Genomic DNA, 144,179 nt, shown 5'->3' with positions numbered 1-144,179 from the left:
AAGAGGAGACTGACAGCCGTTTGCAACTGATAGACAGTCGTGTGCAACAGATTGGAAGTCAACTAGAATCAGTTGAACTCCAGAATGCGAAAATTGGCTCATCTTTTGAACATGTTTACAACATGCTGCAAGATATTTCTGGCGTGGTTAAAACAGGAAAAGTTGCTGATTCTGAAGAAACTCAGCCCATGTCACATGTCCCAGATGTCAGCTTGATCACTTCAACACCCGCAACGGTTGTTCCAAAAGCAGCGCCTGTTCTCAAGCATGATGAAATTTCTGATTTTGGATCAGAAGATGGACAGCCAGAAGGGAAGCGGAACGCGTTCTCACAGACATTAGAAGTGAAATTTTTGGAGAATGGTCATGTGAGTAACCTTGCACCTACAATTCCTTTTTTGAATGATAATGGTAATGAGGGCACAAATGTCAGAAGGCAACTTAGTACTAGGCCGAAAATGGTTACAGTGGCTACACAATCAGCTCCTCCAGTGAGTGCTAGTAGTGTCTCAAATGCCAATGTTAGCCGTAGTGTTCTCAATAGCACAGCTAATGCTACGATGATGGCAAGAAATGCCAAAAAGCCAATGTATTTCGATGGATCCACTGTCATGACGTGGCCCAGTTATTTATGCCATTTTGAATTGGTTACCAGTTATAATCAGTGGGATGACGACACTGCAGGATTAGAATTGGCTACTTGCATGACAGGTCAAGCTCTAAATGTGTTGAAAGATTTACCAGATATGAAACGTACTAGCTATCGTGATATTGTGGCTCATTTTAATCATTATTTCAAACCTGCCGGAAATGCGAGCTCATATCGTACTACATTTCATTGTCGTAGGATTAAGCCAAATGAAGCGCCACGGGATTATGGTAACAAATTGAAAGAGCTTGTTATTCTTGCTTACCCAAATCTTGATATTGCTGGTCAAGATGATATTTTGAAATCGCAGTTTCTCGCCGGTTTAACCGATGAAAGCATGATCAAACATGTTACCATGCAACAGCCTGATACTTTTGAAAGTGCACTGTCTCTTGCAACACTGTATTACTCTGTTGATACTAACCACTCTGAGAGAAGAGACATGCCTAAACCTCGCATTGCCGCAGTGAAACAGAGTAACACTGGTGATGCAGCTAATCAGCAAACCGACCTTTTTCAGTTTCTCGAGAGCAGTTTTGAGCGACTTGTAGCCAAACTGGATGAGATCATAGGATATGTTAAGCCACGCGCTAACAACAATCGCAATTTTGATGGTGTACCACGCAACCCGTGTCCTCGATGTGGTAAACATGGTCATTGGGGCAGGGATTGCAAGGCATGTTTTAATTGCAAGCAGACTGGTCATCTTAAACGGGATTGTCCACATCTTCAGAATCCCGCTGATCCTGCAACAGCTGCTTCCTCTTCGACCGCAAATTTAAACGACACTCAGCGGGCTTGAGGTCCTCAGTGTCCGCTGAATTATTACTTGATGACGGACCAACGAACCAGAATATAGACCTGAATATTTGTTCCTTGCAATATGACAATAGTTGGCATGCGAAGGTACTTGTAAACAATCAACCGTTTAATTTTCTTGTAGATAGTGGTGCTATGACTACTCTGATCGATATTTCCATCTTTGAGGCTATAGGTGGGAAAGAAGCACAATTAGTACTGGTCGAAGAATCTCTTGTTGCAGTGGGAGGACATGATTTATTACCACTGGGTACTTTGGAAGTTGATTTGTCTATTGATTCTTTTGCATCGCGACGCACTGTTGTTGTTGCCAACCTAGGTGTGTCTAATGGTATTTTGGGCATGGACTATCTCCGAGAACATGATTGCGTTCTTTACTTATCATCTGGACACATGATGATAGAGAGTCATGAAATCAAACTGTTTACTGAAAAGTCTGTACCGTGTTGTCGTGTAACGGTTCGAGAAGATATTACTATACCGCCATATTCTAAGGTTGTTATCCCTGCACAACTTAGTCGTCCTTGGCCGAAAAGCAATTTGTCTGACGTTGCTGCTCTTGTTGAACCGCTGAATTCTTCTTTCCTTGCTGATGGCGTTCAGCTGATTTCTTCTGTAGTGGATCCAGGAAAGTCCACTGTTCCTGTTCTAGCGGTGAACCAAAAAGGCAGACAACTTAAGATCAGGGCTGGATCTTTGATTGGTATTGCACATCCTCAACTTGTAGCACAAATTCAAGTTGACGAATCCGATAATCGGGTTATAGCTTCTGAATTACCAGAACATCTACATGACATGGTCAATTCCGTTGAGGATCTAACCCCGAGTCAACGTGAACAGTTGGTCAACTTGATTTGTGAATTCCATGATGTATTTGTAGGACCAGATGGCGAACTTGGCCGTACTTCAGCAGCAAAGCATAGGATCATCACAACCACACCACAGCCGATTCGGCAGGCTCCTCGTCGAATGGGGTGGGCGCGTAGGAAGATAGCCGAAGAAGCTGTTGATAATATGCTGGCTCAGGGTGTCATAGAACCCAGCGATTCCCCATATTCTTCTCCCATTGTCCTAGTTCCCAAAAAGGATGGTTCTACCAGATTTTGCGTGGATTTTAGATTGCTTAATGACGTCACATACAAGGACGCATATCCCTTGCCGCGTATTGAGGATATCATTGAGTCCTTAAACGGAGCACAATGGTTCTCAACTCTTGATCTCGCTAGCGGATATTGGCAAGTGGAGGTTGATCCTGCAGACCGTGAAAAGACAGCATTCAGCATCCCAGGCAGTGGTCATTTTCACTTTGTAGTGATGCCTTTCGGTTTGGCGAATGCTCCCGCAACGTTCGAACGGATGATGGACAATATCCTTGGTGATCTCCTGTGGAACGGGTGTTTCAATTTTCTTGATGATGTTTTGGCTCATGGTAGTGATTTCTCAATGGCACTCTCAAATCTTCGGGAAGTTTTTATAAGACTTCGCCGTGCCGGTTTACGATTGAAGCCCTCGAAATGTAAACTTTTCCGTCGGAGCACCTCTTATCTTGGTTATCTTATTTCATCTGACGGTGTCTGTTGCGACCCTGGAAATGTTGCGGCTATCAAAGAATGGAAAACGCCTAATTCTGTCAGCGATATTCGTAGTTTTCTAGGCACAGCGAACTACTACCGGAAATTTGTTCAAGATTATTCAACAATTGCTGGACCTCTTATTCGATTGACCAGGAAGAATATTTCTTTTGTATGGAGTACTGAATGTCAAAAGGCTTTTGAAACTTTGAAGCATTGTCTGACATCTGCCCCAATTCTTAGCTTTCCGAGGACAATCGGCGAATTTGTATTGGATACTGATGCCAGTGGTTTTGGGATTGGTGCAGTGTTATCTCAAGTTCAGGACGACAATGAACGTGTACTTTCTTATGCCAGTAAGACTATGTCCAAGTCTCAACGTAGATACTGTGCTACACACCGAGAACTATTAGCTGTGGTGTGGGCTGTTCGTCACTTCAGTCATTTTCTTCTCGGGAGACCGTTCAGAATTCGCACAGATCATGCTGCTCTGAAATGGTTGATCAATTTTCGTGAACCTCAAGGAATGTTAGCAAGATGGATATTAACACTTGGCGCTTATGACTTTAAGATTGAACACAGACCTGGCGTGAAACATGGCAATGCTGATGGATTGTCACGCCAAGTTCGCAAATGCAAGCGAGAAGATTGTTCTGATTGTGGTACCAATGGTGATGTGGCTGTGAGAAATGTTATTGTAAGTGCAAAATCAAAACAGCCCGGTCAATCATCGTTAGACGGTTCCGATTGTAATTGGCTAGATACCTACACAGATGAGCAAATTAAAACTTGGCAAAGTGAAGATCCAGATATTTCTGCTGTTTTGAAATGGAAACTACTTACTGCTCAGAAACCTGACATTCAAGAATACATGCCTGAGTCAACAGTGACCAAACGTTTAATGTCGCAGTGGGACTTGATTTTTGTAGATAATGGACTTCTCTATCGTCGTTGGATTCCTGATTGTAAATCGGAGGAATCGCATATCCAATTGATTGTTCCATTAAATTTGAGGCAGGATTTGTTCCATAAGCTCCATTCTTTGCGCACTGCAGGTCATCTTGGTGCCAATCGAACTTTCAAGAGTATAAGGCGCAGATTTTATTGGCCTGGTTTCAAAAGGGACATTCTCAGATGGTGCAAATTTTGCAAGTCTTGTGCTTCAACAAAGATGCTTTACGGAAGAAGGCAAGGAGATCTCAAACAACTTATATCTGGAGCTCCTATGGAAAGGATTGCCATTGATTTTCTTGGACCATTGCCTGTAACTGAAAATGGAAATGAACACATTTTGGTTTTGTCGGACTATTTCTCTAAATGGGTGGAATGTTTTGCTTTACCAAATCAGCGAGCTGACACCACTGCTGATGCATTGGTTACTCAATTCTTTTCGAGATTTGGGGTACCAAGAATTCTCCACTCAGATCAAGGAAGAGACTTTGAATCAAAATTATTTTCAGAAATGTGTCAATTGTACGGGATTCAAAAGACTCGAACAACTCCATATCATCCTCGTTCAGATGGACAAGTTGAACGTTTCAACAGGACCATACAGCAGATGTTGAAAGCTTTTGTAAATGAGAATCGAAATGATTGGGACGACCATCTCCCATATCTTTGTATGGCATATCGCTCCACCGTACATGATAGTACAGGATATTCACCGAACAAGTTAATGCTTGGACGAGAAATCGAGATGCCTGTTGATGTTATGTTTGGCAAACCAGAGTCATCAACTCATCCTTGTTACACTGAGTTTGTCGAATGGCTTTCCTGTGCAACTGAAAAAGCTTTTCTTCATGCTAGGCAACATCTAAATGCTGCTGCAACCAGACAAAAGCGAAATTTTGATCTGGGTGTTAAACCACTTACTTTCCAGAGAGATGAATTGGTGTGGTATTATTATCCACCTAAGCATCGCAAGCTGAGTATTCCTTGGATTGGACCTTATCGAATTGTGGACTGTTTACCTAATCACTTGTATAGGATTCAGAAGAATTCGGGAACACGTTCTCGAATTGTACACGTTGACAAGTTAAGACCTTACCTTCATGAAGATGAAGAAGACAACGACATTGACTTAACCGGATTTGACATTTTACCTGATGTGGAACCTATTATGGAAAATAATGAGCAGGCTGGATTGAGCAGGCTATTTGGATGATTACATTTAATTTGACTTTGATAATGCTTTTATCAAGCTTTTAACAATTTATTGTTTTGATTTTAGATAGACATTTCATTTGAGTGTACAGTTCTTTACATTTTCTTCACATTTTTATGGATTTTCAATTTTGAAGATGGAAAATTTCTTTGTAATTTCACATCTGAAAAAGGGGGGAGTAATGAGACGACCACGTCTATAACTCTGTTTTATTTTGTATGTCAATATTTATTCTTAACACTTGAGTCATTAGTGAGCAGCGGTGTAACTTTCTCTTTCTGCTGGTCTGTCAGACTGCCGGTAGTGTAGATATTTCCTCTGTATATTGGGTTATTATTATAGTGTTTTCGTGCCGTTAATCTGTGTAATTCTTGTTGTGAAATGATATTAGTAGTACAGGTTTACTATTTCTCCAGTTTCGCATAGCTCTGTTCACTAGTTAGCTTGTATTTAACACTTCCGTAACTAGTCTATTTTCGCAGTTTATTTCCTGTGTGATTTCTATGCGTATTTCCATGTATATTACGTGTTTGTCGATAAGATAGGATTTGTGTTGTATTTTTAGTGTCATACTAGTTATTTTATGTATATCTAGGTATGTTTTACTTGGTTTTTAGTATCCCATTATAAGTAAATAGTTCATGACTGTGACGTCATAGACCAATTTCGTATTTTGTGTTACGTATGTATCCTACGGTATTTGTACTGTGTTTTTCATGTTTTTATTTGTTTATTGTATTTCTGATTGGAGTATTTGGTTGTATTAAGTTCTTACAGGTGTATAATTAATCTAGTTAGTTAACTTAGTTACTCTGCTGTGGTTGGAACCGCAAGAAGATTATTTTGTGATCGACATCTATTGCAACTTCAGTGTCCAAGAAGCTGGCAGAAAGAACCTGAGTGGTGATATCAATTTTGGTACGCCACACTACAAAGAATAAATTATGACGTAACAAATGAGTGAGCTCTCGCGAAATTTTTCCGAGAAAAGGTCAGCATTCATTTGGCTACACTCTGTGCCACCCTTTTTCGTCATTTCTGCTTGATTTAAAAGTTGTACAGCCCACGTTGGCTATAGTCACTTGCTAACTTACTGTTATAAAATGATTCGAAAGAAATATAAGCGATTAGGAAAGGTAACAAGAGAGAAGTGCACACAACGAACTATTGCTTGCGTGCTTGGGTTGCCATTCCCGACAATTTTCCGAAACTACAATTCTACATATTTTCATCTACATATGCTTGTGAATCTCTGTTCTCAGTTATGAACTTCATAAGTTTCGTAATAGGAGTAACCTGTAAGGTGAAACCAGTACCGGTAGTCCGTGTATTTATTTGAAAGTTAGAAAATATAAACCCAATATAAAATATCTATCAGCGTTAAAGCAGCAGCAAAGGTCTCATTGATATAGAATAAAAAAAGTAATCAAGTCTATTTATTAGACTGATATTTTCCCGAATAGTGAATCTGTCAGTACATGTTTAAGAGGTTTATTATTGTGTAGGTTTGCTTTGAAAGTAGCAAAGGTATGTTTTTAATTTTGGTCGGCACGCGGAAGAATTTTGTCGTTAAATTTATCCGATTTTGGGCACGCGAGCCGAAAAAGGTTGCCCACCCCTGCACTGATAAATTGCACTTATCTCCAACTCTGAATCAATGTTTATAGCTAAACTTGATTGCTCTGCAGCTGATTAGGGCTTGAGAAAAAAATTGAAGATTGTCTTCTTAATCCTGGTATTTCCAGTTCTGCAGTTGGGGGGTAAATAAGTTGATGCAAATTTTTTGACATATTTTTTACTTGAGTTACTTTTTTGAATGCCAAGTGTAGATTATAAGCGACTTAGTACTTATGATGAGGCTCTACAAGAAGCCTATAACGTGTTGGGCGGTGACACTTCGCGCTATTAACTTTCTTTCATGTATAACCTGCCTGGTTTCTCGATGTTAACAACTCCACAACTTGAATATGATTGAAATCTATTGCAGTCATGTGAAATACGAAATTGTGTGGTGATAAAAAACAAATGATTCCAGTATTGTAGAATGCAGAAGTCCGAATAAATTGATATAGCAATGTTGAGGTCCAATAATCAATTGATTACAACAATATTGAGGTCAAATGATCATTGCTGAGACGCAACGATCAACTGTTGAGGTCGAAATGATCATTGTAGAATACGAATGATCAATTAATGAGGTGTTGAGGGTTGCTAAAGGTTCCATTACATTTGAACCCACGTACATTTGAACCCATGACAATTGCACCTCTATGCTATTGCACCTATGGAATTTTTTTGTTTCACGGATAGTTAAACCCATACTAACCCTAACCCATGGGTTTTAGCACCCGCATATAGATTGAACCTGTGAATATACGCATGGGTTCAAATGTACGGTCACCGTTGCTAAAGTTTACGACCAACCCAACAGGCAGGTTAACTACATACTTAATTCTAGAATATGCAAACGATAGCAACATTATATTACAAGATATGCAAAATGAATCAAACCCTATTATTAAACTGAGAGACAAGTAAACAAATCCGCTCGTTGCGGCAAATAAATTAGCACTACTTAAACAGCTAACTCTTAACACGAAATAAATGGTAAACAGCCGACTGGCAATTATTCGAAATAATAAACAAACAAAAACGAGAGAAAAAGAAAGGGCCGATAACAGACTTTGTTTACGCTGACATGCTCATTCCTGCCCACGAACAGATGGTGAAATCGCCTTGAAGGGAGTAATTTCCTGAACGGTCATTCGACAAAGTGCAATGACCGATATATCTCGAGATAACCCCAGGTCAAAAATATATGAAATAAAACAAAGAAACTTTGTCTGTAACATCAAGTTAATTTTTTGAATGTCATTTTTTTCCAAGTGCCCTTCACAAAATTTATTCGTCACATAAATACAGGTGTTTAATATCAAAATCAGCCTGCAGACCAATCACATTTTTTTTAATTTTGTACGCCCATATAAATTTTTAACCGGAACAAAATCGCTTGGATGGTGCCAAAAACAGGGTGCAAGGTCCACTGACACTATCGCATTGTGGAACGCAACATCGATTACTTATGTTGATAAGTGATGTAAATAAATAGCCTATAATACAAATTATGCAATTCTAAAAAAAAGTAGCCTAAAAGAAAAAACGAGTTGATCTTGAAAAAAGGAATTGGTACTTTCTGACTTTTAGAGTTTGGTGAATACTATAGTGCTGGTATGTTAGTCGTAAGTTATAATAGTAGAATTATATCTCCTATAGACTAGGGGGTATGTAACTAAAAAGATCGTAACCCAGTACCGGACTCACAGAACATAAGAAATAAAGTAGCCTAGGTCCTAGGTTACGATAATCGGGTAGAATATTGTAGTATCAGAGTATTGAGGTGTTTCATAGAACACCAAGTTACCTGTACCTACGTTGTCTTGAGGGAGAAACTACTAGTTGGAGCCGAAGTTAAATCTAATCTATCTTTGATTAAACCAACGACTAACATACCATGTAGGCCTAATATTGAAAATTTCAATGTAAAAAGTTGGCAGCGGAAATACTAAAATTGATTGAGCCAGTTTGGCTGATAAATGACTTAAAATAGGCCAGAATTCGATTCCCGTTTCTACTAACAGGGATGGGGATGGGCATGGTTCTGTAACAAATTAACCATTAATATTGAAAATAAGAATGAGAGTTCACCGTTCTAATCAGTTTTGCAAGAAAACTATATAAAGCCTTTGGGTATTTTAAAATTGCTTCCCGAGAAATATCGTGGTATTTTCGGTATCATTTCTCGTGTTTGGTTTTGTAATGTCGCTTAAAATTTATTCTTTCGTGACGAATATTACTTGAAAACACACCAGACACTGTGGTTTAACGTTGTTGTGGGTAAGAAAAACTACGCTTCCTCTCAGTTTACTTCGGTCACCTGTTTTCTACACTCATTGTATGATGAATTGTTATATTTAAAAAAAGTTATCACTTGTAGCGTGAGCAGGCCTATCGTGCTACCATAAAAAAAAGTCTGTCCTAGTTGGGACCTCAGACCTAGATAAAAAAAAATGGATCTCGCGGCGCTAAGTCAGCTATGCGATTCGTCACTACTGTCACGTGACCAACGCTTGAAAATAGAGGAGGCACAAAACGTCTTTTCAAATGAGGAGTTACTTGACGCGAGTTCATCTCATCGGCTTGGTCCAGTCTGCACAAGATAATTCAATTCCCTTTCAACGATCACAGGACGTCATTTCCATATAGCAGTGGTTCTCAACCTTTTACTGATGCGTACCACTTTTGTGTTTTTACTCTGGTCACGTACCACCGACAAAACTCCCTTCTGGGGTTGAGATCAACGGCAAATGAAACGCGCTATGGGAGTATTTAATATGACACTACATCCATTTTAGACCTTCGTACAAAGTTTCAAAGTCTTAATTTGTTCATTGCGTACAAAACCGCGAGAGCATTGTCGTTTGTCGTCTGAGCTGAAAGGCTTTAATCATCGTTTCGTTTTAGGTGGAAAGTAGCGTTCGCGGGTGATCTCAAGTCAGGAACTGGTAGCGCTATAACCGGGACGGACTAAAAGTAGGCACTTGCAAATTAGGCACTTATTTAGGCACTTTGGGAAAAAAGTAAAAAGGGCGTAATACCTTTTAAAAACATAATTAATTAGTTAAAAATGGTCAAATTAAATGTTGAAAACGCAAATTGCAACGGGCAAACTCAATAGCAATATTTAATCTATCGTCAACCTGGTTTAAGAATTGTGAGTTGGTTTATTTGATTTAAGTTATCATAATATATTGTCGGGGAAATAAAATCTATACAGGCAATTGTCTAGATCAGCGTTTCCCAAACTGTGTTCCGCGGAACACTAGTGTAGCGAATGTGCATTGTGTAACTATGAATTATAATGTATTTAACCCTTTCATTTTAATAGTGTGTTCCATTTCCCACAATAGGTCATTTTATTGTAGCAACACTGATTACTGATTACATGTACTGCCTTTCTCGTATCGACCAATTTGATGACTTATCGTTCCGGCTTGCCGAGAGGGCTGCATAATATTGTGTTTAGAGTTTAGACCCACTTCTGTTTTACTGCGTTAAGTGTGATGTGTTTTGATTCACTCCTAATTTACTGTGTTAAGAGTTAAGTGTGTCTCAATTTTATCTGTTTTCGGAATTTGGATTGTGCATCTTCCTATAATATACAACAACGATTAGCATCAACACTGTGTGCTTATTATCGTCTGAAGGAGTCCAGATTGGAGTCACATTCCATAACGCGTGTCAAAACAATAACGCGGGAATCGAACTTAAACATATAGGGTGATAGTCTTTATCCCATCCCATCATCAGCATCCCATCTCTTTCTCCCTATATTTTGATGACCTCCGACGTGTAAAGACACGCAACCGCTTGGAAATTCAATTCAACAAGTTGGAAAAATCAATTCAACAACTGGAAAATCAACTTCATGATGGCAATTCAGGAATTCAACAATGAAGACAGCAGCCTTTCCAAGTAAATACCTTTTCATATTTATTCTCGAGACGTTTTCACGGACAAAGGATTCAAACGAACATTATATATTGTCATTTTACTCTAATGTGTTATTTTTTAAATAGGAATGCCAGATACACACTTTATGCGTTCGTCCCGTTCCGTCGCCGCTAGATTTTAGTGTTACGCATGTCAAGTACCAGACAGTCGCAACGCCTTAAACAAAAGCAAGATTCAGAAAGCAGACGCTCTGATTCAACCTCACTTAAAACTCAACCACAAAGGATAAGTGTAGCAATACAAACTACTAAAATTCGTCCACGCAAAACCACACAGTGCACAATGACATCTTCGCCTACAACTACAGAACATATCTCTTCTGAAAACACTACACCAGGATCATCAAGCTCTTCTACATCTTCAATAACTACAGAGAATGTCAGTTCTGAGAACCCTACACCGCGCTCATCCAGTTCTTCCACCTCTTCGAATACGGAGACGGTTATGTTGCCTGATAACTATATAAAATTTTTGACCTCGAACAAACGCGAGCCTATTTGGGAGCACGCTGTCAGGCAATGGATTGATAATATTACTGCTTCATTCACATATTTCGGAATCATCGATCCTGATTTTAAACTCAAATATGTAATTCAGAGTTTCACGCCAGACCAGTATGCTAGAATGGAGGAGTTTATGCCAGATCGAGACACTAAAATAACGAAGGATGATTATGATAACTTTATTGACGCTATCAAACAAATTTTCGAGTTGAATTTCATCGACCAAATCGAGGCGTTAGGCCCTAAATGCAAGAATATGACACCCATCCAAATATACAGCTTAATTTGTCGTACACTAGATTTTCACGCTTCAAAAAAACCGATTCCGGAGCAAATATTACGGTTTTATTTTGTATACCAGAACCAGTGGCAATTTTCGTAATGCGACTTTTTGCAAAAAGTGGAACAAAACGCTCCATGAGTCAAATTGTAGACATGGCAGAAACATTCTGGGATACAAATTCCGCATCAGGCGTTGCTACTAATTCTAAAACAACACCACAATCTGACACAAGAGCTTATTCATAGTTGTTGGCAGAGATGAAACAGCTTAAAACTCAGTTAGACAAGGTTACACAGGAAAAACAGCAAACCTACCGCTCAAATTACAACCGTCAGCAGAGAGGCAATGATTACCAGGACAGACCACCTCAGAGATACAACAATTTGAGAGGACCGCCTAGACGCGATCGCCAATATTGTGGTCCACCCCCGGAACGTCACGGTCCGCCTTTTCGACACAATAATGGACCGCCAATGAACATTTCTCAACAAAACACGGACCCCAATCTCTGTTACTATGACGCGACTTTTGGCGACAAAGCTTACAAATGCAAAGGTGTAGGATGTGCCATGGCTCCTCAAAATTTTCACTAAGATCGGGTCAATGTTGTCGAAAACCCAATTATGTACATAATTGATGAATCGAGCCGACGTCGATTTCTTGTCGATTCTGGGTCATTTCTTTCAATTATTCCAGCTGATTTTATACCTATAAAGAAACCACTTAGTTATTCCCTTTATGACATCAATGGTACGAAGATACCATGGTATGGGACTCGTTTGTTAACCCTTGATCTTGGAGATGGTCTTACCTACAACTTTGAATTTCAAATCGCGAAAGTGCGAACCCCTATCATTGGCATTGATTTCCTGACCAAATACAACTTATTACTCGATGTGGGTTCAGCTACATTGAAAAATCCACGCTCTCAACACTACATTAAAGGCAGGAGAACCTTTATGCCGACAATTGCTGCTTCATTCATTTCACCTAGCCACGATTGTCGAGTTACAAACTTACTACGGAAATATGAAGATATTACTATTCCTAAACATACATCTGTTCGCTTTAAACACAATACAGTACATCGAATACAAACAAATGGACAAATTATTTCAGCCAAACCAAGAAGAGTACCCTTTCACTTACAAGCTTCTGTGGAACAAGAAATTAAAACTTTATTAGCCATAGGAGATATAATTCCATGTAATTCTGTTTATAATTCTCCAGTTACCATCGTTCCAAAGCGGGGTTCTAATGTTATCAGGCTGTGCCTCGATTTTCGACTTTTGAATTCAATCACGATCGAGGAAAAACACCCCGTGCCACACTTGTACGATTTTGTCAATAAATTGCATGGCTGTCGACATTTCACTACACTTGATCTCACAAAAGCTTATAATCATATTCCTATCTTGGAATCGGATCAACCAAAAACAGCCTTTTCCTGCAACAATAAAATGTACATGTTTAAAACTCTTTGTTTCGGGCTAGCATCTGCCCCAGCGACGTTCAATTATTTCATGACCGAAGTTTTAGCGAACATCGACAATATATTTGTATTCTTCGACGATATTCTCATTGCAACCAAAAGAGAGGAAGAACATTTCAGAACACTAGATCAAGTTCTAGAACGCTTACATATTTATGGACTTACTATAAATCCAGATAAATGCCATTTCAACAAATCAGAAATTAAATTCTTAGGCCATCATGTTACGCCCAAAGAAATACAACCCTTAGCCGACAAGGTGGAAGTATTGCAAAAATATCCTCAACCGAACACATTGACAGAATTAAGATCTTTTATTGGTCTTTGTACATATTATAATCGTTTTGTAAAGAACTTTGCTACCATTATACGACTTTTAAATGAGATGACAGTTGGGAAGCCTAGTAAACGTTCTCGAATCAAATGGAATGATGAATCTTTGAAAGCTTTTGATGACATTAAACATGCTTTAGCCAATGCTACGCTGTTGGTTCATCCACATCATCAAGCACCCATTTCTTTAATTACTGATGCATCTGGCATTGGAATATCAGATGTTTTGCAAATCTTTGAAAATAATCAATGGAGACCTCTGGGCATGTTTTCGAGGGCTCTTCGTGGCCCCCAGAAAACTTATTCTACTTTTGGCAAGGAACTTTTGGCTATTTTTGAATCTATCAAATATTTTCGGCATGAATTGACAGGAAGAAAATTTCAATTAATCTCAGACTCGAAAAGCCTGGTACAGGCTATTCAAAGTCCGAAAGAGCGATTAATCCAACGGGAGGCCCGTCAGCTTGAATACATATCAACTTTCGATTTCACAGTAAAACACATTGCCGGTGCATTGAATATCGCAGCGGACACATTGAGCCGAATTGAAATTCACCCCGCAGAGCATGGTGGAATAAATGCCATTGTACCTCAACAGGAAATTATCCCGTTAACTGACATCTATAACGCACAACAAAACGACCACGAGCTAAAGCAACTTTTAACGAACGCAAGCAAGCATTCTCTACAGTTAGTACAATTTCCAGTCCCAGGATTGGCGGTAAACATTATTTGTGACGTCAGCCTCGCTGGCAAACCTCGAACATATATTCCAACTCCATTACGATATCGCATTATCAACCTAACTCATAATTTGTGTTATCCAGGAATATCAGGAACTCAACAACTTATAAAAGACAGTTATGTCTGGCCGAATATGAGTAAAGACATCCGTAAGTTTGTTCGTGAGTGCATACGATGCCAGAAAGCAAAAGTTCAACGACACATACGCACAGAATTGAAAAACATCAAAGTTCCAGATGAACGTTTTAGCACTATCAACGAAGATTTACTTGGACCACTCCCCCAATCTCATGGTTATGTTTATTTGCTTATGATAATTGACAGATATACAAGATATCCAATTTGTGTTCCATTGAAGGACAGTTTGACTAATACAATCGTACACGCTTTCACTAATAATTATATAAGCCATTTTGGTGCTCCTAGTACCGTTATTACAGATAATGGACCGCAATTTACATCAACAACTTGGAAAGATTTCATGCCATTCCTTGGTTCAAAACATATATTGACAGCGCCATATCGTCCTCAAGAAAATTCTTTAGTTGAGCGTCTCAATCGAACTGTTTTAAGGCTTCTCTTAGAGCTTGTGAACATCCATCTGACTGGTTTCCGAATTTGGGTTTTGTATTACTTGGTATTCGATCAGTTGTTAAAAGAAGATTTGGGTTTCAGTCCTGCTGAGTTAGTTTACGGATCAACATTACGCCTTCCAGGACAGTTTGTGGAACCGCAACCAGACGCGACAAATACTGACCCTCATACATATGTAAATAAACTTGAGAGATTTTTCAGAAATCTCTGTTCAAATCCAACACGCAAACAGCCTTCAAGGAAAACTTATATACCAAAGGACTTGGGAAATTGTAGCCATGTTTTTATCAAAATCAGTCGATCAAGAAAAGGACTGGAAAACTTCTATGAAGGACCCTTCCAGGTCTTAAAACGTGGAAGTAAGCATTTTATCGTCGACCGGAACTCAAAGCCGTATGAATGTTCAATTGACAACATAAAAGTTGCACACCTACCAACTTCTGACCTATGGCATGCAGATATTGAGGATAAGAATCTTGGCGCCAAATCAAATGAACCACCGGCGAGCGATGTCACTGTTTCGCGCCCATGGACTTTCAATTTCAATATTTCAAATAATAATGATACGATATCCGATACAAGCACGAAACGATCAAATTGCGATGCAGAAATCCATTTTACAGATTCAGCACATCGACTGGGGCCGTCTCCGGAAATGTCAAATCAGCAACAATCAAATCGGCCGCGAAAACTCCCACGCCATTTAAGCAAAGACTTTCAGGCGAATTTCAGATGGATATCTGATGACCATATTTTACTACACAATACTTTGCTTTGTATGAGTACGTAAGCCGTTGAGGGACCACTGAAATTATGTCACAAATCGTTACATGGACAGACTTACGACATACGCAAACTAGCTATTTGTAATCGACACAAACTTCATACAATGAAGAATTGTTCAACGAGACATCTACCCTTCTTACAAATGTTGATACCAAGATTTGTAAACGTACAACGACCTACTGGCGAACCATTTCATGGCTGTTCTTCGTCAAGCGCAACCAAAAACACGTTCAAATACCTCAGCCAATGCGCACCCAATTCTGTTTTTTGGTGGAAAGGTGTGTTTACATTTGTTTGGAATGTTGAAGATACGAAAGCTTGTAGAGCTCGCAACTTTCCGAAATTCAACACTACCGAATTCTTGTTATATTACAATGCATCGGGCAATCTTACCGATTGGAAATACCGATCATTGCAAACCTTCGAAACTTGTTCTCAACTAACGAAATCTTGCATTGAATCAAACGAAGTCTATTGTGCATACAATGGCTTTGTTTTAAACGTAAATGACAACTGCCAAGACATTGTCAGATTACGTCATAAAGGCGTGGCCGCTATTTGGCCTCATTTACGCTTTATTCGTTGTACCCCTGCTTTACATAGGTTATTTCATCTATCGAAGCTTGCCAAACTGCCGAATGTCCGTTCGCCGTACATTAACAAATGGATTGCTGCAACCAATACAACACCAATACAACGACTTCTCAGCATACCACGACAAACCGTAGTACAATTCAGCGAACAACAAGAAATACACCAGTTATCCGATGTCGAAATTGACGATGAATCGATGGAAAATGTTAACAACTTCTCAGATGCGAGCGCCCAAGCTCAAATGGAGTCGAAAGGTTGATTGTAACAACCTTTCAATTTATCCCCAACCTATTAAGTCAACTCGACTCCGGCGGTCGTTGCGAATTATATATGGTGTGTATCTCGCAATGTGTCGCCTCGTTATTAACCATCTTGTATTTTATCACTTTAATCGTTTTGTATTTTATTACTTTTCTCTTATTATTATCCACTATAAAACATCAAAACACCTTAGTATAAGAATTTAAATATAACAAAAAAAAAACATACAAATAAAATAATTGTGCAGTGTCAGTTTTCTTTTCTGTGTAATTACTTGTTATTAATCAATGCCTTGTTTTTTAGATATCACGAGTTCTTTTACTTCATACAGAATTTGATTCAGGTTCAATTTCAGGGATTCAATGGTTCAATAATCTGTCAAATTACTCATTATTCAATTTACAGGATTTTTTCTTACTTATTATTTTGTTTCAAATAACCTCTAACGCCAATTTTACAATCTTAAACACCAAACCAATTTCGATGTAATTCTCAAGTACCAAATCCGCCATTTGTTTCTTCTCAGGCCCTTCCTTTAAACATCAAAGTGTTTTACATTCTTTTAGGTCCTTTCTTTCAAGTATTGTCTCCATTTTGTTTACTATTTCGTTACAATTCCATTTTAAAATGTTAAGCATTTATAAGCAACATAGAGAGAGACCCTTTGAATTTTTTTTCTCGTATTTTGTTTTCTCTCGTAAACGGCGTATATTCTCTTGTATACCTTAACCATTACTCATCATATCGTACCAATATCTTTTATTAATTCGTGTTATTTTGTTTTCTTTCACTTCATCTCTCGGCGGCCGGACTCCAAAATTTAAAAAATTATCAAGTTTATTTTTTTACTGTCGAGGGGGAATTGTGTAGCGAATGTGCATTGTGTAACTATAAATTATAATGTATTTAACCCTTTCATTTTAATAGTGTGTTCCATTTCCAACAATAGGTCATTTTATTGTAGCCATACTGATTACTGATTACATGTACTGCCTTTCTCGTATCGACCAATTTGATGACGTATCGTTCCGGCTTGCCGAGAGGGCTGCATAATATTGTGTTTAGAGTTTAGACCCACTTCTGTTTTACTACGTTAAGTGTGATGTGTTTTGATTCACTCCTGATTTACTGTGTTAAGAGTTAAGTGTGTCTCAATTTTATCTGTTTTCGGAATTTGGATTGTGCATCTTCCTATAATATACAACAACGATTAGCATCAACACTGTGTGCTTATTATCGTCTGAAGGAGTCCAGATTGGAGTCACATTCCATAACGCGTGTCAAAACAATAACGCGGGAATCGAACTTAAACATATAGAGTGATAGTCTTTATCCCATCATCAGCATCCCATCTCTTTCTCCCTATACTAGCATCTTCGAAGTGTTCCGTGGAAAAGGAATAAAAAAAACGTCTTAAATAGTCGCCATGGAGATCTATGGCAGGGCTTCCCAAACTAGGGGCCGCTAAACGAATTTTAAGGGCCGCAAAGAGAACACCAATTTTACAAAACATCGAAATCGCATATTTCAAACTGTTTACCATTATTAACGAGGACAAGGGCCGCGAAATTTTTTAATATATATATATATATGACTTTTTGACTGTTAAGCTCATTATCAAGTTTACAGCAATCATTTTGGTTGACTGTTAAGTTCATTATCAAGTTTACAGCAATCATTTTGGTTTTGCTATGGGCAAACGAGTAGACCTAAAATTAAAGGCAAAGGGTAAACTCTTCTTCCTCCATCTTTGCCTGGTTTTACCTGAAAAATTACTCATTTTCGCTAAACTCTATTGAGTAGATAAATGCAGCGAAATTGCAGCAAGTACTTCTATCTCCATTAGACGTAACATTAGAGGCAAACACTACGTAATGGAGAGTAAACGACATAGAATGGCAAAATGAATTTATTAATTCATATACACACCATTTAAATTAAGAAACAATGAAAAATTAATAATAAATGCAACATGTAAAATATTCAATCATATTAAAGTATTTTAACACAATTCTGTTAGTTTTCGCCGCGCATTTGACAACTTTTTCTTTATCAATTTTACCCTTTTATTTTTTGGTGTTCCGCGATAGATAGATAATGATTTATTTCCGATACAAGGACATAATACAATAAGCATGAGCAAATAACAATAAGCATAAAAATGTATACGGAAGGGGACGGGCAAGACTTCCAAGGTCAACAAGGTCGACCGACCCCTAAGGTAAGATTCTACCAAGACAGGACACTCTAAAGCAGGCATCATAATTACAATAGAAGAAATATAAATTTTTGAGTTTTAAGCCCCGGTTAAGAGGCCCCAGAAATCAATTCCCTGAAAGTATTGGAATAGAAATAAAAATTACAAGGAACAAGAACATCACATGATTACGCAGATCATGTTTTTAATAGTAATTAAAAATGCGAGAAAGAATAACAAGGGCGTCGGGCTAATTACAATTAATTATACTTTATGTTAGACAAGAATCAAATCGTGAGAATGAGGCAATTTCTATGAATAGATGAAAAATTAAAAATACCATACTTCCCAAGCTATATAGTACATATAATTATTACTTCAGACTATATATAATAGTATCTTCAATAATTTTCACAAAGACATATGAAGAATCCATATATAAGATTGTGAATTCCTATCCATTTTATAAATCTGATAGCATACACTGAGATTTGCATGATATTGCATCATATTATGATCCGCTGAAATGCTGTTTTAATTTGCAAATAGGGTGGTATCAATCAAAGATTGAAAATTACAAGAAAAAAGAACATCGCATGATTATGCAGGTTATACTTTTTTTTAATAGGAAATAAAATGCGAAAAGAAGTGAAAAATTAAGAAGGGCGTAAGCCTAATTATAATTTCCTCAAATTTAATTTTACTTTATGTTCGACAAAAATCAAATAGTGAAAATGAGGAAATGAGGCAGTTTCTATGAATGGGTGAAAAATTTAAAATACCATATTTCCAAAGCTATATAGTACATATGAACACTTCAGACTATATATAATAGTATCTTCAATAATTTTCACAGAGACATACATCTATAAAATGGTGATTTCCTATCCATTTTATGAATCTGATAGCATACACTGAGATCTGAACGTCACTGCATCACATTATAATCCGCTATTAAATGTTGTTTTAGTTTGCGATCAAATAATTGTGGGGAACACTGTTTCATACTCTGTGGAATACTTTGCCATACATTAATACCTTCCAGCTTGAGCGATTTCTTCATGCATGAAGATTGATATCGCGGGGTGAAATACAATTTATTTGATGTACTCCTGGTCTCATACGGATGGATATTTGAAGTTTTGACAAAAAAGTTTTGAAAATACTCTGGCAGCAGCACATTTTCATAACGATACATAAATTTTCCTACTTCACTTATGTAGAGTTCTTTCAATTGAAGAAATTCACAATGATGATACAGTTTTGCATTATTTATACGTATTTTTCTAGATGACTCTCGGTACATCATACATCTAATCATCTTATTTTGTAAAACGGCAAGGGGTCTTAAAGCAGTTTTTGTCGCATTACCCCAACATAATATACCATATCGAAGATGTGAAAAGGCCAGGCTATTATAAACTATTTTAAGGGTTTCAAGATTTACAAATCTCCTTAATTTATAAAGCATTCCAAGTGATTGAGAAAGTTTTTTTGAAAGGTAATCTATGTGATTTTTCCAATTAAGTTTTTCATCCAGAACTATTCCCAAATATTTTATAGTACTTGTTCTTTCCAAGCTAATTGTGCCAACTTCCAATTTAAAGTTTTCAAACCTTATATTTTTCCCAGACCCAAAAACCATGAATTTTGTTTTCGAATAGTTAAGCGACAATTTATTTAGTTTCAACCAATGGTCAATTTGCTTTATTTTCAAATTCATTGCATGTTGGAGATCTACAATATTTGTGGCAGAGTTAAGCAGAGCTGTATCATCAGCGAATAGTGTGGTATCGAACGCACTGGTTGTAGGAAGGTCATTGATGTAGACTAAAAATAGTAGGGGACCAAGAGTGCTACCTTGTGGGACTCCACAAGATACATATTGAAGGGAAGATTTGTAACCATTCGATTCAATGAATTGATGACGCTTCGTTAAATAAGATCGAATTAGATTAAGTGGCAATCCACGTATGCCATAATGCAGTAATGGGACAATTTGTATAATAAAATAATGTGGTCAACCGTATCGAATGCCTTCGCCAAATCTAGGAAAATAGCACAAGTTACTTTATTATCTGATAAATTATTCAATATTGATTCTTTTAGTTTGACTACAGCAAGCTCTGTAGAATGTGCATTTCGGAAACCAAATTGGGAGTTACTGATAATTTCATTAGTATCAAAAAAGTTTATCAGTCTTTTATACAAGGCTTTTTCAATGACTTTTGCATTGAAGGCGAGATAAAAAGTGGAAGTGTTCCGTGGCCGAAAAAGTTTGGGAAACGCTGGTCTAGATCCTTGCTGTTATATCAAATTAACAGACATCTCAAGCTGAACACGTAACCTACTTATCTATTATGTTTGGAGTCAGGTTAATATCTAACTAGTTCAATTAGTAGTTAGAACAGTAGTATTCTTATTCTAACGTATTTTTTGAAACATTTTGGATCATATTCAGAAGCTAAATATATCGGAAATATCGGTCTACATTTAGCCGATACCGATACACTACCCATCCCGAAAATTTGGCCGATATTGACGATACCAATACATCGGTACATCTCTACTAAGCAATGCTATACCCGGATTCGTTGTATCTAATTTCGTCTGCTGTTGGGAGAAAAAGAAACAAAAACGACACGCTCTCTTCAGCTCTTTGTTTATTGCGCTAGTTTACAAACGCTTTGGTCCAGCGTCCAGCTATTTTTAGATTCAGCGTACGTAATGTCAGAATGTGAGCGTCTTTGGGCAAGCACAGGCAGGCTGAGAGTTGGTCGAGGTACCTGATTTAGTGTGGTGCAATAGTGTTATAGTTCATTGGCGGGTTAGTATATAAATGTTTCTGTTCAATTTGAATTCCTAGTACAGTAGTACTTTCTCTGTTACTTACAGTTACAGGGGAAGTTACTATGACAGTATGAACTGATCAGCAGATTGAATTTATTTCACCACAGCCGGGACAGACAGCTGGACAGTCTTGACCAGCTCATTAACCTTGGCGATATACCGGTACGGGTACTGATATGAGTTAGGTAACTACTGAACTCAGGAACTACGGTACCTTTAGGTTCACACTATTGCTGATTTTGGCTGTATGGAGTCGAAATAAAGTTATTATTATTACTGTATTAGGATAGGAACCATACATATTTATCCCGGGGGAGAGAAAAGCCCATAAGACAGCTTATCCATATGGCGAACCAAGGCCTCTCGTCCGGTTACCATTCCAAGTCGGGTATGGGATTAGTTATTTTGTTTGTTTTCGGAAGCATGGACTTGGTGGTGGAGGAAGCCGTACCGGTAACCGACCAGCAGTTACGTGAACCACCCAACGACGGCGAGGAGTCCAGTAATCCTCTCGCACATGACATACCGTAACCATCCCTGCATGGGATTCGAACCTGGGAACCCACGCAGAGTAATTAGAGGTGCGGTGGCGAGCGTATTCCTGTATTCCTAACGCTTAGCCCGTTGAGCCACACCGCCGCGCCAGTTAGTATATCTACCTGTAGTCTATATGGTACCGGTACCTTTCTGTCTGTATACAGAATACAGGAATATGGATGCTGCAGTATAGTCGCTTTTCAATTTTTTTCATAACATTCCAACACTCTAGTACGGTACTGCTATAATGAACACACTAACATCAGCGATCTCTCCCTCATCGCTATCATTATGTCACTGCGAGTTCGCAGTGATGTAAAATCAGGATACCCTAACCCAAAGCGTATATATAATATAAGCGAGGCAACGTTCAGACAATGGACGCCATCTTGTGCCTATTGTTCTCAGCAATTTAACTCGGCGCCTTATGAGAAGATCCAACACAATTATTGAAACATACCTATTATTTTCACTAATATTTTAGGTAGAAAAATTTTGAAGGTCGCGTTTTGAAGTAGAATCATAGCCGAACATGCTTATATCCTTTCATGTTGGCCAAATTACATTTAAAGTACATCAAATTGTCTTTGAAGACAAGTATACCGGTTCCGAGTTGCTTCCGAAGTAAATTGGCCATTCTAATCGTCATAATTAACCATTTGACAATGGCGTTCCTTATGACGTCACAGATGAAAAGTTGTATTTATTCGTCGAAATAACCGGCCGACCCAACTTTGCTTCAATGGCCCTTTCTATTTTCTGGTTAACATTTTTTGTCTGTCAAGCTCCATAATGCTTTACTGCTCGGCTCCAAGCTGCGCTAGAAGAACAAATGACATTGTTGGATTGTTGCCGAGACATTTTACTGCCTCAAATTAGCGTATCACTATAAAACCTTTGAAAAAATGACCAAAAATGGTTCTACGCCGTGTTTGTTGTCAAATTTAACGCATTAGATAGTTTTTTATTCTTAATTGCTTTATATATTTAGATAGCATATATCTTAAAGTTCAAAACCCATCCTTCAGTTTCATTCTAGCCCTTATAACAGCGGACTTATTCGATTCGGTACAACAACACGACGAAAATTTCCCATAAGACTCCATTGTTTCGCGTTTTCCAAATATGGCACAAGATGGCGTCCATGAACTTGTTTAACATTAGGCAAGTTGGTTGCCGGCCGTTGCCCTAACCCCAAATCCATCAAAACTGTATCCATGAGAAAAACGTTCCAACCTTCCAACCCAATATTTGTCACCATAAGGGACAGCCCTATCTTTACGGCCCACCTGCTGCGGTTACGGCAGCAACATTTTACCTGCCATTGGTTTTCAATTTGCTGCAGCGGTAACGGCAGCTCGACATTTGTTTGTGGCAGCTAAAAAGTCAGTCGCCATACAGCCATAGGTTCGGCCGTAGCGGCCATGGTTTTGCGGCAGCTGCAGACGCCACAGAATAGCCTACTTAAAACTGCACTTGTGGCAGGGTGGGGTTTAGGTATGACATATGCAAAAATTGTTGAGCCAGGCCAACTGGAAGTGCTTGAGGTGTGTACTTCCTGACTTCAGAAGACCCATATTTACCATCAACTGATCAACCTGTCAACAGTGATCAAGGTAACTCTGTAACTACAGAATTATTAGACTGTAAAATTGTGATATGTTTTTTTGGCTTATAGGATTATTCAATTAGCTACTGATAGTAACATAGGAAAACAGGGAAAAGAATGAAATTTTAATGTAATATTCATCGTGAAGATTCAAAACAACACAACATTAGCTGAATATTATGGAACAAAGGACACAATAATGAATATATAACTAATTTGATTGCTAGTGTCAAGCAGCTGCTTGGCGAGTTGAAAAAAATATAAAAATGCCTGAGACAAATTGCAAAGAGACGAATACGAATGATAGTATTGATCCACAAAAACATTTTGATTGTGATATTAAATCTGCAATAAAGTCCAAACATAAAAAGCATAACAATATAGAAGTCGGGGAAAGCTCAACCGAAAAAGAAATGGATGTAAATTTGCCTCCTGAGGTAAATTCCTTGTTTTGTTTTAATATTTAATATGGTACTATTTTAAAATTACCGGTAGACTATTAATTTTGATATTTAGTAGGTATATATAATAGTTGAAATTCGCAAATCTGTCATATTACTGTATTGGAGTATGGTACATATTGTTATACGGTTATAAGAGTTGCCAACAGAAAATGAACTTGATTATGATTATTAAATTAAAAAAAAAAAACTTTAGGTTTTCAGGTTTTTGCTGAAAAATAAGAATCAAATGTTTTTAAAAGCATTTTCTGGCATCTTTGAACAATTCAAGTGTATGTGTCCTTGTCTTGTATCATGTATGTTTTTGATTACTTTAGCCAACAACTTCAAGACCTTCATTTTGCTGGTTATTTTGTCAAATTAAACCAATTTGCATTTAACAGGAGGAAGAAGGAAACGTGGAGTACAAGTTGAAGCTCCTGAATCCAACTGCTTTTCGAATAGAACATCTGATAACACAAATGAAATGGAGGCTGCAGGAAGGACAGGGAGAAGCAATTTATAAAATAGGAGTTGAAGACAATGGTATTTGTGCTGGATTGACTAGTGATGAAATGAAACAAACCATGGAAACGTTGAATCAAATGGCGTCAAGGTAAAATTTCAGAAAAAATGATGTAGCAAATTTGGTAATTAGCATGTTGGTCTATTTATATGAGTGTCAATCAAGTTATAGATAGTATATTGATCAGCTAAAGAGTATTTTTAAACCAGATAAGAAATTATGAATGTAGTGTTGGACTTGAAGATTTTTAACCTTTACAGTACTTTATCTTCAAGTGGCTGCTTGTGTCAGGTGACTCAGGTCATATATGGCTGGTTATTAATTGTGTGAAAGAAAAAAAGGCAATGAGCGCATTGACGCGGGTGTATAATCCATATAATCCATAACACATTGGACCGAGCCTATATTTGGGAACCGATTTTTTTTATACTTGTGTATGGTCGTCCATGCATTTGAAATATTTACTGTATGCAGCATTTATAATACTTCATATACAGTTGTACCTACAAAAAAAATGAATGCTCCCGAGCAATATTGAAATCGGATTATATAAATTATTACATCTTGATCTTGTGTTTAATTTTTTTGTTCGTTTTTATTCTTATCATTCAATATATTCGATTTAGGTTGGGTGCCGATCTTTCAGTGCTTCGTGAGAGAGAAGTTGATTGCGAAGCTCTCGGAGAGAGAAAGACTATCGCTGAAGTTCTCGTTAGAAAAGTTCTCGATCCCCACCAGGTAAAAAAGAAAATCATAATGCACAATTTTTTGCTTTTTTCGTTTGATATTTATTCTCATAAATGTGCTTGGAGTAAGTATATGTAAATAATGTTGTCTCACTGTTGGCTGTTGCTATTCGTTAATTGAGGCTAAATTTTTATCTTAAATTGATTATTGCACCGTCCATGGTAAGAACAAAATTTTCAAATATTCTTGTTTGTGAAGCTCAATGGTAAACATAATTTCTGCGTTTGACTCTATCTATATTCCCATCACATATATATCCTACTAGATAGTAGATATTGATAATTTGTGCCCTAAAAGAATATAATGGTATATGAAAGATGTCATAGGCCTATACACATTTGTGGTAGTTTCAATTTTAATAGAGTTCCTCAATCTATACTATGAGGAAGTGATACAGTGCAGTATGAGGAATAATGACAAATTCAGTATGATTCAGTGTTCCAGCTATCATCGAGTGACTATTCAATGTACGCTAGTTTTCGTCATTCTTTTGCATCACAGATAAATGACTTAATTAATTCTAAATTTCATGATCATTTCCTTTTTATTCATTCTTGTCAGAAATTTAAAACTCAAATAATTATTTGAATTGATTCAAGAGCTCGATTCTTGCTTAGAATAGTTATCTCAATCTTTCTAAAGCATCTTTGCATTATATGCATACAGACGCCAGGAGCATAGAAGGAAATAAATAGTTAGGCCCGCAGAAACCCAATCAATGGCACAAGATTAAAAAAGTATTACGGTACCTATATATCATGTACAAATTATGCGATTGTTATGAATACAATACAAATTAAAATTTTTTGAAGTTTTGCAAACTGCAACCTGCTAATGCCATTGTTTCGAGGCTGGCTATAAAAAACTAATTATATTTAATTCACAATTATCAATCACAATTATTTTTTTAATATATATTTTTAAAAATTAATTCAAGATTACTACCATTTGTTTTTTTGCCTGATCTTCGTATCGTCATTCTTCACGTGAGTTATTCAATCAGCTATGTGTAATGTGTATGATATCATTTGAGTGTTGCAGACAATCTTTATTCAATTATGTTATAACTATAGCCATGATTTTTTAACACCTCTGCTGATTGTGTCTCATTGCGAAGTGATAATTAGTATATTGGGTCAACATATCACCTTTGTTTTGAAGCAAGATTATCCAATATTACTGAATACAAAAACCATTGTTTACGAAAAATATCTGAATTAATTATGAAACGTCGCTAGTTTTGCACATACACTGTATGGCAATGTATTTTTTGCTCTACGTATCATGAACATCTCAAATATCTGTGTTTGTTTTGAAAAAGTTTGTATTTTGTTATCTTCTGCAAAGAAGGTAATATTATACCGCCTGAAGTCTTTGTGTTATGGTAGGCGTTGACTGGTGTGTTTACCTGTCATTCATTCAATCATTGATGACCTTACGTATTTGTGCATATTTGCTCAAGTCTGAGGTATTTTTATTGTGAAAGTGATCCGTTCTTGCATCATTCTTTAATAATATATTGTATTTGTCAATATTAGCATTGTCGTAATCATGAATCTTGTTGCCAGATATATCAGTCAGACAATGAAATTAGTTATTTGCTATTATAAACTATTTGTCACCAAATAACATTCTAAACCATATACTACTTGTCTACTTCTTCACTTGTAAATATGACTAATTTTTGCAATTGCGCAAAAATTGATTATATATATATATATATATTTAGAATATATATTTGTTATTTATATTCGTATAGATAGGAACAAAAGGTGGTAAAACTGAGAATTTGATTTGTGAAAAAAGTGTTCTTGAATATGAAATATAAATCATATTTTTGACTGCTTCAACTTATATACCTTTTCATGTATGTATGTGATTCGGGAAAGTCACTTTCTATTAAGAATTAGATTTACCCTTTGATAGATCAATAGCCTACAGTTTACAGAATGCAATAGGGGAAGGCAATCAATTTTGATCCCTGGCATTGATAAATTATTTATTATCTGTCATTTTCACGAACCATTGACTGATTTGTCTCTTATGAGTTCGATATTGATTCTCTAGTTACATATCTACATTATTTATTGTATTTGAAAATATTTCCAGAAACGTCCTACCTTTTCATATATTGATTTTGTTTAGTTTTCTTTTTTTCTATTTGTTTACTGATTTTTAAATAATACATCCAACTTGAAATACAAGGTTATTTAAAGGGAAAATTCATTACACTTCCTGGCCTGTATTTTGTGATTTGGTAACTAAATTTAAATAGGGAATGCCAGTCTGTTACTCTTATATACAAAATAAAAATTATGTAAGGTCTTAATCACCTCCTGAAAAGTGAGCGAATGTAGTTAGTTATGAGCACCCTCAGATATGATATGCAATATATATTATTGCACTATGGAAGTGCAGGGAATGGCTGATCCAATTGATAAAAATTTGTCTGATATTTCAGTTTCTTGACCTTCGTGTCTCTGTGCTTGGAAATGCAGATGCTGGAAAATCTACACTTCTTGGTGTATTGACTCAAGGTCAACTTGATAATGGACGTGGAGAAGCAAGACTGAATTTATTTCGACATCTCCATGAAATTCAAACTGGAAGGACATCTTGCATTAGCCATGAGATCCTTGGCTTTAGCAGCAAAGGAGAGGTGGACTTTCTGCTCTTATCGTTTTTTTTTTGCCTGTAAAATTATGGGCACTCAAGAAGTGTGTGTACCAATATGGAGGTGACTAATTTTGTTCGCCTACTTCACATCAAGTTGTGTAAAGGGATTGAAACCTATATGGGGTATGGTATACTCACTTGGCTAACACAGACCTCGCCTGAACCTTCCCTGTAGCAGTAATAGAACTAAAATAAGGAAAATCTGAATAAAATTATGTCCTAATAACCCTAACCTGGTACACACACTACAGGATTACCAAATTATATAGAAATGTTTGTATACCATGACAATATACCAGGATTAAATTTTACAAGCTATTCATCTTAAAAGAGTAGGAATTTGATTTGTCCAGTTGGTAATATAGGTAAAAGTTTTAGAAATGCTTGTGATATAAAGACTTGATTGTGTGGTGATCCCGCGGCTGAACAAGTTCTTTAAACTACTCTCTGCCTTCTAACAGCCAAATAATAATTCTGCGCATTACTATTGAGCTAACAAATGATATATGAATAATCTTTTTATTATAAGCATTTCGAATGTGCTTTTTATTAAGTATCCTGAAATTGAAAGAATACAGTATGGTGATTTTTCCTAGAGTTATATTACCATAATCTATCAATTTCTATTTTTCAGGTAATCAATTTTAATGAATCTAGAACTGCCGAAGACATTTGTGAAAATGCTTCAAAAATCGTTACCTTCATTGATTTAGCTGGACATCACAAGTACCTTAGAACCACTGTGTTTGGTTTGACATCTCATTTTCCAGATTTTGCCATGCTGGTCATCAGTGCAAATCGAGGAATAGGTATGTGCAATGTACCATTGATGTTATTGTTGGTTGGCATTTTCAAATTGTGATTCTGAGGCTACTTTTGGAAAATGAATCGACATATTATGTGTTGAATAGTCAACGTTGTAAAAAACACTTCCGACCAATATCTAACTTTTCTCAGTCGCAATCTCTGAATATACACTGTACTATCTTTACACATACCCTCATTGGCAATATATTACCTAAACCTTAAGTTATCCATAATCAAAAATATTGTTTCAGAGTATATTTGAAATATACTGGTAATATAAAATATGCATGATGGTTGTTTTTCTCAAAAATATAAATGCTGGTTTCATATTGAAATGACTCGTAGTGCCATTTCAATATAAAATTATGATTTGTTTGTTACATACAGTTGGAACAACACGAGAACATTTAGGATTTGCATTAGCGCTTGGTGTTCCTACATTTGCCGTTGTTACAAAAACTGATCTATGCCCTCCATTTGTTGTCGATCGAGCTTGCAAACAACTAGAAAGATTACTGACCTCACCGGGAAGTGGAAAAATACCTTTTCAGGTGAATACTGAAGATGATGCCTACACTGTTGCACAGAATATGATTGGAGACAAGTAAGTTGACATGAATCATGCTGCTCATGCATTCGAATTTGGTGATATTCGTTTTAGTAAATGTATGATTTCAGGAAGAATTTAGAGTATATTATCTGATTATTCATCATTATAAGCATTGGATATCTGAGGATTAGACATAAAAAAAAAGCGCTCCAGAAGTGTGTGTACCAATATGGAGGTAACTAATATTGTTCGCCTACTTTACATCAAGTTGTGTGAAGGGACAGAAGTCTATGGGCAGGGATAATATTCATTTGGCTAACACATACAGTCCCCTAACTTTCAATAGAACTAAAGTGAGGAAAATCGGAGTAAAATTATGGCCTAACCCTAACCTGGTACACACACTATGGGAGTACCAAAAACACTGCATCAAATTTGTGACATTTTTGGCAATAGAAGATCAACTAAAAAAACTTTTAGTCCAAATACAAAAATATTATGTTAGAACATATTCAGAATAGTGAAATATTTGATTTTGGTGATCCCTGCTGCCAGGAATCACGCAATATAACCTGGAATTGTACTTTCGTCGTCGTCTTTGAGACATGGGCCAGCTCGGCGGCAACGAAATCAAGCGAATCAGATTATGTCAAAATAACTCACCCACGCGTCACACTCAAACATTTATTATTGTTTCCTATATGCCTAACCATGGCAGAACATTGTAGAATTATGTGCGTTGTTTTACTCTTTCCAGATCCAAAGTTGTTCCAATATTTCGAGTTTCAAGTGTAAGTGGAGACGGACTTGAGCTTCTAAAAAGGTTTTTGAATGTTTTGCCACCACAGAAAAATGCTAGAGAACAAGCTAAATTGATGGAAAAACCTACAGAGTTTCAGGTATTTATTTATTACTTGATTTCAAGTATTTTTAGCATCATTCACATTATAAAATGCCATTACATGGACAAGTAAAATAGATTTCTTCTTGTAACTGGTCTCAAAGGATTTCTAGCCATAAAATCCCTGGTCAGGCCACAGTCTGTCATTCGTAAATCATTCCAGCAGTTGCCCAAGTAGAGTATCTTGGCTATCCCATTTATATCTACTATGGAGATATATGAGATTATATTGTTCTTATATTTTTACTCATGAGAGTAAGGTGACAAGGTTGTGGTGAACCATCACCTCTTTTTCGGATACCCGCTAGTCTGTGAGGCCAAGGGGATCGACACTGATTTTGCCTAAACCATCTTCTATTGGAATTCAGTCTATAAATTTGGCAGGGTAATGACCAGTGCAAAATTTTAAAATGCAAGGCGGTGTAGACAATTGTGAATCATTTCGTTACTACCAGGGATGGCCATTTCCGAATACTAAACTATTCCGATTACATTCTAAAATAATGTTTTCGAATCTGGAATTCCGAATACATTCTAAAATCGAAAATAACACATTTTTGTTTAGTTTATTAAAACCCAGTAAATTAGGGAATAAGCTTCAATAAAAATATCAGAATAAAGCCACAAACCAACAATATATGTACACAAGATAATTGATAGTTTATTGCTATCAATAAAAAATAATAGCAACTTGAGACACAGTCAGTTTATTAAAATTATTCACTTTGTACAAATGACCATATGAAAAGATAGCCAAGGAGTTGTCTGACGCTTTCTGGTACCATGATATTATGATAACAGTCAAGTCTGTTGACAAAAATACTACTTGTATTCAGATAATTGTGTATATTTTCTGAGAGTAATAAAATTTATTGGCAATACAGGCAACTGAAACAAGCAACAACAATCGAAAATCCATTATGCCTTTACAAATTCTAATATTTAAGCATAGAGTATTCTACTACCTACCAGTATATTAATTTATGTGAACCATATTGTTATTATGTGTAACATATTGTTGTGTTTGAAATTAGAAATAAATTAGTAGAGGATAAATGACCACCACTGCCAGCCGCGCAGCCAGGATTTTCGAAATCGGAAATTCCCATTGCCGCCTGTAACACCCAAAGTGACTTTGGTAACACCCACCGCGATTCCGCGCTCGTTAAAAGAGCCGTCTTTTCAGCGTATAATGATCATCCTGTTACGTAAAATATTCAATCAATGACAACTACGAGTTTCTAAAATATCTTTATATATTAATTTAATGTGTCTAACGTAACTGGCGGTTGCTTCTTCTTACGTCAAAAAAAAAACATTACTATTCGGTCCACGGCGATCTGTGACCTAAAAGTACGAGATAAACTGCCTGATGTATTTAATTTTAATACTTATTTTTGCAATCTTGCCAACTAGTTATCGCCGTTAGAAAAATCTCAAATAATGATATGAAAACCTGTTAAGTGTAGAGTATAATTCATTTCATACAATGAATATAAATATAAAGTTTAGCAGTAAATTGAAAATACGTATTCATCGCCGCGATTATGCTACCTGTTAAAAGAGTCGACTTTTACAACAAATAATATAACAATATATTTTTCTGTTGTGCAAAGTGATGAATTCGTGACCGATACGGGCATATTTAAAATGTCTTGCTTCATTATTAATTTAATTGTCTTCAATTTAACCTGCGGTTGCGTCGACAAAATAAAATCCTCACCACTCTTATATACCATTGCAATCCGTGGTCATAAAAATAAAAACGTGTGGTAAACTGCCTGATTAAATAATGTTTTGATCCGTATTTTGCGAATTCGGCAAATATTTAGATGTACTCAATCGAAATGCTGCCACTCTGCCATTATTTTTAGATGAAACCGTTCGAAAAATCCGTAAATCTTCTGTAACATCTCGGAGTGAAATTTATTTCATCAATATAAAATTGATTAAATATACTTTGAAAATATTCGACGGCAATTTGAAGTAATGGATAATCAGGCAAATCCCGCCCTCAATTCGTGACGATATGTTTCTAAACGCCGACCAAACATAATGTGTGCCAGAGGCACACGAAATTCTGCGATTTCCACTGCCTAGAAAAGCGTTTTGCAAATTTTCGCGGGCCTCAATAAAACTTATATTGTTTACGGTTTTATTTTCAGTTTTTTGAATTGCCGCGTTTCAATCAAAAAGTTACGTTGTCTTTAGAAACTCGCCGCCGACGAACGTATTTACCAGATTCACAATTCCGTGCGCGTACAAAAATAAAATAAATGTTATCGTTATCGTGGAACAAATTTGTGGAAAATTTTCGTTTTAAAGGAAATAACACAAACGTAAAGGCGTTTACGGCCTGAATAACACGTTACGCAGATGAGTGATGAAAACAATCACGCGCAAGTTTCTATCGAGAATGTTTTCATTCAACGGACACATCTTGAGAGCGGCGTCGAAAATGTGTGACGTCACACACATATCCGATATTCTTATGAACGCTAATTCCGATATTCGAATGACGAGATATTCGAATACATTCGAATACCAAATTCGAATTGGCCATCCCTGGTTACTACCTACCATCTATCTGTAATTGACAGATGTTTCACATATATGCACTTTTCGTTGTTTCATCTCACCATTATATTTAGGTTGACCAGTTTTTCTCTGTGCCTGATGTTGGTCCAGTTGTGGCTGGGTCAATGCTTCGTGGCACCATAAAGGAGGATGAAGAACTATTGATGGGTCCTACTACAACAGGAAAGTTCAAACCTGTTACGATAACATCTATACGAAGGAATCGTGCTCCATGTAGGGTTGCCAAAGCAGGTCAAGGTGCTTCATTATCACTCGATGGCATGACAAAAGACAGCATCAGAAAGGTACTTGTCACTTTAAAATTTATCAGTTGTATTGGGACATTGCTGATTATTTCGAAATACAGGATGAATAGTTGCTATTTCATTAAGATGTAGTTTGTGTTCGCTGGTTTATTATGAACCAATAGTTACAATAAGGACAGACCAAAATTGAATATTCTGCTGTTCCGAATACATTTTAAAATGATATTGTTTAGAGTAGTACCGGTATATTAAATATATTCATGTCTAACAAAGTTCATATCCCATGAGTTCAAATATTTTAATGCAGAATGGTTAGGATAAACCATGATTTGTGGACTTTCTGTTATTACAGTTTCCTTTTTTGCTCATACTCTTGAGACTTCAATTTCTCAAAATGATAATTTTTCAAATAAAACTAATCTAAATCAATCCTATAATCTAGAATTTGAATATTAAATATAATTATTTTTGAATCAATATAAATATTTAATTTACTTTGGACATTGTCAAGTTCATTGGGGTTGAATTTGGTTTTTAATTCTATTTCTTATGATTTTTATTTCTTTAAATATTGTTTTCCATCTCTTTGATATCTGTGTAGCCTGTACATATTTAAAAAAAACATTTTCTCACAGGGTATGGTCATTATCAGTTCTGATGTTGAACCTCGTTGTTATGCTGCGTTTGATGCCACTGTTTGCCTATTATATCATCCCATGTCTCAACTACAGAAGGGTTTTCAAACCACTGTGCATGTAGGAAGTGTCTGCAGAACTGCCATCATCCAAACTATTCATAACGATAAGGTATGGTCTAATGTAAATACTCTAAATGTTGTGGTTCATTCCTTCACATGCAAAGATATTGAAATTTCAAATTAAACACACAATAAAATTATTATATTATAATGTTGTTGTGGTCCCATTGTTCTAAGTGTTAGAAGCAGACTGTCACATGGCTGATGGCCAAAACTGTATAATTTACTATTCTGAGTAGACTTCAATTACTCATAATATTTCATACTGAAATCAATAATTCGAAAAATCTATTTGGTTTGTTTTGGACATCACTGGTTTCAAATATATTATATTGAAGTGTTTATCTGAGCAAATGTAACAGATGGTCGAAAGACCATTGTCCACAGTATCTTTTCTATCTGTAAAAGACCTATACTTTAACTGAACAATAGTTCATGATGACAAACTATATGGTGCCTTTCTGGACAATTGAAAATAAATTTAAGAGTATCGTTTCTTGATTATATCATTTCCTGGAAAGTGGAAACGCTTAGCAAATATAAAAAAAATAAAACAACTGGTACTTTATTTGTAGGAATCAATAAGCACCAATGAACAAGCTACAGTTACCTTCAGATTCTTTTCTGCACCTGAATATCTGAGAATAGGTTCAACTTTAATCTTCCGTGAGCAGGCAACAAAAGGTATTGGCCAAATTACCAAGCTCCACTCATATGATTCGGAGCAGCCGAATTTAGCTGTATTTCGCCGAAAGTCAATGTCAGTCTCCCCACCTGCGTCACCTTTCCATCTGAACTCTGGCATCTCTGGGGCTATGCTTTTATCCCCAGGATGTCAAGCTTCTCTCATGTAAAACCGAGCTTGATTAAGCATGGGAGTGTAATTGAATTGTTTTAACTACATCTCTTGCTTAATCAGGAGTTGTGACTTGATAAACTTTCAAAATTGACTGTCATACTATTGAAATTATCTATCTTAGCTTATTTAGAACCTTTTGCTGTGTGATTTCTATAGACTTTTAAATGCTTTTATTATTACTATCAAGATATTCTATATGATAATGTTCGAGTTTGTTTGCAACTTTTAGTGTATATTTATTTAATGTGGTGTGTTGTATTATAAATAGCGGTATTCTGTATAGCTTCTGTTTTGTGGCCTTACTGCACTAATAATATGTACTTATTGTAATTATTTGAAGGTCAAATTTATTTTTATACTCTGATTTGGTTGAAGTATATTTGTTATATATATACATGTTGATTGGCATTGTACCAATTGGTTTTAAGAAATTAGACATGAATTATATCGAAATATGTAGTATAAATTCAAACTTGTAGAATGATTTTCTCTTGGCCTAAAATAAACTATGGTAAGATTTTTGAGTAAAAATTAGAGAAATTTCGATTTGGATAGTTGAGTTCAATTTGTTTTAAAATCTTAAAATGGAGCTCATCTAAAATATTGAATTTGCATGCAATAACCAGATTGTTTATGGTTTCCATATAAATCAAACATCTTATCGCATGTCTCTGGATAGATATTACATTTTGTGGTAAAGGATTAAATGTATCTTGAATGAAATTTTTTTCATTTGAGAGCAGCTAAACATAGAAGAATAGATGAATGTATGTTGGATGTGTGACTCTTTTTATAGTTGTAAATTTGCTTTCAGCACGCTAGTTTTTTTTTCACAGCCACACATGCACTTGCTTTACTGCCGCTTTGTATATAAGCATATATTTTTGTGTATTTTCATTGTAAAAATAATGTAAAATTAAGGTGTATTCTTAGTATGAACGAAGAGTAGGATTGATTGAAGTGCGTGATTGGGAAGCAAAACTTCTTTATCATATTTGAGCAACATTTTGTGAATAAAGATGACCGGAAACAAAGTGGGCCCTTTGGTTTTTCATTGACCAACCTTTCTTTTACTGAGTAGTGAGTAGTACAGGTTTATGAATTTTTGTAAGATGAGATGTTGTGAATAATTGATGTACTAGGCCTACCTGACATTTAGTTGAATTCGTTTGTTTTTCATAGATCAATTACAAGCAACAGTTGATTTTTCATGCGCATGTTTATAGTACCACTTGTGAGGTATTTCATGACATTCGTTCTAAATTTGATTCAATTGTATTTTTCGAATAAATTACACTAAATTCAAGAAAAAAGTGTTGTTTTTGCTATTTCAAAGAATGGAGTCTGTAGGAAAACCATATTAATGCTGGAACCATTTATTTCCTCACGTAGCCAAATAATCTATTATACAGTGGTGTGTTTTAAAAAAGTTAAGCCAGGTCATCCAGTCCCCACAGTTAAGTTTGAATTTGCCAAGAAGTGTATCAAAATTTGAACTAAACATAAGCGTACAACAAGAAGATGCAAGCGCCTCGGGGCCAGAAAAATTGTTGAGAGTAGGGATGACCAGAATCCCAGAACCGAATATTTCACTAATCTGAAACTGAGAAAATATTTTTGAATATGGAATACATTTAAAATTGGGGAGAAGGTTCATGTGAGGCATTACACAAATCACTACACCTTCATGCTGATCATCGTTTTCTCTGTTGTTTGTTACTGGTTGAGATATTGTACATTTAGATCTGTTTGTCGGATGGCTTAAAATCCCCAATTTTTTTAATAAGAATGTTCTTAATTATCCCTAAGTACAAAAACTTACTACTGGTATATCGAATATGATGAATTTGAATATTCAATTTCATTTTGGAAATCCCTGGTCAACCAATATGGACTTCAGCTCCAAGAATAAGCGAAAAAAACTCAAGAGGTGTAATCTCACAAGAAGACTCGTAAATCTAGATCAATACAAGATTTCATAACTATTTTTTATTGCATAATATTGTATATAAACAACTGCAGTTTGGGTGCAAAAACATCACTAAAGTGATAAACAATAAACTAAGTTTCCAATAATCTATGCATTGTTTGTAAAAAATCAGCCTCAAATTGGCCCTCACTAAATCTTTCACAAGCTTCTCTCGCTTTCATTGCCACCCTTGTCTTTTCTTCTGGTGAAAGATTGAATATGTTTTCAATTGCTTTCGCGTATTCTTCCACAGTCTCAGCAAGAAATCCGGTCTTCTGATTTCTTTCTCCTACAACAATATCCATTTTTGGTCCGCCTGAATTGTGAGCTAAAGCTATAACTCCAGCTGCCTGAAATTCAACAACACCAATTCCGAAATGTTCATTCGTCATAGTATGTATGCCGATTTGTGATGAAGATAATAATTCTTTGAGTTCTGTGAATGATATATTAACTTTGATGCAGACATTGTCCGAGATTCCCAACTGTTTTGCCAAAGATTTCAACTCTTGAACTCGTTTTTCATCCCCTTGATTACGGCAACCTCCAGCTAACATAAGCTGATACTCCTGCCGTGTGCCAACTGGCTTAGTTGATAAAAAGCGAGCAAAAGATTTTACCTGAAGAGCTTGATTTTTTTCAGGTCGAAATTGACTTATTGACAATATTATTTTGTTTTTGGAAGATCGTTGCAGTGGAATTTCCAAGAAAGCTTTTATATCGCAAGGAGGAAATATTTTATCAATAGGACGATCGTCTTTTGCACCCCACAATGCTTCAATATGACCTTTCGTCCAGCTCGAATTCACCATGACCACATCTGAGCGAGCACCAGCACATCCATAGCACCATGCAAAGAACCAGTAATACATCAATTTGAAATTGGTCAAAACTGCACTTTTGGCTATTATAGCCCGGTTGTTGAAAGAGCCAGTTCTGTCTGAAACCAAACTTAGCATATCTGTGCTTATTGTTGGGTAGTGGACATAGCATCCTACTTTGCAACCCGCTATTGTTTTAAAAATGAAATATGAAAATGGATATCCCATACTGTCAATAAATACATCAGGTATATATGAATTGATTGCTTCATAAGCAAGAAGCATAGAACCCAGGCTTTGACCCATTAGTGTGAAAACGGGATAATGTATTGCTTCAACCCAAGATCTTTTATGAAGAAATATAAAGTCAACTTTTTTGGGCAGGACAATGTTAAACTTTTCTTTAGCATGTGATAAAATATCTTCAGGAGATGCATCATAGTCACCAGTATAAATGATGCAACGAATATCTGGGTACTTTATTTGTAAAGCTCTCACAGCACACCAAAGTACTCGTTCACCACCTCCACCAGCATTGCAATATGGATGGAAAAATCCAATTGTGATCTTATCCATGGATTGGGCCGATTGCTTCCTTTTCTTCAATCTTGTATAAAACTTCAATAAATAGATGCCGAAAAGGAATATTATGCAGGAAGTTGCTGCAATAATCAAACTGATAGTTGACATCATGACAAGCAAGTTTACCAAATGCATAATTAACTTTGTAGAATAAGGTTATTTACAATTACAATCTGAAGCAAAAATACCTTTAAATAAAAAATGACTCCGAAGAATTGAACTTTAATTAGAGGGTATAACGATTGAATTGAAATAATGTTAACAGGATGGTATAACATAACAGTATAAAGTTGGGTGCATTTAAACTATTCAAAAAGGAACAGTAAACTACCGGTTCAGCAGAAAATAATAACATGCATCATTATTAGTCATATGTTAACATTTAAAGTAAACTCATTTGGACAATGGCCTTATTATTGGGATACAGGTAACACAAAATTTGTATGAACAGTGCTTGATTTGAACAGTTTGATTTTACATGTCAACAATTGCAAAAAACTAGCTATAGGCTATCTTTCTTGTCGGCTGCTGGATTACAGCAACAAAGCTGAATTTATGCCAATTCATACAAAATCTACATGGGTGATAATATTTTCTACATTGTCTGAGGAACCCTGTGTAACATTCAACAGCTTCAAAGGTTTTGAATCAGTTTGATTTACTATTTGACACTCTAATGCGAAGAGGACATATTATATTGTTATGTTTGTTTGGCACATAGAGCAACAATTGTAAATCTAGCTTCATCTGGGTCCCGTGCCATAAACTTCAGACAAACTCCAGCAGCACAATGAACGAAATCACTTTCTTCATTACATTTACCATGATCAATAGGGAAAGGTTTTCTGCCATCAAACTCATAAATTGTGGTACCAACACGAACAATTGCAACAAAATGCAAATTTACTTCCTCATCTGCACTGATTTCTCTTGACTGTCCCTCGCTTGCACTCTTCTGATGAGCTTTACACATATCCTCATTGCTTTCAAGGAGTTTTCCCTTTTCTTCCGGACTTAGATTACTGGAAGCGTCTAACAATGATTTCAGAATAGATCCTTCTTTGACAAAATCTTCCCTGTATTGATTGTTTCCAAAACTGTGAAGCAAACCGATAGTTCCACAAGCATTTCCTATAGTTTGCTTCATAAAGTATACCGATACACTTGAGTTCTGTAAGTCTTTCTGTTTCTCTTTTTCTTCTTTGCAAAAAATCTCATATTTTTCGGTTATCGGAAAAAGTAATATGAAAGCACAACAAGGTTGCGGAAGATATAACAGTGAATCGCGATCTAATCCATAAACGTCAACAAATTCCCAGTCCGGCGAAAGGCCAATTTCTTTCGAATAGCTATTCATTACATCCGGGTTGGCCTCTAATGGCTTCCATCGTAATTTCGACATCTTCAGAGAACAATTGAGGTCTGGTCAAACCTCGCAGCAGAAACAATACAATCTACAGATCTAAGCCGTTTACGTTGGAAGAGATGCAGTACGAAAACGACGTGTGAAATGTCCAAAGTTTCCCCTGTCTGTCGGGGGGTAAAGGTCGTCTAATACTTTTTTGTTTTTATAGGCCGCTAGCCGAGGCCATTTATCTTTCAGTTTCGTAGCGCACATAAGGAAACTACCTGAAAATGATTTTAAAATGTTCCTTAGAAATTTAGTAACAAATATTGCCTTGTTCCCACTTCCAAAAGTTGCACGTTTTACAGAAAAGACGCTTTTACTACAATAAATATGTGTGATCATCTGTCCTATTTTCTCTGCTTTTCCGGTATCATGGGCCAATGAACGCAGACTTCTGCATGACGTAACAAACAAATTAGTCAGCTGTAGGTGGTTCCCAGTGGTCGGATGAATATCAGATGTACTAATACTGCTCGCTTTTGCGTTGAGTAGCCTTTCCATAGTTTTTTACCACTGTGAATTCAGCGGAATTTCAGCGGGAAAATATTCTGCAGTTTTCAACCGGTTCCCATGCGGAAAATAATCTCTTATTACAATATTTATAAGGGATAAATGGATCCTATTTGGAATGATAGTTCCGAAGGAAGACCAAAATATAAGTTTAAGCACATTTAGCTGGGAGTGGTAATTACAGCATACATAACTGTATCACATAAAACAGAAAAACTAAAACGTATTAGAAAATATTTGCAGAATGAAAAAAAATACAAATTAAAAATAGGTTACTTCTGATGGGAACACAAAAATATTGGAAAATATTTTTTTCAATGTTACATGCAAACTCTAGGGTTTGAGACCAAATGCGAATATGATCCGCAAAGTTCCGACAATTTTTAACAGTAATTTTGAATAGTACCAATAGTGATAAGTATTATATATAAAAGTTGAAGGGAACAAAGCGGGACTTTGTGATTTATGGGGTTTCAAATACAGGCGAAAAACAAGATTTTCTGAAATTTGATGCGTACTCGGTATATCGAGGCCGAATTCGGATATGTTGCTTTATATGCCGACAGCTTTTGCGACGATTTCGATCACATGTACAAGTCAAGTGTCTAACACCAAAGTATGATTAACAGCGGAATAAAACTTAAAAAAATATGGTCCTTCAAAAATTGACAAAAAATCAGATTTTGCTATATTTCGTACGAACTCAATGATTCGATGCCGAATTCGAATATAATCCGCAAAGTGCCGACAACTTTTAACAGTAATTTTGAAAAGTACCAATAGTGACAAGTATTATATATAAAAGTTGAAGGGAACAAAGCGGGACTTTATGATTATTGGGGCTTCAAATACAGGCCAAATACAAGTTTTGCTAAAATTTGATCCGTACTCGAAATATCGATGCCGAATTCGAATATGATCCGCAAAGTGCCGACAACTTTTAACAGTAATTTTGAATAGTACCAATAGTGAAAAGTATTATAAATAAAAGTTGAAGGGAACAAAGCGGGACTTTATGATTTATGGGGCTTCAAATACCGGCCAAAAACGAGATTTTTCGAAATTTGATGCGAACTCGATACATCGAGGCCAAATTCGAACATGTTGCTTTATTTGCCGACAACTTTTGACAACGATTTCGATGACATGTACAAGTCAAGTGTCTAACACCAAAGTATGATCAACAGCGGAACAAAACTTAAAAAAATATGTAACTTCAAAAATTGACAAAAATCAGAATTTGCTATATTTCGTGCGAACTTAATAATTCGATGAAGAATTCGAATATGATCCGTAATATGCCGACAACTTTCAACAGTAATTTTGAATAGTATCAATAGTGAAAAGTATTATATATAAAAATTGAAGGAAACAAAGTGGGACTTCATCATTTATGGGGCTTCAAATACCGGCCAAAAACAAGATTTTATGAAATTTGATGCGAACTCGATACATCGAGGCCAAATTCGAACATGTTGCTTTATTTGCCGACAATTTTTGACAACGATTCCGATAACATGTACAAGTCAAGTAACTAACATTAAAGTATGATCAACAGCGGAACAAAACTTAACAAAATATGGCCTTTCAAAAATTGACAAATTATCGGAGTTTGCTAAATTTCGAGCGAACTCAATGATTCGATGCCGAATTCGATAGTGATCCGTAAAGTGCCGACAATTTTTAACAGTAATTTTGAATAGTACCAATAGTGAGAAGTATTATATATAAAAGTTGAAGAGAACAAAGCGGGACTTTATGATTTATGGGGCTTCAAATACCGGCCAAAAACAAGATTTTTCGAAATTTGATGCGAACTCGATACATCGAGGCCAAATTCGAACATGTTGCTTTATTTGCCGACAACTTTTGACAACGATTTCGATGACATGTACAAGTCAAGTGTCTAACACCAAAGTATGATCAACAGCGGAACAAAACTTAAAAAATATGTAACTTTAAAAATTGACAAAAAATCAGAATTTGCTATATTTCGTGCGAACTTAATAATTCGATGAAGAATTCGAATATGATCCGCAATATGCCGACAACTTTCAACAGTAATTTTGAATAGTATATATCAATAGTGAAAAGTATGATATATAAAAATTGAAGGGAACAAAGTGGGACTTCATGATTTATGGGACTTCAAATACCGGCCAAAAACAAGATTTTCTGAAATTTGATGCGAACTCGATACATCGAGGCCAAATTCGAACATGTTGCTTTATTTGCCGACAATTTTTGACAACGATTTCGATGACTGGTACAAGTCAAGTAACTAACACCAAAGTATGATCAACAGCGGAACAAAACTTAACAAAATATGGCCCTTCAAAAATTGACAAATTATCAGAGTTTGCTAAATTTCGAGCGAACTCAATGATTCGATGCCGAATTCGAATATGATCCGCAAAGTGCCGACAACTTTTAACAGTAATTTTGAATAGTACCAATAGTGAAAAGTATTATATATAAAAGTTGAAGGGAACAAAGCGGATCATATTCGAATTCTTCATCGAATTATTAAGTTCGCACGAAATATAGCAAATTCTGATTTTTTGTCAATTTTTGAAGTTACATATTTTTTTAAGTTTTGTTCCGCTGTTGATCATACTTTTGTGTTAGACACTTGACTTGTACATGTCATCGAAATCGTTGTCAAAAGTTGTCGGCAAATAAAGCAACATGTTCGAATTTGGCCTCGATGTACCGAGTTCGCATCAAATTTCGAAAAATCTTGTTTTTGGCCGGTATTTGAAGCCCCATAAATCATAAAGTCCCGGTTTGTTCCCTTCAACTTTTATATATAATACTTTTCACTATTGGTACTATTCAAAATTACTGTTAAAAGTTGTCGGCACTTTGTGGATCATATTCGAATTCGGCATCGAATCATTGAGTTCGCACGAAATACAGCAAAATCTGATTTTTCGTCAATTTTTGAAGGGCCATATTTTGTTAAGTTTTGTTCCGCTGTTGATCATACTTTGGTGTTAGACACTTGACTTATACATGTGATCGAAATCGTTGTCAAAAGTTGTCGGCATATAAAGAAACATATTCGAATTCGGCTTCGATATATCGAGTACGCATCAAATTTAGAAAATCTTGTTTTAGGCCTGTGTTTGAAGCCCCATAAATCATAAAGTACCGTTTTGTTCCCTTCAACTTTTATATATAATACTTTTCACTATTGGTACTATTCAAAATTACTGTTAAAAGTTGTCGGCATATTGCGGATCATATTCGTATTCGGCATCGAAATATTAAGTTCGCACGAAATATAGCAAATTATAATTTTTTTGGTATTTTTGAAGGGCCATATTTTGATAAGTTTTGTTCCGCTGTTGATCATACTTTGGTGTTAGACACTTGACTTGTACATGTCATCGAAATCATTGTCAAAAGTTGTCGGCAAATAAAGCAACATGTTCGAATTTGGCCTCGATGTATCGAGTTCGCATCAAATTTCGAAAAATCTTGTTTTTCGCCTGTATTTGGAGCCCCCATAAATCATAAAGTCCCGCTTTGTTCCCTTCAACTTTTATATATAATACTTTTCACTATTGGTACTATTCAAAATTACTGTTAAAGTTTGTCGGCATATTGCGGATCATATTCGTATTCGGCATCGAAATATTAAGTTCGCACGAAATATAGCAAATTATGATCCCTAGTCAATTTTTGAAGGGCCATATTTTGTTAAGTTTTGTTCTGCTGTTGATCATACTTTGGTGTTAGACACTTGACTTGTACATGTCATCGAAATCGTTGTCAAAAGTTGTCGGCAAATAAAGCAACAAGTTCGAATTTGGCCTCGTTGTATCGAGTTCGCATCAAATTCCGAATAATCTTGTTTTTGGCCGGTATTTGAAGCCCCATAAATCATAAAGTCCCGCTTTGTTCCCTTCAACTTTTATATATAATACTTTTCACTATTGGTACTATTCAAAATTACTGTTAAAAGTTGTCGGCACTTTACGGATCATATTCGAATTCGGCATCGAATCATTGAGTTCGACGAAATACAGCAAAATCTGATTTTTTGTCAATTTTTGAAGGGCCATATTTTGTTAAGTTTTGTTCCGCTGTTGATCATACTTTTGTGTTAGACACTTGACTTGTACATGTCATCGAAATCGTTTTCAAAAGTTGTCGGCAAATGAAGCAACAAGTTCGAATTTGGCCTCGATATATCGAGTTCGCATCAAATTTAGAAAAATCTTGTTTTTGGCCTGTATTTGGAGCCCCCATAAATCATAAAGTCCCGCTTTGTTCCCTTCAACTTTTATACATAATACTTTTCACTATTGGTACTATTCAAAATTACTGTTAAAAGTTGTCGGCATATTGCGGATCATATTCGTATTCGGCATCGAATTATTAAGTTTGCACGAAATATAGCAAATTATGATTTTTTGTCAATTTTTGAAGGTCCATATTTTGTTAAGTTTTGTTTCGCTGTTGATCATACTTTTGTGTTAGACACTTGACTTGTACATGTGATCGAAATCGTTGTCAAAAATTGTCGGCAAATAAAGCAACATGTTCGAATTTGGCCTCGATGTATCGAGTTCGCATCAAATTTCGGAAAATCTTGTTTTTGGCCTGTATTTGAAGCCCCATAAATCATAAAGTCCCGCTTTGTTCCCTTCAACTTTTATATATAATACTTTTCACTATTGGTACTATTCAAAATTACTGTTAAAAGTTGTCGGCATATTGCGGATCATATTCGTATTCGGCATCGAAATATTAAGTTCGCACGAAATATAGCAAATTATAATTTTTTTGGTATTTTTGAAGGGCCATATTTTGATAAGTTTTGTTCCGCTGTTGATCATACTTTGGTGTTAGACACTTGACTTGTACATGTCATCGAAATCATTGTCAAAAGTTGTCGGCAAATAAAGCAACATGTTCGAATTTGGCCTCGATATATCGAGTTCGCATCAAATTTCGAAAAATCTTGTTTTTTGCCTGTATTTGGAGCCCCCATAAATCATAAAGTCCCGCTTTGTTCCCTTCAACTTTTATATATAATACTTTTCACTATTGGTACTATTCAAAATTAATGTTAAAGTTTGTCGGCATATTGCGGATCATATTCGTATTCGGCATCGAAATATTAAGTTCGCACGAAATATAGCAAATTATGATCTTTAGTCAATTTTTGAAGGGCCATATTTTGTTAAGTTTTGTTCTGCTGTTGATCATACTTTGGTGTTAGACACTTGACTTGTACATGTCATCGAAATCGTTGTCAAAAGTTGTCGGCAAATAAAGCAACAAGTTCGAATTTGGCCTCGTTGTATCGAGTTCGCATCAAATTCCGAAAAATCTTGTTTTTGGCCGGTATTTGAAGCCCCATAAATCATAAAGTCCCGCTTTGTTCCCTTCAACTTTTATATATAATACTTTTCACTATTGGTACTATTCAAAATTACTGTTAAAAGTTGTCGGCACTTTGCGGATCATATTCGAATTCGGCATCGAATCATTGAGTTCGACGAAATACAGCAAAATCTGATTTTTTGTCAATTTTTGAAGGGCCATATTTTGTTAAGTTTTGTTCCGCTGTTGATCATACTTTTGTGTTAGACACTTGACTTGTACATGTCATCGAAATCGTTTTCAAAAGTTGTCGGCAAATGAAGCAACAAGTTCGAATTTGGCCTCGATATATCGAATTCGCATCAAATTTAGAAAAATCTTGTTTTTGGCCTGTATTTGGAGCCCCCATAAATCATAAAGTCCCGCTTTGTTCCCTTCAACTTTTATATATAATACTTTTCACTATTGGTACTATTCAAAATTACTGTTAAAAGTTGTCGGCATATTGCGGATCATATTCGTATTCGGCATCGAATTATTAAGTTTGCACGAAATATAGCAAATTATGATTTTTTGTCAATTTTTGAAGGTCCATATTTTGTTAAGTTTTGTTTCGCTGTTGATCATACTTTTGTGTTAGACACTTGACTTGTACATGTGATCGAAATCGTTGTCAAAAATTGTCGGCAAATAAAGCAACATGTTCGAATTTGGCCTCGATGTATCGAGTTCGCATCAAATTTCGGAAAATCTTGTTTTTGGCCTGTATTTGAAGCCCCATAAATCATAAAGTCCCGCTTTGTTCCCTTCAACTTTTATATATAATACTTTTCACTATTTGTACTATTCAAAATTACTGTCAAAAATTGTCGGAACTTTGCGGATCATATTCGCATTTGGAACCCTAGAGTTTGCATGTAACATTGAAAAAAATATTTTCCGATATTTTTCTGTTCCCATCAAATTTAGCCTATATTTATTTTTTATTTTTTTTCATTCTGCAAATATATTCTAATACGTTTCAGTTTTTCTGTTTTATGTGATATACAGTTAGGTATGTTGTAATTACCACTACCAGCTAAATGTGCTTAAACCTATATTTTGGTCTGAGTTGTTTCCTTCGGAACATATTATTTCAAATAGGATCCATTCATCCCTTATAAATATTGTAATAAGAGATTATTTTCCGCATGGGAACCGGTTAAAAACTGCAGAATATTTTTCCGCTGAAATTCCGCTGGATTCACAGTGGTAGTTTTTTCAGTTAATATTAGTTCAGTTATTCTAAGAAGGTGTTGAAAAGTATAAGTAAGATATTAAACACTTGTATATCCTTACCATAAATAGCAATTTTAGTTGAGCACTAGCTCATAAGACGTTGTTAAATAGGTACGGTGCGGTAACTCCAAGGAAGGCTAGACCTAGAATAATATGTCACAAACAACGATATTTTCTGGCTTGCATGAAATGTTTATGATTAATTTAATGACTCTTCTTGACTATTCAGCAGACCTATACTACTATATAGGCCACAGTATGTTTGGAAATAGAAATTAATGGCTGTTTCTGTAATGCACGGTTGTGTGAAAGAGAAGGAAATAATCAATTTTACTAATGTCGGTTGGTCTAAAATTCATACAGTCGACAAGAACCTGGGAAGCAATGATAAGTTATGCCGGAGTGGAAAGAGAAATAGCATTGGAAACGATTGAGAGGTGAGAAATCAAGTTGTAGACAGACAGTTGATGTTTTAAAATATAGTCTATAGTCCATACTCATACTGTCATAGGGCATTTCAGACTGTGATATATCAAAATTTAGTGTAGATATAGTCTAGTAATGGTATGCAAACACTGCTGGACTGTAGTACATGCAATGAGCATAGCCTATATACGCTCATTGAGTACATCAGACAAAATGCATTATGTATTCAAGGTATTATTAGTTAGTATTTAGTGGTATTTTTACACTCATGCTGTTCCAAATATGATTTTCTTCCTCATTTTAGATACTGTACTACAAAAGAAAACGGCAATGTTCCACCAATCCGACCTAACGCAGGCTCTAATCCCTGCTGCTATCAGTGCTATAAAATGGATTAAACAAGAAGTCTTGAAGCGTAAAGGTATATGAGAATCATAGTAGTTGCAAACAGCTTAGATGGGCTATTCATATTGAAATATTTTAGCACTTTTCTGCAATTGGAACTGCCCATCAAACTCACGTTGGAGACTTCATTGAGGTTTTCAATTCATTTTTTTCTCAACTATGAAACTCTTTTGAGGTTAACGAGGCATTAATAAATAAAGCTGAGGAATATGTTTGTTCACTGTATGAAGAGGATATGAAGAATGTAAATGATACCAGGGCACGTCTATTTAACACTGGCAAACATAAGGATTATACTCTCCACCCAACAATGATTCACTGAAGAAGCATGTGGCCCTCAAATCAGTTCTTGAGTTGGCAAATTGCAAGTGTAAGAAAAATAGTCAAAATAATTTATGCAAGTGTGCCAAAATCAACTTAAATTGCACAGATTTTTGTTTTTGTATTGACTGCAAAAATCACAGTACACTTATAGAGGAAAAGTCGATTTTCGAGATAGTGGATTTCGAAAACAATTCATAAGAAAGTGAATTAGATATTGCAGTTGATTTAATAGGTATCATTTATTATTTTTTTTTTCGGACATTTGTTAGTGTCGTAGTCCTGTTTCAAGAAATAATATTACCTTTGTTCAAATACATAACCACATAAACTAAAAAAAGACTAATTGTAATATTTCTGTTCACTATGTTATGTACATATTGTACATTCATTTAATTTTCTTGACTTTTCCGGTAAATTTCTAAGTGAGAAATAACTGATTTATCTGTGTTTTCGTGCTCACGATGTTAATTTGTGACTTCATTGCTTAAAAATAAATACGTTTGATAGCTTCTATAAAATGGATGTAGCTTTTTATGCTGTTCTTATTGTATACTGCTTGTGGTTATTACATAAAATTTATTTGCTAATGTGAATCAGCGTTGTTGGTGTCGCTGCTTTCGAGGTCACTCGCGACTCCTGTCACACAATTAAAGTATTTTTTGTTGTTGGTTACCTGTATGCCATATTTTTCGTAATCTACCTAATAAATTATGATTGACTGAGGAAGTCCGATTTTGGTCAGGCAAAACATTACAGGAATACATTTGTGCTAGTGTGCTATATGGCTCTCGAATTGCATTTCCTATGTATGTGTTGTAAACTTATGGTTATTGAATTTCCGGGAACCTCTTATATTCAATTTTGCATCAGGATTGTGGAACAAGCTGTAATGCGTTCAGTATGTTCATTTTCACACAAAACTGAAGAATTTATTTAGTTACCAGATGTGCGCTGCGAAACTCATTTTCTGGGCGTTTTCAAGGCTTCGTCTCGCGGCCCATATCCGTGGTAAGGATCTACAAGTGTTTGATAACTTACTTATACATTTTTCAACAACGTCTTAGCATAACTAAACTAATAATAACTAAACAGGGCTATGGAAAGGCTGCCCAACTCAACGCAAGGTCGAGCAGTAACAACTAATATTCATCCGCTCGCTAACAGCTGATTCGATTCAATTGTTACGTCATGCAAAAGTCATTGTTCATTGCCGAAAATGTAGAGAATATAGGACAGATCGTAGCACGTATTTCTTGTAGTAAAAGCGTCTTTTCCGTAAAACGTGCAACTTTTGGGAGTGGGAACAAGGCAATATTTGTTACTAAATATTCAAGGAACATTTTAAAATCATTTTCAGGTAGTTACCTGATGTGCGCTACGAAACTCACTTTCTATGCGTTTTTCAGGGCCTCGACTCGCGGCCTATTATGCACTTTTATTGGACCTTTCCCCGACCTTTGACCTTTATTGTTTTGATTTTGGTCGCTCAGACAAACATTGCAAATATTCAGGCTTGTGTAGGGCGATAGAGTAGTACGTTGCTCGTTTTAAAGGCCTTCGAATGGCATTTCACTGGTGATGGCGGTATTTTCGTGCTTCTAAAGTTATAACATATTGTCAAGTGATTTATTATTAACGTTATTCCGCCTTCACATTGTGGTTATCGTACCTAACTTAGTTCCAAAAGCTTATTTAACATACAAAAATTGAATCCCTCTGAGATGACTTTTCTATGACTTGGTTCTTCAAAAACTTTTCTTTCCACACGCTGGAGAAGTATACAATACTTTTCATTGAAAGGTGATATTTAAACTTATATGGTTGAAGAATGTCAGAGGACTGGGAGACCTGCGTGACTACCGGTACCGTATCCCATGGTTCATAGACTAATAGATAGCGTCCTAAGTAAGGACTGAATTGGTGTGTTTAGTATAGAAACAAATGAAATGCAGGGGCAGTTTAAAAAGTCTTTTAAATACATTTTTGGAAACTTTGCACAAACTACAGCAATCTGTAATTATGAACAAATAATAATTTTTTTCAGATACATTCATGATGGTTCAGTCGTCAATCTTGGTTCAACGCTAGATTTCAAAGCCAAGCAAATATACTATTGTAAGATTAGATTCAACAGGTTTATTGAGGTATTATGATCGATTATATACCACGTGAAATTACAAGACCAATAATGTTATAGTGATAAACATGTTTCAAAAATTGTTACATATTCATCAGAACTATTGATGCTTGTTGTCATATCGTTGGACTAACCAAGACTATCCAACAGATGAAATTGAGGGGAATAAAATATTTTTCGCTTCCCCAGCCTATATGGAGGGAACAAAATAGATCCAACAGTTTTGTCGTCTGTATTTGGTGCTAAGCCCACAAAGTTAGATCGAGCCATAGTTCCAATCATACCGGTTCAACCAAAACAGTCGGGTATCCGATAGGTTTTACAATATAGTTTATTCATTCAGTGTAGAAATAGAATATAACAGATTTAAAAAAATATATCATGAAGGAACAAGCAAGTAAATCCAAGAAAATTACTACAAATTTTACACAGTTTTCCAAATATTGTGTTGTATAGGATAAAAGTAGACACCAGATATAGTCCGGCAGAATCGGGCCTTAACATTGTTTTGGGACGTAAATTTTTTTATTGTTTTGATATAATGTATATGACATATATAATGATACCCAGGTGGGTGTGGAGTATATAATGTTGAGCAATTTTTTTTGAGTGGATTCAAAGTATTCGGTCCAAGATGACGCACATCCTGAACTCTAACCTGGTAAACATACAATGTTCAGGTTGTGCGCCATCTTGGTACGAATACTTCAGGAGCGCTTTTTTGTTAAAAACAATTATTTCATAACTACATGGTTTAGTTTTGCATACATAGTAACACTGAATCTCCTTACAATGTCAGAAATTCAATTTTAGTAGAATGGTAGTTTATTTCACTAATACAAGCCAAGATCCATTGACAGCATCTAGCCACTTTCTGTTGCGTTCTTCAACATACATTTGCGTTGTCGCGCGCATTTCGTTTTCCTAGTTTAAGCTTAGGGACTTGGGAAATATTTAATTAGTTGAATTGGATTGGAATATTTGACCTCGTCTTTCACTCCGAACAAGGCCATGTAAAACCATCCACTGGTATCCAAAGATGTGTAACGTGTTTTCTTTTGGAAGATCCGCAACCTTTCAGTGCTGCATTGACTTTGGCAAAATTAATATATCCTTGTAGAGACAAAAAGTTTCGGACTGCAGTTGGCGTGACGAAATGTTTTTAAATATATATTCTACAATAAAATTATTTGATTGCATACTACCGAAAGTTCCGCCCTATATGTCTTTTCCCATTGCACTATTCCTTTACTGATATTCGATAATATGTCGCTCATCTGACATAGTTCTTAAAGTGTGTAGGTGGGAATGCGCGAATATATATAAGAATTGCTAATATTGGTTTGCAATGCGATGAAATCCCATCTTGGCATTTCTGCCTCTCGCAATTGCTGCGTATACTTATCGGGGAGGTTCTGTGGTGGGGTTATCAAATGAAAAAATACATGGGAGTATTTTTTCTACTTCTCTACTACTATCAAACCTTGACATTTTGTGAAACTTTTTTCCATGCAACCTTTTTTTAAAACATCTCCAACAACCCCAATTAATTCTGTTATAAAACTTCCAAAACAAACACATAAAATCATCAACAGATGCATATCACCAAGTAGATATTGCTGAATTGATTTTTATTTTACCATTTTTTATGTAATTCTTTTTGGTAAACCTGTTATCCATCGTAAATACAGCACATTTGACAATGTTGAAGTGTGACTTTTTTAGCCCCTCATTTTTGATATTTGTAGTTAGAGCTCTTGGGGCTCTGTCAAACAAAGTTACATACAAAATATTGGTTGTAAATTGCAAAACATGATCATGTTGTTGGAATAACTTGGCATTTTACCACCCGTATATCATTCATTGTTGAGATTAATAAAATCATAAAATTTAAAAATCCGTTTTCGTGAAATTTTTGTTGTAGCTGAATTCCAGGGACAGCATAACAACAGGCAAGAGAAGCCCGGTCGCCTCTTTTGGTTTATGACAGGGATTCTTAAAAGGGGACCCCGTCCTCCTTGGAGGCCGCTGATCGGTTATCTGGGAGCACGAACAAACAGATGGAAATGCGAATATATAATAACAATGTATTTTTATAGAAAAGAAGAAGCAAAAGTGTCTTTGGTAGTTTGAAAAGCATTGTCATGGAACATAAAAATAAACTACATTCTTTCCCAGGGATATACTGTAAGATGTAGCATTTTTCTCATTCTTGTTCTCGTGACATCATTATCTTCCACTGCGTCGTCGTGATCATCCCGCTGCATAACAATTCTCGCTAACAAATAATTGACTGTTCTCCACCGGGTGTATATCCACTTGAACCACTGGCGACTGCATTAGCAGGCTTGTATTGTTAATAGCAACAAAAACGGGTATTTTGAAATAGTACTCTTTATTTTTCGAGTATGTTTCGACAGTATTTCCATACACTTTATATGGGTCGAGACCCAAAGCTGGGCTTATCATACCGAAAAGTTATTGATTTTATTTCCTAGTAAATTTGGTGCTTGCGTAGTTTGTGCACCAAGATTGCGCACAACCTGAACATAGTATTGTAACAGGTTATGGTTCAGGTTGTGCGTCATTATGATGCACATGTTTGACGAAAAACACTAACACAAATATCTCAATAAACACCTAAAAGTTATGGATTTTATTTCCTAGTAAATTTGGTGCTTGCGTAGTTTGTGCACCAAGATTGCGCACAACCTGAACATAGTATTGTAACAGGTTATGGTTCAGGTTGTGCGTCATTATGATGCACAGGTTTGACGAAAAACACTAATACAAATATCGAGCCGTAAAAAAAATTGCTCAATGCTGCAAACTCTACACCCATGTAGAAATGATGGGAAATGACCCCAAGATGAATAATCACAAATAAAAAAAACTTTATGTCTGAAATCAAACTTGGGCCAAAAAGGTCCCGTTATCTGCCGGACTAAGACTTTGGATGGACTTTGGATAATGAGAAACAGGCATATTAATTTACGGTCCCCCAATGAGTGTAGTGCCACATATACAAAGGCAAATATTTTACGCAATATATGAATATATGCAAAATGTGTTACGCTAAGTTAACTAGAAGTGATTGAGGTACGAAACTACATCCATAGGTGTCATTACTAGTAATCGTCGCTATAATTGGGCAAGCGTTATTTCGTGATTGTGACGTTGCAGTGACGTAATTTTTGAATGACGAAGTCAGGTGAGGGTCAGGAATGATATATGCAAAAATTGTTACGCTAAGTTAACTAGAAGTTATTGGGGTAAGAAACTACACCCATAGCGGACACACAGGCGTATTTATCACGATTGCATTATGGTCGCTATTATCAGGCAAGCTCTATTTCGTTATTGTGAATTCGCATTGACGTAATTTTTAAATGACGGAGTCAGGGCAGGGTCAGGAATGATATATGCAAAAATTGTTACGCTAAGTTAACTAGAAGTTATTGAGGTAAGAAACTACATCCATTGCGCTAAGGCAAATTAATATGTCGGTTTCTGCTTGTCTAAAGCCTTGCATAGAGTGAAAACATTCAATGTCCTATTAATAAAATGTGGCACATCTGGATATTAAATAACAAGTCTTTATGTCTGCGGTACCCAACCTCAATCATCGCGTGAATTAAATGTTCTTTCTGTTTGTCTAAAGCCTTGCTTAGAGCGGTATCGTATATCACCATGTTAATAGATCGTAGCACAATACATGAGCTATTGCTGGACATAAAATAACAAGTCTTTATGTGTGTGGTACCCAACTTCAACCATTGCGTGAATTAATATGTCCTTTCTGCTTGTCTAAAGCCTTGCTTATGGAGGTACCGTATACCACCCCATTAATAGATTGTAGCAAGCACGATACATGGCTATTGCTGGACATAAAATAATAAGTCTTTATGTGTGTGGTACCCAACCTACCATTGCGTAAAATTGCGTTGTCTAAAGCCTTGGTTAGAGTTGTATCGTATAACGCTCTATTAGATTGTAGCATGATACATGAGGCTGGACAGAAATTGGTCAGAATGGGATATCGTGAACGTTCTTTGGCGACAATTTAGTCGCTTGTGATCCTTGTTTATTTGAGCTCTGCACAACGACCCCGATAAGAGAGAGGTCGCTGACGTATTGAGTTTGTTGACATACTCGTAGGCGCCATTACGGGTGATCGTCGCTATACTTTGGCAAGCTGTATTTCGTTATTGTGACGTAGAAGTGACGTAATTTTTGGATGACGTCATCAGGTGGGGGTCAGGAATCATATATCCAAAAATTGTTACGCCACGCCCACTAGAAGTTATTCAGGTAAGAAAGTACACGAGACCCCCATTATCCACCTCATTGCTTTTTAGCGGTCAATATGTGGCTTCGGAAAAGGCATAAATCTTATTCCATTCGAACGGCAGGGGTACCGTACAGATTGCCAGACCAGCAAATACCATATGCGAAGCGTTTACACATAGTTAGTCAACCAAAATAATTCACTAATAGGCTAGATTCTGTTTAATAAAAATGCAACATCGAAGGCGAATTCTTCCGTACTGACATACGGTAGGCTACCGGTACCAGTACCCTTGATTGCATCAGCATAACTGTCTACTATTTTTTGGTTCGAAATAGCAATTGGTTGACCTGTACGGTACCGTTACCGTACCTGTAAGATGCCTGCAACGGGTACAGCCTTTTAATATAAATGATTAGATTTCGTGAACGTGGTTTGCAAAAAGTAACATACAGTATTACAGCTTTCTAACTCTCGTAGCCCTGTGAAGAAAATAAAAAGCGAAAAAAAAGACAAATATCTGCCTAAGCCGCCAGCAACCTGTGCGGAACGCGTCCAAAGTTGTCTGAGCGACTTTTCAGCGGAGAATGTTTGTTTACATCTGCTCGCTTGTGATTGTTTGAGAATACGGATGTTTTGATGTCGGGGAAAGGTCCTATATTTTCCAGTAACCCTGGCCTCCCCCGCGCAGGGGGGCAAAAACGGTATTTATACATAAATACAAATAAGAATTTACCCTTAACAAAAATTAAATTGAACATGTAAAGAATAACAAGTCAATATAAAGAATGAGTACGGCTTATCTAACTGAGCCAGCCCCCCTCAAAGAATATAGGAAAGAAAGTCGTAAGCAAAAATAACAACTATAAAGTAGTGGCGAGGGGCTGGCAAACTCGGCGATGGGTTCTAAACATGGAAAAATCTAACTGGATTATAATTACCGCTCGCCTTTTCCTATCAACCGAGGTGAAATTCTGAATAAATAATATGAAAAAGTTTGAAAAATTATTAGATAAAAAAGAAGGAAACGAACGAACCAATAAACCGTGGAAAAGTGCGCAATAACTGCAAATTAAAATTGGGATAACTAAGGCAAGCGGTATACACTAATATATATATATGGCATATAAGTTGGCCAAAGCCCATCGCCGAGCGTGGGTTTGTGGAGGCAAGTGGTGGGGAAAAGGTGCAATACAAACAAGATAATCCGAGTAAATGGCTCAAGGGCTCAAACTACCTCGAGTAACTACTAGTGGGAATCAAAAGGGTTAATGAAACGACGAAACACACACGCAAGCTCGCAATCACACAACTACAAAACAAAGGGAGAAGATAATAAAATAGTGTCAGAAAAGAGGATGCAATAAGATTAGCCGACACTGTCATTAAGTCTGCACCAGGCCCTCCAGACGCGATGGGATCCTCGAATGACGTTCCTAACGCAGTTACGAGAGACCGCCGCAGCACCACCCCCCAGTCACACCCAAAGCACGAAGAACAGTCTGTTTTCCAACGCCATAACTGCCGAAAGAACAATAATACAGTAGTGGATAAATCCTTGCCGACCACAGATGTCAGAGTGTTTTCGCAAGTTGGCGCGTACAACTGGTTTATTTGTTCGTGATAATCATTTTGATTTACCTAACCACATGAGACTCGGAAATACTCATAACTAATCTTAACCCCTATTAAAATTAATATTTGAAAATAGATACAAAACAACACAGCTCGGAAAGCAAAATCTCAAACAAGTTATTTTATTTTACTTAACTAAATTTTGGCAACCTGACATAGCCATCACGTCCGGTAAAATAGATTCATTGAACTGGAAATATCTCTGTGAATAGATTTCGTGTTGCCATAGTGAAAATTAAAAATAATAGTAAAAAAATGCAAGGCCAAATAAAATTGAACTTTATATGAATCATGGGCAAATCCGCTAGCGACAACAATAATCTTAAATCACCACGGTGCAATTTTTTTTCATTATTGTGTCTTGGCTATTCTTATTGTTTGTTTATGCTTTATACCGTAAATATATACTACTACGTTGAACCACAAAAACAAAATTACCGGTATGTGTGGAACAGAAAAATGGGAAGCTTGAGGCTGAAAATCGGGAATATCAAAAATGGAACCTCTTACGGATGGTGAATATATAAAACAATGCTTGCATATTGCTGCGGAGAAAATTGCGCCGAAGAAGATGACAGACTTCTGTCAACTCAGTCTTTCGCATAAAACCGTGTCACGAAGAATTCATACCATATCAAATTGTGAAACAATTGTGAAACACGCAATGCGGTATCAAAACTGCCCGTTGATATCGAACAGTTGAGCTAATGAAATTTAAGTACAAGTTTAGCACGAGTTAGAAGGAAACATTGCAGACTTTAAATTTTTTATCAAGGATATTTTATGCCAATGTATATTATTGCTTAAAAGTTGTGCATTTTGCATAAAAATTGAATTGAGTTTTTATAGGATAGGATAGGATTTACATATTTATCCCGGGGGAGAGGAAAGCCGATAAGACGGCTTAGCAGTATGTTCCCCAGCTTTTCTTTTTAGGGGGGGGTGTTTCGAAATTTAGGGGGTGGTGAATAATTTGCTACTAGAGATAAAACTAGGCCATTTGTATTCTTAAAAAAATGGTATGTATTTAAGAAGCGATGTACATGAGGGGCCCCAAGTTGATTGACGGCGAGCCAAAATCCACAGCAGAATAAAATTGTAGGGCCATAAAAGGGGAGCGAGGAAAAGTACGGGACGTCACGGCTGGAGTTCAGGGCGCACTCAAGCGCTCTGAGAAAATTTTGAGAAATAGGCACCAAAATAGGCTCTAAGCTTGATTTTAGATACACCTAGCATCGCAGTTTGTTATGTAATGAAATCAATAATCATAATATTTAGCTGATAGAATTCCCGGGAAATAGAAAACAAGAACGGCTTTCAACCGTAAATATATACTACTACGTTTCAAAAAGTAATTTGCAACTGATAGTGATTAATGAAGTTACTCGCTCATCTGGCATTGTATGAATGGCTACTTATGGCTTGTTTTGTTACACATTTCACATTTTCTTGGAACATGTTTGTTTGACTTTTGTATGAATTAAGCAATGAATTAAATTTTGAAATACGCGCGTCAACTGATCATAATGTTGTATTCCTTCAGAACTGAAATATTTTTTGGTAAGAAGACAAATCGCTGAAGTTTGATTCTTTTCAATAAAGAAATAAAAACGCTGATATTCATATAAAAAACGTCTGTTTTCAAGGCCTAGTTTTCGTTTTGTGACATCTTTAAGCTTTCCTAATATACGGCTGATATCTAAAATACTGCAGTGTATAATCCTAATACCCATACGTATACATAAGATACCGGTATAATTCAATTGTTACGAAATAAACGTGCTTAAACTGTGATAATGATGTAACAATAGACGGTATCTAAAACTCAAAAGGTACCACATGAAGGGCTAAACTATTTCACTCAAGTTCGGCGGGCCATTTTAAATCGTCACGCCGGCCGTAATTGGCCCGCAGACTGCGGTTTAGAACCCCTCATCTACATTGATAAATATGCCATAGTCGTTTATATTTGAATACAATTATACTTGAGTTAGGAAATACAGTGTGGAATCGCACCTCAAATTTAGGGGGGGTGTTTGAAATTTTAGGGGGGGTGTTCACCCCCTATAGGTGGGGTGTAGGGAAATCACTGCGGCTTATCCATATGGCGAACCACGGCCTCTCGTCCGGTTACCATTCCAAGTCGGGTATGGGATTAGATATATTGTATGTTTTTCGAAAGCATGGACTTGGTGGTGGAGGAAGCCGTAGCCGACCAGCGGTTACGTGAACCACCCAACGACGGCGAGGAGTCCAGCAATCCTCTCGCACATAACCATCCCTGCATGGGATTCGAACCTGCGAACCCACGCAGAGTAATTAGAGGTGGTTATATTTATTTATATTGTGGCAAACAATTCCGACTTTTTAATAACAGTGTAAAATTGGTCAGGAGCTAACAACAACATAATAATAACAAAACCCATCAATAATCCAGTTCGAATGCATTGAACAATCTTTTACTAACATATTCACAAGTTATACGTAGGTTCTTCTATGCATTAGCAATTGCACAAGTAAACGGGAGGTTCAAATCGCTGGAGTCGTGCTGTGTTTTACATTTAGTAAATTTTGATCGTGAAATCTGGTTGTTTGTACTCCAAAGTTATGTCCAATGTTTCGTATTCCAATTTATTGTTTTAAGGCAGTTAATTTCGTTCGCGAAGGAACAGCTGTTGCAACATCTTATATGGCTAAGTCCCAACTCATTGTAAATCTGCGACATACTTTTTTTAGTAATCCACGTGGAGAGACTGTATTCTACCATACTGAAAACTGCATCCGAATGCAATCCAGGCTTCAAAAATCCTGTTCATAGTTGCTCATCCAACAACCAAATCCAATACGCAGCGCTCGCCAGCCTAATTGCATCGTACCTGTTATCTTGTTCATTCTTCCGCTATCCACTTAGAAAACCTTGTGTCTGAATCAGTACTAAATTAACCATTAAGCACGTGCTTAGTTCACCATGGGAAATGGGGCATCATAGAAATTTTATAAGACGTTCGTTTAATTAATAAACACTTCAAATTGGTCAGTCAGAACGACACAGACCTCAATATTGATCTTTAGGAAATGCGGCTATTTTGGGAATGGCAAGAATACTGAGAAGGGGCCGGGACCTGTATCGATTTCAACAAAATATACCCCAGTCACAGGACTGTAAAAAAGAATAATAATAACAACAAAACAATACAATGATTTGGTTTCTGTGAGACCAATTAGTTATTCTTCTTCTATTCTTTTGTGCCAGCGGATCCGTATGCATATAATGCAAGGATGCTGTAGCAAGAGTAAAGATAACTATCATGAGTGGTTCAAGAGTCTTGCTGCACACTAACACAAATATATTTCTGTAACGTTTCGTCTGACCAAGGTCAGACTTCTTCATGGTAGTTGAACTATGTATGTCTGAAGAAGTCTGACCTTGCTCAGACGAAACGTTACAGAAATATATTTGTGTTAGTGTGCAGCAAGACTCTTGAATCACTTAAAACAGGGGTTCTCAACCTGGGGTTCACGAGACGATTTCCAGGGGTAGCCTACTTGGATGGCAGTCGAGTAAATTGTCGTTGCAGCAAATCGTCAGTCAATATATCACAACTTTGTTGGGTGTCTAAATATTGGGGGTTCGCGTTGATTGTTTTGTGACTCGAGGGTTACTTAACAGAAAAAAGGTTGAAAACCCCTGACTTAAAACAATCCAATGTACATTTCGTGTCCAATAAGGTTCTACGCGGTAAAATAGAAATGTTTATCAACATTTTGCTAATTGGAAATTTTGATATATTAAAGACAACCTTGGTTTATTTACATTACATTTTTTAATGGAAAATTTTGAAAAATTTGCAAGATTTGTAACAAATTTTCCGTTTCCAATGTTGCGCGTACTAATTTCCAGGCAGACGCATTTTTACCGCGAAGACCCATTTCAGAGTAAACTCGTATTTCTATTGTCGTTCGTTCAAGTCGGTGCGGATATATTCAGATATTCATCGTAGTACTGTAGTAGTATCTGACGCTTTGGTGGGGTTTTACACTTTTATAGTTTTTCGTCGATATGAGTTCTACTAGGAAGACGGGAAAATCTGTCGGATCAAATGGATCGTCTTCAACGAGTAAAACTACGGGTACAAAAGTTCCAATGCGTGCCATGGGCAACGGAACAAACAGCCAATCCTCTTCACTGTACCAATCCAAATGTGAGTCCCTAAACAAATCTTATTTTCATTTTATTTTGCATTTATTGTGCAGCTTTTGTCAGTTGCTTATGTGTTGCAAATGTATTTCAGACATTGTTTCCATAGTTATAACATTGTATTGTATAAATGCAGCTTTCCTTCTTCAAGACTTGCTTACTACAGTAATACAGATAGATAGATAGATAGTTTATTTCGAAAACTCCATAACAAACCTAAATTTAAAATGGAGAATTCTGGAGGGCAAGCAAAACCTACAAAAAAGTTTAAAACATGAAGTATCTCATGTGCCTGCCCACCAGCACGCACACAAAAACACAAGCCCAATTAAATGAGGCTTGGGCCAAACTTAAAAAACAAAATACACGATAGTAATAAACTTCCGGGCTGTTGTACTCTCTTTCAACAATTACGTTTATAATGACCAATACCTACAACCTCATGCAAAGATAATGTGGGGAGTGGAATGTAATAAATTTGCGACGATAGTCATACTCATGAAGCCATGAAAGCTTTAAGAAAAACCAAGCCATGAAAAACTACACTGATTGCTAGATTGGGCATTGCGGAAAAGGTGATAAGTGGTTTAATATACAAACAAACGCAAAACCATGGCGGCAAATTCGGTGTGCGGACACTCATAAAAGCAATTATTAGGAAAAACACTAATCACACATGAGCAGGTCTGTAGCCTAATTGATACATTGACGTGGCCAACATTGTTAAAACAGTACCGGTATACACACAGAGAGAACAAATCAAAAATATGCCACTAAATGAATGTTTAAAAATGTTACACTGTAAGTTACACTGCAAACTATTTACACATATATAGTTGAATACTCAGTATTCAAGCGGAATTTTTAGAAATAGCAGTATATCATACTCTTTGTCACAAAATAAAATATCTGAATCACTCCCTGTTGTATTCATCTTTCGATTCTGTTATGATGTCCGTATGTTGCCTTTATGCTGCCATGTAATTTCATATTTGGGCCTTTACTTGTTGATATTCCTTAAGTGCTGGTTCATTGTTGTCAATCTAATCTTTCTGTGCCGTTCAAAAATGCGACCGCACCCGACGACTGCCAAACACAAACTTTGAATCCAATCTTTTATCCATAAACTTCTTTAATTCCGGTGGATGGGCCTTGATCATGTTGATATCACGAGATACAAATCTAATAGTAAATACCGAAACACACAGCGCGTAGCATTCTCAGTCCAACAGCCAAAGGGAATGGTTTATGGATTTAATTTTTTTTATCAACAGCTTGGCATGTAAAATTACGACGCTTGGCAAGTAAAATTATATTCGCAACGTTCACTTCTGTTTCAAAACGCGTGGGCGAAGACGACATTCCTATAAATATAGAAACGATTGATCCAAAACAGAAAAATGTCGCAATCCACTTTCACAAGGAAGTAACAGAAAACAGTACTAGTCTATCGCTGTATTGGCTGATTGTAGCTAACTTAAAACTACTCCAAGGCTGACAGACTCTATCTTATGTGTTGTCTGTTTTTGTGGTAGTTCAGTAGGTAAAATAGGTACCATTTAATTTAACGAATATCAGAATATGGCAAGGATTCTTATGAAATTGTTGAAATATACAGATATCTGGATGTATGCGCAGATTTTTTTTATGTCCTTTGTGAATTGTAATGTATTATATCTGTTGTCAGGTTGTAGATTATGTCCTTGTTCTGTTGTTACACTGTCCTTGGGTAATCTCCTTTCAGTTTGTGTTCATTTCTGCTATTCATTGGAGTGTTTCCTTTTACATACATTTTTATTCATATAATCCTATTTTCTAGTAGCCATATCAATTTGGTTCGAAATGGAGGAATTATTTAACCTTGAACTTTCTGGGGGGATTCTGAGAGGGTCACTTAGTGTAAGACTTTCTATTGATGCATTGTTACACTAGGGTTACATACATGCAGAGCATAAAACAAAAAATATTTTGAATCATAATTTATGACTTATTGCGACTGGAAACTTCTTATCACAATGCTAATTTGCTTCTTATATTTTATTTTTCAAAAACTATTTACATATCATCTCATGAAGGAATATGGGGTCTGGTATAGTTCAGTACCACATGCACTTCTAGTTGGCCTGGCTCAACAATTTTTGCACATGTCAATCCTAACCCCCACCTGATTTCGATGTCACATTGGCGTAATAAGGCCCACCAAAGTATGCGCAAACGATCACCCGAAATCGAGCAAGCTATTTCTCTCGTTTTATTGTCACAACGATCACGATAGGAAATAGATCATCGGGTTCGTTATCAGCGGCGCAGATGCCATTTCGGGCGATCGTAATTATACTTTGGCGAGTCATATGACGTGATGGTAAATTTTTGAATAGTCAGGTGGGGGTTAAGAATAACATATGCAAAATTCGTTATGCTACGCCCACTGGAAGTACTTGTGGTACTAAACTATACTAGACCCGGAATATTATCATTGCCTGCCTGCTTGTGATTTCACTTTCAAGTGTTATCATCAACTGTCAGTCAATATTGGTAGTTCTCCACTTGCATATATGTGTATTTAAAAAGCCTAAGCTTAAAGTCTATGTTATCATATTTATCTAAATTATAAAATTTTTAAAATTAATATTAATTCATCAGGCTGTGAATTTCATTTTCTTTGTCCATGAATAAGTGTTTAGTCTTATATATATCTATATAAATTAATTTCAACTTTGAAGTTTCTGTGATAAGTATGCCCGAGATATTCTGTAGTATTGAGCATGTGTTAAAACTACAGTAGTATCTGATTGAATATAAATGTGGAAGTGTTTACTATGACAGAAGCAATTGAATCATTCAAAAATTTTGATGCAAAATCAGATATTCAATATTTATGAAATATTTTGAAATATTGTGTTTCTTTAAGTTATCAATTATCAATATATCGTTTTAGCCAAAACTCAGAGTCAAGAAGACTTGACCAAAGCAAAAGATCGTGCTTCTTCTCGCCCGAAGTATTCATCAGGTATGCCATTTCATATTGCGAGCTTCTATCAAAAAGCAGTTTTGAACATGCAATACGAATGATTCAAATTTATTTCTATCAGCTCTATAATAAGGTTTCAGACAGTGGTTTCCCTTAGTTATGTAGGGGGGTGGGTGGGTATATTGAGCATATAGGGGTTAATTGAGGACAATGTATAAAAACCTCGCTAACTTTTTTGTATGTTGAGTGAATGGTTTGTACTTTGTAGCAACAATAGTTCATATCCTATGCTTCCATTTCATTGTGTATAACTCACTCACCTACCAATGATAAAATTGTTTTAAATGTTTGTATGTGAAATTTTTTTTGTTCATGGAAAAAATTGTTTTGGAAACTTTCACGTGACACTTTTCTGATAGTATATTTTAAACTTTTTGTGATGCCTTTTAGTACCCTAGTAAAGACTCTCTTTGCCCCTGTAGATAATTTTTGTGTAACTCATTGACTTTTTGTTTCATTGATGTTTGAAAAAATCATGGTAAATTGAGTCTGTCGGAAATTTACCGTGGGGTAAATCGGGTATATGCATAAATGGCCTCTCCCACTGCTATAATACAGGAATATGAGGTTCTGTGTGACTATTTTGAGCCTTAACACTTTTTTGTAGCCTTTATCATGTCCATCTTTCAATATAGGCTTCTATTTTTAATGGATATGAGTGTAAATTCACAGTGGGCGATTGTAGGATTTTGAGAAATCAGTTTTTTTCTTGTAACTAAAAAAATAGTAAAAAAGAAAGCTGTGGACAAGCCAAGCACAGAGTCCTACTCCACCAGTGAGCTTAGTGCATTTACAAAGGCTTTAGTTGACGTAATCACATTCACTGTCATCTCCGAAAACATGCAGTAATAATAAAAAAAACGCCGTCCCAGAAAATCTATTCAGGCGAAAACTATATAACGTCAATTGAAAGTGTATACCATTATACTGATAGGATAGACTTAAAACGGATATGATTGGTAGAAAAAAGAAAAACAGCAAATAGAAAGATCATAATAATAGTTCAGAAAAGCAGTAACAGAGTCAGAATTAGATTCGGCTTTATTGACCACGAGACAGAATATGAAGCAGAATTCTCACATAGTACAGCTGATTATAACAGAGGACTAACTCTAAGTAGCATATTCTGACATTAATGAAATCAAGACCTTGACTGGCTGGTTGAAACAAGTCAAACCATCTATTTCTAGTCCATAATGAACTTGTATTTAAACTAAAAGCCTATTTGTGGTAAAAAGTTCATGGAAACCATAATTACAATCTATCATACCAAGTTTAAAGTGATGTCAGATAATTATGTTCCAAGGTTTTTGTGATTACTATTTTTTTTAAATAAACTATATGTACCCAAGTTTCTCATGAAGGGGTTTGATTTGGTTCTAAGGGTTTCTTAGATTTGATTTAACTGGTAGATGTCAGTATACTCAATTATCCTCGAAAAATGAGGTAAATTGAGTATACCGACCTCCAAAAAAAATTTGCATTTTTAGGTGACTTGAATACATTAAATAAGACTCAAACTGTTATGCAAGGAAGTACAGAGTCAGAATGTTACAATGAAACCATAATTTCACGGAGAATCGACTTCACTCAGATTTTACACCGGTTCAAATGTCAAAAACTACTCAAATAACCCCACCCCCCCTATAGAAGTATAATGCACACTATTCATTTCTTCATTACTGTAACTCACTGTCAGTAAGACTTTGTAGTCTAGTTGTCACCATGACCTTGGCTCAGATCAGGTATTTTATATTTTTTAAATATATGATCAGAAATTATAAATGCATTCTGTTTTTTTGTTTTGTTTTGTGTAAAAATGTTAGTCTCCCGAAGAAACTTCCATTTATTGTCATGACAAATATGTATATATTTTTGTCATTTTCGTTTGCTATTCTCAGTACTTGGGCTCAGATATAGACAATATAAAATATTCATGCATGTTTTTGTGTTTAGTCTGTAACAGTGCAACAGTCATGAATTCCACCATTCGCGAATGGCCACTATAAATACTGTTCATAAAATTTAGAGTTAAATATGTTATACCAGTGTTATATAATGCATCTGATTTAGAACTGGTTATGTGATATGACCAAAAAGCCAAAACCCTTTGTGCTAGTGTTCAAACAGTGATCAACTATCATCATTATTTTCATTGAAACTAGGCAGCACCTGTATTATGTCAATGGATATAAATGTAAGGCTTAGTACAGTGGTTCCCAACCAGAGGCCTGTGGCCCACCAAAGGGACCACAGAGCAGTTGAAGGGGGGCCACCATGTCAGGCGCAAAACTGATTTTATTTTTTCTTTTACTAGAAAACTCCCTCTTCTTCCTAGTTCATTATTGATAAGGTTATTAGTTATTACACAGGGTGTTTTTCTTTTGTTGATCATGAATTGTTTAAACATAATGGGATTCTGAATCTACCAATCAATGTAACACTATAAATACTACTGGAATGATAAATAGGGGGCCATGAGTGCTAAAAGCCTCCTAAAGGGGGTCATGAGATATGAATGCATGTTCTATTGATTTCGTCGTCATAGGTTAAATATATCAAATTCATATACCATTTTATCATTATATCCAGGATGATGATGCGGAACCAGAAAGATTTCAGTCTTTCTGACAATAGTAACTCTTTACATATCAGTGGTTGCTTGTTCACTGTCTAATTCATGTTGTGAAAACACTCCATAAAAAATGTAAACCTCCATATCTACTGAATATACAGAATACACAGAGTTCCTATATTGCATTTCAATGAGATATATTATTATTTAGAGATGGGTTAATGGGTAGCGATTTTATCATCACTATGCTGGTGGCTATATTAGTGGTTCACAGGCCAATGATCTCTGGTTAAAACTGCACTCTCAACATCTTGCCTGAGGGGTCATATTAATAAAAAATAGGTATATCAATAAACATTTTAATTCACATAATATGTAAAATTCAACCACCATCAGGGCATAGTGTAAATTATTTACACTGTAAAATGAAGGGTATTACGTAAATGTCTAAAACTGTTTGATTGCTGTATGATTTTACAGTTATATGTATACTGTATATAGTATTAGGATTGTCTTAATTAACAATTCTGACTGGTTGGTTTTTATATTTTAACCAATCATATTGAAACTATATTTCCATCACTTCTGTATGATATAGTGAATAAGGCACTACAACATATCACAGGCCCAGACAAAGAGATAATTGAAGAATGAGTCATAGTCCAGCGGGATGAATAATTTAGTCTGTCAGTCTCTCGCGTTCTTGTCGAGCTATGCTAGCCTATCTAGCCCGCAATAAACACACACAATTTACTGTATTTTTGCGTTTTTTATGCGTCCACAACTGTCTATTCTAGCAATTTATAGGGTTGTCCAAATACACACAAAAATAGCTGAGAATTCTGCCTTTTACTGTGTTTTCGAACAATGGTTTTTTTCTTGTTAATCAGTCTCCGTGGTGATAATGATAATGTTGCAATAGAAACGTTAACAAAATTGTCTATATCTTTTATTTTATTCAGGAAATATTTATGAACTTCAAGAAAACGTTAGAATGAAATATTTCGATTAAAAACCACGACAGGATCGGATGGCAAATCCAAATTCGTTAGGTGGGAGTAAAGAGTCGCAAAATTTGGCTACTTTTTTATTCGTTGTGAAATTACATCGGTGTCGTTTTATCGCGCTTATCGTCACATATACACGTTATGTTGTGTTTAAAACATCTATTCATAACAATAGTCCGCCTTGATGCCAAATACATAAATTTGACGGGATTAAATAATATAGGACAGCAAAGAACAAGCGAGGATGTCTACTTCGTTATATAGTCTTTACCGCAGTAAATGTGTCCCAAGAGTCATTTCATTTCCTGTACACATGCTTTGAATTTGCTTAAGATTTTGCAAGTTTATTTCACAACTTATAGAGATGGGCCTTTTGATTTTTTGTATCAGCATTTGTATGCCCCCCCCCCCACATTCATAATTTGTGAATAATTAATATTTCTTTCGTATGAGTAATTGTGAAAATACTGTATTGGCGTACGTTATATTAGCGTTCCCGCTTTAGATAAATTTTAAATTAAAAATATCCAATTTTTAAAATTAGGGTTTCTGACCAGAATAAAAATTTGTTAATCGTATCAAATTGTTATAATGTAATAATGTATTTTATGATGTTTTTTTTATATTAGAAGAAAGCGACTTAGTAAAAAAATAAAACTATATGGGATATATAAACCTAAACTATTTGCTATTATAGCACTTCCACTACATCTACCATCGCTCATTCAAATCTTAGTGCTTTTAGCAGCCATATACATTATTCAGAAATTCACATTGCCGGAACGTAATGTAATTGAACGTCCCCAGCGCGGAACCGTTAGAACAATATACTTTTGATTTAAAATCTGGAGGGAAATCAGACTAATAAAACATGTTAATTCGTGCGGAACCATTATTAAGTAGGCTCTAAATTTGTGTTCATTCGCCTGGCTTATAATATGCCCGGTTCATTTTAACCCTTTCCAACTGACATTGCAGCACCTCCGGCTTCTAGATCTCATATGCTGCCTCGTTAGCAATGGGTTGTTTTTATTCCGGATTTCAATAATGGTCTTGGAGCTTTAAAGTATCTGCTCGATTGCCTCTTGTCGGTGGTATCTGATTCGCTATTATAGTTTGAACAGAGATGGATGGAAATACGTGTTTGATTTTGTTGTTATCTGGCATGAGAATTGAATCGAATTTACATCTTAGGTAAATGCGCACTGTTGTATATTATTTCGGAGATAATTGTTAGTGAAAAATATCTTTGTCCGGGCGCAATATGGCGGATTTTTCTAGGTTTATGAGGTTTTTCTAGGAATTTGTTGAATAGTTTCAATAGTTAATTTATAAAACCATTTTTAGTCGTTATGATTTCCTATTGCGGCTACACAGAATGTGACTGAATATACTGTCCGCGTACGTTTAAACATATTCTTGCCGTATAAAGTTTGCCATTTTTTCTGATATCATCTTTGCTAGAAAAGCAAAATCATTGTTGATTCCATCATTTGCACCGTGGTACCATCTGGTTAAATAAGAAAGCTTCGTTCATTTCTGGTTTTCTTTCCTCAATCATTCGCTGGTGCGCTTCATCTACTATATAGTCTAGAAGTCGCTGTTGAGCTTTGGCAAAATATAGTGCCTAACGAATGCAGAGCCAATGTAAGAAATACTCCATACGAAAATGTTTTAAAATTAGTTCATTTTCTATTTAGTTTTATCTTTGATAGGGATTGAAATCTACAATCGGATTGCTAATTTTATCACGCCATGTCGATCGATGTCCTGAGTGTAGCTTAATAACCACTTGAACTAACACTCCGTTCTTGAAATCTTCCACTTAACAGATTTTTGGGCGTTTGTTGTCTGGGTGCAATTTAACAGTTAAATTCTATGTTTTCCTTTTGGTATTGGTAAATCCGTGAAATCCACGGTTACTGTTATTAAAATTGATACATTTATGTTACTCATTGACATTTTGAGCTTCTGACACGATTTCTGAGTTTGCTTAATCTTATGTTATCTTGACAGCTGTACCTGGTATTTGGTATGTTATTACGGCCGAGCATTCTGGAACAAAATCACCGTCATTTTAAATGTGATCTACCATTTTACCACAAATTAGTCACTGCTGGTAGCTGGCGTGCTTATCAACTGTCCATTGTAAGCTCCACTAAATTGTAGCCACGGATCAGTGTTATATAAGTACAGGGTGTCTCGAAAGTAAGTGTACACTTTTAATTTTGATTTGCTTTTCAAGTACTCACCATCATAGAGCGTTCATTTCTTCAGAAAACATAGTATGGATAAATAGTGAAATTTAAGTATTGTTTGCATTTTTTTCAACCCTCAGTATGACAAGAAGATTAACCCAAAAAATGAGGTGCAAAATTGCTGTTTGGCAAAAAGCTATAAATCAGTGAGGCAAACTCAGCGCCTCTTTAGCAGAGAATTTGGTATTAATTCAGCTCTAAATGTTTTCCTCGGAGTGTCCGCTACTTGGTCTTCCTGATCTTTGTGCCTCAACTACAGATCCAGTTTCCATAAATTTACAATGAATTGCATAAGTTGTTTGTCGTGTAGGAGCAAAATGAATTCTAAATTTTCTGATAAAGAGGCGCTGAGTTATATGCTGATTTATATGCTTCTTGCCAAACAGCTATTTTGCTTATTACTTATCCGTACTATGTTTTTTGAAGAAATGAACGCTCTATATGAGTACCTGGAAAGCAAATCGAATTTAGAAGTGTATACTCAATAATGAAATATATTTTCGGTAATTTTTCACATCGTTTGGGGATTTGTCATCGATACACCGTGTTCGATCATGATCTTTAACTAATACGAAAATCTGCTACATGTGTTGCGTGCATTGTCTCAATTCCTTAGACATATGTATGTGACAGTTAGGAAACCTGTGGATTTGATATATGATTGATATTCCAAGCTAATAACTTGCTAATACCATGTCAATTGACTCATTTTATCTTTTTTCTGTCAAGTTAGAGCTGTAAATGTTGTGGAAGAGTACTAGTACTCAATCAAATTAGCATTATTTTCAAATTGGGTTTACATAAAACACTTTGTTAATGTTTTAATTAACATTTAATTGAACGTACTACACCGTTACTTGGTGTAGTTTCATATTCTACTCTTATCTGTTTAGGTTTCCTTACCAATGTAATAATATTGGTAGACTGAACATTTAAATGGCGCTAAGTACGCCTAAAACTAATTAAAAAATAAGAACTTTGAAAATTGTTATTTCGTATCACATTACCCATTACAGCTTGCAACAATCCTTGCAACATCCATCTTTTCTCGTTGCGTTTCTTAATTATTAGGCGTCATTTAAAGTATATTGTCAAAGCAATTGCATCATTTGCATGTCTTTAATTTTTTAACACAACAAAATTCGGTGCGAACCAAGATGGCGGACATCGGAACGTAACATTGGTAACAGGTTAGGGTTAGGCCATAATTTTTTTCCAATTTTCCTTATTTTAGTCCTATTATCAGTTCGAAGACTAGCCAAGATCCTCCCGTAGTATTTATACCTAAAATTATGGCCTAACCCTAACCTAGTACACATATTACATTCCGATGTCCGCCATCTTGGTTCGCATACTTCGGGAGCCCCCAAAATTCATATTTGTCACAAATTGTGTAACGAAAGTTTAGGCTTTTCCTTTTTTATTTTAATTGATTACGTAGATCCCGCCTTTTTTGTATGACCATTATCTGCAATTGATTTTGTTTAAATTCAAAGATATATCTGGTGTAATCTTTCTAATGCAATGTAAATGTACCGTACTTGAATGAAAAAACATCATGGCTTGTTCACGCTCAACACATCGCAAACTTTTGCTCTTCATTTACGTAGTTCATTTATAATTTTATACTAAATCATAGTTAAGTTCTGGTCTGCCAAAAGCCACTATTCGCATTGTGCTGCGATATTCAGTAATCTATAGAAACTCGTTTGATTAACTGGGCATGGCGTTGACGTGCGGCAAACCTGATGACCGCTCCAAAGGCTTTTATGCTATGCCTGTGCTATATGCAACGAGGTTTACGCAAGGGCAATCGATCAAAATCGATGGAACGAGAAGAATTTCAAAATATGCAAACAGTGCGGCACGGTCGGTCAACACCCAGGCTAGGTTTCCAAGGTGGAATTCTGGACATACATATTGTTATGTTACTCTGGCCTTACTCCGAACCGGCCTCGTTGTGTCAATATGCAAGGCGTAGTTACGTAGTAGCTACTCAAAATGTGCACCAAAGAGGTTTGACTGCTGGTATATAGGGATTGTTTTCGTATTCAGAATGTTTATTTTGATTCAAATATCCGACAGGCGACAACTACGGCGTTTCAAAAGCTGAATGCAATCCTATTCAGTGATATAATTTTACATTGTTATATTAGGAATTGCAGTATATTTACGTTGTATAACAGTGAGGTTGGGAAAATTTGTTCTATAGCTTATGCAGCGATCGCGGCTTGTTGGTGAGTCTGGGTTAGATCGGCTACCATCGAGATTCGCTCTTTTTGTTGTCTCCAACGATTGGTGGATTTTTAAAACGGCGAGGTTATCACTAATATATAGTTAAATTAGCATGAAGATATTTCTAAACCGTGTCTGTAATATTCGTTTTTATAGCCTTATTATATTTTTACATTGCATATAAATACCAATGGATTGCAAAATTTTTGCAAATGAGCCCAGTAGAAAGGGTTATAGCAAGCTGCAATTCCAATATACCTTAAGGCTTAGAGTACTTCATCTTAAAAAATACTTAGATGAATGTAATAGCGCGATTTATTTGCTGCCTAAATAATTTTTGAATATCCTTCCTTTTGTTTTATTTATGCGGTGAATACAAAATTTCATCTGTTTTTATAGTTTACACGGTGGCCACCTTACATATATTCCCCCTTTGATGTGCTGATGCATTATTCATAACGTAATTAAGTTCTGCGGACAAGAAAAATTCCTGCGCAAATTTCAGCGTTGTGACTATTGACGGTCGACGGCATAACTATATACAGCTAAGTTTCCTCTGCCATTATACAATGATTTGTGATAATAAGCGAATTCTTTTGTTTAAAATTAAATGGTAATTACTAATTTGTACATTTTTCTTGATAATGCATTCAAATAGATTAGAAATTGTTATTGGTGATTTCATATTACATAAATAAGATGTTACCTAAATATTCTTTTTGTTTATGTATGCGTCAAATATAATGGATGGCAGTATACCAATCGTTTTTACTTCAAAAAGCATATTTCTTCGTAACATAAAATAAATATATTTTATCTGCAATAGTTGACACCTTTCCTAAATCTTCAAGTTCTTTAATCGCAATCAACGTAAACCTATTTCTGCTCCCGTTCATCATCAACAAGGGTAATTTGGATCGTTATGTGTGCGATAAAAGATTTGTCGAATATAGCTTTTGGATTTTTACTCTTCGCTGATTATTGCTTAATACCAATATCCTATTTATAAATATAAAATTTGCTCAGTCGATTATACATGATGATAGTTCGTGCCCTTAGTCGCATCCATTCCATATAATGTAATGAGCAATTTTGCTTTTACTTTTAGATTAGCTCGTCATTCAGGCATCCGGTAATTCGTGTGCAATAAAAACTGGGCTTTATGCTGCTTGCATAATTTTGCCTCCATGAGGGAGAAATTTATTCGAATCGCTTGCTCGCTCGTCTCCGGCTGAAACGAAATGTTAAATAGCTAATAACCCAATGTGGGCCAGATTTGCGGTACTCTTACTGCTCCGGTACTGCTTCTCCAAGTGATACGGTCTATTAAATTGAACTGTTTGTACTAAACGCGTTTATAATACACGTGAAGTGTATCGCTGGGTGTAGGAAGTGAGAACCTATCAGGCATTATATAGATTTAAGTTTGAAATTTTAGCTTTAAAATTCAGTTTAGTGCAATATTCGTTTTGTTAGCGGTAGCGTTGATTTCGTTGTATGATAGTATATTCGAGGATATATTATAATGAAACAAATCGTATATACCGGTATATATTTTTTCAGATATTCACGGTGAAATGATTCATAATAACGCAAATAAATCTATCTTATGTTTTTATTTTTCAATAATTTTTCATCGGAGCTTAATATTTTTGATATGTTTTAAATGTTATAGTTACCAAATTTCCAAAGAGAAATAAATACCGTTTTTGCTGTCGTATATGGCCAACAGCGATCATGTTTGCCACGTGTCATGGTGATATTTAATTGACAAGGTAAGTGTATTGTCATGTATACTGTATGAGAAAACAGTCGTAGGTTTTTCTATTATTGTAAAAGTACAGCATTCCCCCATTTCTCGGTCACCAACAGGGGAAAATTTTTACTGTGGTTTTGTTTTGAATCTACTCCAACATGATGTAACAGTAGCACCACTATTTTATGCACCATTTGATGGAGTTATTATTAAACTTACGAATAGATGTTTTAATAGAAAAATAATCTAGCGAAGCGCTTCTCAACTATTTTCAGTTCGCGACCGATTTTTATTGCCATTATTTCTGTGCGACTCGCAATGAAATGTTAATATATGAGAAAAGGTGTATCCGCATACAATTTACTATTAATGCAAAAATTAAGCTTGCATATTGGATATTATCAGATCAAGTCCAGTCTTTATAGGAGACAAGCTGACGCGCAACGTAGCAGTTACACCCAACACATTGTGCACCACATTTGATATAATGAGAGTCATAATTTGTCACTACAACTTTTCGGAGCTAATAAAGTATTTAAACCCTGGTTTACCCAGTATTCAAAATGCAACTCATTGGACATGAGATTAACAACTAAATAAAGTCTTTGCTACTGTCTACCCGAATTCAACACATTACTAATCTGCTTGGTAGCCTACCTACACTTTCCAACATGTAGGGGTGTACTGAAATTATTAACGAGACACAACGAATAATTCAAATTGTTTCATAAGTGTTATTGGTAATATTGATAACGCCACAATTTCCCGTCTAATCGAAATCTGTATGTAACATTTGGAAATGCGTCGCGACCCACCTTGAATAATTTCGCGCCCCCCTCCCGAAAAATAAATAAATTTCTCCCCAGTCGGGAGACGCTGATTTATAAGCTCATAGATATATCTATAAGAAATAGCTTTAGAACATTTGAAGTTGGTCAGGCCTAATAAGGTATAGCACGCTTTTAAGCAGGTTTCAAGCACGAGACACTCCTCTGTGCATTAAATAGTAATTAGTAGATTTACATTGCGACTTTTATTTGTCCAGAACCATCTGTACATTTAGACAATGATGCGTTCCGTACCTTGTAATTAAGTCAGAATACTTACTAATCGTTTACATTTTTGTTCCCTGCTATTAAACCATATTTAATGAATAACATATATAGATTTGACATTGATGAATTTGGATCAAAAATTTTCGTTCGTGATTTTACGGGTTCCCTATTTTGAATTACATATTATATTCTTTCCCATGGTTCCAATGGGTTATTGTGTCAAAAGCCAGAGGGAACACTTCATGGTCGAGTAGTTCGTTCCTGAAATATCATAATTATACCATTCGTATCTTTCTTGTTTGAATGCTAGGAATATAAAACGTTATTTGGTAAACAGTGCAAGCTATAGATAAGGCATTTTTATCAATGCATTTGTAATATCGCCTCCCAATTTGTCTGACTTGTAGTCACAAGGTTACAGAAGTATAAGTTGTTAAATTTCGAGTGAACTGAGTGGTAGTCACAGAAAGTACTTTTTGTTAAATAAGAGTTGAAATATGTTTAAATCGTGTTTTCCAAAGCGACTGAGGGGTAAGCATTTAACCTGAATTTGAATTTTCTTTTTTATCGTTAAATTTTGGCAAAGATATTAATATCCATTTGCTTGGTAGACGACACTCCAACAATATTTTATGAGAACAGGGGTTTGTAACTAGAACACCTGGACGAATTACGGGTTTCATAAAGACGATTGGTCGCATAAGGAATTAACAAAAAGTAAAATACAATAAAAACAATGTGTTATATTTATAAACGTCTATTACACTTTTTGATTGAGGCTATTTTTATTTTCTTGACTGTTTCGCTAACATCTTTTTGCACAACATCTATACTAGGTTCATATGTTTTTATAAGCGATTCTGAGCCACTCGCAAATTGATATGGTATAACGCTTTCGTCAGTAGTAAGCAGTTGTATGTATGTATTACATTTATTTTTCTTTTCAAATAGAAAGTTTTTTACGGAAAGTAAGCTGTACTCTTCGCAGCATTTTGATTGTCCAATTTTTTTTCATTCACATTGGGGGTCCCCCATATTGTATGCCGAACCATATCCAAATTTTTCAGTTTGCGAATTTTTCCTGTAAAATAAAAACAAGCTCTAGATCTCATTGTGAATGAGTATACATTGTCTTACATTCCTCTGTGGTGCGATGGTAATTTTCTCTGTTTTTCAAACAATATCACAAGTTTTAGTCGTAATTACAGTCGATATCTGATGTATTCGGTACATACTTTTCATAAGGTTTACATATTGCTTACTGTTCATTCCTGATCATCATCATTATGATTACTTATCTGATATATCTATACAATAGGCAAAGAAACAGAGCTGCGACTTGTGGCATTTCTTCATGAATATAAGCAGAATGATAAAAAATAATAATATTCTAGATCACTGGTTCCCAAACTTTTTAATATCGTTACCCCTAACCTAAATCGAATTACCAAAATCAATTATCCCTTTCATAAAAATACAGTAGTCATATCGTTATCGAAGTGCGTGACTAGGCTCATTGAGATGCAATCATTGAATTTTCAGCTTTTCCGCAGTCAAAAAAGTAGTCAAAAGTACCGGAATTATGAAATAAATTAAAACAGTGAACGACTGGATTACCCCATAACCCATAAAATTATCAAATTACTCCTTTGGGAGTAATAACCCCACGTTTGGAAACCACTGTTTTAGATGGTTTGTTGGAGGATTAAAAAATCGTCTGAAAGTTTTAATCGGTGGTACTCTTTATCTTGCTTACCAATAGTACTTTTTATGTTGGATTGTTTTAGTTTTCAATCACGAAATGGATTTTATGTCAGTTCAATTCATATAGCTCATTCTAAATATTGATTTGTTTTATATCTGTATAGTAGTTGCATTATAGTGTATTTGGGTCATCAATTATTCGAATCATTGTTTTCAGGCACTCCGTCGTCCTCATATAATTCCACCCGTCGCCCAGCAACATCGAAAGAAGGGCAAAAATCTTCTGTTGATCGTTTATCACGTGATAAAAATCGTCCGTCCACTGCGTCATCCACTGTATCCAAAACGTCTTCATCTTCAACGACAAGCGCTAGAAGTACGGCGGCCTCTCAGAGGCGAAAGGATTCTGGTAATTTTGATAAATATTAATTAAAACTTCGCCCACATATCACCGGATTTATATAAATGACACTGTTCAGAGTGAATAGCATGTAAACATCTATAATAACTTATTGTTTCGAAATTTTTGCTCAAGCCACTTCTGCTATTAGGTTGTATTGCATTTTATCGAAAAATGAATGAAACAAAAGGAATGCACTTATAGTTATTGGGATTTATTTCATTGAATTCCCTAGTTGTTCCCCTTCTCGGCCCGCATTTTGACTGCATTACAAGAAGGAATGTATTCCATAATTTGTATGATATGATAGCACTTGATTTAATGGCAATGCTTTAAGTGCTCATTGCTAAATCGTTTTGTTTGATTTCATAAACCCTCCTTTAGCAGCGTCAATTTCTCGCGTTAAGCCTGATGACAAGTCAACCTTGGAAGCCAAAATAAAGGATTTGATGGCGACGGCGAAAGGGAAAGACTCTGAAATTAAGTAAGTTTTGATAGTTGTGTCGTTCACTTGTTCGTTGGAATAATTTTAAGAACTTTCAAATGGAGATATGAACCATCTATATATCAATATATTTTCGTAACTTTTTCTATCCTTCCATGTCTTTCTACATTTTTGATGCAATATTGTGTAAGTCAGGCATCAGTGGAATAATATTATTTGCATTGATTAAATTGGTCCATGCTGGTCTGAAATATTTCTGCTTTCAGGCATAACATCAACATGTATTAAATAAAGTTTAGCAATTGGATAAGATGCAGACAATCTTATGTGTAACCGCGACATAATTTTAATCTCATCCGTTGAGCGTCTCTACAATTTTTCTCCGTGGGTGAGTGGCAAAAATATCCACCCGCTACCGAATTGCACGGAATTTAGATTGTTGGAATACTTTGAGACTTTAATCCAGAAAATTTATGTCAAGAGTCCATGTCGATTATTTCTTATCGGTTTGAAAGTCTACGACAAACTTAGGTATAACTACGATTCAGTCACTAAAACCTCGCTCTTGTATATTTCAGATTACTGAGAGAAAAAGTAGAAAGCATGAGTCAAATCATTGAACAGAAACAATCCGGTGCAGAATCCAATGACGAAGCCACAAGTAATTCCACTGAATCTCCAGTAAGTGGATATAACGTTAGATATTCCCAGTTTTTATTTACTGATGTGGAATTAAGATAAAATTTTTACGTCACTCGAAGGAATGTTGTTCGAAAGGTAGAGATAAATTTTAAAATTACGTTTTTAAGGCAAAATGAATGTGTCTGGGAAAATCCGACTCCAACATTTTGGCTCCTAATCCTGACACCGATTTGAAAAATCCGAATTCGGCTCTCGATTCCAGCTTCCGGGAAGTAATATTCCTATGCGAGCTTTCTTCAATAGACTGTTACACATAGCAAACTAATTTTTTTTTTTCATAAAGTTTTGACTTACATTCACACCATGAAGTCTGAATTTTCGATTCCCGACCCCAAGAAATTTGAAAATAGGACTACAACTCCAATCAAAACACGCCAAACACCGACTCCGACTTTACTATTATCTTCAAATCTGTAAATTCGGTACTGTATGTCCTGTTATATTTACAGGAACCTGGTGCTCCTTTATCACCACTGTCCAACACTAATTCCACTGAATCACCCAACACTGAAGAAGTACAATCACTGAAGGTTTGTTTGTTGACAATAAGTGTATTTATACTGATTGTGTGGTGCGCGTGTGTTGCATGTCCAACTTCTGAAACTTCGCTTTGAGTGGGTGCCTGTTTTGTTTGATGGCTTGACTGGAAGACATACAATATCCGCCAGATGACACTAAAGCGTGTAATGTACTGTACGTGGAATATATCGATTTCTTCGAAACCTCACATCCTTGGCGTATTTCGTAATTCTATACGTCTCTTTCGCCGCTAAAATCGAGAATCGTCTTGATATGTCGCGACGGTGTGATTCATTGGCTATAAACTGTCAATCGCCAGTTGTCAGTCGCGTTATGGATTACCCTTTCAACATACCAGAGGCAATGACAAATGTTACAAAGACCATATTACCTGTTTAAGAGATCGAGTCCTCCCACCAAATAGCTGTATATTGATGACATTGTCTGTTCAATATGTGTGTCATACTTTCAGTAACTGAAACGTTAATTAAACAATGTCTTCAGCTTATTACAGTCCGACATTAGAACATGGTACCGGTATGTGCTATATATATAGGAAATTTAACCAAAAATCGCATGAAAGGAAATTGTGCATATATCAGTATTTACTTGATATTTAGAGTCTTAAAACACTTTCGATTATCGTTCGATTTCATATTTTTTTTATCTTGTATATGTAATTCCTCGACTACTATAACATCTGTTTTAAAAGCAGCCGCAAAATGTTGTATTGTTTCAAAATTCAATATTTCCAAGACCTGGGTTCCGGCGCGGCGCAGCTGAAATGCATATATTCTCATTAGCATTGTCTGTGTGAAGGAGAACTGGCCCGAACTCTGTGTATTAATAATGATGGAATATGATATTGTGCGATTGAGCGCAAAAAAAGAAATATTTTTGTAAATAAAGTTATGAAATATCATTCTCGATCAAACGTGGGCGATAGATACACTGCGCTTTTTATGTACCCTTTACCTATCTCCCATCTTTGATTAGTAAGCCTTCATAATCTTCAAAGATTTTCATATATTTGAAGGATTACTAATTATATCTATAATTTCTTTGTCGACACCATATCGGGGTGCGCGAGATTGATTAACGTTTTTTTTGTTTGGCTCGAATTATGATAGATCTAATACGTTTCCATGCTGCTGACCATTTTCCAGGATAGTCCGAGAATGATAAAAATTGATCACGTGATTGACTAACTAATCGTCTTCATCATTTTAAATTGTGGTTAGAAGTTCATTTTCCACTGATGACGCGATGTTTCCCACTTTAAATTTTCGTTTAGAACTAGTTTTATTAACTTGTTATAATTCGCTTTTTCGCCTTCCGTCGTCGTTGTTTTTTAAATAATATTTTGACTGGATATGTATGCAACAGGTGCAATAGATATATGTTTTGGCATATTTATCTGGTTGAAAATTCCTAAAACATTTCGGACGATCATTCCAGGATTCTAGACTCGTGAGTCGTGAGAATAAATCTACCAGACGTCTAGTTTATCTGTGGGGAGGACAGTGCGTTCTAATATCTAATATGTCAACATCGACTTGTGTTCCGTAATTGACTAAAGTACATTACTCTTCAACGTTTAAGCCATGCTTGCACATATGAAACAAGTAAGTGTTTGCATCTTACTTTTCGGATAATTTGTATATCTTGGCATATGTTGTAAATACATACTCACAAAGTATCAATACAAATCGAGTTAAATACACAATTACCGTAACAGCCATTCGTGCACTGTTACAAATCTGTATGATTCTTTATGAACGAACTTTTATCATCAGTATCAAATATATTGACATATCATGTAACAAATTAATGAAATCCATATTTCGTCTTCTTTTATCAAATTTTGTCGACCAATGAACGACGCGACCCACGCGACTGACGTTGATTGACGTAACGCTGTCATTGTTTCACATCATATTGAAAGTATAGAAACGAATCATCAATTCGGACTACTGTATATTTAAACCTGTGTATCACATAAATTTGGTTACTAACTAATATGGAACACTGGTAACAGACGCTACATACCAATACGGACTAGTCCTGCTTCGTGGTTGTCAAACTAGCCCCGTATGCTTCTCTGCTGACATCAATTGCCCGTCTATCGAGACATTTTCAAATTTAGTTTTTTATAATTTTTTTTTCTCATTCAACATGCAATAAAGATACTGTTTCTGTTTGCTGCTACTTGCTGTTTAAAGATTCCACACTGACATATTATATTAGAAATTGAACGTATCTGTCCATAAAAATACTGGAGATCAAAAATTATCTGCGAAGAATATTAGAGGTCTAATTCACATGTTACTCAAGTATTACTACATAACATTTTCATTTCTTTTTTTACTTTTTCTTTTCAAAAGTAGAAATAGATGCCCATCGGGAAATTTATATTGCTAGGAATGTGTTTGTATTTTCATCCCAAGTCACTGCCCAAAATGCAAAACCAACTATTTTACCATGTTTACTGAATGTCACGGTGTAAGCAATAATAATAAGAAATCCGCCACAATAACTGTTCTTTCCAGACATTGTGGCGCTAAATTGGACAAATGTTAAGAAAATACGATAGGTGGGGATCGATTAATGTATCGGATACGAAATATACAACAAAATCTAGCTCTTTATTGTGTTCAATCGAATCATCACGCCCTTAAACCCAAATAAACATCTCTATAGCTCTCAAGTATTTTCTTATGGAATCGGCTCTAACATGGCCACACACTGTTTGTAAAAATATCCAGTAGGTACTCGAGGTACTAATGTTTTGACAGTCCCACAATAGTAATAGCTTTTCCATCAATATCGAGAAAGATTTTCGCGCCATTAATAATAATCTAATGTCATTTAACCGCGTGATTGGCGAAGCGTCATTGTATTGATCTTTTGAATTTTACCAGGCGTAGCGTTATTCAATTGAGTATAGCAGTAATCATAATACAATTGGATTTTGAACATTTTGTTTTGATTTGAAATGGGTACTAATAATAACTCACTGTTATAGACCATGGTAGCACTGAACAGCAGTTTGGGTGGCGCTCCAGAAGTGTGTGTACCAATATGGGGGAAACTAATTTTGTTCGCCTACTTTGCATCAAGTTGTGTAAAGAGACTGAGACCTATTGACAGGGGTATATTCACTTGGCTAACACAGACAGTCGCCGAACTCGTAATAGAACCAAAATGAGGAAAATCTGAATAAAATTATGACCTAACCTTAACCTGGAACACACACTACGGATTACCGTTTGGGTTTAGCAATTAATCGAGAAATTTTTTTAAAAATCATTTCAGCTTTGGTTCAACATAGTAGAACAGGTAGTAATATGCGTTGAAGATGATCAATTTATATGGTTATTTAAACTCTCAAGTATCAGATCTTTTAATAATAACGGGGCCCAGTGTAGCGTTATGGGTATGAGTTATCCATCTACGTAAATGAATAGAAGATAACTTATATTTATTTTTTATGCAAGATTAGGTAATTTGGCATTTTGGGACAAAGGAGTTTTGTTTTCTGTGTTTAAGGATTGAAAAGTCCTACCATTACTCTTAGAGTAATGTATGTCATGTCTTTTTAAGAAATGCAATCAACTTCAATTTCCTGTTAGACATTTAGTAAATCAATTTTAATCTAATTTATGTCTGCATCCGATCAATAGAAATTTTATTATTTTCGTTTACATGCAATAATGAAAAGGAATAGAAATTTGCTGTCTGCTACTCTCAGGCTTGCATAATGCTTAATACGCCTATTTCGCTTTACGAAATGTACGATTCCCGTTATAGGCAAAATCGAAATGAGATCAACAAAAATCCTACGTCATGATGAAATCTGGAATCTATACTTTGATAACAATCAAGACCAATGACATATCAGTGTATTTAGCCTCTTTGAGGTGAAGTTATAATAGTCCCACAAATTTCATAACCTTCGAAACCAAAAACAAGCATACAAAATGCTTAACTTTGATATGTTGAACAGAAATCTCTACTCTCATCCATGCGACTTAGTCATCATCGACTCAGTTTCATACTATTACAAGGTAACAGAATAAACTCTGGTGATTTGAGCTTGCTTTGGGACCGAATTATTATTATAAATTATCCAAAGACTCCATGTTGTACCACTTTTTAGTGTGTTTAAATCCTATTCCTATCTGACTAAAACTAATTATATATCATGTATTATATGGTATTGTTTATGCCTACGGAAATAGGATTTCACTATATAGAAGTATTGTGTGACGGGCTTGTCTTTGGTACTGTTTTGTTATTGCATAAATCGCTCGAACATAAACCGATATTGATAATCGGATATAGGTATTTGTCGGATTATAAGTTGAAGAGTTGTAAAGTTTAAACGTAAGTTGCGGCCTCTCACGTCGATACGGTTTTCGTGGAATTGACCCACGGTGTGAGGTTAACGTGTAACTAAATGACGACAAATGGGATTACCTAATTATCTTGTGATCATTCTATTTTGAATCAGCCATAACTCACCGTACTTTATTGTATTTATATAAACAACGAAAAAAGTGTGTGATATCCGAAATTGTGTTCTACTACTGTATTGCAATTTGAAACTCTAAATTTCGCATAATCCCAAGAAATATATTCTCAGATAAGATGCAGATTTTCCGACCTTGTTTGAAAGGAAAAAAATGTGAACCTAATTTCGGCTTATGCATAAAATCTATATCTATATTTGGAATCAAAATTGGAATATTAAATGATTCATATTACCGTACATTAAATTGAAAAAAACGTTGTGCTTAGGATTCTTTAACAATTCAGGTTCCACTATGGCATGCGATCAACACTTGCCTAACTTGATCTCAATCGCATATTGACATTCTCATGAAATTCAGTTTTTAACCCTAACTGAGATCACACAGCCGTTGAAAATCGCATACCAAAGTAGCACAGATTTATCATTTTCGAAAAAATAACGATCCCGTGTCTAGTTCCGTGACTAATAATTCCAAACGATTCTAGGTCATTGTTGCAATTTGAAAAGGTGGAAATAATTTTATAACGATTTTGTATCACGGGCCTTTGACAGCTTAAATATATACAAACCGCTAGAGCGCAAGACAAGTTATCGTGGGAAAGTCGGTCGTGTTCCGGTCAAACGTTTCGCATAATGTGATTTAATATGAGAAAATTTGTTATATTCGCATCGTACAATTCCGTTTTCATTTCGATGATGACTTGGAATCGCTATATTATTATGTGAGTTTTTTTTTAAAACGACTTTCAGTTTGACTATTTCATTTTTACTTTGTATTTTTACTTACATTTTTTGAAGATGAGAATCAGATTGGTATTTATTTGAAAATACAGAGTGATTATGAAGTCCAATATTACATGAGGTCTAAACCTAAATAAGCACGGAATAAAAAACAAACCTGGTTGAGAGATAGAGTGAATTGACTTTATAACAAATTGAAATTGCAAAAGGACTTTTAATATTCGATTTCCAATTTCTAGCGAGATATAATATTCCAACGATCCATAACGAAAGTTTTACATCTTGTGATCTTGGATTGATCGAATGATTTTCTTTCGTCGACTGATGAACTGGTAATAGGTCATACAGCATTGCCTTGTTCTCCAGACGGATTTATACCTCCCTCATTGAGCGTTTTATTTAAAATTTATTTTATTTCTTCATATTGTTTCCTCGATGTGATCATTTTATTTTTGGGTGGTCTCAACTCTCAAAATCTAAATCGTTCTTCCATCATAATTTGTACAGTGAAATTAGAAAATTGGGACAGAAATGCAGTTCGTTTTATTTTTAAAATTACGTCTATTGACGGTCTGCTTCCTGCCGCTCAACCCCGGATATATCGGCTATTGCTCTTCTAACCTGTAATTTTTCCATTGTCAGGTCAAATCTCTAAACCACCATTGAATTTACTCGTCAAGCAATTTGTTCATACGTTTTATTCCTAAAATAACATCATGTATGGGTATATTTACCACCTTCGACTTCGCCCACCTGACTAAGCCACTTGCCTAGGTTTAGAGATCGAGTAATAGGCGTATTCCTTATTTTGGCGATGATCGATAATTTATTCCTTAAACCGTACAGTTATTGTTCTTTGATAAACATTTTTTGATAGATTTATAGCGATTTCGAAGATGATGGAAATTACAAACCTGATATAGTTGGAATAGGGGGTTCCAATCGCGATTTAAATGTCCCCTTTGGGACACGAAGAATCCTATTTATTTACGTAGACAGAATCGCCACGCACCAATGCAATACCGCTGTGTTGAATATGTTTCATATTTAACAAATAGTTTTTTCATTTTTTCAACCATATTTAAAATTTAGTTTTGCTTTTTTCGATTTCTTTGGATCCCACATATTAATTTTCCTCACTCCGACCTGGTTTATAAAACCAAATGGTCAAACCAAGGCCCTACCTAACCCTGCTTAATTCACTTTCAAAAATAGGTGATTAGGACTTCCCAAACATTGTGTTTCATTTGTTTTTCTATGCCTACCAAAGTTACCACCTGTTTTTGTTTTCCTGGGGCTGGGAGCGGAAATTCTAAATTAACGTTGAAAATTCCAAAATAGTAATAATATGTTACCTCGTATAACATTTTAAAGATCTAATGGTATTTGATTAATGTACTTTAGTAATTACAAACAATCTTATTTGAAACTCACCGAGGCGAATTAACGCTCTTATTAATACAGTTTCGTGATCTATATTTATATGTATAGAATTAATTGAATCTTTTGCAAATTATAGCAATTAACATTGTTTCTTTGTATTGAACTTCCTATCCTATATAACAGGGATGGCGAACCTTTTTCAATGAATGGGTCAAAAATCATATTTTTATCGCGGAACAGAAGAGAGTGGGTCACAGATATTTAATCAATGTTTGTAGGCCTATCTATAAGAAACTTCTGAAACAAATCATAATACAACGATTCTGTTAATGTTGGTGTAGTTTAGTGCTTTACTTTACAGCACTTTATCAGGAACTTTCTATGGCACTCGATTAAGAGTACGAAAACACACATATGAATTACGTTTAGGATGAAGCGGCAAATTATTTTACGGTTCCAAAGAGTTTGAACGGAACTTCAATCTGATAGTATCAGCTTTAACCATATTAAAATCACTTTCACACTGCCCCATTGTTATTCCAGATTTCTAGGTTTTTATTTCAAGTCTGAAAGATTTTGTATTCTCAACGGCTTTGTAGGCGAGAAACTAATAAAATGCAAAGTAGCATCTCGTTCTCGTACAACCTGCAGATGCACTTCTGAAAGAGACAAGACGTTGCGAGAAATGAACATCCATTGGATTGTTATGTCATAAACGATGTCAGAGCCAATAGCTGAATATAGGGTTTTGTTTTTTTATCAATTCTAAAAAAAACTCTTTAATTGGATCAAAAAAAAAACATCGTGTTTTAAAATAAGGGCTTGTTTTAAATCAATTTTTCCCTGTATTTTTTGTATTTTTTTATTAAAATCCCCCTTGCATCGCCGCGAAACTACGCCAAAACGTTGCATTCGATCAGCTGAACACGCAGCCGGAATTATAATTTTAAAAATGTAAGTAAAAATTCCTATTGTGACTTTTACTTCTATTGCGTACATTTATCGCGACTTTCGTATCTCCACAAAAGTCATAATATTTTAACCGGAAAGTTTATCCGCGATATCAAAGAGACGTTTTGAGTAAGAAAAATCATGAAAATTGGCTCACAAGCCTACTACGAAATTATTTAGAGGAATGGCAGCCTTTGACAAAAAGAGTGGTTTGCGATAATGAAGAATAAGCTTACCGGTACATCAACGGCGGATGAGACACGCTAGCCTGGCCTGTGTTAATTGTAAGAGTCCTCTGATGGAAAGACGCCTCAACTAATCTGGTATGACGCCATGATGTGGATTTCGAGTTCATGTATTGACATTTTTCTCATAGAATGAAGGCTTAGCAAGCTTTGTTTTTAAGGTTGAAGTTATAGAGTTTTTCAAGATTATACAAACTCATTTATTCGATCGCATTTCAATTTTCGCAAGGTGGTTTTGTCGCGGGGTCGTTTACGTAATGGCGTTACGTTATCGGTTGCGCCGTACTGCGCCAACCACTGAGATACAACCTGAGAAAGGGTGCATGAGCCTCTATCGTTATTTGTGGCGTTTCGAAGAATTTATTGCAAATAAGAAGTGCTTGGCAAGTTTTTGCATCCATTTTCTTCAACCTATCCAATACAAAAAAAAAATAGTACAGCCATTTTGAACAAAACAGGCAAAAAAACTTGATTTAAAACAATTGTTTTAAAACAATTCTTTTTGAACAAATCCCTATGAATAACGGCACACAACGGTTAGCATGTTAGCATTTTTCCTATTTTATTCGTGCCTTGGCGGGTCACGAATAAAACGCGGTGGGTCACTTTGTGACCCGCGGGTCAGTGGTTCGCCATCCCTGCTATATAAGGTAATGTATATATCTAGGGATAGATTGCCTACTAATGGTCCATTGGTCAAGTTGCGCACCATTCTTTCTTAAGCCCATTTTGTTATTTAGTCTATCTATTTATCTTCATGAAAATGACTTTTCAGATTTTACGGATAAGTTGATGATTTCCACCACATAAGCGTTTCTCTCGTTAAGAATTATTTTTCTTAATTTTGTTCAAAGATTGGCCTACCTTCGTTTTGAAAATTTTATTATGCAGGTTATAATGTACTCATAATATAATTTTCGAATAAGGATAGCCCCTTTTACGTCATAATCTATACCGCATTACGATAGATTCTCATCGATATTGGTTTTCCCTTAGTTCCATAAACACACTTCAAGAACATTTTTTCAAAATTTCTGGAAATAGGTAAAGCTTTATCAAGCACTTGACCTTCACTCGGGGATATTTTGAGCATCCTTAATTAAGTTCAAGCGCTTGTTTTTCATACCTTTTCTATGGGTTACCAACTATATCGTCTATCACTTAAAGTTCATATGTGTTATTGTTTTCTAGTCTTCGATGAATTTATGTGGTTTTATTAGTACACTTCGGTGAGGTCTTTTTGTGTTTATTTTTTCAGATGATTCAATTATTGAGTCTCGCTTGTTCGCCTTACAGGCATGATCTTGTTTAATTCAAGCCACCGGTCATTGCCCAAATTGACATGTATCAGTGATAAATACTGACAATTGTGTGAATGCGATGCTGCAAAGTTTATCATTTCGCAGACGAATTGTCTGATCGTTGTCATGAGAATACAGGCCATTTCTGCCTTGAGGCTAATTTTTTGAAAACCTTATTGAAAATATTATGATGATGTGATTTGTCTACGCCTTGCAACAAACAAGGGGCGTTTTGTTTAGAATATTTTTGTCGGCTGCCATAACAAAAGACCCATTGTACATTCCAAGGCTGTGATGAGATAATGCGATCCAGCTTGAAATTCAACCATCTTGCGTAATCGTATGACCGCACGATACAATATTTTTATTACCTGGTTAGTATACAGAAAGTTGACAAAATTTCACATGCAAAGCGCAAACCTAATCTTAAAATCTTGAGTGGTTTTGATGTTTGGCGGTGAAAATTAGCGAAAAATAAGAATCGTGCGGTCGCATCAAAAGATTTGTATTTACAACTGATATTTAAATTAAAAAACATGTAATAGTCTTAGAACTGTCGGAATTTTATCAATAAGAGAATAAATCGTTTATTATTCTTACTATCTTGGTAACTGGCATACGAATGGTATGTCACGAAATGGAACTGATCTCTTATACTTGATTGGGGGGTAATGCCTGACTGATTTAATAAACTCGATCGAGATAAACTTGAAAATGTTAAGTGAAGTTTATGGATACTAAACCGAGTTATTGGTGTTTCATAATCATTATCTCAGAAGCGAAAACTTATCTCAACGAATCGTTTGTTTGAAAGTTGACGTCATTGCCGAATACCTAGATAGGTTACCGCAAATATTTTATCGTTACCAGTTTATTATCCCCACAGAAATATTTATCACTTGTAATATCCCTACATGGAAGTATTTTCAAACGCCATACAAAAAGTTTAAAATATTCCATCTAGTCTTTCTTGTGTAGAGGCGCGTTAAATTATGGTTTTGAAATCAGATATAAATGTGCGATATAAAACGATGTCATATTTTGCAACATTTGGAATATTTTTAAACGGATTGGAAATTAAGAAAATTAGTACCTTATGAAGGTTTCAAAAATACATTAGTAATAATGCATTAGGAACGTATCAGCGTTTTGAACTTTAATCGACCCAGGAACGCACCACAAATTCATGTTAAATTTCTTTTTGTATTCTGCGGTCACGTGTCTAGTATGGGAATAAAATGAGACTGAAGAGCGGAGAGCAAATTATGAAATATCAAAAAATCCCGAAATTACGGTGGTGCTCGGTTTTGGAATGCCATTTGTGGCCTGGATAATTTCGTGTTGTCGGTTATATTAGTCAACATATCCCCATTCACCTATGGACCATAGTAGACGAACGTTTGATTACTAAATATAAATAATATCTTTATTGCAATCAAAAGTTCATATCGCCAACACGAGAATTGGAAAATATCACATTACATCACACGCGTCGAATTAGTCTTATCTGTTTATGATATTACAAATTACAATGGCCTATTCATTTCTCGTTGTTGGTATCGAAAACGAATCTGTGTTTTTGTTTCTCAGATTGTATAGGGAACGGCACACACAGTCACCATTACGATTTCTTGTAATGCATGTTTATATCAATATAGATTGCCGTATAGACGTTTCAAAGCATGGAGAGCAGTGGTTCTCAAACTTTTTCAGCCGCGCCTCCTATTTAAAATTTGTCTTGCGCCCCACCTAAAAAAAATAGCTAACAATATGCTGTAAATAACGTACGGCGAAAGTATACTTTATTAAAAAAAAACACGTTGAAAATACGAAATAGTATTTTCATTTTTAATTAGCTTCACGCCCCCTCAAAATATTGTCTACGCCTGCCTTGTGGGGCGCGCCCCGCCTTTTGAGAACCACTGATGTAGAGGCTTTCTAAACAAAATTACAATTTTTCAAGCTAGATTCCTCATATCAAATCCACATTACATGCCAGTGTTGACAGCTATTTACTTTGTACGGTAGAATTCGGAATTGATACCAAACTTCGACTGATTTCACTAAATAAACGAAACAATACCATTTTCGTAACAATACTACCGTAATCATAAGTTTTTCATTTATTTATATTCAGTCAGGCTTCGTCGAACGATACGTCTCTGTATGGTCAAATTTCGACGATATCTCTAGTTGACTTATATGGTGAAGCAGCATGTTTGTAAGTACTTACTCAATGCCTATCTGTTAGTGGGTCCGTTCTACGGACTGTATGGATAAAACGGCAATATTGAGTGGTTCAATTATCTTGCATCACATTCCACAAAGTTTATTCTACTATCGTTTCGTCTTACCTATGTCAGCCATTCCCAGTCAAAGCGTTTACAAAAGTGATAACAAATTAACATCATGTAGTATATAAATTTGTATTCGTCATTGTTGCTGTGGTCAGCTTCAAGAAGTGTGATATTATTTACTTCTTCGTTTATTGTATCAACTATCTTGCTTCAGGCTGCTATATCTTACCTGGGCATTGATTTTATTACCCCAAATCGCTGTCGGCCATCGTTAAAGTCTAAATTGTCGTAGTCTATGACTGAAATCCCAGATTCAGTCTGGACTGTAACAACTGTCGTAATGAAGTTGCGTCACGAAACAATTTTCGGAAATCGAAGTTGCCGTTGTCGATGAATCTATTCCAAATGATTGCGCTTTGATGTTTTAACGATTTTTTTCCAATCACGAGCCTGTAATAATTGAGGCTTGATAGGCTCAATTATCAATGGTCCATTTCTATTCCAAGATATTTCAAATACTACGAATTAATTGTAATTGTGTATTGCTGCTTTCAAGATAATATACCTCCAGCACGTTTTTTACCAAAATTACCGATTCTCGACCATAATTGCTAATTTACCAACCAATTGACCTTCGTATACGCACAGGTGGTTCTCGCTTCCGTTTCAAGTCAACAGAACTGGTTTCTATTTTTTTCATAGGTCTCGATTTTTAGGAAACAAGAGTTGCGTGTTTATATGTTGATTGCAGTGCTGTACGTGCGCTCGGTAATTTTACACCAGCAGTCTGGCACTAACCAAGCGGTTATTCGATCCACCAAAATTGCATTTACATTACGCAAGAACGAGTATGCCAAATAAGTTTAACCCAAATGAGTGGATATTGTGTGGAAACACTGAGCTCACCTAGGTACAGAGATATTCATGTACTTTTCTTCAAATGTATGTTTAATATAGCCATATAAGGAAGGATACGTGTTACAGGGAGTAACTAAATAATGAAAGCTCTCGCCTTTTGCATTGATCCTAATTTACATACCGGTAAGCGAATTTGAATAACGATCAAGACGATTTTGATCTACCTTAATTTTTCACTTCGACCATTTTGCGTGCAACATTCAAATGCTGCAAACTGTTCGTTATCAATTGCTCGTATTAACACAGAGATTTTTTTCCGCTTTTCGATTAAGCTTCGAGACGAGAACTTTTTATCACGATAGGATAGAATTTCAATTTTTCATCCAAGTACAGGGACGATAGATACGAGTCATTGCTTTTCAAAAGACCGGATGTTTTCTTGTTTGGCTCAGCCTTTTTGCTATTCAGTTTTGTTTCACCCCATAATGTGACGAATTGCGATTTTATTTTTTGTAACTAACCAGGAACCGCAGGCTATGTTTGCAGGGCCGTAACACTATCCGCACCATTGTATACTCTGATAACGTCTGTCGATGTTCGAACATTTTATCAGAAATATTGTTGGCGCTGCTGCTATCTTGTAATTCATCGTTCTCTGATCGGTTTTACTTCTGTTTGTGTCAGATTGGGTATAAATAAAATTTTAGAATATGTTGATATTGCAGAATAATAACTGAATTCGAATTTCAACATCACTGTTTATCCTAAATTGGTCTACAAATATCGTTTTCAAGCGCATGCATTTCTTCCCCACCCAGAGGGCAAAATATTTAGTAGACGCAATGCTAAGTGGCAAAAATTACAGTTCTTACAAAACAACTATCGACATATCAGTGGATGCTTGTTCAAACTTGTTCGGATCCTATATCACAAAATGAACAAATAGAAAAATCTTGCACAATTATGCATAGAAGTATCTTTGGCTATAGAATTTTGGGTGGAAAATACTATACTGTATTACGTTCTTGTTGCGCGACAATTTCATTCTACTTTTACAGAATATTATGCCATATGAAAGTAAAACTATCAGGTAGAAAAATCCAACGCCATTTGCAACGCTACCTAGTTGTTATTGACTTTAGTAGAGTACGATTTAGGCAATATATGATGTAATTGCCAAATGCATCACTTTACTGTTCTATTGCTAGTTGTAGGCGTTAATACTAGTAACATCGTTTTCGACTAAAATTTCTTCTGCTTGAAAATTGGTCCAAATAGCTTCACGTGTAAGGGCCCAAGAATCGGTTCCGGTTGGTAACTTATCTGATAAAGATTTTCAAGGGTTTTGATTCTTGTCTAAGATTGCTACACAAATAAGCGTGTTCAATAGTTATTGAGTAGATAAGGCTCGGGTGAGCTTCGTTTGACGTAGGTTATTAAGTGTACAAAACAAATTTCAACTCTCGGAAGGCTTCTCGACAAGCGTTTTTCCAATGAAAAATAATACGAAATTTACATCATGATGTAATTTAATTTTCTTATTTTGATTATCGGGCAATTGTGATCCGCGAAACAGTAGTATTAATTATGCCCTTCTTTTCCATAAATGTTTTTTTTAACCATGAAAGTTTTCTGTCTAGTATATGCCACGAAAACGATGCCTTATACCTACCTATATAGAAGACATATATGATAGGCAATAAGGCAAGCATCATATCGTAAGTGAAGACTAATAATATCAATGTCAATATTGTTATGCGTCTGAAGCCAAATGATATATATTTTTCTCTAATGTAGGCTACATTCCAATCATTTGCCCGACTATGCTACTTAACTTCAAGGTTATTAAAGCAAGTACTGCTAATTTTAAGATTTATTGGATGAAAAATTAATCCCTGGGTTTTAGGAAGTCAATGAAGTAAAAAAGCCTCGTCGATTATATAATTCCAAATCTAAGGAAATTCTTATACATATAATTGTATGAAAGACTTGAATAGCATTTGAATTATTTCTATTCGGAATCTATATCAGGCCCAAATATAAAACCAATTGTTTGATGATCTACCAGACATTATTATATATCGATGGTACCAATTGTGTAATCACGTTATTGGTAAATACCTTTGTCGCGTCACTTATGTACGACGACACTATTCAACTCAAATGTTGGGCGGAGTTGTCCTTTGATTGAAACAATGGCCCACAAAAATGAACCCGTGTTAAGTAAAAAGTCACATGGCTTAATTTTACATCCTATTCATAATTTAGGCACATAGAGAATTTACAATAACCTATGGCATGTGTACGATTTATTTTATGTACAATACGCATTGCTGGAGGCACTGTATGTACTATGTATATAAATATAAATGGGTTTTGTAATTATGATCGTGAGAATGTTGCTGAGAGTAATGACATTCGTGCAGGAATGATTAGGTGAAGTAAAGGCTAGTTATCTGTTGAATCTAAATCTATTGGTGAATAGAGTCATACTTTCTTTCATTATGCAATTTTCCCCTTTTGAATGTGGCTCAGTGATGAACTATCTTTGTCTTCGATTCATGCGTTCATACGGTGCGTTTTAAAAGATTTTTTATACACCAGGCATATTCACATCTTGACTTTCAATGAAGCTCTGTATACTTGCGCAAGGAGCCGGAGTTTTGGAAGGGCCTGAACTTATCTGGTTTAGCATTGCCAATGAACTTTATTACTCCCAGAGTGAGGCCATGGGTAAGGGATATGAACCCGAAATTTTCCCAGTTTTATCCAACGCTGCAACGACTAGGCCTGAAACAGCCCACAATAACTAACGCAATTTGTATTGCTACAAATGTCCATGATTGCAACACATCGTATTTATTGACGGCATAATCATTTTATTTCAATTTGTGGAAAGTGTTGCTCATCTGTAGTAATGGCTTGTTCGATAGTCGCACTTTCATGGGAAGGGTCACAGGCCAAGCCCTTCATTACAAATTATAAATTGCTCGATGTTTCCTATAAAGGGATCTCTAGCCTCACTAATGCCTCGCGCCAGGGGATTTGGGTATAAATATTGGCTCTGGTTTGATCTCCGACCCCAATGTACGTCAGAGATACCGATAAAACTGACATTACGTTTCATAAATGAGGAGATGAATAGGCTTTTTATAGATGGGTAGATAGAGTGACCTATCGTAGACAGTATCGTATGAGCACTATCTAAATACTAAATGGCTACATTTGTATTTGTGAGAGAAATAAAATTGTAATTAATAATTTGCAACCGCATGTTGGGAATAGGAATGGCTTGTTTGGCTATCATGTAGAGTAGACAGCGGTTTCATAACAGTATCGTTTTCTTTCCCTTCCTCGCTGTAACGTTTTCGCTTTCCGTCATTATTTTTATAGGAATGTAATGGAAATGTTATTCTACTCTTTTTCCCGTTAGTCATCATTTAATTGTTGTTTTCTTTTTACCGTATTGACGTTATTCGTTTTCCACTTAGACCACGGTTTTATTGCTTTTCCTAAATCCTTTTATCGGCCAGCGCTGGATCGCTTTTATATCTCGTGATTCTACTGTACATTGTATCGTCAATATTTTTGTTTCAAGTTTCCTAGTTTGTTGTTCGAAGTAATCCGTAATTTACAGCTCAAATCACGTTTTGTATAGTTTTACGATTGTTTTATTTCATTTTCTTACGTCAAACTGTGACGTAAGTAACGATCACAGTTTATGCACAATCGTAGTTTATTTAGTTTGTTTACTCACCCATAGGTCGTGCTTCGGGTCCCACCTCACGCCGGATTAAGTAACCTGCGTAATGATACCCTTCAGTCAATTGAATCCAATATTTTATGGAAGACTGCTTTTGTATCGGAGGATCGTTATATCAGGAGACCACAAGTTTCATCCTTTCGCTACATACAATGAAATTGACATTTATTTAGTAGGCAATTTAGCCATGTTTGGCTATGATTTATACAGGGTGAAACAAAAAAAACAACCCATGTTATTTGGAACATATTCCAGCTAGACTCTAGAGAGAACATAACTTTTGTGAATAGCATCCTACATTACTGAGACTTTTGGGGCACAATCATACACATACAGAAAGTTCAAGTGTTGAATAATTTGCTTTATTTTCGTAAGAGTAACTGGTTATGGTTTTTGTTTCTTGGTCATCATTTTATTAACAAGTTCCAAAAGTTCTCTTTGGCAAAATGTTTTTGTAAAATTGACGGTGAGTTGTTTTTATGCGGTATTACTATTCAGAAAAGGTTGATATAAATCGACTATGGTCATTGATGTTGCGCGCTCCCGGAGGTCGGGCCCTTGTCTGATCTATGCACGACGAAAAGTCATGTCTAGTCAAAGGCTTTCGTGGAATCGCCAATACCGGCTTTTTGATTGTTATTATTTTGTTACGCTAATAAACTCCCGCCCACCTGCGAATTGGAAAAATGTTTTGCTTGGCGTACAAATATGCAACGCAATCGTAAATCACGGTTTACTATTTAGAATCGTAAAATTCTAGTCTCGCAACATTGGCGGGTATTATTTACTATTCCCACCCAGAGTTTTTGGAAATACAATCGAATACCATTAGCAAATTGCGCATAGCCTGAACCAGAGTACTATACAACGACGAGTCACAAAAAAAGTTTTTTTTTTAAGGAATTGCGTATAATAAACCTAGTGGGATGAATGGTGCTAGTTGTTAATTATGTATGGTTATAGCTGGTGTTATTTTGAGTTTTTTGATTCGCAATCCACACTGTGAAATATCAATGTAAGTCACGGATGAAAATTTCTCCACCTACATTCTTTACCGGTGTTTCAAAAATGTCATCCTTCACATTCTCCCCTATTTATCTATTTGGCCTTCTGTTCTGGGTTAGAGTAGCTACATATTATGGGGAAAATGGTTGAAGTACGCCTATGAAGTGAGATAAATGCTATGTTCTAGGTTAGGATATATATAATAATTAGGCAGAAGTATTTATATTTAGTGACTTCCAAATAAATGAGACAAGCGTGACACGTGTTTGAGACGCTTGTTTTTATACTCGCATTTAAACTCCAATTTCACTTTTTCAATATCTGATCTTATCAGATCTCCAACTTCTTTCTCTGATCATTCGTAATATATCCAATATTTCAGTTTCCTATTGCGTCACAATGATTATAATTTTTTCAAAGTGCATATACGTGCCAAATGGAACTTCAGTTTATCAACATCAGTATGACCCGAGTCCTGCTCATCAACAATAGCCCCATTCATTCGGTGAAATAAAAATTCAAGCTAACCAAACATGTTCGGGGATGAAACGCGACGCAAGGCGCGTTTTATCCGCGGAACATGTTTAGTAAAGTTCCATATTTGGTTGAACTAATATTAAATTGATATAAGGGCGTGTTGATAATAATTTCAGTACTTCCGTTGTCCGTATACCAGTTTCATTGAGTTATACTCTTTTATGGGATTTGTATTTGCATTGAGATCAAGTTTTTATATGAATTAAAGGGCTGTCTTTGAAATAAATATTTTTCCGCCTGTCTATTGCGGGCTTACATTATGAATTTGATATATCATTAATCATGAAATGCCAAAATCAGATTTTTGATAAGAAAGCCCAAGTCGCTTTTTTCCTATTTTCATCTGGCGTAAGGTTTCATTTAATTAAACTTTTAAAATTAACTTAGATATATGCAATCACCCATCGAGGTGGAAGCTTGCTGTTTCGCATCCGTTTATTTTTATGAACTGCTTCGTCAATTTAAACCTACCGGCTCAGTATTCTTGTGGTTAGGTATTCATTGCTGATAAATCTTTTATTACCAGATTCTTGCATACGATCTTTTTAAATGTAAAATACAGAAGCCCGTACGAACTTTGTCTTTACTTCTCCTTGATTTTCAACATCCTAATTTACCCACCCAGCAAGGCACGAGAATAACGATTCTACTTTCAATTTGTTCCAACAAGTGATTTTGTTTAGAATATCGAAATATATACGTAAGTTATTGTGGATTTCCGTGAAAACGTTTCGCAAAGCATGCCGATTTCTCAGTCGGGGTGGAATTCTTCCCCAGTGATAGATCTTGTCGTTCTTGGGGAGGTATTTTGCTCTGTATTCGATGTAGTATTACTAATATTATTTAGTTCTTTATTCTCTTCATTATACTTACCAGCAGGCTTGTCCATGGTACACATTTTTCTGTCCCATTCCCATCCCATAGCAATTATGCCTGTCCCATCCCATCCGATGGGATTTCCCTGAGAAAAAAAAATTCAATAAAAATTGTTGAATTTAGGTTTAGCGTCCACTAAATAGGATTACATATATGAAGAGACATGCAAAACAACAAAATTTGCAGACTTTTTAACTTTAAATTCATAAATATTATACACGTGTCAACCAGCTTCACGAAGTATATTGTCAATGCTGAATATATTTTGGTCCTTATAACTAACAAGAGAGCTATGCTCAAATATGTGGACACGAAGTCCATATCAAAATGTTTTACCATCAAAATCATGCGGTTTTCGTGTCCCATGGGATATAAAAATGTGTCCCGTCCCATCCTATCCCATGGACAAGCCTGCTTACCAGTATATATGCACACGTAACGTTTCAAACGTCCTTTTAAGATTGGATATATGAAGTACCTCTTATGCATAGTGAGGGAGGTATAAAGAGTACCAAGAGAGTCGAAAGGACGAATTTGAGGAAAGAAGTTGCCAGTGTGTTCGGGAAGTTGATTAGTCAATTCGAGATTGGCTAAATTTTTAATTGTGTTTATGATATTCGATTTCGCATATGCTTATTCAGAGGTTGTATATTCAATGCGTACGATAAATGAGAGACCTCGTGGGTATATTTGTATTCTGTTGTTTTCGACTGATTTCGAAAAACACAGATTAGTTACTCAGCATCAAAGTCGCGGTTTCGTCGAAAAACAGTTTCTGAGGTCGTTTTGTACTTCCTCTCGCTGTTTGGTTGGTTGGCAATTATCTTCCAAATATTCATAAAATTTGGTTTGAAGTTCAATATTTGTTTGAAGTTTGTTATTCAAAAACTGTGCTTTTAAAAAACGGTGTATTTTGAATGTAAATGTATACTCAATTTATCTCGCATACGCTGGAAACATCACACATGGAATCTAACTCGATTTTGCAGTACACATCAATCGTCTTCAACGCCATGGCAATAGCCGCGCTTGACATTTCTTAGAAAGCGTAAGACATTCGCTTTCAATCTTGGATGACGTTTTTAGTAATCATCAGAATCGGGTTGTCGTCAATCCTGGCTTTTCAATACATCGCTCTAATATGAATTGATTTGTCCACATACGCATGTAAATTCTTGTTCGGTGTGCTACATCATTCTTAGTTGTATATTGAAAATGACGCACGGTATATTGTATATTTACGTAACTGCTTGTGCATTGGAATTTATTATACATGCATATTGCATTCCAAGCATTTTGTAAGTTGTTTGGCCTTACCTTATGAGTATTATTTGCATCAGATATGTGACCTTAAAAATACTTGCATCAGTTTAATGTAAACTTCAGGAAAAAAAACGAAATTTCGTGCTCGCATCTTTTATGCGTTAATCCTTCTTGTCGTTATCATCCTTGAAAAATTCTGTTTAATAACTTATCTATGTATATATCTTGTTTGACCTTTAGTATCGACTCTAGGTCGGTTTACATTTTAGGCATGGAAGGATTCTAACTTTCGTGTATTTCGGGCTTTGAATGCTATAAACTGACGTACGCGGACAATTTTCCCAGGCGGTCAGTTCATTTGACCCAACCGCAAGCTATCTTTTATCGCGTTAAACGATTACGTCTTTAATGAAAGCTGGGCTGACCCCTGTCAAACGGGGGCATCGCTTCTTGATCTTTTTTCTGGTCTATTTTTTCAAAATTAAACAAAAGCTGTTTTTCTGTGGTCCAAAAATCACGCGTGTAAAATGAACCACAAAAATGATTCATCTATTGACCAGGGTTAGTCGAACATATTCCGTCGTAAAATTTAAGTTTAGTCGTTATTAGTCTTATCGCGGTCACAATCAACGATGTGTGCGGTTGTCCTTTGAATTATCGTGTCGCGAACCACTTAGCCCCTTGACGAACCTATTTGATGTTAATAGATCTTGAAATATTGATATGAAACATCAATGCTTATCGAGGTCATTAACGTTATTTATTCTCATAAATTGCCTGTTTTGTGTTTATTGTTATCTCTATACACCAACTATACCAAGCGGCCACAACAACATATTTTCCAATATCATTTTCACATTAGACTTATTATTGGAAGAATGAAGATGGCTTTGCTAGATAAATAGGAAAAGCTAGACTGGTACCTTTGCTATGAAAAAGGACATGCTTATCCATGAATAATTTGTAAGATCCTTAGATTCTTATGCATATTATGCACACTACCACAAGTAATTATTAATTATCCATCAACTGGTTGAACTATGTTTGAAGGGAACCGTGTTTCATTTAAAAAATATTATAGATTGTATTATGACCCCCATTGCACAATTGCTGAAGGACTGGGAATTTGATAATCTGCAGTTGCTAAGCGTTAACCTAATGACCCCTGGTGTTCCTGGGTCATTTTGACACCCCTCTATAATTTTTTTAATATTTCACCAACCAAAAATGCCAAAGACATCATTAATGTGTCCATAAAAGCTTATTTTCGTCGCTTTCCACTAAAACGCGCCCACATTACGTAGCGTAAATGCGTCCGACCATATGCCAGTAAGAGAGAAATTTCAAAAAATTTCGAGAAAAAGTTTCTCACTTTTAACGCTGTGGTCAACACGTGATTGATATGCGAGAGAAAGAGTTTTCCTTTGGACGAGTTTTACGTCACCTTCAAAATAAAACAAAAGTGGAATTTGTAAGTGAAGTGATATTCGTTTTATCGAAGAGCATTTGATCGCGTGCTGTCTGGTATCTTTGTTTGTTTATTATGAGCCGGAGAACGTTGCTCGCGCGTTCAAAATACTTCGTTCTCAACTAACAACAAATATTTGTTTATTTTTAAGCTTTGAAATACTCATACAAATAAATTTGACCTTGTTGCAAAATAAAAATTATACATAAAAAAAATATGATGACGTCGCCGTAATTGAGAACACTCGGATCAAGCATGGATAATTTAAACTGAAACATTTTGAGTTTTGAAATTGGTTTTGTTCACATGCAGACCACTATGAAATACTATTAACCCCCCAAAATAGATTTAATTTAGCCATAATCCCAAGTTATGACACAGATCTGGAATTTATGACCGGGCCGATCCTAGAGAGAGAGCGTTGAGATAACTCGTGCTGTCCTGCAGACTCCGAAATTTTTATCTCAGTTGCCAAAGTAGGACGTATAATTTCAATGAAAATGAGATTTGTAATTTTGTTGATTGGCGGTTACATGTCAAGATTAGGTTAAACGAGTTTGTTTACTCCTATCGGAACTTTTTCATGCCATTTATGATATTTCCATTAGGATTGAAACTTCCCATATAAACATTTTTGGTCTCTGATTCAAAACATTCCCCATTATACACAATTTTTACACCCACATCAACTCGATCTCTAATAGTTGATAAACATCATTGTTCGATTAAAATTTCAAACAAAAAAGCCAAGCTGAGGAAAGCTGGGTGTCATATATTTTTCACGATCGTGTTAAAGACGTGATTCACGTCGGTAATCTAATTCGCCATGCGATTTTCTGGCGTCAATGACGTATTGTTTTTAATTGGCCAATTTTGCGTGAAATCCCCAGCGATTGTAGGCGAAACGAGTGTAACGCGCACTTTCAAATAGTTAAAAAGTAATTATCACAAGAATTTGCTCGGTCGGAGTTGATTTTGTAACGTTGCATTTTAACGTGTGCACTTCTAGTCGCTTCATTATAGATTGAGAATTTAGGATCAAGTAATCTCGGAAAATCAAGTTACTGTGGATACTGGTGGATAGTTAGAATGGTCAGCGATAGCTTCAGATTTTGGTGACAAACAAAAATGTCGCCTGTCTACTCAGCAATGTACTTTTCGATGGATGTACGTCGCATTGACGGGCAATTTCTATATGTGAACCTAATCTGATGTTTCTGTCTGTTGGCCAAATAGTATGAAGGTATGAATCAACGACGCACATTCTCCAAAAATTGCCCATCATTTTGTATTTGTTCAGCCCTATGCGATACAAATTTATTGTTCATGTTTGGATAGCAGCAAGATTTGCGGCCCAGAAATGAGCTATTAAATTATCCGCGCTGTGATATATAGACTACCTCTCACAAATGCACTACTAAATTTACCTCATAAATTTTCGATGTTCATGGGCACATATAGGCCACGTAATTTTATACACAGGTTTTGCACCAAGCAAACGGCGTTCACATGGCCTTGAGCGTTCAATTAGGCCTTGTTTACGATGTCGTTTGGGGAGGCTTTGAAAGAAAATGCAATTTAATTTAGCCGTCTCTATGCTTGTATTACAAGCGCAAAATTGTCATAAATTAGTACTGTGTTTAGGTTATGCAAAGTTTGGGGTCATTTTAATTATGGAATTTGATTGGAATGTAGAATCCTCGCTCCAGGGAATTTACTCCATCGGTTGCTTCGTAGGAAGGAGGTCTCTCTATTACCGAGCTTGTCATTTATGAAGCGAGAATTTCAGACGACATACCAGGTTTATTCGTTTTAGCCAGATAATCGACATTCTTATGATAGACTTAATTTGATTTAGCCAGTATCTATATACCAGATCCTGGCACTGACCACGTCATATCGGTCAGGTAACGGAAATTACCAAAGATATCGGTGTATGCTGTCTCAATTGTTCATCATCGTCATGTTTTTATCATTCTTATGGTATAGACAGAATTTCAGAGACCATTACTACCTTCGAAAAGTGTTGATTAAATTGAAAAACTGTTTGGATTGACAGGGACAAAATTATTAAGAACGATTGTGATAATTAAAGAGAAAGTATGTATATACCATTTTGGAAGCGTAATTTCTGTTGCGAGATATAAATCACATCCCTCTGCAAACGAGAAAAAACAGGATACTTCAAGATTTTTCTTGGTATCAATCTCGACGTTTTGGGTTAAAAGAGTCTCATATTTTTCCCCGGAAATTAATAGTCCATCAGCAACGTGTGAGGTACGAGGATAAGGGCCTATTCATAATCATATTCTGTTGTATATTGAGATTGATTAAGATACTTTTTCTGGCGACAAAGCTATGTACTTTACGACTATCTTGTTTCGTTATCGTTCTTTAGAATTAGAGATCAAGGATCACGTCTAGGATCACAAAGCAACACTAATCCTCGATTTTCTTTGAGCTGTCAACTCTTTAAAACTGACAGACGAGGTGTCGTTCAAATATACAACGTTCGATGTATAGAGAGTGGGGATACATTCAAAATTCAAATTCATTTTTTAAGTATGGCCACGGATGACACTTTGCACCACATGTATGATTGAGACGTATTTCCCTCTCCATATTAAAATGTATTCTCGAGTTTTGTATGGCCGCCTTACTCATGTTTAAAGGAAGTTACATTCCACGCTCTAAACAAAATATTTCAAACCAAGGATCTTACTTCAATGAAAACTTCTAATGCATCCATTCTATTATACTTGACCAAGCGCGTCAAAAATCAATTTCAGTATTGCTGTCATGTATATGCGTTAAATGCCATGACAGCTTGGTACGGAAGTTGGATATATCACGAAGAATACAGCAAAGGAAATCGAAAGATATGCAGTTTGCTGTATTGTATGAAAGACAAAAGATTATGCCTTTGCTTTAGCAACAGTCCCATAGTTTATTATTGCTAAGTGTTTCTACTCAATCAACTCAGTGCGTCTGAGTAGGCACTTGTTGGGGTACTTTTACAGAAAAAACTCGAAGTAATGATAACAATGATAATCAACGAGGAAACAAAGATAGTTAGAATTTAGCAATACAGATGATAGGACAATTAGAACTGGCTATACAGGGTCTTCCAAATTTTTTCATATTGCAACTTGTATTTATCGATAACATAAATAGTTTTTGACCCTTACATGTGTGTTGAATGAGGTGAAAAATTGAATGAACATTGATTAAAATAAAACATACCTGATTAAGATACATTTAGAAGTGGCTTAATAATTGAGATCGAAAGTGTAGCTGTAGCAGAACTTCATGAATACTTCGTCATAATAGCAGGTTGTTGTTACCTGCACTGTGTCACGTAAAAACGCGATGCTCTGAATTCAAGGTGACTGGTAATGTTTTGTTTGTGGCGCTACATTGATCTTGTTGACAAAAACAGTTTTTTGAATTTTTCGAATTCTGATCGATTGTTCGTACCGTATATCTTGGACTTTGAAAAGAAAATAGCGTTTCTGTTTCTATTAATTTTTATAACCTTAATAACACTGTGGTATGTTTTATTGCATTTGCATATCGAAACTCATTTTTCTATTTCATCACTTCAGCGGAATATATTTCGGATTTCCAAATTTGTAATAGTTTCATCCCCATGCATGAATGGTCGAAAAGTATACATTCCCTTTTCGTGTTGTAACATTTTTATGTAATAATTGTGTTTCATTTCGTTTCAATCCCCAGCTCCCAGATTTAATTTGTCGGATTATAATCATAGACTACATCTTTCAAGCAGCTTTGATACGAATCGAAACATGTTTTTTTTGCCCGAAAAATTGAAAATAACCGTAGTGCCGTGCCAAACAGAATATTACGATTTTTTTGGAAAAAGTCCTCATATTCATATTGGTAGTAACTAGCGACAGTACTCGCTCATGTTTTTGTCCTATGATCACGATTAGCGCTATCGCGAATAAAAATAAGTAACCGGACTTGCTGGGCTTGGGGTCTTTAAGACCAGGAGCCTAGCCAAATACATCGCTTATAATTTCCTACGACTAAAATTTTGTTGTCTGAATGTAGTGAAAAATTTATTACCATAGTGTTTGTGCAATTATTTGCTCATATATTGTGTGCGAGATGTGAACACAACGTAATATCATTTCAATAATGAAATCCAGGTGTCGCAACCTATCACCACAAAAATGTTCCAATATCTTTGTATTCTAAAACCCATAACTGTCGCAAATCGATTGTGTGCAACAAATGCTGCAGAATTAGCCGTCCTGACTTACCAGTAAAGTCTGAAGTCTAGACTTGAGATATCATTTTGTCCGATTTTTGTCCACTTACAACTATAATCCCGACAGGGTTTAGTATACCGTGATCGATGTACGTGATGGCCTTAGTTTATGAACCTATTGTCAGTGAGATTATTGTTACAAATTCATGCATGGCCGGAGTATTAGTTTTTTAGGTTATCTACTGACCATGCTTGAACTGGACGTACTGAAAGCAAATGATGAAAATCGTTATATTCTTCAGGCGAAAGCTTACCTGACCTGGTTAAGTTCTAACTATCCATCACGTTGTTTTAGTTACCTTGTAGTATCTGGTTAGAAGTTTGGATTTTAGCATGGTTGACATTACCGAGAGGCGAGAATACATTGCATGCCGCTGCGCTAAAGATACTTTTAGTTAACTGGCTTGGATAGTGTCCAGGCGTAGGTCATAGGGTCACATATTGAATGAACCTATTATTATACAAATTCAAACCGAATCAACGACTAGAAATCAAGAAATAACCATCAACCAATAACATGGATCTTATTTTAGCATTTGCTGATGACAATTAATTTTCAGCGTACTAATCTTATATGAAACGATAGTAATGGACGAGAAAGCTCACTCACGAGGTGATTCAAAATTTATTCATCGTGACATTCTTCAAATATTTGGCTGTAATCATCGTATTTATTGTTTCGCATTCAATATCGAAATGTTGCAACAAGGTACACGTGATCTGTTTTTTCTCCCAACCCACGCATTTTTACACCATGCGCCGTCGAAGCTTACTGGATTTGCGAATCATGTTTTCGCTGACGAAAGAGCCATGACTATTCAGTTTTGAAAAAAGATGTTACCTAATCAGATACGTGCGCAATCACGCAAATATTCGAAATTTGAAAATTTCACTTACCGGTATAATGCTCAGTCTAACGCTACTGATAGACGTTACACTTAGAAGTCGAATTTTTCTAAAGACACGCCGCCCAGATTAACGATTTTTAGATAGGAATACCTTCAAATATGCGGTCTCTTTCTGATCTTCTCTTGAGCAAAAAATACGTTGTCATTGACTTTTTACTGCGTCTGACTAGATAACGAACGGCTTGTTAAGAATTAGACAAAGTATATTTTGGAGAATAAGTTGATATTTTCATTCAAATGACTGCATTATGACAATTAAATCATATCAGAAACGTCGTTTGCACAATTGTGTATTTGGAAAGTGATACGTCATTTTCAACTACGTTGAATGAATGACTGAAAATCATTATTTGACGGAAAATGCAACGCACGCTTATTATTTTTAATATTGCAGAGACATGCAATATGGGGTGAATGTATAAGAATTTGATTATTTCGTTTTCTTTCTGACTTGCACATAGATACATATTAACGAGGCTCAGTTTGTTATTCGATTTCAGTTCTCACTGAGTGCGCTTGGCTGTCGTCAGAAGTGTAGCTTGACATATTATTTTCTCATCCGCATCTGTTTGTTGCATAAATACGTCTTGTCGCAACTGTCAACACAAAACTTTAAAAGTTATTATTGTCCGCAGTATAAAATGGAAAGATAGACAGATGATATTCCGTAAACTTACCCGTGTTGGTATCTTCTATTTTTGAAGTGCTAATTCATATCTATTAAAAGAAAATAAATAGCATTTAAAGCCTTTTTGCCTTTATGATAACCTCTTCAGTCGATTGAAATAAGATATATCTACTTTATGGCCTCCATTTGACAGAGCTAATTTGGTTACGTCTGTTTTATGTCCTAAAATGTTGACACTTCTTGGTGTATTTTCAGAAAGTTATATTTTTGTGTCGCGATTTAAATTTAACTTCAGTCTGCCAACCATCGTGACAGTGCTAAATGTTATTTGTTGTCTGCATAATGCAACTTCTTTTTGACGACACATTTGTGATATATACTGTTATAAATAGTTTGTAAATTAACTAGGTATGCGGCGTAATAAAAAAATAATATTATTGTTTCTCTGTTACCAAATTACTTGAGATAGGAAAGATATTTTTTTGGAAGATATCGTTTCATGTATTGCAGTCAAATTGAAGCCTTTAATATATATCTCAAGCTGAGTTTTGTAACCATCTGCCCAGCGTGCGTTACATCATTACTCGATATAACTTTGTTTTTGTTTTCATTTCTAATTCCTATATGTGTGAGATTTGTCATCAAATTTCAAGTGGCTGTGATTGTGACGTCAATTTTGTTTTAATTATGTTCTATATCACGTGGAAACTGTTTACCAGCAATTTCGAAATCGAATAACAAGATACCACATAACCGCTGGGTTGGTTCAGAAGTGGATTTAGCGGTTTTTAGCTGCGTCCTGTATACTCTGTTGGCTTGATAAGTATACTTTATAAGTTTACAGATAAGTGCGGAGTGATTAGTGCTTTGCATCATATATGCACAGTCACCGATAGGTGTTGAGACGATAGACCGAATTGCGATCTCCAATTAATCCATCTCATACTATTATGCTGCGATGCGTCCATTGTAGGTGAAATCAAGTTATGTTGTATTCAATGAGTGTAGTTCTTTTCAAAGAACGGAACCACATTGCTTTCATAATGTCGCAATTCACGATACTGCAATGAATCACGACTAGCTAGACTCTTCGTTCTGTTTGTTCATTTGCTGTATCGCGTTGTGGATAAGGCCATAGCAAATTTGTACGCATTGTATTCAGCCAATTTTCTACTTCACTTTTAGAACGTTTTAGTAGGTTGTCCTTAATTTAAAGGACGACAGGTATATTCTATATCCACAGCTGCCAGGAAAGGAGTGTCGATTTTGACGACAATTACAGAAATGAGTGATAGGCACTAAATTATTCGTTGATATTCCTTATATCGTTAATTGAATGGAGTCAATTTCATGAAAATGTACTGGGTATTCGTGAATTACTGTTTAATTTATGAACTGCAGATTTGATTTTGCGATTGTAAGATATTAGGCCAGTGGTTCTCACATTTTTTTTGCTCGCGGCACACTAAGCAAATAAGAAAAACTCGCGGCACACTTGTGAAAAATTCGAGCTAGACTTGGGCAAATTATGCTACAAATGTTATTGCGATGTGTGTGCCTGTTTTGAGAAACGCGGGTCCGTCGCTCCCTTTTTTGCTTCTGATTACAGCCAAAGCAGAAAATACGGGTTAATAGAGCCATGTAGATGCAAATGGATAGATATTTTGATGGCTTTTGCACCGATGACTGAATAGAATTTGTAAGCAAATAGCCAAAACTCGACCAAACTTGCTTTCCTGTTAGCCTAACTCAGGGATCGGCAAACTTCGTACTCGCTTGACAGATCGTCATTTGAACGACGTACCACGGGCAACCAAGTTTTCATAACCACATCATCTTTCCTATTGAGAATAAGTGAATAAAAACAATATATTTATTGTTGGATAATATATTAATTGTGGCGATTGTTCGTAAGCGGGAGAAATGTGTATATTCGTCCCGCAGGTACACAAATTTTGCCGACCACTGACCTAACTCAACGCGCAAGTGAACATAGTGGAAGGTGGATATCATTTTTACAAAACATTATGACATCACAATGCAAGTATACTAGAACAATACTCCTTACTACAACGACAAGGCAAATGCAATAATATTATCAGTCTAATTAATTATGGATATTCAAATCTCCTAGGTTGAATGCATGTCTATGTGTAATACAAACAGCTTATTTTCTAGAATTCCAAAAAGCTCTGCGGCACACTTGAGAATCTCTCACGGCACACTAGTGTGCCGCGGCACACAGTTAGAGAAACACTGTACTATGAGGCCAATGCTCTTGTTTTCTCTTTCATAGAATATCTCATTTCTCTATATCATCGATATAAATTGTCAAGTATTTTTTTTAGTTGCTTCAGTATCTCTGTCGTGACTGCTCAATCAGTTACGGCGTAGTACTTGAATAATAAGTTCCTGTTTATGTTTATAGCAAGTTTTTGTGTAAGTTGAAAATAATGCGAAAGAATAATATAGCAATGTAAACAAACTAATGAGGTCATTTGAAAGGATCATCATACACGTAATTATTTAATTAAGATTGGATACCAAACCGGTATTTATTTATTTTCCCTCCTATTGTTTGCTCAGTGTGATCTTGGCGAGCAATCACCCTTCTTCAGAGTTTGACTATACCCCTAAAACTGGAGTGACTTTATAGCGCTGCAGCTTTGCACTGTCGTTTGTTGGGGTGGGACAGGCTCTAAATAATAAAAACACCAATTCGTTAGGTAATATTGGATATTAAAATGTGAAATTAACAACAGAACACTGCTTAATTTGGAATGTCCCAAATCATTTCTTCTAGTTGAGCCATTTTATAGTAAGTTCAAACTCGAAATATCGCAACTAGAGTTATTGTGAACTACAATGATATTTGGACGAGTTCAGTTAACTTTCATGCAAACCCCTTCATTTGTTTCTATGTGACTGTCGAGTATGCATTTTCGAAAGGGTGTACAGTGGTTTTATATTTGTGCCTATTTGTACCTATAACTTTTAGGTACTTTTTATGTTTTAACCCAGTTGATTTCCGTCACTTATCAACAATCTGTATTGAAAGGGTTAATTCCCTTAATCCCCCATTAATTACAACAATCGATATAGCAGGACTTATCCCTGAGAATTCCAGAGAGAAGTAATTAAAAACTAAATCCGAACTAATCGATTCTCGACCCGGAAAGTCGTTCCCATTCATATTTGCCCACCTTTTGTGTATAAATCTGTCCGCTACAACATTCTATAAGCCATGCGTGGGCCTAAAATGTTCGTGCGCTCGAAAAAAAATCATACATGACACATGCTCAACGCAGTTGAAAATCAACCCTCGCTAGACAACAAAGGTGTCAATGACTATATCATGTTCTTTACGCCGATTATAATTAATAAAAGAAAGGAGTTTTCCCCTGAGTCGTTTTGTGACTAGCTGGTAGGGTATTGTTCCGCAGTGCATTCGATCGACGTGGTCGGAAGTAGATGAGAATAGCGAGTCCATTAAAATTGAAACATGAGATTTTTCGATTAAAATATGGCATGTCATCAGAACTAGCATTTGTTGCAGGAGGGCGTTGAGATGCAATTTAGTAATGCTAATGCAGAAAGTAGATTAAATTGTATAGGCAAAGCTATACGAGAATACATATACAAATGGTGTGTGCTGGATATTTCCCGGTAGGGTGTTTCTTATAACCGCTGTTCAGTTATGGCTTCCTGCGCAATCAAGTTCAAGCACCTGAAGCTAATACCTTTCCATACTCGACATATACTGGTAACCGGACTCGAAGACTAGTTCGCCATGTGATTAAGTCGTTATTTGGCTTTTTTATCTTCTTGGAACAATTAGACACTCAAAATTTGAACATCGCATTTAAATAATGTATTGAGGCAGACTAAGACTTTTTGATACGGTAACAGAAGCATACAATGCTTGCCTTCTGTGTTTGCTTGTACTGATCAAAAGAGAAGAGCCGCTCCAACAGACAAAAGTTTTTATGTGGTTGAATAGTTCCGAGTTCTTTTATTAGGCATTACCAAGATCATGTAAAGTTAACGATGACGATGCCTTGACGTGACATACTGCAGCTTTCGATTCATAGTTTTTTCCCTATCATTAAGTGGCTTTCGTTGTTTGGAGAAAATTGTTATGTGCAATATATCGGTGTATGATAACGACCTCATTAGCCGTTTAAGCGGCATCGGTGTCTATTTAACTCGAGCGGTTTTGCAAGGTAAATATGCAGAGTGAATAAATTCAGATCACCGGATATTTAGTGTTGCGAAATTGACTCTGGTGTGGTTTAACGAGACTATCGCAGTACGTGCAGAATTGCAATGGAACACAAGTAATCAGGTGTATGTACTATTTAATGGTAACGGTATTGTATGTAAAAGGTGTGGAGTTCATGAAACTTGTTATTACCAAATCCCGCACTTTGACGTTCAAATAACGTCGTCCGATGATAAAAAATATATGGGCGAATGGGGAAATACGCACACGTATTTAAGTAAGTATTAGTGGGTATTTTATTTTCATCTCGGGCTGATAAGATGGCGACTCAATTCTTGTTTACCAGTGTTTCGAGTTCTGATACCATCCATGATCCGAGTTACTTACTATACAGCTACTAATGTGTGGATGTGAATGAATCGACCAAATCAAGATTAATTTTCAAGATCAATACAGTAATCCTAATCACGATTTATACCTTTGTTTATTTCTGCAATGCAATCGATTTTTACTGGTAGACGCGCAGTGCATTGCGGCAACCGGAATCCGAGGAGCGAGGTTTTGCTGTAATAAATTAAAATTGATTCGTTTGAAGCAGATGATATGTGCATGGTGCGTATTGAGGGATAGTTGAAAATATTTTTTTTTTCATATGATTGTAATTTGTAAGGTCGTGCTTGCATGCAAGTCAACGGAACTCTCAAAATCACATAGAACAGTTATTCTTGCTACAGCCACTTCATTATACGTATGCATAATCTAAGGGAAAGGAGGATGGAGAGTTAGTCTTGCGCAACTTCACGTGATAGTTGCTGTTACGTGTCCCGAATTTAAGAGGACTTAACTCAATTACACGAAATAGAATTTAGTTAGAGAACTGTTTCAGGACATCGTACTACTATATTTATCGTCGCCGTCTGTCTTCCACCTTACATGTACTGTACTTTTATTATTTCAAATTCATATCAGTACTAGTGAGACAAATCAAATGTAAAATTATCATATAACTAAACTTCGTTTGTTGTATATACCATAAAGAATTCGAATAATGCGCTTTTCTCAAATGGTCAATTCGCGGTCAGGATAATCCAGTGACCAATTGTTGAAACATTATTAAATTTAAAATTGCATGCCTTGATGATGTAATTACTTCCTTGGTGATCAACTTTAACAAAGTGTTTTTAACTTCATTTTTCAACGATCAGAGTATTTCTTCAAGTTGATTCCCTTCGGCTCTAGTGGACTTTGCCTCGTAAATCTTTTAGCAATGACGATACGCATCAGATTCATTGTTTCCATATTCATCAGTCGAGGTTGAAAATATCCAATAGCATGGTAGATACGACCAGTATTTCGGAGCCGAGAGAGATTGACATGATGATGATTGAATATCCAAATATCATTTCTCCTCACATACACACGTAATTACAAATGTATCGTTGCAATTAGTTGACTTGTGCTGTGTTTGCGGTAAATTTCTTTCCAGTCCTGTGGCGATGACGTTTCAGTACTGATGGAATTAAAAATTGGACTTCTGGTTTACCTTATTACATGATAAAAATGTTAAAAAGTTGGTCGAGAGAAGTATATATTTAAGCGTGGTGATTGGATGATCTATTTCGATTGAGCAAGATTAGATGAAACAAGATTTACCTAATAATTTCAATTCGCTACAATAAATAAAAATGACTTGAAATTTAGTTTCTGATAGTATTTCATTTATAGCAGCTGTTATTGTTGTACACAAAAAAATGTATAGTCAGATTTGGAATTTTGGATTCAAAGAATTTTGTATTCTTTTTAATGTTAGTTAAAAGTGTCAAGATGTTGGGTTTCAATACGCAAAATTTGCGGTTTCGGTTATGCCAGTAGCAAGCATTACTAAACATAATGGAATTTTGTTTATTGCGAATCTTGTTTTTCTGCTTGTTAAAACGCTAATTACTATATTTTCGGACACATGCGCATAAACATATTATCCGACTTATGAAACTTGTCACCATTATTCGTATTTCAAGTTGTCAGCCTGAAAAAATAATTAAAATGAGCATAAATGCATTGGAGATTTGATATCTCATACCTATCTCGAGGTAACCATTACCTAAAATGGCTATATTTGTTTATTCATTGTCATTACGTATTTGTTAAACTAAATAAATCGCTCATTATACAATATAGTTATACATTATAGTTGAATAATGATGATTCAAAATTTTATTTATTGAGTAATCATTTTTATATCAGCGGAAAAAATACAAAGGCAATTGTAACATCTCGGTGGTGAATTGCAGTTTGCTTTGGCATAGGAATCTTCAGATTCGGTGTTATTGATTGAAAGAATTTATCTCTTGTTTTGTTTTTGTCGAAAAGAATCAGAATGCATTTTGGAAGCGTCATATAATTACCGCAATGTCTACAGAACATGAATTAAACATTGGTTTAAAATTTCCAAGGTTATGGAGTTTGAATTTAATCTTTGTATTTGTGTTGCAATTACTAAGTGGTCGCAATTAACCCAATAGGACATGGCAGCTTAGTCATTTCAGTAAATCCCAGTAACTTTGTTTCAAAAATATATGATTCATATGGAGAAATGTTGTAAACAACAATATTTAAATTACATTACATTTGATCAAGTATATTACATGAATAAATCGTTTTTTTTAACTTTGCCCTCATCCATGTTTCAAGTTCGATTGACGATGTTATAATTCTTCCATAATGCAAATATTTTGTTCTAACCACTTTTCTCGTCCACAAGTAAACTTGATCCATGGCGCGACAACACTTAACCTGATGGGTAAATGAGTAGGATTTTGGAAACGAAAAGGTCGCGGCGTAATTATTTATTATTTTGCAGTTAAATAGTTTTTTTTTTGTGTGTTATTTATGAGAAATTGAGATACAGTATTTGTTGATGTTAATGGTTTTCGAAAGCACTTAGAAATTAGTCATTTCATAGAAGGTGGGAAATAGGAAAATATGTCTGAATGGATGGAATTGCAATGCAGAAAGAATATCCGATTAATTCCATTTGTTTGCATTAGTTTTTCCTCTCAAAATGATTTTATTCAAAGGCACCTTTCAATAGTGGTACATCTATGGTATTTTTTAATTGCATTTCTGTGTTTTCCTATGATGAAGAAACCTGAGGTTCTGGTATATTACGTATTTTAATACATGTTTAATTTGGTTTTCCCAGATTTCGTGGAAACTAGAAATTCTTGTAAAACTTTTATACTTAAAATTTCATGCTACATGCAAATGGGTCATTTGCAAATTGGTCATTTGGTCATATTGGAGAGTTCTATTTGACATTCATTTTTATTTTATTAAATCTACTTTATCCTTTATATTTAAATGTATATAGGATTCATGTACAATGTGCTAAAATCATTTTTGAATAAGATTTGACGACGCATGACGCACCATCCATGCGTCAATTCATATGCGAATGAAGGTACCGTGTGAATTCAGCTTTATTGAGGCTCGACGCCCATTACGCATTTCCGAAAAAACTGCCATTGTGTCACCAAACCTTGTTGCCAGAATAACCGATACACGCGTAATGCCGCCTGGCTCCGCATTACAAAAATGTACAATTTTACCTGCCTTACACTGTAACTCGATTTGTGGCACAATCGTATTCAGACACTCTTCTTGGACTATCATAATTACTTACAAAGGCTTAGTTTAATAGCCTGATTTATACCAGTTTGCTTGCCTGTGATTCAAAAAGAAGGTTAAATTTTAGTGAATATATATTTGTAATAGATCTGCAATCTTGGTCCATATATAATTTGCTTCATTTATTTACAATTCGTGTTTGTTGATTAAGACAATATAATTGCTTATAAGACATTGACCATATTTGACGTTTTCACGCATTTCGCAAATTTCTATTTGACATTTCGTAACGTAATCGTCACGCTAATGAGCATACGCAATACTGCGCTTTTTCTCGTTACGTTCTGCTAAATTTTTCGGAGAAAAGGCACGAGAGATAACTTAGAAAGTTAATTGCATGTCAGTAGAGTATATACATCAACGAACTTTATTTTGATTATCAGACTTGCTCGATGACAGTACTTACAAGAAGTGCATGGTTTAGAATAAATGCATTTAGTTCACTTACAAATTGAGTTTTATCTTATATAAGCTTAGTACAAAACTGTTTTGTAGTTTGCTTTATACGATTATTACAGTAAAGTACTAGGATGAACTGCAGCGTTCTGATATTTGAGTAACCCGCAACGGTTGCTGGGATACAACTGAGGTGACCTGAAAGTATAGCCCGATCGCAGTTTTGACAATGTTCGGTCGTTTAGGTGTATCGAAAGCTCTCATGATTAAGTTTTTCGGCGACCTTCATCATGTCTTGTGCTATATTGGTAATTTTCTACAAAGGCATTTGCCTTATTCATATATCTTACCTAAGATTAATGTTAAGGACACTTTCCGGTCTTCATCTTAAGTATATACTTGAATATCTCCAAATTATTGATGTGTAAACATAGAATACCATGATAAACCAAGCTTGGTGGGTGCATGGTAAACTCGTCTTATCTTAGGCTGTGTTTGTCTGATCATATAGCTTTATAGGAATCCATATTATAAAATTTGTATTAGGTTTATAAAAGAAAAGAATTTCTCTCGTTTCCTCGCTATGTTTAACGTAAGGTCTTCTTGGTCGGTCGGCCTTCATTATCATATGACTGAGGGATATGCAATTTCGGTTATTGTTGTTCATAGTTCTGCGATAAGATAATGATAAGGTTACATTCGAAGGTGTGAAAATTGCTTTGGTAATTTCACGGGAACCGACAAATCGTATATTGATGCGAGTTGGGATTCTAACAAATTAGCAACTTAATTATTTTAAATATCGGCGGTCACATGACCTTGTTTTTATTCAAAAGATATTTTTTGGGGGAAAATTTCAAGACGAGAGAAAAAAATTAACTTAAAAATAAACAAGGTTAAAATTTCTACCTTGCTCACGAATAACGACCGTTTTTCTCTCAAATTTAACGGAGCGTGAATACAGGTGACGCAGATCTTATTTTTACAACACCCGTGTCGTTAGTACGTGCAAGTAAACCGTGAAACGAGCCGCTTCGCTTCTCTGTCGATGACAGCATGTTGCACTGGAGAGGCGTTGAGTTTCAGCTATAGGACATTTGTAAGCTTCAAGCGAGCATGTCGCGTTTCAAAACATTTTCCTAGAGATGAAAGATATTGTATAATACGTGTAAAATACTATAATTATGTATTTCCTATGACATGGCTCATAATAATATACCAACGTGATGAGTATTGCGACGGCAATATTCAAGGCGCCTATGGGGATTATATATGGATTTGCTGGCAATATCTTTTGATACAAATTCGTAATCCCCTTTCAAGCACGTAATAACTATGAATGCTTTCTAGTGGTATCGGAAAATGGATTATGTTGAGGTGAAGATTACGTGTATTTGAAACATATAAGGGTGGATACACAGCGACCTTATACGTATAATAGGTTTTGGTGGTTGCATCACGAATAATTACGAAGTAAACAGTAGGTAATGTCATTTGAGGTTAGCTAGATCTGCATCTGTAGAGTACAAGAATACCGGTAGTTGCATTATGCTTGTCTGAAGAAGTCTGATCTCAGTTAGACAAACGTTATAAAACATTTGTGATAGTGTGCAGTTGGCAAGACTCTTGAATCACATAGAGAATACCTACCTATACAACAGCATTTCTCTGGTATTGTATAAGATTGTAACTTAAATTAGTACTCAAAATTACTTTCAATGTTTCTTATTCTATTTACGTTGTTCGTGGTCAGGAGAATGACACTTGTTGATTGTCATCACCACTCGGTTTTCGGTGCCGTATTGCATTTGTCAAATGCTGGCAAATTTACCGTTAAATTTTGTAATTATCACAGAGATAGTTAGGTGGTGTTAATATTGTAAAATTTCCCGGGACGTTCACATGATTTCTAAGTGTAAGCGGGAATACGACTTTTCAGTTTTTATTGAACATTTATTATTTTGTTATTGTTTGCTCAGAGTTAGTTCACACGTAAAAAGTAACAATTTCATTTCCTAGAGATTTCCGATTAAGGTTTGCCACCCCTAAAAATCTTTTGTTTGTTCGTGAAACTAAGATGTAGGGTTACAGAATCCGACTAAGGTTCGCGGTTACGCCACGTAGGTATGCCACCGTCTAGTCTGCATCGCCAAGAGAATGATAATGGATTGACGGGGAAAGCGTCCGCCGTCCGAAAAGGTCGCACTTTTCGGTGTGATGTTTTTATTGTATCGAAGTAAACAACAAACTGGTACTGTCTCGAATGACAAACTTTTTTAATGTGAAATTAGACGTATTAAAAGATCGTTGTCATCTGTGGGGTCAAAGGGTATTATAGCTGACAGACAAGTTGCGTAAAAATGATGCCGTTTTTAAACGATTTTGTATTATTCAAACAGTTATGCCAACTCAGGAAAGGCGAATGGTATAGTTGAGTTATTGATTAACATTGACTTCTTACTTGCCTGATATTTAAATCTCCTTCGATACACACAATCGCAACAGCTCAAGATTACTTTTAGCCTGAAACTATTTTGTTATCTCCTAATTGTCATTTGATTGGATACATTTATCACCGTCTCGATGGGTCAGACGGTTTTGCATTGTTCAGCAAAGACGTAAAACCTTTTTAATTACCACCCTTGGGAGAGTCGTCAACATCATTTGGAACGGATTGTAATGGCTGTAAGGGGCATCGTAAAAGTTTCGCAGTGTATACTGTTGCACAGCGTTACATCACCTCACTCACTATCATTTTGATATCTAGACTCTGGATAATACTGAATGATATTTTTTGGCAATCAATATCGTAGGCCACTTGTCGAAATAAGTTGAAATTCAGTGTTCGAAATATACGAAATCCTTGTTGCTAGAAAGCCTGTTTTAGGACTTGGCGCGTAATTCAATAACTTGACGTATTTTACCAAGAAATCGCGATAAAAGTACTAGCAAAAATGTTTGAAATTGACATCATTTTTGGACGAGTGACTTCGTGTATGTCCAGATGAATTAGGATGGTCTGAAATTTTAACTCTAATTTCTTATTATAGTTCACATATGTGTAGTACATTTAGTATATATATTAACGTGAGAATGGAAGATTCAAGCAGGCGAATTTAGTAGTCTATTTTAGTTTTATGTGAAAGTAAACAGGTTTTGTCGAGATTGGTTGATTTGTTTGTAAGCGAATATTGCAAGTCATTCAAATTAGATATGACGACCAAAGGGTTAGCTCCAGTGCTGCCACTCGAGCCGAACCGGGTGCTAATTTCCAACTGTTTGTCCAATTTTTTAAGCACCATCTCATTCTGTCAATATTGGTTGGTTTTGCTCTATCGCCAATAGCAAACAGCGATAATCCTACACCACACTTACTCAAGCGAAGACCGATCATAAACGGCGACCAATACGCGCAGCCGAACCACTGATATATTTCGCTCGCCTATATATATTGAAGGCAGTTCTCTCGATTTCAGTCGATCTGAAGTCGGAATTTCGTGCCGGCTGCGCGAGTCACCCAAGATGTGTATTACGCCGGCTTAACGGACTTTAAGACGTCTGCGGGGAGTCAATCAAAGACAGCGCTGCTTTCAAAATAGCATTTGACGATGTCAGATTTAATTTTAGTTTAAATGAAGGCAAAGCGTCTGAATGGAATGTTAATTAGTTCGAGGATGCATGCTCCCGTAGAATAATTGAAATAAATGCTTTGTGAGACGAATATTTATATGGCTTATAATATTTCTAAAGTATACAGAGCATTTTTGTAGCGGATTTCGTAATACCAAGCTGAGAAAATTATTTTTAAGAATTTTAGATGACGTCATGTGTTATTTTGATCAAAAAAACTGTATTGTACTTGAAAATTATTTTAGGAGATAAATTGAGAATAAAAACATCACGATAAAACGATGAAAAGCATTGTCAATATTCAAAAGCAAGTTTGAGAAACTGGCGTTCACGATGTTGTAAATATAGATAATTAAAAAAAAGAAACGAACAGGCTTTCCGGAATAGTATTTTATTTGTTCAATATTTGTTTAGAATTTGATATTATATTTTGATTTCAATAACTCTGTCGATGATTGATACCAACGTCCGTATATTCATAGTTCACTTCCGTTCACACAATACAGTGATAACGGACTGGTTCATCCGCACATTGGCGACAAAATTTGAAAAGAAAACTTTTACGGTCTTCATGACTATGTTTCCATCCAGTATGTACTATTAGGCAAGGTAAGATAGATTTCATACTATCGGTGCAACAGAATATATTTCTTGTTATCGATAGAACAGAACAGGTGTTATCGTATGACAAAACCATGGCCCTCGTTTAGTTACCATGTCAGGTATGAATGAGATAGCAAATTATACTTTAGTTGCATGATATTGGATTGCAAATGAAAGCCGTAACCGACCATATATTCTCCTCTATTACCTTACTGTATTGAGTTTGTTATTTCTTTAACATGCACGAAACCGTAACTCAAAATCGACAACACCCTTTTTTTCTATGTCGTCGCATGTTAGGGTAACATGAATTTTTTTGTGAGAATTATACACCCTATTGTCTATATGTATATCTTCACCGCAAAGAGGATATTTCGCTTTTGATACGAAACACTCCTCCGAGTGTTGCGTTATTTGTATGTGAGGAGAATAGCTTTTCTGTTGAACATATACTAACAAGCTTGATCCAATTTCAATCAATTCAGGGCCACGGAAATCTAAGTCAGTGGTATAAATCGTAATTTGCGTTCGTATGGGGTTGTGACATCTGCCCTCTTTAATATTAAGATTTATTGTATAGCACCAATCGGCCGTTAAGTTTCTATTTTGTGTTATTTTTGTAATACTGATTTTTTCATTTGTTCGTGTTTGCGGGAAGAATTTTACTTTCCGGCAACCGACAAGGCAACTCGTTTATAATCGCCGTCTCGCTAAATATTCCCACTTCGTGTGTTGTGTCTAAGTTCTATATCCTGTTATTCAGAATACTTGCTTTTTTATGAATTACGTAAAATTTTAACTAACGTCTGAATTTATTTAAATATTACAGAATATTTTGAATAGTACAGTCTTTCATATTACGTTTGCTTGTTATTTTGATAGTCTTAGCACTGTTGGAAAAGTGCTTGGTCGGAATTTAACGTAAAAGTCATTTTCATTTTGGATTATGAAGCAGGTATTGGCCGTCGACCATACCCCTGTTACGAATTCTGGCCCTGATTATAATTTTTCAAAGGTAAGTTAGGACTATGTATATTTATATTCTGCGTATAAAGCGTATACCCATATTCTTGGCAATGTACGGGCATCGTTTTGCAGATGGGCATGCGCATTGTCTTTTGAAATTCCAGTGACCGTCATAAAATTTCTGATATTTGCTAAGTCTTCGGGAGTATTTTCTCACAAGTGAAATAAATAAACTAATTGAAATCGCCATGAACAAAAGATTTCAGGAGCTCAAAAGCCGTCCCCATCGCGGTAAGTTTAGTTCAGGTGGGGCGACATTCATACCATGTCAAGTTTGCCTATTACTTTAAATGTCACTTTCGCCCCTATCAATACAATATAATAGATTAAAGATGGCTAAGAAGTTTACTTTTGAAATTCTTTCTATGCCTATGGTGGTCTGGTCTGTTTGGATTGATTTTAAACGGTATTTCATTGGAGTATGCTATGATCAAATAGGTGTATAGTACTATAATATGCATAATACATGGGTGTATCATGTCTGAAAGTATTGGTTTGTGTGTGGCCCTTAAGTGTTAAGTGTAAAGCTGTACTTATACCAGCATCCCCACCAGTCTTTTGTGTGTGAATTTGGGCTACTTGTGGAAAGCTACTTATCACTGTTTATGCCCCTTCTGTGTACATTATTCTATAAGCTTATCGCAAAATCTTCACACGGTTTAGCCGGGTGTGTTTAGACAGTAGCCTGCTTTGAGTGTTTTTGGATATCATGCCATAAATCGTTGCGACGTAAAACAGAGCATGCAGCCGGTGCGTGATTTACCGGTGTGTGGCGTTACTTTACGTGCGTGTTGCCACAGAACGTGACTTCAATTTTTTTTGTTCATCCATATCTGAGTGTGTGCGTGACTTTTTCATTGGTAGTGCTGTAACTGAATCTGAACTTTTATGTAAAAATATATGTTTGTATACTCCAACAATATTTGGGTAACTGTTTTCATTCATAGAAAGTCTAATAAAATTTGAACCGAAATCTGACATGAAATTTCTTTTTTCAATAATCAATCAAATTCTTAAAAACCCATTTTAATGCAAAATTTTTAATTCTACTTTTTTCAGGATGAAAATTTGAAGTTGAGAGAACAACTTGACGCGATGATGCTTTCAATGAGACAAAAAACTGACACTGAAAAATCATTGATGCTTTTGCACAGACAGGCTGCTAAACATAACATGCATGGTAAGTTGTGTGCTATTTTTGCAGTACCCCGATGTTTTTGTCAAAATTTGCAATAATATATATCATACTGTTATTTACCTTTTATAAGCAAGCATAGAATACCCCTTTTTTATAGTGGATAATGAAATGCGATACAATTTGATAATCATATATGGTGGACCACCACGTTAATATTAACACTTTTGCTCACTGAATTCCTCTTTATTTTAGGTGCTGATACAGATGCTTCTTCTCATGATGGAGATGCTCTTGGTTCTTCCATGGAAGATCTTGCATCTGCTAGCGTATTTCCTGTATCAAGAGGGACTTCACAATTTGGATCTTCTGAAAATCTATTAGAAGTTGGAAGCAACTGCGACACTCACTCAAGGTCTGATACATTTTTCTATTATTCAATTTTTTCAGAAAAATGGCACATATTTTTGTATGAATTTGGCTAAAAAATGATTATTTATTCAGCAGGGCTGATGACAAGCTTCCACCTTCCTCTGATGGAAGTGAAAATTCATCTGCAGCTGCTGTAGTTTGCTTGACAGAGAAAATTCATAGAATGGAAGAAAGTCAAATTAGTACCAATGAGGAATTGGAAGCAACGGTTCAGGTAGAAAAATAATTTGTTTAATCAAATCAATAACAACATATATTGATTATTATTTGTCACAATGGCAATTCAAATCTATTTGAACTTGGATTTTTTCTAGCTTCACTTACCTTCAAATTCCATTAAATTTTAGGAATTGGCAGACTTGCAAAAATCGGTGCCAGAATTGACCACTGACAACACTCGTCTCAGACAAGAAAAGCAATATTTGATGCAGAAGTTATGTGAAACAGAAAAGAGACTAGACCAGAAGGAATCTGAAGTCCAGCATTTAAGGGTAAGTGCAGATACCCATTAAAATTCGTTAAGTCAAATTATGTTTGCCCAACGAATGACATTGACAACTACTATTGAAGCTAATTCTGAACTGGTGTTGTGCTATAAAATTGTGGGAGGGTTTTGTCTGACAATAGCTTATTAATTTTTAAATTAATAGGTATTTTTTTGTAAGATTCATATATTAAGTCATTGATTTGGTTTTGGTAGCCAAACTTTTCATAAAAATTAGAAGTGAAGAAAAAGGAAAAAGTACTTCTATGAAACATGCACTGCAAAGTTTGACCCAGATCCGCATCCTGAGTCACCTAAAAAAACAGAAGGCGTTTCCTGATGTAATTCGACTACTTGATGATGTGCATGCTATGTTGAAGTCACTAACTGATTGTTATGTGTGAAAGATGCAGTCTTCATATACCAGTATATCATAAAAAAGGCTCGATTTGTAGAAGATTTGTCTATTGGGAGTTTATATTCTTATTATACTATATAGTGATTGAGAACTTTGTGAGATATACAAACTTTTCAGAGTAAAATAAATTCCTTTTTGGAATTATAAGATTTTATCTGTCTGGGTTGTGTGCCAAATTTTACAGACATTGTAATAATTCTGAATTATCTGTGTTCTAAAAATATTACTATTTTGAATATTTTTGTCTATTCTCCATTTTTCAGACAAATTCAACTGTATTATAGAAAAACTAAATTCTGTTTTTAAATATTGGTCTTGCGGGAATAAAATGTAGAAATTCACGAATTTTTTAGTTCCCACTTATCTGCTATCACATGGTTTGATGAATAAAAACTCTTATCTGAATTGCATTACTGCAATAAAAGCTGTACAGTTTACATAACAAAATGATTTTTATGCAATGCTGTCACTATTATATCTACAGCTCCCATGAGATTGCACGTTGATACCTATTATTTTTTATCTGAAATAAATAAATATGTTTTAAATATGTACTCCTTGAACGTATAGGCCAGCTCCTGCCCTAAAAGGGCAAGTCGGTTTTGGTATATCACATTTTTGTGTTCATATTTGCATTTATGGTAATGTTTTCATTGCTCAAATGCCATTTGTAAGCTTGTAGACATGCAGCATTGCATTACAACATTTCTCTGTATCGTTTGCGTTCGCTGTATCAGATAACACTTATCTTGAAATTTGATATTCAATAATCACGTCATATCAATAATTGTAAAACCTAATTGCAAAAAATTGGTAATACGATAATATGCTGTGGCATCTAGAAATACGTGGCATTAGATGTCAGTCCATAGTTTACCTTGTTAAAAGCAATTTGCATTTTGCAAAATGATGTCTAATTTGCATATCGAGATTGTTACTGTGAATTTCGACATCATATCAGTTTTCGTTACTGTATTAAAAGGTCATCGGAGGTTGTATGCTTGCTTTGTGAGCCCTTAGCATTTTGCAATTCCGATGAAACATACATGATACATGCATGTATGACATGATTTCTACTATTTCTATCTATTCATTCATTACAGTGTTTTACTTATGCTTCCCCATGCAATATATGGAGCAGCACATGCGGAATATTTCGGTCATCATAACCAATTAACTGAATTATATTACATCATTAACTTTTACAATAAATTGGTTTGCCGTAATTCTGCCAGAGCTGTTTCTAATTAGTATGCTTTGTACAGGCTTACAAGTATCATTAGTATGGTATTACCCATAATTATAATGCAACATAGATCATATGGCCATAATTGATCAAGCACGGGTAGAGAAAAACAGTGCCTATATGGCACGGTTTATCTCCTCTCCATATATGATTAAATATATTTTCAAGGGTGATCTGATTTTGAATATCAATATGGATATTGAAAGTTCATGAAGGTTCTTTTTGTTTTGATTACTTACAGATTCTCAGTACAGTAGAGACCATATAGGTCTAGGAATTGTTTTTCTCTGTTTTGTAATTACATATATTACTTGGTATTCTCTGGGGATTGTGTTCAGATATATATTCCCATCATTATGAAGGTATAGAAGCTTACAAATATTGTTGGCATCCAGCTTATACGTTCAATATATTCGTGTTATAAGTTCAATATATTGCAGGGGTGTCTGGCAGTTTGTTTGCTATCAATGGTTGGATAGTATAAAACTGTGAAGATTACTTTAATAAGGGTTTTTGATAGTCAAAAAACATTTGTAAACAAATCATTTTTGATTGATAAAATCTTTCAAAATGAATGGTTAGATAAGTTTTTTGAATCTCAAATATGATAGATGATTACCCTACATCATGTATGAGCCTTTCAGGCAGGCATTATGGATATAGATCATTACCAGAAAGGGCTACAAAATTGAAGTTAAGTATGTCAGTTGTTTGTAATGGTATGAGTTGTTTTTTATATCCTCGGCTTTATATGTGAATTTTTTTTTACATGGAAACACTTTCTTGAGCACCTTCTAAATGAATTGCATAGTTAGTGCCTGGTTTATTGTAATATCATTCAAATGAAATAATCTATAATGATTGACGAATTAACATGATACCACAAAATGAATTGGGCTTAAAACAATGGATTAAAAAGCTTACGTTTACGAAACTTACTGCCTACGCAATCAATCAAAATCTTGAAACGATTAGTGATGCTAAAATTAGTTATTCGCATAGGAAGAAAGTCTTCGGAACATTTTTTCTCTATTTTGAGAAAGTAATGCTTTCCCTTATCATTTTTCTATTTATAGATTTTGTGTTGTGGAAAATTTAGAAAAAAGGGATGATTATGTTATTTCTAATATTGGATTATACTAGAAAATACTTTTTCTCCAGTAGCAGTTTTGATATACTGAATCTCTGTGTCTAATAATATAGCTCAGTGTTAAAATTTGTTTTTAGTTGAACACATCCAGAGAATGAAATGTATTGTGTTAAGACTTAAGCATAGTAAGTACTGCCATGTGAAATTATTTTAGTTTTAATTATATAGTTAACCATTTTATATGTTGCGAGTATTCATTATTAATCTTGTCATTTTAAATTTGGAACTTTACAACTTTACATATGTTGTAAACATCTATTCTATGTGTTGAATCAAATATTCTAGATTCCAGATTAGGTAAATCCGGACACTTTAGATTCAGGTATAAGTCTAGTAAGGTCCATAGGTAAATTTTATAAATTATGCTTTGAATATATTTAGATCATGTCTGTTTGCTCATGCCTGTTTAGTTGGTGTACATTCTTTAGAAGCATTTCATCAAACAGCCCAGCCTTTTATGAAGGTGGTTAATGACCTGGTTGGCAAACATGCCGCGCCCTGATCGACCTGGGTAATGTGTTCGGGGATCAGTGAAAGGCCTTGTCCTTAAAAGTTTTCAAATGGCTTGTGACAACATAGCGAAATCTTTTTATTTGAGCAATATAAGTAAACATAAAATTTTTGGTGTGTATCTGTGTTTGTTTGCTTGCTTACTGGACATTGCGGAATATTCAGAATTAATTATACAGAATTTTTATTTGTATGTGACTTATTATTCCTTTCTCAAGTATAGCCTATTAAAGAAACATGTGACGTAATTTAAATACTATTATTTTTCCATGCATAGCCCTTTGATGAAGTGTACATTGTTTGTATAATTTTTCAATGGCCCTCACTTGAAAGTATTACTATGCTAATTTGATGAAGATTTCCAAATCTGACGCAATCAATTAATCAATTTAATGTACAATTGCCAATTTTATACATGTATATCACATGCTTCATACTCGTACTCATATTTGTTATATTTCATCACACTTCAAGACTTTAATTTCACAATTACGGTAATACCCACTGTCCCACACCTTCAGTTCAAACAGATTTCTAAGTTTATATCTTAAAATTCCTTTGAAATAAGTAAGGCATATATTCAACTAGTGAACAACAAGGTTGTTGGATTTGTTTGGATGATTAGTCTTATTCACAACTGGTCTTTGATCACTCGGTCAAAAATACTTGTGGCTGGCCACAGCATTATATGAAACAAAAATAGAAATGTTATGTTAAAAAATGAACAACTCTTAACAAGTTAATTAAAAAACTTGTAAATATTAAATCATTGGAATATATTAAATTATAGGTTGTTTTAAAAGTATATACCAGTAGTTATAAATTTTTTATGGCATTCCTAGTTTCTGTACAATTAGGAAGTGAACAAGTAACTGCAATTGGCCAGTCATTTCGTTTGGTTTCCAATGGAATGCTATTCTATTTGTAGCTAATTCATAACCTAAAGAGAATGGCTCTTTTGTTCGTGTGCAATTCGTGTGGGAATTGATTCAAATATAGTAAAGAATTTTGGATTGTCTTTGTAGTAACTGACGTCTATTAATAAATATGTGGATATCATGAATTTGATATATAAATTTAGTCATTAGCTTCACGTCTCAAGTAAAATGTTGACAGTTTGGATTATGTTTTGTTAAATTGATTCATTTCTTTTGTATTGGCGTGAGAAATGGCAGGCTTCATCGAAAAATACTGCCTAACAAACATGTGAAGGGTTTTTCCATTCATATGATTTGATTATTTCTTGAAAGAATTTCAATATACTGTTTTGAATGTCTTCAATTTGACAGTATCTAATTAATTGGTATTTTATTGATCTATTTTTTTAAGGTTATTGATTGCACAGGTGATGGTTTTATAGGCCTTAAGTATTGATAAATGATCTTATGTTATGTCGACAAAAAGAAAAGACTGAATTTAGTTAGGTTTGAGTTAGGTTTGCTTCTTGCGATGTTCAGGCGTGAAGTTGCGTTGAGTCGAGCTCAACGCCGATATTCTCCTGTAGAACGTAGAAGTCAGTCCCCAATGAAGGTGATTTAATTGTACAGTAGTATTCTATAGTGTGTTGATATGGCTTTCTCATGTTGCAGATTCTTTTCTTTGTTTCTGGATAAGAAGGTATATATTATTGACTTGAAAAGGTTAATAGATGTGATTGGATTAGATTTTTCCACATATAAAATTCAGCGATTTTTGCAATGAAATTTGTAAATTTATTGTTGAAATTAAGTAAATATAGTTAATATTGAATTCATGGTATTCATTGGTATTGGAGCCAACCTTGGTTTATATTGTGGCTATACATTTTGATAATAGCATGATTTTTTACTTCTTTATTACCGGTAAGTCTATCAACATGCGTTTTTTCGATGTGACTGGTGTAATTATGTGACAAGTCACACCAGGAAATTTTATCTAATTGGGGCATTAATGATGTAACGCTTTCATCAGTTTTATAAATTATCTCATTTTTTTATTTCAGGTTATTCTGAACGACAGATTGAGGGATGATCCTGACAAACCATCAGTCGAACAACAATACATGCAATTGTTGGATGAAAGAGAGCATTTGTTAGGTAAAAATAGGTATATTTCAGTGTTTTATTTTTCAGTTTGTCATTGTCGCACATTAAATTCTAATTTGATTGCACAATTGTGAAGTGCTATATAGATAAAATAGTATTATTGTTCATTGTCATTTTTGTGTCTGAATTCTTTAAACTTTAAAGTAAGGAGGTAAATATAAAAAATATTGACTTTTCATTGTAATTTCAAAGTTTTATTCTTCACCTCAGATGTTCAAGATGAAACAAATGCACGTTTACGAAGCACTGAACAAAAAGTAAAAGAGACTCATGTTCTTGCAACAGCACTTGAAGAACAGAACAGAAAATTAGAACGTGAAATGGCATCACTCACTGCAGAGAGAAACAGGCTTGAAAAAACTATTCAGGTTTGTAATTTTATTATAGTCATTGAAAATCTGTGTTATTTCTGAAGAAGGGAACTCACCTTTACTCTCCCAAACTGGACTCTTGTCGGGGGTACATAGCTCTTGCTAGAAAACTCAATAAAATAAAATAAAAAAAGCAAATTATTTTGAGTTTTCTTTCACAAAGCTTTTAGACATTAGTAGTTTGATAAATCTTTATCTCCGCTGGCTTTTTTTCAGAAGTGAACTGAAATCATTTGTAAAATCAGATAGCGAATTGACTTATTTTACATATTTCAGTCTATTGACTAGCTGCATTCCATTGCCATTGACAAGACTTGTAAATCCCTAGAGTCATATTTCCGGTGTTATATTACAAGCACTACTCAAGAGTCTATCATTGTGAATATGCCAGCATTGAAATTACATCATTTTATTAAATCATTCATGGATTTTGTAATTTCCGTTAACTAGTCATGGGAACAAGAATTTAACAATGAATTTGCCATGTAAAATTATGTCTGTGTATAGATATAGTAATCTTTGCAGCAAATGTGCAGAAGTTTCTAAATTTGTACCAAACGTGTCATGTTCTGTTGGAATTATATTTGCAGTGTGTTCTGTTTATTTATGGAAAAATTTAACAAAACATGCCGCCATCTTGAGAAATTCAGGATTCGAAATTTTTTGCTGGGTTTTTGTGGCAATATCCCTGCTGTTTTTTTGAAGTTTATCATTGTTTTCATCTGGAAATCTTTATTGAAGTTTTACATTTAGTTAATGACAAATCTTTTTTTGTTACAATACTAATAGGATTTCCGTGAGTCTGGTTCCGATAGAAAACACAGTGTAACCATTCAACACCTTGAAGATTGTTTGCATCAAGAGAGAGACAGAGTTTCTGAATTAATCAAGAAACAAGCTGTTATGGCTGCTGGGGATGCAGGCTCTAGTGAGGAATTGGTCACCTTGTTGGAACAACTAAGAAATGAAAAACACGTAAGTTATGTTTCATAGTCTTTAAAAAACGTATTCATTATTATTTATTCCTAATTACAGTTCCCAAGAAATTTGATTTGATTATTCTCATGAAGTAAATATCGTCTTTAAAGTATGTTCTATATGGGGCCTATTATACTTAACAATTCCATTTTTTTATGTTAGGATATTGAAGAGAAATACATTCTAGCAGAAGAAGAAGCCGGTCAATTGAAGGAAGAAAATGAGAAGTTAGATGATAAAGTTGCTGAATTAGAAGAGGAAATTGAAGCTGCTAGTGCTAAAGTAAGTAATAAGGCTGTTTATTTATGCTAAATGTGTTTAATGGCAGGATACATTGATTTCTCTTGCCAATATGTAGGTGCAAATAGGAGGAACGTTGGTGTATAAATTTATCTACATGTTGATAAAGTTTTAGTTTCAAAAATTAAAAATTCAACTTTTATGAAGGTAGTTTTAACACAATTATGAAATTGAATCAACCCATATATTACAAGTTGACATTATTCTGATTTTATTTTTAAGAAGACTCAAAATAGAAAGCGTTATTCGTGATTATCAATCCTATATATTTTATTAGCATTGCTTATTAGTCTAGTAATTCACAACAAACAATTTCTGTTACAGACAAAGAAAGATCTTTCAGAATTATCTGAAGTCATTGATCACCTTCAAGAAGAAATCAGGTTGCGCGTCGTTGATTTAGAAAACGCAAAAGAGACAATTTTTCTCATGGAAGACGCTGTAGAACAAAACATGGCTGTTAAAAAACATGACAATCATATGATCAGTAAACTTCAAGCTCAAATATCAACCCTAAAGGAAGAAAAATTCCGACTTGGTAAAGAAATTCATCAGCTTAAGAAAGAACAAAAAACGCAATCAGAAGAATGGAAACAATTTCAAGCTGATTTACAAATGGCTGTGATGATTGCTAATGACATGAAAGCAGGTAAGTTATTATAACATTCTAATTTTCAATTTATTTATCCAATTCCGAATAAGAATGATTTTGTTATTAATAAATAATAATTTATTAGGTTACTGTCAATGATAAAATATACAAAAAAAACTTTTGGAATCTATTCTGATAATAAATATAATATATGTAGCACAGTTCTAAAATATATCTTCTAACCATGAAAGTTTTTTTTATTAACTGCAATGGCTTAAGACCGACATGCTAGATGAACCATACCGAATGGCTAAATCTAAGTAATGCTGGAAAACACTGATTAACTATTGGATATTTATTGTTTAATTTTCAGCATTATTTCATCCAAATTCTGTTTCAGAAACCCAAGCTGAAGTTGCTCGTCTTCGTGAGGAAAATCAAATGTTAGATGAAAGGATAACTAAACTTCAAGTTGAAAATGAACAACTAAGAAGAAGAAGAAAAACAACATCATCAATCAATTTTCCGGATCCTGACCGTCGACAAAGATCAGTGGAAAAAGAGCTAGCTGCACTTAGAGAGGTAATTTCATTAAATACAATTTATTGTGAATTTTTCCTAAAGATCTATAATTGCTATTGGGATATGTCAAATTTTTACACAAAAATATATTTTTTATATCTGTTTTCAATAAATGTGCAAATTTACTTTTTAAGATATATCACAATAATAAACATTAATTTTTATTCTGACACATAATGGAAATGTAGCATCTAGCATGGTATGTTTATATCAGAATTATTGGAAACGGGTACTTTAAATAATCTGGAAAATAATTCCAAACATTCTAAGTGGATCTGTCCCACAGCAAAAATACGATTTTTGAAGACAAAACAGAAATTTTTCTTTTTTTGCTTAAAATATATTGTTTTTGACTATGTTAGATTTTAAAATGTAGGTAACATGTATCATTTGATTTAACATGCTTTCAATGGCAATGGCAATATGTATTAAAAGAGTCATTAAACTATTCATACTTTTTCCAGAGCTGGGGTGTTACACGCCGCTATGGTGAACAACATTCTCCTGGTGTTCAATCACTCATCAAATCCTTTGACAATCACATCATGCAAGTCTCTGAACAACAACAACAAAAAACATCTCCACCCGGAAGTCCAGGATCCCCAACCACACCAGAACCTAGGACCAAAAAAGCAGCCATGTCTTCAGCTGACCAACCCGGTCCTTTTCCAGCATCACAATCCAATTCGTTCCCTCCATCCCAAAAATTCAGTCCTTCAAAATCCCTGGTTAATCTTGGAAGTGCACAAAAAACGGCTCAATCGAATGGAGCTACGAATAGTCCAGTCATGGCTGAGGTTGCCCCGATGCAACGACATCATTCTATGTCATCAATACAACAAGATCCACAGACGGTGCTGTCGAAGATGGGAAATGTTCAACATTCAAGCAAGCCTGGGACTCCTGATGGCAAAAGAACAAGCAGCAGTGAGTATTTACTTGTTGGTATTCTTTTGTATTGCTTATAAAAGCATTGTTGATAGTTCATTACTCTTTCGATTATTGTGAATGTGAAGATTAAGGTTTTTTAATTTATTTCAGACGCTGATTTGTCCCAGCTTTCCTCTCTCTTACTCGCACGCGGAGAAAAAAGAACTTCTTCAAACCCTGATTCGAGGAAACAATCATTCGAGTCGAGAAAACCTCTCGCTGGCGGTTTAGGTAAGATATTAGGGGAAAGTTTTTATGGATCTCAATAGTATATGGGAAGTAATTTATTTTATTTTGGACTTAGTTATTTTTTTTCCGAAATACTTACATGAAACTCGTATGTAAAATTAGGAATGTTCATTTTATTTGAAGTAATCCAAATTAGTACAATCATTCAGTATTAGTAATACTTATCAATCAATATATTTTGTGTAGATTTACGCCTCGATCGTCTTTCACCTTCAAATGCCCCTTCTTCACCCACTCCATCAGTTACTGGATCAGCTGCGACAGCCGAAGGTCGTGACAGTCCTATTCATCCTGCTGCATCAACACCACCAGTACAGATCAGACGTAGAGTGATGTCCACACCAGGAGGAGACTCACTTGCAACATTAGCTCGTCGATATGGTGGCTCAAAAAGAAATGCTCTTCTGAAATGGTGCCAGGAAAAAACAAAGGTATGTAAAATATATTTAACGCCCTTTCTGAATGATTTATGGTACTGTTATATGGATTGACATAAAGACTTGTTTGTGAAATAGTGCAACATATCAGATTTAATTGCAGAATTCTGGCCTTGTTACTGATATGTGGCAGCTAATATGTTGAATGCTGAACATCCTGAAAGAACTTGAGGATTTATTGTTATTAATTGTAATTACAACCAAATGTTGCTCCACTTCATTCCTTCCATTATAGTTGATACTAATTTGCTCAATATGTGTTTTTTGAAACTTTGTTCATTTTCAGTATTTTCTGTGAATAATAACTAAATTACATGCGATTCTTTACAGGGATATGCTGGAATTGACATCACTAATTTCAGCAGCAGTTGGAATGACGGACTTGCTTTCTGTGCTCTCGTTCATTCTCATCTTCCTGCACACATACCATACGACACTCTTCATCAACAACTCGTCAATGCCACAGACATGAAAACAGTAAATATGCTACAAGCCAAAAATTTTAGACTTGCTTTTGCTGCAGCAGAAAGTGTTGGTATTGAGCCGTCCCTTACTGTTGAAGAAGTGACAAATACAGACAGGCCAGATTGGCAAAGGGTTATGCGCTATGTCACTGAAATTTATAAATACTTTGAAATGTGAGTAAAAAAGACTTCATCTTAAAAATAAGTGAAATAGTTGAAAGCACTTCGAAGAACAGGAATGCATGAATATGGCGTCAGATATTTGTTTCTTCTGTGCGAGAAGTTTAACATTGCCATTGTTATATGGTCGAATCGAATAGATTCCTCCAATTCTTTTGTGGCGACAGCTCTTATTATAATACTTGAAACTGGGATTTTTCCCTGCTTTCAATAGTTTAAAAACAGGGATGATCAGCTGCTTTTATATATTTGCCAAGCTCATAAATTTTTGTACCAGCAGCATATCTTTTTTAGTACATCTTACTTAACAACCGAGTGGAATACTTTTATACACAGCAGATTCACAAAACATTGTTCAAATCACTATTTAACTTGGGGGTTAATTGTTCAGTCCACATTTAGCATTTTTTCAGCATTATCCTAGTTTATCCTTTCATGCTTTATGGTTGGATACAGTTTAGAAATACAACAGGGGCACTGCTTAGCGCCTTTACTCAGCATCCATGTTTCCAATCTAATGTTTAATAGCATCGCTGTAATTCATGTTTATATGTTGCTATTCAAAGGTTTGAAATCCATATTCTCTTCTTCTTTTTGCTCTAAAATTATTCTTGATATCTGCTTTTTCTCTTGAGTTATATTGAAATTTTTTTAAATCTCCATCATACTCGGTCCATTTCTGAACATCAAACTTGGTGGATGTGGCTGCACGTTTTAGGGAATCTTTACTAAAATTGAATCTATTATTACAATCACTGCAAAATCAACCTATTTGCACCAAACTAAGGCTGCTTAATCACTTTACCACTAACATACAAAAAAAAAATCAAACCCCGATTGGTTATTGCTGGATTAGGCTTGATTGACCTTGGGTGGTGTATAAATTATCTTTCTTCATTCTCGACTCGATCATAACATTACTGTAATCATTCGAGTTGTCCCAAAATGAATTTTGCACCGTTCATGCAACGGTTTATCTAAGCGTTTGATATGCGTTTTGCCACTGTTTCTGTTATACATGAAATAGGCGGGTGAATATCTTGTGATGGCGTTATAACGTGATCCTATGACGTCATCAAAATAATCCGAAATGTTTTTGATTGCTCTATATATTATCATTATTACTACTATTTTGTGTTCACACTGTGATAAATGTGTCTGTGACGCTCAAATCGTACAATAAATATACTGATTCAAGAAAATATTTCCTGTTCTTGTATTCATGAAATAGGACAGATCGGGTTGGAAATAGTGTCTGGTAACTCTGGACTGAGCTAGACGTTCATTCCGGTATATTTATGCCAGGTTAGGCAGGAACTTAGATATTTCTATCTACTCTAGGTTGATGTGTCCCTATGTAGGTTCCCCAAGGACGGGGAGGTGCGATTTTAAAACAATTGCAGACCTATGTAGTCGTTTGGTACGAGATTGCTTGTTATTCTCAACTCCAATGCGAACAACTCTTGATAGCTTTGCGTGAAATCCGAAAGCTTTGGGTTTCATGGACCTCTATAAATCAGTTGAATTTTCACTAAAAGAAGTTGTCACTATGTTATTCAAGGAATGGCAAAGTGGAGTATTTTATGAATATTGTTCCGTTACAGCTTACTGGCTGTTGAACCAGCCAAATAGCATCGTATAGCCCCATAAATCATAACGAACTATTTCGAACGCTACAAATAAAAATGTTTTACACTGATTAACAACTTTCCATCACTTTTATGATTATGAATGAAAAATATCAGTAGCTTTATAATATAATGTTATATTGCATTCACTTTCAAGTTTCAATGAACCAAGTTGTTCAGAAATAGTTTTCAGTGGTATATCTACTTATAGCTTGTGTCGCGGACTGAAGTGTCCGTGTTTATATCGTGTGTGTATTAGTGTATATATATGTTTTTATGTTTATAAACAGTTATGTTGACCCTTGTTTAATGTTGTTTTGTCGGATTTGGACTCCGACCGCTTACTACACGTGAGAGAAAAACTGTCTTTCGATCTTCTTTCTCCGGCCGTCGGGCTGGAGGTCGGCCGTGTCTTTAGTTCTTCAGTGATGTAATCTGTTATGCTGTTTTAAGTTTGATATTGGAGTTGCCGTACAATAAACAACCAATCCGGAATCCTCGTCTTCTGATTCATCTACAACCAGAGTAGCAACATCTTCAGACTGTGACACTTGCTACAACTAGGTATATACCAGAAAATTTTAATTTGTAAAATATAGAATAATTATTACAATATAACCATTTGTATAACAAGAGAGCAATGCTCAAATATATGAACACGAAAGCCAAAACGAAGTAGTACGGCTATGCTCTCTCTACCCTACCCTCTACCAGCCTTCACGAATCCGGAACCGCTACAAGATTTCAATTTTGATGATGTATGTTATCGCAGACAAAAAACGATTACCTTATAGCCTACAATTTTTTATAATTAAATAAGAAGAATGGCCTTCTATCGAAAAATACAAATTTTAACCACTGAACATTTCTAAGCAAGTGGTCAATAATGAGAGAAGCTATTTTTCATGGTGACCGTACATTTGAACCCATGCGTATATCCACGGGTTCAATCTATATGCGGGTGCTAAAACCCATGGGAGGGTTAGTATGGGTTTAACTATCCGTGAAACAAAAAAAATTCCATAGGTGCAATTGTCATGGGTTCAAATGTACGTGGGTTCAAATGTAATGGAACCATTTTTCATACGGTAACAACAACAACAACAAGAGTTCAAGTATATATATGACATGAGGACCAAAACGAGATAAATAGTTTACCATTATGAAACGTTACCGTGCTAATTGTCCTACGACACAACACCTTAGCACATCAGGTAAGGGCTGTTTTAAAACAAGGGCTTGTTTTAGTCATTTTTTTTTGTATTTTTTTTATTGAAATACCCCCTGCAACGCCGTGAACCTAGGCTTACCAGTAAAAAGTAAAAGACTTCCTCATATTATTTCTGTACTTTCATTTTTCACTCATGTACGTTTTCGCATAGGCTTCCCCATTCTGCCATTTATGCTTTTCTATTTCATGACTGCAACCTCTTTCATAAAAGTTATGCATTGCATACTTAGCATTCACTTGTTACATGCTTGGTAATGTCATATTCTGACTACTCATCCTGTGACATTAGCAAAATACATACCGGTTATTCATTGCGCCAGTAATTTTACTGTCTGTTGACTGCTTCCGAAACGACACTCGTTGCTGGGCAGCAGCGTTATTTTTCATATTCTGTCCTATCATATTAGCCACAAAATCTTGCTGTGTTTGCTCTCAGCGAGGCAATCACTAGATGTCGGTAATACGCCATCTATACGAAATGAATCAGAATGGTTCTCCTTATGTCTTTAGTTCCTATTACTAATTTGTTGTTCTCTTCATGATTGTGTTTTTTGATTAATTTTTTCTGAAAAATTGTTTCCTCGCTATATTTTCTGCTTAATTAAGGTGTCGTTGACTAGATGACTCACCGAGTCTATCGCGACCCCTCATCAATTGCTATGAATCAATGTTTTCCGTTTTTGTTAGTTTTTTTTTATTTTTGTGTGCGTTTATTGCTTTACATTGATTCTTGCACGGTGAAAATAAATATCTGAATCTGATCGCGGGCAGCCTTCGGCAAAACGAGTGCGTTGCGATAATTGAGAATATATATACTTAGATCGGCGGCAACCTACGGATTTAGACGATGAGGCACCCTAGGATAGGATAGGATGGGATTTACATATTTATCCCCGGGGAGAGGGAAGCCGATAAGGCGGCTTATCCGTATGGCGAACCACGGCCTCTCGTCCGGTTACCATTCTAAGTCGGGTATGGGATTAGTTATATTGTTTGTTTTCGGAAGCATGGACTTGGACTAGTCTATGCTAATTGTTAGACCCCTCTGATACAATGACGCCACAACTAATCTGTTATGGCGTCATACTAGGGATTTCGAGTTTATGTATTGACGTTTTTTTCTGAAATAAAGGAATTATTACGGTTAAAACACTTGGTTAATTTAAATTAGCATACTTTGTTTTCAAGGTGAAAGGGATAAGGTTTTTTCAAAGTTATACAAACTCATTTGTTCGGCCGTATTTCAATTTTCGCAGGGTGGTTTCGTCGCAGGGTGGTTCACGTAATGGCTTATCAGTTTTGTCTTTTGTCAGTTTTGGCATAGGGAAGGGTTTATTGCGAATAAGAAGCGCTTGGCAAGTTTTTACATCTATTTTTCTTGTTTTAGTTTTGACCTATTTAATACAAAAAATCAAACAATACAGCCATTTTAAACAAATCAGGCAAAAAAAAAACTTGATTCAAAACAATTGTTTTAAAACAATTATCTTTGAACAAATCCCTACGAGGTAAGCACACTTTTATTTCGCAACCTAATACCCCCAAAAACGTCAGACTGGCACTCCAGGGCTATATCAGATTTTTATCAATGGCTAACCTATACTTCGCAGATAATATCTAACGTGACAGTATTTACCAACGATTTAAGAATATATATATACTTTTATATTAATTCATGCAATCACGATCATTGAATCTTTGTCAAGACAGTTTGTTAAATGGCTAGGACCGTTAGATGGCAATAATGATCAGTAATAGCGCCGAGAGATACTTTTAAAACGAAGAGAGTTTAAAAATGAAGAATAACAAACCAGTTGTGTGAATGTATGTTTATTAATGATGAAGAGTGTATAATAGAGATGTTGAGATTGAGTCTGTAGCAAACAAACGCCGGATTCTTCGTTTCTCATATATATATCTATATAGCCGTTACATGGTTTAGTGACACAAAAGATGAATACAATGGTCTACCGTCCGTGAATCCTTTTTCATTTGCACACGTTATTTATAAATGTCAAAAAACAGACGAAGCGAATATTTCTAATAGCTGCATGCATTCTATGATTGTTTCTCCTGAGAGTCGATTTTCTTGTTAAATGTTTACTTTTAATATGTAAACGGTGACGTAACAATTGATATTTTAGGTCCGCTTATACACTATTTACACTTTAGATAGATTCCCAGACACGGCTTTAATCCAAAGGGATGCAACATACGACCTGTGGGCTACTTCACGGTCCGCGGAATTTTTCTTGCTTTTTCTTATTCGCAACGGCACGATCGGCATTTTTGACGTTGAGTTACGGCAGGCCTGCACAACATACGGCCCGCTAGATACTTCTGTGCGCCCGCGGGTGGTTTGGAAACACGCCACTTCTCAGGTCTAACAATCAAAGCCGGCATTGTTATGCAAGCGCGCCGCTACTCCGATCATATCTGAATTCGTGATATTTATGTTTTGCACTAGTTTCAATAAATATCGAACTTTGTGTGAAATTGGTGTGCCCTTCGCGACCCCTAAAATCCGTCGCTCGACCCCTGTTTAAGAAACCCTGATTTAGATATCTCAGTATTCAGACTGAATCACGCTTAAAACAATATCGGTATACAATCTCACACCCATTAGTGCATACTAGCAACCTATTAATAACTCCATTATTTTTTACTAACAGTTTATGAAACTGCAGTTTCTTTTTGTTGCAAAGTTTGCGGCCCGCCGGGCCTTCAGATTTATGCTGCGGCCCTCGTGGTAATTTGAATTGTGCAGGCCTGAGTTACGGGCTACGTCAAACTTGGGAGAAATTTCCTATGGCAAGAATTTAATAACGTGATATTTCCTCATTGGTACCGTTTTATGATTGAAAAGGTTAATCTGTCTACCAGTGATAAAGAGAGGTTGAGTATAAATACGGATATTCAGCGCTCATTAGTCAACATACAATATCACCCGACCATAAATTAAAAAAAAAACTATGCTACTCAAGTTAATATTTTAGATCAACTACGGCTTGAACACATTCTTCGAAATGTGTTTGGAAAAGAATACTTATGAGGCAGGCTTGACTATTCGTTTGAGTTATCGGTGCCTATAGTCAGTGGCGTAGCAAGACTCTCGTGATCCCCCCCCCCCCCTCCCGCAAAAATGTTTCGTGGAAATGACCCTAACAACTCTCGGACATAAGCTAAAACAACGCTTTTTTTATTCCGTCAAAAAGCACAACATGTCGCTATTAAAAGGCAATGGTAACCTGAAATTTGCCGTTTATCCTGGTTACTTTAATTTTTTTTCATACGTGCTACCTCTTGTGCCTTCTCTTGTGCTTTTTCTGCGTTTCTGTGCGCAACTGAGAGGTTTTGTTTTACATCATTCTGACAGCCTTCGCAATTTTGCCGGTACGATCAAACCACAAGACACCGAAAATCGACGACTCCCTGGCATTGTTACGTAACAAAACGATTTGAGCAGAACTAACATCAACATTATAAGATGTGCATTACTGGTTTTGCAATGCAGCTTTTGGTTTTGCGGCTTAAATTTCTAAATTATAACCGCTTGGGCCCCTTAGCGGGGTTGCGGGGGGTGGATGCTACGCCACTGCCCATAGTACCCTGCATGCGACATTGTTTCGAATATAACACAACTCCTATGTTGGATCAACTCTTTATTCTTGAGGACTTTGTACACATTTGACAGGGAATGAAGATGACAGTAATTGTGGAACAACGCGGACCAATCAAGCAGTTAATTTTGAAATCTTTCATGTAATTGTTGTACGCCACAAGGTGGCTTCTTCGATCACCTCTGCGTGGCTGTCACGGGAAGCCAAGTTCAAATACTGCGCGAACTATTTTTTATTCATCACGTCTTTCACAGACGGATGTAAAGTATCTTGAAAGTTTTCGAATGTCGTTGATGCTGGAATAAACATGTGGATTTTTAAATTGAGTATTTTATTTCGTAGACTATCGGTGCTGAATTAGATACAGACGATGTTCGACTTAAAACGGCAAATGTGAAAACGCAAGATCATCTTTACATACCCGCCTCCAATGTGACAATTTAACAATATGATCCATGTTAGTCTACTCTAGAGGCTTGGACAACTCAATTCTAAACTGATCGATTTAAATAGGTAGAAGGATTAGTGTTATACTGGACTTGGAGGAAAAGCTTATTATACTCTTACAGACAATGTTAACACAGTTTTGCTGACTGGTGCGAATAAATATCATCATGGAGATACATGGGCTAAAACGTCATACAACCATACAATAATTCTTTTCCTTTATAATATAACTGATAGGCCTAATTCCTAGGTGTAATATATATGGAAAGCATCCATTTGGTAGTTTATTCACCTGATTGTTTATTTAAAAGCATTTGTTGTGAGAGTGCCAAAATCTGCGCTGAAATATGCGCATATTGCGGATTCCATGACAAAGGCATGATTGGAGATGGAAAATATTCTTGAGTATGATTCTCAACACAAACAGGGATATGCCTGAAAAAGAACGTTACGAATTCAAAACAAGATTTATCAATTGACATACTGAGTGATCATTTGGTCAGTATAAAACCCATTATAACATTTTTACAGCACATACCTCGAGTTACTGGATCTTGAATGTGCAGTTGTACTGTTGCGCATATTTTTCATGGAGTAGTCCTCAATCTTTTCTGAATAAACAATAAAAGAGGATTTTATTACTCTTTATTGAAATGACCAACATTGGTATCACACCGATTTATATCCGGTCTCATGTTTGTCACAAATACAGAAAATATATTCAGCTTAACTAACTTGCATTACTGTAAAAATGTTATATTTCAGGCCAATCATTTCAGTTGCATACCTTGAAGTCTTATGCTGTTTGAATCGTGCTCACATTTTTGGGGTTGAATTTTTGAATTAGAATCAGGCGTCTCAACTGATTTATCATCGGTTGAATGTGTTGAAGACTCGTGCTCCGATGCAATATCATCAAGTTGTTGTTCTTCTTGTATATCATTCAAACGTTGTTGCTTGCGAAATTTTGCTCTTCTATTCTTGAACCAAACCTACAAAGGTTTAACATTGAGTTTTTATAAAATCGCTGTAGAATATTTACTTCTAAACTCAAGCAGGAAGAGATAAAAGTTCCTTGAATTCTATTCATCAGGGTCAATAAAATGCCCAGGCCCGGTACGAAGCGTCGCGCTTCACATAGGGTGAAGCCATATTATCGACTTCCCTTTATGATATATATACATCCTGTTCATTTTGATTTTAAAAGCAACGTCAATGAACTTTCAGACAATGCTATTCTTGTTGTTAAATTTTGTTAGAATAAGCGGTTTGAACGACTACAATACTTCTGTACTTCAGTTATGCATACTCTAGTCCTGTGTTTCCCAACCCGAGTCCGCGGTCTCAAATGAGTCCGCGGAGCGTTTGAATGAGTCCGCAACGAGCCAGAAATTCACTGCGAGCGGCAAACGTTTTTGTGGAACAAATCAGCCAAGTTACGATTTACGTTAGAATTTACATAAAACAAAAAATGCAAGTTTATTCACATAAAATTAATCGGGTAAATAATTACTGGTTACTGAGTAGGGCTGTACATATATTCGAATATTCAACTATTAGAATAGCAATTTACTATTCGAAAATTTGGTAACATGTGACGCTACAGGTCACTTACGAATTTCCGACGAAAACACACGAGTCGGCACAAGCATCGATAGATACCTAAGTGGTTGTTTTTCTCGCGAGTTCGAACAACGAGGACGTAGGTATTGCTCTTCATTCGTCAACACAACCGCAGATTAAAATGATCACATTTAAATTAATATTAAAGCAAGGGGATGAATATGTAATTTTGATTTACTAATATACTTTAAATATATTTTTATTAAGTACTAAATCAAGTTCTACTTTCTGGAAATTTATATCAGATAGTAGGATTTTTCTGAAGGCGATAACAAATTCGCAAGATCGCAAAAATATGTATCAATAATAAATTTAATCGGGCAATATATTCTCGCATTAATATGTTCGCAGATTGCCGTGGTATTTTAAAGAAAGAATGCTTTCATCTTGTTGTAAGTCGACGCAACCGCGAGTTACCAGGAACACAATTAAATTAATACAGAAAGCCATTTTAAATTCTCGTCGTTGTCATGGATTGAATATTATGCGACGGAAAAGTCGGCTTTTTTAACCAACACGTAATTGCGACGAATTTCGGCATTTGAAATGCGTTAAAATTCTGTTGTGTTTGGTTTTATTGCTTCTTCACACAGAGTACGGTTGCAATAAACGCACCCTGAGTCCGCAAAGGTTTTCGTCGGCGAGAAAATAGTCCGCGACGAAAAAAGGTTAGTCTTGTGACTCTAGTCTATAGCGCATGCGACGCCAAGTAAATTTCAAAAACATATTAGCTGATATTGCAAACTAACGATAGGCCACCTTTGTATGTAGATTTCGTGCTTTCAATATCACGAATCTCAGAAAACTTTTCGATGCAATGTCGATGAGATGCATTTTCAATATGTACCTGTACTCGTGCTTCGGGAAGGTTTGTGAACATTGCCAATCTTTCCCGAGTCATGACATCAGGATATTGTGTTTCGTTGAAGGTTGCTTCTAAAGCTTTCAGTTGATCGGTTGTGAAGGCAGTTCTACTTCTTCGTTGTTTATGTGATCGAAATCCGAATCTTGACTCGAAAACCGCTCCTGTTCATTAGCAACATTTTTGTATTAAACGTTCAACATATATATACATACATATCTATAGCATTAGGCAGAGAATTAAAATTCAGGCAAATCATGTCGTTGCTCGTTTATTTCTTCGGGAATACTTTTAAAACTCTATAAATTTAGGCTGAACAAATGCTTTTACCTCGTGTTGTTCGTTCAACTCGAATATATTCTATCAAGTTAACACGCCCCCAGCACAAATTCTCAAGTGCTGTTATAACTTATGACGCCTACATGATGCAAACAGATATTTTTAGAATTGTTTTTTGTATTCGCGCTTCATTTACGTGACAATGATCTGGAAGCTTGTCTGGGCAATCAAAAGACAAACAATGATCAGTAAACATACCTGCAAATTTTTCAAATGAAAGCGCCTGAGATAGTTCCCCATAAGATGCCTGAAAGAAGGGGTGTTGACACGCGAGTTGAGCATAAATTGATTCGGGAGTAGGATGAGCATTAGGAAAACTTGTACGATCCATTTTTATGATAATATTTAGATGATAAATATAAATCTGTATAATGTATAAATTTGTGATAAACAATTTCGAGCAAGTGGCGAAATGATAATTGGACACTTTTGTTCCTATAATCAAATATATTTTAATCATTTATGTAACAAACTATAAAAGCAAGCGAATCCGTAAATGAATAATTCAGAAACTAGTATCAGCCTGCATACCATAACGCACAGATAATGCTCGAATTTAAAGTCATTTCATACTTTTTCACGACATTATTCTGAAAAGAAGTAATATGTTCATGACCAACCACTTGGCTTCAATTTCTTTTTATAGCTACATAAAGCTACTTCTGTAGGAAATATAGAGGGAATAAAATAATAATTCAAATAAGCTCCTGACCGACTCCTTGACATAGCTCCCTTCTTGTGCTTCAGACTGACCCACAACATAAACCAATGCTAATGAAAACAATTCATACTTCTAAAGTTCTATGTTTATATCCGAAATTGGCAATGGTTTACAAAACTATCCCATACTTATCTTCTTTCGCATTTGCATATAGTAGTAAATCCATACCTGTATTATCTTTTATAGTAAAACTTGATTCAAATGATATGTAGTGGGGTTCATACACCACCAGCAAGATATAAAGCTCGGCGAAACTGACGAGCGTTCTGATGCCAGTCTTAAAAGACTAATCCGTATTTGCAGAGGTCTGTAATGCGATTATCCGATGAAAATTATTTTTGTAAGAATTAAGAGAGACAGATGCTGATTAGAAATCGTATTTTCTTTTTTTATCTCTCTCGGTTTCGAAGCGTTATGCTATATTTGTAGTAGATATACTGAAGGAAATATGTGTATAAAGTATAAACGATCATCCGTCTGTCCATTGATTTATTCTTTACCTAACGACTGACTTCATTTCTGTAAACATCAGTAAACAAGGAGATATTACCCTAATGAAAATGTAGTGCATATATTTCAAATATATCAAATATTATGGGTCCGATAGTTACAATAAACGCCCATTTTAACAACGTTAACACGATTTTCCAGTTTTTAAATAGCATGGACTGTTATCGTAGGATCTGGTGGTCACACAAAATAAAATTTAAACCTTTTCCGAATATGCGTTCTAGCCTTGTGTTAATGGCTGTGAAAGATAGATCTCACTTATAAGGTTTCGTTAGGTTCGCCTCATCTTACTATGCCGACTGGCATATCCTGCTGCGTTCTCAAATAAATTCCCACATGGGCTTGCTTGGGTGCTTGTTAGTAAACATTTTCTCAGATTAAGCAACTGAAGTTGTACCGAAAAGAAATTCTTATGGTCATGATTATCTTACTTTGCTATGTCAATATCTCTACACAAAGCAAAAACAATTTACAAACAGTCTTTTAGTCGAAAAATCTATCATTGGAACGACCGTCATTTTTCCGCTACTGTAATACATTAAATCAATTTAGTATACTCATAACTTAGATTAGACCCCCGATCTCAAATCTGTGAACAACATAGCCGCCGGCTTAATGCACGGTAGTGCCGACGAAAAAACTTCTGCATTTCTGGTAGTTTTTAAAAGTTAGCGCACACCTTTCAGATACTTTTAGTAATAATAAACGATGTACCTAAGACAATTAATGTGCTTGAAGTCTATATACCTTACATTGTCTTCATCTAGACCAGCCATTTTTTATAATTTATATCGAAAAATATGATGGACGGACGTATTATAGAGAAGAAGCATTATAATAATCCCGTACCCCGGGAAATGTACAAATTCTATATTTAAGCGCTTTCATCCATTTAATACGGCCTAGGAGAGAAAGCAGCAACGGATCATAAAATACTAATCGGATCTATGTATCTAAGATGCGCTAAGGAGAAATCTCATAGACGCTTCCAAAATAACTGGTTATACAAACCTAAACATGCATGTAAATCATATTGTACATTTGTGGACTGCTGGCTGAATAAAGAAATGGTTCTCTGAATTCAATTTATCTTCATAAGACAATAGGGTCTATTTATACTAAAAATGTGCCATATAAAATGTACCATGGGGATGCTTTTAGTGAGAAATTTTAAACAATACAGCAAAATTATAGTTCAATTTGATTCCGTTTTGTTGCCCAAGTCAGTTGAATGTCGAATTGAGGTGTGACGGCCGTTATCTTCCTCGGCTTCCATTTTAGCTAATCCGGCTAAGCGAACATAATACTATAATATGAATCCTGTTAAGTTAATCCTATTAAATAGAAATCGCTTTCTCTCCAACGAAACTATACTCGTTTCGTAATGATAACAAGAAGGAACCCTAACAAAAAAAAAATAGATGATCAAATTTATGTCAGTCGCGTCAAGCATAATTGGATAAAACAAATTTTGTATAAAAAGCTAGCATCTCATTTGAATACAACGGAACGGATAATTTTTCTGATAATTTCACTTTATACGATGAATTTCACACATTGTTCAGCAATGTCATATATGGTCTCCTGTCATATAGATCGGTTTACAGTTTAGACACACACATAGAATTCGCCTCTAAGTTGGAAGATTATTCATCTAATTGAAATACCTTTATCAAATACAAAAATAAATGCTTAGAATGTTTCAAACATATTATTTTTTACTGATTTCAAACCCCGAACTCGGTATGTATTTACCACAAGCCCGGCCCTACTTCACAAATTCTAAATGACCTATGATTTAATAACGGTAATTACCAGGATCTCGGACAATTTCGGCAAATTTATCGCTAGTTGTAAAACGAAATCCACAATCAACACCTACACCCACCATGCATTTTTAAAAAGATACAACTGAGGTAAAATTACTTTTTACAACGACAGATTTTAAGTTACACATTTTTGTCGAAAAATTACATTTTTCGTAGTTAAATATATATATATATATATAATTCTTTCCTACTCTTTTTAATCACAAGTCAGAGTTCTCCAGAGGCTGAAAGTTGGGTTTAAATGAAGTATAAAAGTAGTCCAAAATATTTAACAATGGCACATAAAAAAAACACTGAAAAGTTAAAATAAATCGACTACAAACAGTGACTTTTATGGTTGTAAAATTCGTTACAACTGATTTGAAAAAAAATAAAAAAATAGCAATGTCTTGTACTCATTTTCGTCGCGAAAGTATTCTGTACATACGTTTATCTTTGATTCCTTTCGACTTTCTGGACTAAATGCATCTTGTCAAATATAAACAACAGCTCAGCTCAAAATGTAAAAATGTCTATCTGTTCTAATCATGTTTAATTAAT

General features: G+C 35.4%; 5 protein-coding genes and 1 long non-coding RNA gene across 10 annotated transcripts; 3 read left to right on the top strand and 3 right to left on the bottom strand.

Moving 5' to 3' along the window:
* The first annotated feature begins 23,608 nt into the window (after positions 1-23,608).
* LOC120331242 (GTP-binding protein 2-like) lies at positions 23,609-35,976 on the top strand. The gene is made up of 10 exons (XM_078113548.1): positions 23,609-23,994; positions 24,402-24,613; positions 25,150-25,261; positions 27,732-27,929; positions 28,581-28,755; positions 29,141-29,357; positions 30,061-30,202; positions 32,856-33,086; positions 33,683-33,853; positions 34,380-35,976. Exons 1-10 carry the CDS (start codon positions 23,824-23,826, stop codon positions 34,656-34,658), a joined length of 1,908 nt encoding a protein of 635 aa, XP_077969674.1. The 5' UTR covers positions 23,609-23,823; the 3' UTR covers positions 34,659-35,976.
* A 656-nt stretch (positions 35,977-36,632) lies between these two features.
* Positions 36,633-38,170, bottom strand: LOC120331197 (GDP-Man:Man(3)GlcNAc(2)-PP-Dol alpha-1,2-mannosyltransferase-like). The gene has a single exon (XM_039398266.2). It carries the CDS (start codon positions 38,168-38,170, stop codon positions 36,725-36,727), a length of 1,446 nt encoding a protein of 481 aa, XP_039254200.2. The 3' UTR covers positions 36,633-36,724.
* A 37-nt stretch (positions 38,171-38,207) lies between these two features.
* On the bottom strand, positions 38,208-39,821 carry LOC120331232 (ubiquitin carboxyl-terminal hydrolase isozyme L3-like). The gene has a single exon (XM_039398308.2). The coding sequence runs from the start codon at positions 39,435-39,437 to the stop codon at positions 38,736-38,738; it is 702 nt and encodes a 233-aa protein (XP_039254242.1). The 5' UTR covers positions 39,438-39,821; the 3' UTR covers positions 38,208-38,735.
* A 6,801-nt stretch (positions 39,822-46,622) lies between these two features.
* On the top strand, positions 46,623-48,449 carry LOC144424569 (uncharacterized). The gene is made up of 2 exons (XR_013476788.1): positions 46,623-47,005; positions 47,299-48,449. It is a non-coding gene; the product is annotated as an uncharacterized LOC144424569 (long non-coding RNA).
* An 11,293-nt stretch (positions 48,450-59,742) lies between these two features.
* LOC120331168 (cytospin-A-like) lies at positions 59,743-132,033 on the top strand. Of its 5 annotated transcripts, none has more exons than XM_039398214.2 (20): positions 59,743-59,985; positions 62,920-62,991; positions 75,820-76,011; positions 76,390-76,486; positions 77,026-77,128; positions 77,599-77,679; positions 119,347-119,467; positions 119,678-119,837; positions 119,927-120,068; positions 120,202-120,345; positions 125,644-125,737; positions 125,957-126,114; positions 126,907-127,092; positions 127,258-127,377; positions 127,720-128,044; positions 128,388-128,569; positions 129,034-129,496; positions 129,611-129,730; positions 129,935-130,179; positions 130,516-132,033. In XM_039398214.2, exons 1-20 carry the CDS (start codon positions 59,844-59,846, stop codon positions 130,825-130,827), a joined length of 3,459 nt encoding a protein of 1,152 aa, XP_039254148.1. In that variant the 5' UTR covers positions 59,743-59,843; the 3' UTR covers positions 130,828-132,033. The 5 variants fall into 5 exon arrangements, with proteins under 5 accessions (XP_039254148.1, XP_039254147.1, XP_039254146.1 ...); XM_039398213.2 differs by having other exon boundaries at positions 76,387-76,486; positions 119,930-120,068; XM_039398212.2 differs by having other exon boundaries at positions 76,387-76,486.
* Positions 132,034-136,842: 4,809 nt separating this feature from the next.
* On the bottom strand, positions 136,843-140,934 carry LOC120331221 (uncharacterized). The gene is made up of 6 exons (XM_039398295.2): positions 140,778-140,934; positions 140,226-140,404; positions 138,543-138,747; positions 138,294-138,366; positions 138,048-138,190; positions 136,843-137,604 (listed from the first exon to the last, which is right to left on the bottom strand). The coding sequence occupies exons 1-6, from the start codon at positions 140,908-140,910 to the stop codon at positions 137,534-137,536; spliced, it is 804 nt and encodes a 267-aa protein (XP_039254229.1). The 5' UTR covers positions 140,911-140,934; the 3' UTR covers positions 136,843-137,533.
* Positions 140,935-144,179: the final 3,245 nt, after the last annotated feature.

Source organism: Styela clava, chromosome 6 (genome assembly GCF_964204865.1).
Source record: "Styela clava chromosome 6, kaStyClav1.hap1.2, whole genome shotgun sequence".
In the NCBI taxonomy this organism is placed as follows: domain Eukaryota; kingdom Metazoa; phylum Chordata; class Ascidiacea; order Stolidobranchia; family Styelidae; genus Styela; species Styela clava.
This window is presented reverse-complemented; position numbering and strand designations above follow the sequence as displayed.

Coding starts and splice junctions, on each gene's coding strand:
- LOC120331242 (XM_078113548.1), top strand. CDS start 23,824: ATGCCTGAGACAAATTGCAAAGAGACGAATACGAATGATAGTATTGAT. Junction 25,262..27,731: donor AAGTTCTCGATCCCCACCAG/GTAAAAAAGAAA, acceptor CTGATATTTCAG/TTTCTTGACCTTCGTGTCTC. Junction 28,756..29,140: donor CAGTGCAAATCGAGGAATAG/GTATGTGCAATG, acceptor TGTTACATACAG/TTGGAACAACACGAGAACAT.
- LOC120331197 (XM_039398266.2), bottom strand. CDS start 38,170: ATGCATTTGGTAAACTTGCTTGTCATGATGTCAACTATCAGTTTGATT.
- LOC120331232 (XM_039398308.2), bottom strand. CDS start 39,437: ATGTCGAAATTACGATGGAAGCCATTAGAGGCCAACCCGGATGTAATG.
- LOC120331168 (XM_039398212.2), top strand. CDS start 59,844: ATGAGTTCTACTAGGAAGACGGGAAAATCTGTCGGATCAAATGGATCG. Junction 128,045..128,387: donor TGCTAATGACATGAAAGCAG/GTAAGTTATTAT, acceptor ATTCTGTTTCAG/AAACCCAAGCTGAAGTTGCT. Junction 128,570..129,033: donor AGCTAGCTGCACTTAGAGAG/GTAATTTCATTA, acceptor TACTTTTTCCAG/AGCTGGGGTGTTACACGCCG.
- LOC120331221 (XM_039398295.2), bottom strand. CDS start 140,910: ATGGATCGTACAAGTTTTCCTAATGCTCATCCTACTCCCGAATCAATT. Junction 138,367..138,542: donor AAACAGCATAAGACTTCAAG/GTATGCAACTGA, acceptor TTGTTTATTCAG/AAAAGATTGAGGACTACTCC. Junction 137,605..138,047: donor GCTTTTAAATAAACAATCAG/GTGAATAAACTA, acceptor TGTTTATTCCAG/CATCAACGACATTCGAAAAC.